At 41.5% G+C, this 144,179-nt stretch overlaps 2 protein-coding genes across 2 annotated transcripts in view; both read right to left on the bottom strand.

Moving 5' to 3' along the window:
* Positions 1–59,151: 59,151 nt before the first annotated feature.
* LOC135542583 (inactive dipeptidyl peptidase 10-like) lies at positions 59,152–98,880 on the bottom strand. Its single transcript, XM_064969673.1, has 26 exons — positions 98,609–98,880; positions 89,657–89,771; positions 89,271–89,366; positions 81,539–81,633; positions 77,540–77,614; positions 75,429–75,481; positions 75,167–75,248; positions 74,240–74,360; positions 73,364–73,518; positions 70,821–70,918; positions 70,148–70,271; positions 69,992–70,030; positions 69,686–69,793; positions 69,436–69,527; positions 69,210–69,257; positions 68,849–68,970; positions 68,477–68,524; positions 67,861–67,959; positions 67,024–67,093; positions 66,581–66,775; positions 66,063–66,117; positions 65,879–65,975; positions 65,535–65,593; positions 62,345–62,441; positions 62,146–62,219; positions 59,152–61,748 (listed from the first exon to the last, which is right to left on the bottom strand). Exons 1-26 carry the CDS (start codon positions 98,633–98,635, stop codon positions 61,608–61,610), a joined length of 2,385 nt encoding a protein of 794 aa, XP_064825745.1. The 5' UTR covers positions 98,636–98,880; the 3' UTR covers positions 59,152–61,607.
* A 43,007-nt stretch (positions 98,881–141,887) lies between these two features.
* LOC135542581 (actin-related protein 3) overlaps positions 141,888–144,179 on the bottom strand; it is a 10,049-nt gene continuing 7,757 nt past the window's right edge. Inside the window, exons 9-12 of the mRNA XM_064969672.1 lie at positions 143,121–143,213; positions 142,778–142,903; positions 142,517–142,600; positions 141,888–142,323 (exon numbers count right to left, since the gene is read on the bottom strand). Coding sequence (XP_064825744.1) covers positions 142,228–142,323; positions 142,517–142,600; positions 142,778–142,903; positions 143,121–143,213 — 399 coding nt within the window. The 3' untranslated portion in view covers positions 141,888–142,227. The remainder of the gene's footprint in view (positions 142,324–142,516; positions 142,601–142,777; positions 142,904–143,120; positions 143,214–144,179) is intronic.

Here is a 144,179-nt window from a genome sequence, read left to right as displayed (position 1 = left end):
TCCTCTCTGTTTACAGAGCTCGGTGTTATGGGAATCCAGCAGTAAGGCTTTAGTCCTGCTGGGGATATCGAGGTATAGGGTCCAGTGCTGGCCGGATGGACCCAGTCTATGAATGTTTATACCATACCAGCTCCGGCGCTAGAACCTCGGGAGTACCGTCTGTGTTGGTTTTATATTGCTTTCACAGTTATAAATTGCATTCTTTCTGCCTCTTTTACAAATTAGAAGCAGAGCCTTGGGCCAGGCCCTGCTCTCGAGGAGAGGGAGATGAGAGAGGGAGGACTGTGTGGATAATCTGTTGAAGAGCACGTTCTAGTGGTTTGAGAGAGCACAGCAGCGCTCAGTGTGGGACCTGCGGTAGAGGAGCAGACTGCCACCCTGTCTCTGTCTGTCTGACACTGCAGCGCCATAGCACTCACACCAGCAAGGCTGTTCACTTTTCACAGCAACAACTAATCGGGATGGCAAAGGGTTGATGGAGAGCCCTAGGGAAAGAATATAATTAAAGACCACAATTAGCTCCTAACTAAAAACACACATTTTTAATGTAAAGGCTGTCCTAATATGGACACCGTAATGGTGAAAATTGTACCAAAAATATTTTGGGGATCATCATAACCAATTTTGCAACACTATGAAACAAAATATGTTTTGTATTTAAATGGAGAAGATTGTGCGGACTGGAAAACATTATTTCATGCAGGAGAAACAAGTCATCCTCGCAGTGCCAAGCGAGTCGTAGGTTAAATCTGGACTGAGGAAATACTAGTGGCTTTCTGTCCTGCTGTGTTCTAAGGGCCACTTGATTATTTTCTGAAGCTGCTTCTAGTCTGTTCACCCGACAGTTAAATACAGCCAAGGCAGGAAAGCATGATGCTGATGAAAATATTTAAACAGTGTAGTTCTGGTTTAATAAGCTAGATATTAAATCTAATACATTTTTCATTCATATATAATTAGTGCCATTTGCACTAGTTTTCTACTGAAATATTACCTGTTCATGGAGACGCCCTACTATAATAATACCTGTTCATGGAGACGCTCTACTATAATAATACCTGTTCATGGAGACGCTCTACTATAATAATACCTGTTCATGGAGACGCTCTACTATAATAATACCTGTTCATGGAGACGCCCTACTGTAATAACACCTGTTCATGGAGACGCCTACTATAATACCTGTTCATGGAGACGCTCTACTATAATAATACCTGTTCATGGAGACGCCCTACTATAATAATACCTGTTCATGGAGACGCCCTACTATAATAATACCTGTTCATGGAGACGCTCTACTATAATAATACCTGTTCATGGAGACGCCCTACTATAATAATACCTGTTCATGGAGACGCCCTACTATAATAATACCAGTTCATGGAGACGCCCTACTATAATAATACCTGTTCATGGAGACGCCCTACTATAATAATACCTGTTCATGGAGACACCCTACTATAATAATACCTGTTCATGGAGATGCCCTACTATAATAACACATGTTCATGGAGACACCCTACTATAATAATACCTGTTCATGGAGACGACCTACTATAATAATACCTGTTCATGGAGACGCCCTACTATAATAATACCTGTTCATGGAGACGCTCTACTATAATAATACCTGTTCATGGAGACGCTCTACTATAATAATACCTGTTCATGGAGACGCCCTACTATAATAATACCTGTTCATGGAGACGCTCTACTATAATAATACCTGTTCGTGGAGACGCTCTACTATAATAATACCTGTTCGTGGAGACGCCCTACTATAATAATACCTGTTCATGGAGACGCCCTACTATAATAATACCTGTTCATGGAGACGCTCTACTATAATAATACCTGTTCATGGAGACGCCCTACTATAATAATACCTGTTCATGGAGACGCCCTACTATAATAATACCTGTTCATGGAGACGCCCTCTATAATAACACCTGTTCATGGAGACGCCCTTCTATAATAATACCTGTTCACGGAGACGCCCTACTATAATAATACCTGTTCATGGAGACGCCCTACTATAATAATACCTGTTCATGGAGACGCCCTCTATAATAACACCTGTTCATGGAGACGCCCTTCTATAATAATACCTGTTCACGGAGACGCCCTACTATAATAATACCTGTTCATGGAGACGCCCTACTATAATAATACCTGTTCGTGGAGACGCCCTACTATAATAACACCTGTTCATGGAGACGCTCTACTATAATAATACCTGTTCGTGGAGACGCCCTTCTATAATAATACCAGTTCATGGAGACGCCCTACTATAATAATACCTGTTCATGGAGACGCTCTACTATAATAATATCTGTTCATGGAGACGCCCTACTATAATAATATCTGTTCATGGAGACGCCCTACTATAATAATACCTGTTCATGGAGACGCCCTACTATAATAATACCTGTTCATGGAGACGCCCTACTATAATAATACCTGTTCATGGAGACGCCCTCTATAATAACACCTGTTCATGGAGACGCCCTTCTATAATAATACCTGTTCACGGAGACGCCCTACTATAATAATACCTGTTCATGGAGACGCCCTACTATAATAATACCTGTTCACGGAGACGCCCTACTATAATAATACCTGTTCATGGAGACGCCCTACTATAATAATACTTGTTCATGGAGACACCCTACTATAATAATACCTGTTCATGGAGACGCCCTACTATAATAATACCTGTTCATGGAGACGCCCTACTATAATAATACCTGTTCATGGAGACGCCCTACTATAATAATACCTGTTCATGGAGACGCCCTACTATAATAATACCTGTTCATGGAGACGCCCTACTATAATAATACCTGTTCATGGAGACGCTCTACTATAATAACACCTGTTAAAGGAGACGCCCTACTATAATAATACCTGTTCATGGAGACGCCCTACTATAATAATACCTGTTCATGGAGACGCTCTACTATAATAACACCTGTTCATGGAGACGCCCTACTATAATAATACCTGTTCATGGAGACGCCCTACTATAATAATACCTGTTCATGGAGACGCTCTACTATAATAACACCTGTTCATGGAGACGCCCTACTATAATAATACCTTTTCATGGAGACGCCCTACTATAATAATACCTGTTCATGGAGACGCCCTACTATAATAATACCTGTTCATGGAGACGCCCTACTATAATAATACCTGTTCATGGAGAAGCCCTACTATAATAATACCTGTTCGTGGAGACGCCCTACTATAATAATACCTGTTCGTGGAGACGCCCTACTATAATAATACCTGTTCATGGAGACGCCCTACTATAATAATACCTGTTCGTGGAGACGCCCTACTATAATAATACCTGTTCATGGAGAAGCCCTACTATAATAATACCTGTTCGTGGAGACGCCCTACTATAATAATACCTGTTCGTGGAGACGCCCTACTATAATAATACATGTTCATGGAGACGCCCTACCATAATAATACCTGTTCTTGGAGACGCCCTACTATAATAATACCTGTTCATGGAGACGCCCTACTATAATAACACCTGTTCATGGAGACACCCTTCTATAATAATACCTGTTCACGGAGACGCCCTACTATAATAACACCTGTTCATGGAGACACCCTACTATAATAATACCTGTTCATGGCGACGCCCTACTATAATAATACCTGTTCACGGAGACGCCCTACTATAATAATACCTGTTCATGGAGACGCCCTACTATAATAATACCTGTTCGTGGAGACGCCCTACTATAATAATACCTGTTCATGGAGACGCCCTACTATAATAATACCTGTTCGTGGAGACGCCCTACTATAATAATACCTGTTTATGGAGACGCCCTACTATAATAATACCTGTTCTTGGAGACGCCCTACTATAATAATACCTGTTCATGGAGACGCCCTACTATAATAACAACTGTTCACGGAGACACCCTTCTATAATAATACCTGTTCACGGAGACGCCCTACTATAATAACACCTGTTCATGGAGACGCCCTTCTATAATAATACCTGTTCACGGAGACGCCCTACTATAATAATACCTGTTCATGGCGACACCCTTCTATAGTAATACCTGTTCACGGAGACTCCCTACTATAATAATACCTGTTCATGGCGACGCCCTACTATAATAATACCTGTTCACGGAGACGCCCTACTATAATAATACCTGTTCATGGAGACGCCCTACTATAATAATACCTGTTCATGGAGACGCCCTACTATAATAATACCTGTTCATGGAGACGCCCTACTATAATAATACCTGTTCATGGAGACGCCCTACTATAATAATACCTGTTCATGGAGACGCCCTACTATAATAATACCTGTTCATGGAGACGCCCTACTATAATAATACCTGTTCATGGAGACGCCCTACTATAATAACACCTGTTCATGGAGACACCCTTCTATAATAATACCTGTTCACGGAGACGCCCTACTATAATAATACCTGTTCATGGCGACACCCTTCTATAATAATACCTGTTCACGGAGACTCCCTACTATAATAATACCTGTTCATGGCGACGCCCTACTATAATAATACCTGTTCACGGAGACGCCCTACTATAATAATACCTGTTCATGGAGACGCCCTACTATAATAATACCTGTTCATGGAGACGCCCTACTATAATAATACCTGTTCATGGAGACGCCCTACTATAATAATACCTGTTCATGGAGACGCCCTACTATAATAATACCTGTTCATGGAGACGCCCTACTATAATAATACCTGTTCATGGAGACGCCCTACTATAATAATAACTGTTCATGGAGACGCCCTACTATAATAATACCTGTTCATGGAGACGCCCTACTATAATAATACCTGTTCATGGAGACGCCCTACTATAATAATACCTGTTCATGGAGACGCCCTACTATAATAATACCTGTTCATGGAGACGCCCTACTATAATAATACCTGTTCGTGGAGACGCCCTACTATAATAATACCTGTTTATGGAGACGCCCTACTATAATAATACCTGTTCTTGGAGACGCCCTACTATAATAATACCTGTTCGTGGAGACGCCCTTCTATAATAATACCTGTTCATGGAGACGCCCTACTATAATAATACCTGTTCATGGAGACGCCCTCTATAATAACACCTGTTCATGGAGACGCCCTTCTATAATAATACCTGTTCACGGAGACGCCCTACTATAATAATACCTGTTCATGGAGACGCCCTACTATAATAATACCTGTTCACGGAGACGCCATACTATAATAATACCTGTTCATGGAGACGCCCTACTATAATAATACCTGTTCATGGAGACGCCCTACTATAATAATACCTGTTCATCGAGACGCCCTACTATAATAATACCTGTTCATGGAGACACCCTACTATAATAATACCTGTTCATGGAGACGCCCTACTATAATAATACCTGTTCATGGAGACGCCCTACTATAATAATACCTGTTCATGGAGACGCCCTACTATAATAATACCTGTTCATGGAGACGCTCTACTATAATAACACCTGTTAAAGGAGACGCCCTACTATAATAAAGCTGTTCATGGAGACGCCCTACTATAATAATACCTGTTCACGGAGACGCTCTACTATAATAACACCTGTTCATGGAGACGCCCTACTATAATAATACCTGTTCATGGAGACGCCCTACTATAATAATACCTGTTCATGGAGACGCTCTACTATAATAACACCTGTTCATGGAGACGCCCTACTATAATAATACCTGTTCATGGAGACGCGCTACTATAATAATACCTGTTCATGTTCTATAATAATACCTGTTCATGGAGACGCCCTACTATAATAATACCTGTTCATGGAGACGCCCTACTATAATAATACCTGTTCATGGAGACGCCCTACTATAATAATACCTGTTCATGGAGACGCCCTACTATAATAATACCTGTTATGGAATACTATAATAATACCTGTTCGTGGAGACGCCCTACTATAATAATACCTGTTTATGGAGACGCCCTACTATAATAATACCTGTTCTTGGAGACGCCCTACTATAATAATACCTGTTCATGGATACGCCCTACTATAATAACACCTGTTCATGGAGACACCCTTCTATAATAATACCTGTTCATGGAGACGCCCTACTATAATAATACCTGTTCATGGCGACACCCTTCTATTATAATACCTGTTCACGGAGACTCCCTACTATAATAATACCTGTTCATGGCGACGCCCTACTATAATAATACCTGTTCACGGAGACGCCCTACTATAATAATACCTGTTCATGGAGACGCCCTCTATAATAACACCTGTTCATGGAGACGCCCTTCTATAATAATACCTGTTCACGGAGACGCCCTACTATAATAATACCTGTTCATGGAGACGCCCCTACTATAATAATACCTGTTCACGGAGACGCCATACTATAATAATACCTGTTCATGGAGACGCCCTACTATAATAATACCTGTTCATGGAGACGCCCTACTATAATAATACCTGTTCATCGAGACGCCCTACTATAATAATACCTGTTCATGGAGACGCCCTACTATAATAATACCTGTTCATGGAGACGCCCTACTATAATAATACCTGTTCATGGAGACGCCCTACTATAATAATACCTGTTCATGGAGACGCCCTACTATAATAATACCTGTTCACAGAGACGCTCTACTATAATAACACCTGTTCATGGAGACGCCCTACTATAATAATACCTGTTCATGGAGACGCCCTACTATAATAATACCTGTTCATGGAGACGCTCTACTATAATAACACCTGTTCATGGAGACGCCCTACTATAATAATACCTGTTCATGGAGACGCCCTACTATAATAATACCTGTTCATGGAGACGCCCTACTATAATAATACCTGTTCATGGAGACGCCCTACTATAATAATACCTGTTCATGGAGACGCCCTACTATAATAATACCTGTTCATGGAGACGCCCTACTATAATAATACCTGTTCATGGAGACGCCCTACTATAATAATACCTGTTCATGGAGACGCCCTACTATAATAATACCTGTTCTATAATAATACCTGTTCATGGAGACACCCTTCTATAATAATACCTGTTCACGGAGACTCCCTACTATAATAATACCTGTTCATGGCGACGCCCTACTATAATAATACCTGTTCACGGAGACGCCCTACTATAATAATACCTGTTCATGGAGACGCCCTACTATAATAATACCTGTTCGTGGAGACGCCCTACTATAATAATACCTGTTCATGGAGACGCCCTACTATAATAATACCTGTTCGTGGAGACGCCCTACTATAATAATACCTGTTTATGGAGACGCCCTACTATAATAATACCTGTTCTTGGAGACGCCCTACTATAATAATACCTGTTCATGGAGACGCCCTACTATAATAACACCTGTTCATGGAGACACCCTTCTATAATAATACCTGTTCATGGAGACGCCCTACTATAATAATACCTGTTCATGGCGACACCCTTCTATAATAATACCTGTTCACGGAGACTCCCTACTATAATAATACCTGTTCATGGCGACGCCCTACTATAATAATACCTGTTCACGGAGACGCCCTACTATAATAATACCTGTTCACGGAGACGCCCTACTATAATAATACCTGTTCACGGAGACGCCCTACTATAATAATACCTGTTCATGGAGACGCCCTACTATAATAATACCTGTTCATGGAGACGCTCTACTATAATAACACCTGTTCATGGAGACGCCCTACTATAATAATACCTGTTCATGGAGACGCGCTACTATAATAATACCTGTTCATGGAGACGCCCTACTATAATAATACCTGTTCATACTATAATAATACCTGTTCATGGAGACGCCCTACTATAATAATACCTGTTCATGGAGACGCCCTACTATAATAATACCTGTTCGTGGAGACGCCCTACTATAATAATACCTGTTCATGGAGACGCCCTACTATAATAATACCTGTTCGTGGAGACGCCCTACTATAATAATACCTGTTTATGGAGACGCCCTACTATAATAATACCTGTTCTTGGAGACGCCCTACTATAATAATACCTGTTCATGGATACGCCCTACTATAATAACACCTGTTCATGGAGACACCCTTCTATAATAATACCTGTTCATGGAGACGCCCTACTATAATAATACCTGTTCATGGCGACACCCTTCTATTATAATACCTGTTCACGGAGACTCCCTACTATAATAATACCTGTTCATGGCGACGCCCTACTATAATAATACCTGTTCACGGAGACGCCCTACTATAATAATACCTGTTCATGGAGACGCCCTCTATAATAACACCTGTTCATGGAGACGCCCTTCTATAATAATACCTGTTCACGGAGACGCCCTACTATAATAATACCTGTTCATGGAGACGCCCTACTATAATAATACCTGTTCACGGAGACGCCATACTATAATAATACCTGTTCATGGAGACGCCCTACTATAATAATACCTGTTCATGGAGACGCCCTACTATAATAATACCTGTTCATGGAGACGCCCTACTATAATAATACCTGTTCATGGAGACGCCCTACTATAATAATACCTGTTCATGGAGACGCCCTACTATAATAATACCTGTTCATGGAGACGCCCTACTATAATAATACCTGTTCATGGAGACGCCCTACTATAATAATACCTGTTCACAGAGACGCTCTACTATAATAACACCTGTTCATGGAGACGCCCTACTATAATAATACCTGTTCATGGAGACGCCCTACTATAATAATACCTGTTCATGGAGACGCTCTACTATAATAACACCTGTTCATGGAGACGCCCTACTATAATAATACCTGTTCATGGAGACGCCCTACTATAATAATACCTGTTCATGGAGACGCCCTACTATAATAATACCTGTTCATGGAGACGCCCTACTATAATAATACCTGTTCGTGGAGACGCCCTACTATAATAATACCTGTTCATGGAGACGCCCTACTATAATAATACCTGTTCATGGAGACGCCCCCTACTATAATAATACCTGTTCATGGAGACGCCCTACTATAATAATACCTGTTCATGGAGACGCCCTACTATAATAATACCTGTTCATGGAGACGCCCTACTATAATAATACCTGTTCATGGAGACGCCCTACTATAATAATACCCCTACTATAATAATACCTGTTCATGGAGACGCCCTACTATAATAATACCTGTTCATGGAGACGCCCTACTATAATAATATACCTGTTCATGGAGACGCCCTACTATAATAATACCTGTTCATGGAGACGCCCTACTATAATAATACCTGTTCATGGAGACGCCCTACTATAATAATACCTGTTCATGGAGACGCCCTACTATAATAATACCTGTTCATGGAGACGCCCTACTATAATAATACCTGTTCATGGAGACGCCCTACTATAATAACACCTGTTCATGGAGACACCCTACTATAATAATACCTGTTCATGGAGACGCCCTACTATAATAATACCTGTTCATGACACCCTTCTATAATAATACCTGTTGGAGACTCCCTACTATAATAATACCTGTTCATGGCGACGCCCTACTATAATAATACCTGTTCACGGAGACGCCCTACTATAATAATACCTGTTCACGGAGACGCCCTACTATAATAATACCTGTTCACGGAGACGCCCTACTATAATAATACCTGTTCATGGAGACGCCCTACTATAATAATACCTGTTCATGGAGACGCCCTACTATAATAATACCTGTTCGTGGAGACGCCCTACTATAATAATACCTGTTCATGGAGACGCCCTACTATAATAATACCTGTTCATGGAGACGCCCTACTATAATAATACCTGTTCATGGAGACGCCCTACTATAATAATACCTGTTCGTGGAGACGCCCTACTATAATAATACCTGTTCGTGGAGATGCCCTACTATAATAATACCTGTTCATGGAGATGCCCTACTATAATAATACCTGTTCGTGGAGACGCCCTACTATAATCATACCTGTTCATAGAGACGCCCTACTATAATAATACCTGTTCATGGAGATGCCCTACTATAATAATACCTGTTCATGGAGACGCTCTACTATAATAATACCTGTTCATGGAGACGCCCTACTATTATAATACCTGTTCATGGAGACGCTCTACTATAATAATACCTGTTCGTGGAGACGCCCTACTATAATAATACCTGTTCATAGAGACGCCCTACTATAATAACACCTGTTCATCAAGACGCCCTACTATAATAATACCTGTTCATGGAGACGCCCTACTATAATAATACCTGTTCATGGATACTAATAATACCTGTTCGTGGAGACGCCCTACTATAATAATACCTGTTCATAGAGACGCCCTACTATAATAATACCTGTTCATGGAGACGCCCTACTATAATAATACCTGTTCATGGAGACGCCCTACTATAATAATACCTGTTTGTGGAGACGCCCTACTATAATTACACCTGTTCATGGAGACGCCCTACTATAATAATACCTGTTTGTGGAGACGCCCTACTATAATAACACCTGTTCATGGAGACGCCCTACTATAATAATACCTGTTCATGGAGACGCCCTACTATAATAATACCTGTTCGTGGAGACGCCCTACTATAATAATACCTGTTCATGGAGACGCTCTACTATAATAATACCTGTTCATGGAGACGCCCTACTATAATAATACCTGTTCATGGAGACGCCCTACTATAATAATACCTGTTCATGGAGACGCTCTACTATAATAATAATACCTGTTCATGGAGACGCCCTACTATAATAATACCTGTTCATGGAGACGCCCTACTATAATAATACCTGTTCATGGAGACGCTCTACTATAATAATACCTGTTCATGGAGACGCTCTACTATAATAATACCTGTTCATGGAGACGCCCTACTATAATAATACCTGTTCATGGAGACGCCCTACTATAATAATACCTGTTCATGGAGACGCTCTACTATAATAATACCTGTTCATGGAGACGCCCTACTATAATAATACCTGTTCATGGAGACGCCCTACTATAATAATACCTGTTCATGGAGACGCTCTACTATAATAATACCTGTTCATGGAGACGCCCTACTATAATAATACCTGTTCATGGAGACGCCCTACTATAATAATACCTGTTCATGGAGACGCTCTACTATAATTATACCTGTTCATGGAGACGCCCTACTATAATAATACCTGTTCATGGAGACGCCCTACTATAATAATATCTGTTCATGGAGACGCTCTACTATAATAATACCTGTTCATGGAGACGCCCTACTATAATAATCACGGAAATAAAAATAAGTCACAGCTGTTCAGATGTGTGATGTATTTATTAATATAAACTTCAATGACTGGTTGTGTTTCTCCCTATACGGCACCATCAGCTGTCACCATTTAACCCCACACGTCATCAGGTCTGCCCCACAATACCACCCCCAACAATGGGAACAAATCGCCTGAGTGTCTGTGTCCGCACCAGGCCACAAGCGTCCCCCATCTATCATGGCCCTGGATAGGGCCACGTCCTGCCTTCGCTCCCCACACAACAGCACCCCAAACCGAAGCCTTTCGACATGCCGACTCCTGGGACCGACCACCAGCCAACCGGCCCTCTGGTTCATCGACCGGTTCAAAGGCACAATTAGAGAGGTTTTGTTTTACCCAGAGTGCCTTTTGTGGGGTCTCTTGTGCTCTGTTGTCGGCTGCCACAGGAGGGGGACGTCATCAGTCACAGGGCTGAATGGCCAGGGGGGTAATAGAGGAACGAGGATTCGAGAGACCACCCTCCCCCCTCTGAGCTGACATGGAGGTTCCTCATTTAATGACAGAGCTCTCTGACCGTTACCCTGCTGAGCAACTGTGGTGCATCAACGGTCAGTCTCGACGGTCAGCTCTCCTGAGTGCTTCACATAAGCAGTGCTGTAGCCTAATGATATTAAGGTCCTCAACAAGTGATGGAGGGTGGCCTTTAAGGGGATATACAGCCTGGACTTACAGAAGAGAGAGCCTCTTGACACGGTTTAGATATTTGAAGGATCTATTTATCTGAGACCTGAACGCAGTCTTCCTCAAAACCTTCCTCTTCATTTCAGATAATTAAATAAGGATTCATATTAGCCCCGAAAAGCCAGACACGTGCTTCAAGACGTACGTCAAAAAAGTCAACAACTCCGTTTTAGCTGCATGCAATCTTCATTTCAAGGCGAGCTACTGGACTCAGGATCCAGGGAGATGGCCCAGAGGATCCCTGCATGAAATAGACACAAGGCGCTTTTAATGTTGAGCTTCACAATCATTTCATTGGGCTGCTAAAATGACATGACCACACCAGACTTTTTCTCTGCTTTTCAGTCTTTCCAAAATGTATTTCCTTACTCTGAGGACTTCTGATACCCTCAGATAACTTCAACATTGTTTTCCCTCCAAAATAAGAAGACAAGTGATTTCTGGCTGTAAAACCAGGAGCAGGATTATGACATGGTTGACATCATTTGATATTCTTCCCAGGAGTTCTGAAAGTGGTCCATTAGTTGTATTATTCCTGTAAGAGTGGGTGCCAACCCTGCAGTCTGTTCATGTTACCCACTGTTACTGTGCTGCGGAGAGCGTGTGTGTTTGTGTGTGTGTGTGTGTGTGTGTGTGTGTGTGTGTGTGTGTGTGTGTGTGTGTGTGCGGTGTTCGAATGCAGTGAATGGTAAATGTCGCATTTGATTTGAATATTTTCTCAAACACTGCATAGAGTGCCAATGATGCAACATTACTACATAAGTCGACATTCCACTGAGGATATGACATGAGAACCTCCTTAGGCTAAATCCAAATATAAATTGATGTCGAGAACAGACAGATTTGAAGTAAAAGTAGGGTAAAGACTACTCATCATATGTCCTTGATTTTTATACATGAAAAATGTATCTTCATAAAATCCAGAACGCTTACATTCCTGGAGACGTTTGAAACAGCTAAAATTAGAACTATGCAATACATCAGGAAAATCATCTGTGATTTCAGATTTCAGCACCGATCAAAGTACAAAGCTGTTTCCATCAGATGGGAGTCTTAGATTGCGGGTGGACAGGGTGAGAGGTGCCGGAAGGACAGTGACATTCACGGGATTCGACATGGCGACATTGACACGGGTGGAGAGATATCCACCCCGCCGCGGCCTACCGCCGCTCCGCCAAGCTGTTATCACAGTCGTCCCCGTTTCCAGGTCGCAACCCTCAGCGGCGCCGGCATTATTGCGGCGCGGCTTGGGGCCACGGCGTGGCCCCAGCTCTGCCATTGTCCGCGGGCGAAGCGTGGCCGCGAGGCACTGAGCCTCCCTGGCAACCATCTGCCCTGTTCTGCCACCACGGCCACGGCTTAGGATGGACATGCCTCGACACATTAGAAGACTAACTGAAGACTCACTGGGACAAAAACAGGGCCAATAGAGGACTACAACACACACAAAAGAAGAAGGAATGAGGCCCCTGAAGAAAATGTTAAACAGACAGAGAGAGAAAGAGAGAGCGAGAGAGAGAGCGAGAGAGAGAGAGAGAGAGAGAGAGAGAGGAAAGGGGATGTGAAACCATACTTAGAGAGTGCATTTAGGTTTAAGTTGTAGAGAAGATTTAGAGGATTTAATTTTCTCTCACACGATCTCATCTAGTCTGTGATGCTCAGAGCTAATATGGATAACATGTTTCTGAGGAAAAGTGAGGCTCGAATGACAATTGGAAACACATACGGCTTGCTTTCTTCCTGAGAAGCAGTGATTCAGTCGAATATCATAATAATATGTTGGCTTCTCCTCCAACACATGAAACCACAGCTTTGGGTAATGAGGGAAAGTCAAAATTCACTTTTATTAGACAACTACGTAACATTAGCATTTTTCGTGCAAAGACATTTAGAAGTTGTAACATGCCAATCAAACTATATTATCTTTTTTCTCTGATATCGCTATTCATTTTTTTATTGAATATGTGCTGTCATATATTTTAATGAGATAATTGTAAAAACCCTATGTTCTACTCACTTTCGCTTTAGGCCAAACATTATGTTTCAGAAGGTTAATTACTGCAGTGGTCTAAAGCAGGGTCACGCAGAGTGATTCTCGGTCGTCTTAAACGGATCTACTGTGAAACAGAAGTTTCATGCCTCACACAGGTGGTTATGGGCTTAATAAAAGATGACACCTGTACCATGTCACATATAGAGTTGAAATGTATAACATTTTGAGTTTGCATCCCAATATTACACTTTAAATACACATCACAGAAAACTGAAATATATAAATATAATATGAAAAATATGAATAACATTGAATAACATTCCAACCATGAATCCAGTAGGTCATTTGACAACAGGAAATGGCTACAATTATATTGGTATGTTGTGCATCCGATGACAATGGATGTCTAATTGTTTTGCCTATTTATATTCTAGTCCATGACCAGGTCTTAAAATTGTGATAGTAAGCCTTCACAATAAACCATGATGCCAGCATTTCACAACAGCTATTAGAACTAGAGACACTGACCCTGGTGTCAAGAAAGTCACACTATTTTGTGTATCCAATGTCTTGTCTTTATTGCTCTTTGACCTTTCCCACCTTGTTTTGCCTATTTCTAGTCTACCACATAGACGTGTCTTCGAACCACGGTATTATACACTTTGACAATGTAACTCCTGCGTTGCATTGTCATATCATACCCGCAGACATTGACCCCGGAGTCAACAAAGTCCCTCTAACCAACAGCACAAAAGGAAAGCAGAATACTGTGTGTACGATGTGACTGTTGACGTCTTTGTGGCCGAGTTGCGTGGACATGTTGTCTTTGGGACTCTGAAACGTCGGTGACAGTTTGGACCAGCGGTGTGGCTCAGGGGGGTGACAGTTGAAAGGTAAAGGGTTAGCGACTTTCCTAAACAGTGACTGGGGAGACTGGCAGGCTGCTTCCCTACGCCATAGACCCAAGGTGTTGTTGGGCGGGGCTGGGCGGGGCACAATGCCGAATTAATCCCAGATACATCTTCCACTGTCGGACGCCTTGGCTTGTGTTCGCCTTATCGCCCCCTAACCAGGGTGCCGGCAGAGATATCGACCCGCTCCTTTAGGCGAGATGCCTTCATCCCCTCTAACGTCTCCTTTAACATGCAAACACCCTGCCTTTGTCTTCTCTGGCTCCTGGTGCCCTTTTAGGAGGCCCTGTCCCCAGCACCAGCCTGGAAACAGAGCGGGGCCGCGACAGGGAGATGATGGAGCCCTGTTTGATTTAGAAACCAACCGACGATTCCTCTTCACCCAGAATTCTTAGCAAAACCACTTATAACAGTGGGTTGAATCAACATAAGGATATATGATAAATCTGGTCCAATGTGCTTTAATTGATACCTTCATTCAAAACTCTTGGTTGGTTTCCCGAAATGTTCTTGAAATACTTTGTAAGATCATTCATCGTTCATACATAAATATTCTACCTTTAATGTTTATTTATTTTGAATTGTATATGTGTTAATATAGACAACAACAACAGTGCTGGAAAGCCATTAGCTGGCCATAATAACCATTCTCTTTTGGCATGAAGTTGTCTTCAAGTTAATCTGCTTTGCTCCCTGCTTTAGCTCCCTCAGTTCCTGAGAGCATTCAAAGACAACCGTTCACACACACTGTTAGAGCATGTGCAAGAGAAGATCATATCGGGGGGAGGGTCATGGGATCTAAGAGTTTAGACCTTCAAGAGGTTGGAAACAGAGGTTAAACAGGGGGGGGGGGGTCTTCCTCTCCTGTCTGGACCACACAGAGGTACAGACTCTCCCTGCCACCAGGGCAGATGGGAAAGATGTGATGTCAACCAACCAATAGAGAGTGAGCGCCATCCCATGGGGTTGTTTAGACCCTGGGATCAAACACCCTTTATCCAGTGTGGTCCGGCTGATTCCCTTTTATTTACTTCCTGAGTCGAGGCAGACCCCTTTGAGACCCCGGGGTTGGCAACAAGGGAAGAGAAAAAGGGGAGAGAGAGGGATGACACAAAGATATGATGAATGTAGCAGATGAAAATGAGACGGGGGAATGGTGGCGCGTTGCCAAGTCTCTTTCACCCCGGTGCGTTCTCAAAGAGCAGGGGGGCCTGAGGAAGGCTAGAATTCACCATGACCACCAGCAGATGCTCTCCCTCTCTTTATAGTCTTCTCCTCGAGTCGTCTCGTCTTCTTTCCCTTAACACTACACGCCTCAGCTCTCACATACAGCGTCTTGAACCAGAGGGACGTATAGCCCAGCCTCTATATCGGCAAAGATCATTCAAACGCCTATTCCATATTTGATCTTGTAAGGTTTATGATTGTGATTGAACTTAGCTCAAGACAAGGTTGTGAGGTGTCATCTATCTGATCAACAACATAAAGTAGCCGTATCTCTATTTGAAAAGGGATCTCTATTTGAGTGGACTCCATTTGTGTTTACATATTTGACCCAATGCCATTTATATCCTGCTTCTTTCCTGGTTTTGCCTCATTTTAGCGTCATGACCGCAGATTGAAAAGTTGACTTGCGTTTACACCTGTGCATTAACACACTAATGCATTTGCACAGAAAGTTACTAAATGTCTAAGTACCAGCATACAAATGCAATGTTGTTACTAGAGTAAATACACAGATATAGTATTATTACATAGGTTACTACATATTACATGGCAATTGGACAAATAAAGGTTTAATGAATATGGTAAAATAAAGATTTACTATGTTTCAAATAGAGGGTTGAATGATTCAAAGGATGAATACTTTATGAGTAAATCCAGTCAGAGAAATGGAGATGAGAATAGCAACACACCAGTAATTTACCTGGATTACAGCGTTCCGGACTCCTGAAGTGGGGTTGAAAGAGAGAGGATTTGCCATTTGACCTTTGGTATCTTTTGATCAACGTGAGTGGTCTCAGTGTCTGCCGACAGCCCTCGCTGACATGAGTGATTTACAGGGCCTAGCTCAGGAGTTTATACACTTCAGTATTTAGTATCACTGTCATAAGACACTCGGACTCCGATTCTGCTCTACAGCTGTTTTAGGTCCAGCGCTCGTCTTTTGTTCAGTGGTAACACCTGCACGTACATGTGTATACCAATGGCAAGTACCATTTTCAGCTAAATTAGTTTCTGAAATCACACAAAACAACACATATAAGATGGAGACGTAATTGTTTTGTGTTGTTTGTGATTTTTTGTTGTTGCTGTTGACTGTGAGTAGTTGTATGGTTTGTCAGCCATTTTCTTATAGAAAGAGACGTTTCATTTGGAGAATGTTGTTTAGTGGCATTTATCAGGCCACAAGACCGAGTGATTATATATTCTGGCACATCTTTGGGAATATGTCTTCATTTATCTGTAACATTAGGAAATGGTGCAAATCTCTTGCCAAGAATGTTCATATTGGGAATTACGTCTATAGCCTATTTCACACTTGCATAATTGAAGCTATATGCCGCCACAGTATACTGCTTTTACCATCAATACCCTCAGAATGTATTTATTTGACACAATGTCGAATACTTATGGATATAACAAACTTTACATACCTGTAGATTACACAAACCTCAATAAAGCCTCTCATCTTCTTGTGCTGTGACCACAACTAATTGTCACAGAGGCAGCGTGGCAGGCTATCCATCCAAAACATTGTCGACGACTCACCTTCCAAAACACTGCCTCTTACGTTTACATCTAGCATGAACGACATAAATAGTTTTTTTTTTTTTCAAAATAGAGTCCGTGTATTGTCGATTGACGATGAAGCTCTTCACAATTTTCCTCTAAGAGGCGCCGCGTGGCTGCCGGGCGTAAAGCAGAACGTTCCCCCGTGGTGAGAGGCTGTGTCTGGGTCTTTTGGCCAGTGACCCAGCAGCCAGAGTCAGGGGCCCACAACGACTCTCACCCTGCTCTCTGACCTAATGTGATAGATAGATAGAGAGCCCAGAGAGGCATAACTTCCCACGCGCTAAAACAAGCACCAGACTCAGGTCAGAAATGTATTTCAATTATTTACAATTATTTAAATGAGTTTGCCTGAAACAGTGGACAGAAAGTATGTATAAAGATATGTTGCTTTTTTTCTTTGAAAAATACTCAGCGATTTCAATTTCATTGATTGACAACATTGGACAGTGAGTTTTAAAGTGAGAAATCAGTCAAAATGTAAGCGTTAACACTCATTCCATTACTTTTAGTGTTGCTGTGACAGATATACTGTAGCTGTATAGCTGTGGAACAAAAGCCCAAAGAGAATGAGCCATGAATTAATGAATTCAAAACTTCAATAATTATGAAGCATGACAAAATTAATCTCTGCTGCCTTGGGTTTTTTTTCTCTTCAAAAAACAAAAGTACATGACATTTTTTTTTTCATTTCCTTCATTGAATAATGGACAATGGTCTAAGATATTATAAACTGTAAGGGTTGCCGAACTGGTGGCAGCAAAGTCAGACGCAGGAGAGCAGAGATAGGTAATAGCCTGAGCAGTTTAATTACAAAACCCATGGCAATACAAACATAACCTACACGGGTACAAAACCCGACGCGCACCAGTAACATAGCGTACAAGCACTTACAAACAAACAATTCCACACAAGGACATGGGGGGAACAGAGGGTTAAATACACAACAATTAATGATGAAAATGGAAACCAGATGTGTAAAGAAAACAAGACAAAACAAATGGAAAATGAAAACTGGATCGACGATGGCTGGAAGACCGGTGACGCCGACCGCCGAACATCGCCCGAACAAGGAGAGGAAACGACTTCGGTGGAAGTTGTGACATAAACAGATCGAACCAACAGAAGTGTTTGATCTTTCATTTTTCTGTTATAAAACATGATATGGCTGTGAGGCCATTTCAATGATACACATGTGTTTGTGCTCAAGAAACATTTGTAGGCTATAGTAGGTAATCATCGTAAAGGTGTATATCTCTGATGTCAAAGACTGGGGCTAGTTACCAGGGAAATGCTTTCTTTGGCCGTACAGTTACTGTGTAATATCTTGTTGTTACATGCAAATGCTGAAGTTGATTTAAGAGTATGTGTTGTCTACAATAAATATGGAACCTGTTAAAACTACCACCACACACACACACACACACACACACACACACACACACACACACACACACACACACACACACACACACACACACACACACACACACACACACACACACACACACACACACACACACACAGGTAGACTGTGCTCAAAAACTAGAGGAATTCTTCCTGTAACACTCCAACACATAATTCTGTCAATTGAAACTAGCGCATTGCACCGCAGGGCTGTCTTTATGTTGAAGGCATGTTATTGTTCGGGACAACTACTCTGAATCAAGGAGAGAGAGAGAGAAAAATAGTCCTCTCTGTAAGGGACATCCAGATAAAACTGGGAAGTAGAAATGTGTTAGGGAAGGTGAGGAGCCATCGCCGTACAGAAAATTCATTTCCTGTGTTATATGGAGCAAATAATATCAGCAAGAAAAACCTGGGACCCTATAGATAGGAGATTTCCCTCGTTACATTGATAACCATTTGTTCATTTCCTGACAACAACCCAAAAAAATGTATGAGTCCCCTCCAAGATGAAATAGGTTGGGATTTTCTTTCTCTTATTTGTCTCCTTCTCGTTGTGTTCTCGAGCTATTTCATCAGCAATGTGCCGGCGGAATGATAATCAGTGCATCAGTTATTATAGGAGTATTTGCAGCGAGCGCGCCGGGGCTAGCCTGACGCGGCAAGGCTCTATGGCCGAATTCTCCCACTTTTGTGTCACTTGGCTTTTCTCCTTCCCGTTGGATTTGCATTTTGATGGAAGCAGTTTATAGACTTCTCGGCGGCATTTGGGGCACCACAAGTGGCATCATTAAGTGAACTAAGCCGGATTAGTGGCGATGGTGAGGTCAGATAACCCCCGTAACAGAAACAGGACTGAAACAGCCTTTCCAGCTGGCTTAGAGAAAGAGAAAGAAAGAGAGAGCGAGAGCAGGAGATAGAAAGAGAGAGAGCGAGAAAGAGAGAAAGAGGTTTGAGGAAGAGAGAGATGGTGAAAAAGAGAGAGAAGTGAGAGAGAGCGAGAGAGAGAGATAGATAGAGAGAAAGAAAGGGAGAGGGGGAGAGAGACTGTCTGCGGCATCAGGGTGATGATTTGTAAGCTAAATTCTCTCCTGCTTGCAATAGAGGGCTTCTCAGCTGTTTTCTGTCTCTTTCCCTTTATCCCTCCTTTCTTCCCTTAAGTGAGTCCAGTAGCGTTTTCAGGTGGGGGCCCTTTCTGTTTTAAGCGATTTGAAGTAGAACTCACTCTCACTGCTTTTGAAAGGGCAAACTTGCCTTACTGGATGCTCTAGTGAACATAACACGCCCGACCCAAGTTAGAGAGAAACGCAAAAAAAAAAAAAAAAAACACAAACTTGTTTGTTTTGCTATCCAAAATCAAAGAACTCTTGATGTGTTTGGGTCTCTTTCCAACTCCTTACAAATCATCCCCCTCTCACAGGAACAATAATTCAAAAGTAAATCATCAAAGCCGACGACACACTCGATGCACCTCCACCGAAAGATGTGGGTGTTTTGCCTTTATTTCTCTTTCACCCCTACAGAAAACCACACAAGACAACCCCTGTTTGAGATGTATTTTTGTGATGCGGGCTTGCAATTGGGGGGTGTCAAAGCGCAAGCATTACACCGGAGATGTGTGTGCGTGTGTGTGTGTGTGTGGCGTGTTCATGAATTTAACACAGCATGGCAAGGCGGAGATGAGCGCGCTGTCATTCGGTGAGCGCTGGCCTGTGGAGGTCACGCGCTGACGAGCGCAGGAATATGAAGAGCTTATGCATTGTGAGATCAAGCCTGGGGAACGAAGTAGATCTGTCTGTATACAGGGCCCAAAGATTCATCGTTACGGCGGCATTAGGCATTAGGAATTAGTAGGGGCTGATTCAACACTTTTGGAGTGTTAGGATATGGGGCTATAGAGGGTGGGAGAAGCTTTCTTGTAATTATAAGATGTTTAATATGTTTAACAATGGGATTTGGTTTTCCATATTTGACCTCTTTCTCTATGAAATTATGGGATTTTGAATGGGTTTTTGAGAGAGAGAGAGAGAGAGAGAGAGACAGAGAGAGAGAGAGAGAGAGAGAGAGAGAGAGAGCAAGAGGGCGAGAGCCTACTGTACTGTAAATTAATGCTTCCTCTAGTCTATTTTTGTGTCTACTAGGTGAAAAGATTGAGACCGTATTTAAAACGCATCAGCACTATTTTTTTAACGTGAAACACTCATAAATTTAAATTCAAATCAAATGTGTGACGAAGTATCCCCTAATGGCATAACATATCCCACATTAGTGGTTAACCTGGTCATTATTGACTCTAATGCTTTCTACAATAGGAGAACTAAGAGAAAAAATACAGTAGTTTGAGGGAAATGAAGCAAAGGCTTAAACAACAGATTAAAATCAATACAAACATGTTCACTTCAACTTTTTTGATGAATGGTCTATCCTAATATAATAAATTAAAGTCGAAAAACTTTCCATTCATATTTACTACTTCCTTCTCTAACTCATTTCAAATCCTTGGGCTATTTCCCATTATGTTGATATGGCTATGATTCCCCAACTATTTTGCTAATTGTATGTGGTATCAAAGCCATTTTCTGTTAGAGTGCACAAATCCATTATATTCTCTTATAATGTGATTGGATTAATGCACAAGCTAAAACAGGTGACCAGAGACTCCAACATTGATTGATCATCTTATTTCTGGTAGCTCAACCAGTTTGGCCGTTCTTATCGATACAATTACTGGTTCGGTATTAAATATTGTTCCTCTGATGAACCGATTATCTTTTGTCCCTCTTTGATGATGTCACCAGGGGCAGTAAGGGCAAGGGGGGCCATTGTGAGGCAGGTGATGGCCTTCCATGGGAGCAGTCAGGGGCCGTCTGATGGCCTTTCTAAGGGGTGATATAGATAATCAGTGACACCTCACAGTGTGTGGATGTTGTACCCAGATGGAAATAAAGGAGTCTCTACCAGCGGGAGGGAAGAGAGATCAGATTGGTGGCCCTGCCCTCCTCCAGAGTGTCATCTCATGCTAATAACCCTTTGGGCTGTCTGCCTCCCTCCCTCCCTCCATCCCATCCCATCCTCCCTCCCTCTTTTCCTCTCTTTCTCACTCTCTTTCTTTCTCTCTCTCTCTCTCTATCTCTCTTTCTTTCTCTTTCTCTTTCTCACAGTCTCCCTCCCTCCCTCCCTCCCTCCCTCCCTCCCTCCCTCCCTCCCTCCCTCCCTCCCTCCCTCCCTCCCTCCCTCCCTCCCTCCCTCCCTCCCTCCCTCCCTCCCTCCCTCCCTCCCTCCCTCCCTGTCTATCCCTTTCTTTCTCACCCACTCTCCCTCCTTCCCTCCCCCTCTCTCTATCCTGCCTCCTCCATCTCCTTCTCATTAGCGCTTATCTCAGGATCCCCGCGTTCATCGGGTTTATCTTTCTAATTATATTGCTACTCACCTTTAAGGAAGCCGGGGCTGAGCCATCGTTTGTAAGGGGGAGGGTTCGTATCCCCAGTTCCCCTGTGAGTACGGGCATCCGGCCCCTCCATTCAGCCTCGCTCATCCCCCCTTCTCTTCTGCACCCCCCCTTCCACCCGCCTTTTCAATGCTAAAATGTCACCTTTGTATCTACTGGGTCTCTTTGAATGCAGAGCGGCACACCTGGCATCTCCAGCACAGCGCCAGGGGTTGGAAGATAAAACTCCCCAGGCTCCCTCTTCATTTCTGGGCATTGAGAGAGGAAGAGGCCCCCCAGGACCTCCCAGGACCTGCTCTACCTCCCCAAACATGCACAGAGTCACCACCCCACACCCCCAGCCACTCTGTCTTATCATATCGGCTCCATACCCAATGTTGCCATACCCAGTTTTTCTTTCAGATCCACGTGGGACCTAGATGTATTCATACATTCACACAATGAGGGGCCGTGATGAACACATTTTATTTGCTGGGCCGCGTATGTGGGAAAGCATGACGTGGCTTGACCTCTGAGAGATTGCCTATCTATTTTGTTTTGCAAATTGGACCGTCGTCCCTAGACTATAGATCATGGAAAGACACAGCACTCACCAGAAAGACTGAGGTGTGATGTACAGTGCATTCAGAAAGTATTCAGACCTCTTGACTTTTTCCACATTTTGTTATGTTACAGCCTTATTCTAAAATGGATTAAATAAAACAATTAGTCATCTACACACAATACCCCATAATGACAAAGTGAAAATCAGAAATACCTTATTTACATAAGCATTCAGACCCTTTGCTATGAAACTCGAAATTGAGCTAAGATGCATCCCGTTTCCATTGATCATCCTTGAAATGTTACATCTTGATTGGAGTCCACCTGCGGTAAATTCATTTGATTGGATGTGATTTGATTTGAAAGGCACACATCTGTCTATATATGGCCCCACAGTTGACAGTGCATGTCAGAGCAAAAACCAAGCTATGAGGTCAAAGGAATTGTCCACAGAGCTCCAAGACTAAGGCTGTAACAGGCTTCTACATCTGCATTGCTTGCTGTTTGAGGTTTTAGGCTGGGTTTCTGTATAGCACTTTGTGACATCGGCTGATGTAAAAAGGGCTTCAAAAATACATTTGATTGATTGATTGATTGATTGATTGATTGATTGAAGACAGGATTGGGTTGAGGCACAGATCTGGGGAAGGGTACCAAAACCGTTCTGCAGTATTGAAGGTCCCCAAGAACACAGTGGCCTCCATTGTTTGTAAATGGAAGAAGTTTGGAACCACCAAGACTCTTCCTAGAGCTGGCCTCCTGGCCAAACTGATAATTCGGGGCAGAAAGGCCTTGGTCAGGGAGGTGACCAAGAACCCTATGGTCACTCTGAGAGAACTCCAGAGTTCATCTGTGGAGATGGGAGAACCTTCCAGAAGGACAACCATCACTGAGGCACTCCACCAATCAGGCCTTTATGTTAAAGTGGCCAGACGGAAGCCACTCCTCAGTAAAAGGCACATGACAGCTCACTTGGAGTTTGCCAAAAGGCACCCAAAGCACTCTCAGACCATGAGAAACAAGATTCTCTGGTCTGATAAAACTAACATTGAACTATTTCATCTGAATGCCAAGCGTCACGTCTGGAGGAAACCTGGCACCATCCCTACTGTGAAGCATGGTGTTGGCAGCATCATGCTGTGGGGATGTCTTTCAGTGGCAGGGACTGGGAGACTAGTCAGGATGAGGGAAAAATTGAGCAAAGTACAGAGAGATTCTTGATGAAAACTTGCTCCAGAGCGCTCAGGACCTCAGATTGGGGCAAAGGTTCACCTTCCAACAGGACAATGACCCTAAGCACACAGCCAAGAAAATGCAGGAGTGGCTTCGGGACAAGTTTCTGAGTGGCCTAGCCAGAGCCCGAACTTGATCCCGATGGAACATCTCTGGAGAGACCTGAAAACAGATGTCAAACCTAACAGAGCTTGAGAAGATCTGCAAAGAAGAATGAGAGAAACTCCCCAAATACAGGTGTGTCAAGCTTGTAGCGTCATAGCCAAGAAGACTCTAGGCTGTAATTGCTGCCGAAGGTTCTTCAACAAAGTACTGAGTAAAGTACTCAGAGGAAGGCCATAAAAATTGTCAAATTGTCAAATTGTCCAGCCACCCTAGTCATAGACTGTTCTCTCTACTACCACACGGCAAGCGGTACCGGACCGCCAAGTCTAGGTCCAAGAGGCTTCTAAGCAGCTTCTACCCCCAAGCCATATCCAAGAGGCTTCTAAGCAGCTTCTACCCCCAAGCCATATCCAAGAGGCTTCTAAACAGCTTCTACCCCCAAGCCATAAGACTCCTGAACACCTAATCAAATGGTCACCCAGACTATTTGCACTGCCCCACATCCCATTCTACGCTGCGGCTACTCTCTGTTATTATTTATGCATAGTCACTTTAATAATTCTACCTACATGTACATACTACCTCGACACCGGTGCCCACTTTGACTCTGTACTGGTACCCCCTGTATTTAGCCCCGCTATTGTTATTTACTGCCACACTTTAATTATTTGTAATTCTTATCTCTTACTTTTCTTAAAACTGCATTGTTGGTTAAGGGCTTGAAAGTAAGCATTTCACTGTAAGGTGACATGTTGTGTTCGGCGAATGTGACAAATAAAATTGGATTTGATTTTGATTTGAATACTTATGTAAATGTTATATTTCCGTTGTTTTCTTTTGCGTTGTCATTGTGGGGTATTGTGTGTAGATTGGTGAGGAAAAATAACAATTTAATGAATTTCAAAATAAGGCTGCAACGTAAAACAAAATGTTGAAAAAGGCAAGGGGTCTGAATACTTTTCCGAAAACACTGTAAGGGTGATTGAAGGGTCATATTTAAGGACTTAATGGGTCTCGTAGCCTAACCCCTCTGGCCCCACATAGGGACTACAAGGTCAGTTTAGGTACTGTATTCAGATCTGCTAGTGCTACTGGATATTAAAACATCTTAGATATAAAGTCCCCTGTTTAGGGGAGCTGCGTGGTTCTGGTACCAGTTCCGACCAATTTTTCACTTATAAATTGCTCTGTGGACACCATAGATCAAAATGTATCGCATTGAGCGATAGCCCTGGTTCCCACGGAGACAGTATATTTTCTGAGCCTGTCTGATGTAGGATGTGAAATCTGAAACCACTTGAAGCTGGGATGTCCCTCCTACCATTTAATTTGCTCTTCAGACTGTCCATCAACTCCTGGCTGAACCATACAGAAGGTCACAGCCTCGGATAAAGCACATGCCTGCAATTCTTACATCATAGCACATCACGGTACTACATTCAGAGGTATATTTTTTGTAGATTAATCTAAAATAATTAATAGATTTTAAATAAAAAAACACTTTCTGTTTGTCATGGACAAGATTAATATGCGATAAAAGGTGAATTCCTAATGAGTTCAGGAAGCCAATGGGGGCAGACATTTTGATCAAGAGAGACCTTTGAAATATAGGCACAAATAAACATACAAATATGTATTTGACAGTTATAAGGAAGGTGAAATGTTATAGTCAGTAATTTGATTATAATATATTTAGAAGGAAATATAAGTTATTTCAAGCCATATTCACACTGTTTTGTTGAATAGGAAACACATTTCATAGTTTTTTACATATTTGTACTGTGCACTTGAGCTTGTGTCCTCAAAAGTGCCTACACCTCAGAAATGTATTTTAAAAAATTACTAGAAAGGTGAGATTATGGCCTTTCTTGGAGTACGCAGCATTACTAGTTATTGTTTATGGCCCTCTCATGATAAATAATTACTTTTGGGGATTACGTAAATTACATTTAAGAATTACACTTAGTTACATTTAACTGGTTAAAGGGGGTGACTCACTGTCTGAGTTTGTAGAGCCTCCCACACATAAACACACACAATGTGTTATTGGGATCATCAGGAGCTATTTAAACATGATGGTAGAACGAGCCATAGTTTCTAATATAGGAAAGAAAAACCTAACCCTTCGGTGTGAGGACCAACTAGAGGTTTCACTAGATCCCCTAGTCGGCCTCTAACGTGTTAGCTATACATCAGTCCTATGTGACTGTGTGAGTACTGGAAAGTCATGAATACTATCTTTAAGCCTGAACAGTCAATAGCCACATAATCACGCTCCCAGTTGCTATCATTGCTACCACATGACGCCTACTCCCAAGATGGGGTGTGTAGATTGTACAGTATCTCTTCTATTACTTATGTTATTAGTTGGTCCTTTGTAGCTCAGTTGGTAGAGGATGGTGTTTGTAATGCCAGGGTAGTGGCTTTGATTCCAGGGACCATCCATATGTTAAACGTATGACTGGAAGTTGCTTTGGATAAAAGAGTCTGCTAAATAGCATCTACTATTAATGAACATAATTTATTTTGTTTTGAAATGGGTTTGTTCCTGTGGGTGTTTGACAGGAATATTATGAGTATTAGGACATACATTTGTTTGAATTACATTTCCAGTCGTGCTAATATGAAGTTGATACACTTAATCCTAAAATTACAGTTGAATTCTATTCTGAATCCTAAGTATACTAAGAATTCACATAGATCTCATTGTGGGTTGTTGCCCTTGGTCCTGACCTTTAAAACCCAACACAATATATTGTAGAGTAGAACACACACAAACACACACACACACACACGCACGCACACACACACACACACACACACACACACACACACACACACACACACACACACACACACACACACACACACACACACACACACACACACACACACACACACACACACACACACACACACACACACACTGTAAGACAATCTTTCTCTCTCCTGTCAGAGAACAAGCTACCACCTGCTGGGTGGAAAAAGGACATGGTGAGAAATGCGCTCGATCACCTTCAATTAAAATCTTCTCTGGGAACCTTTTAAAGGACATTTCTTCCATGAGAGGACCCTGGTGGAAAGCCCAAGCTGTCTGCTCGGTGGGATGGTTTCTCAGCTATTGATTTATTATTCAGTCCGAAAATATCTATGGGAGCCAGACCTCACGCGCATCATACCCACTAACATCAGGAAATGATTAAGCCTAGCATCAGTAAGATAGGGAGCCTCATTGTAGCTGAAACCGATTGACAACAGAGCTGCCTTTCAACTCTCAGGGATGAGATTTCCAATCCAGCCCGGGGACGCGACATTGGTGATCAAAAACAATCCCTATTCATTCATGCATACATTTCCAGCCTGTTGTGTCTCCGGGGTCTTATGTCATGTAAATGTCCCCTGTGATAATGAGAGAGAAAGGCTCTTGTATGATGACCAGTGGCTTGTAACATGGTGAGCTCCTGGTTAGAAACGATTAGAAGGTAAGTCATTATGAGTGGCTCATGTCTTCCTTTTGTATCATGTGTAAATGAATATTTGGTGTGTTTGGAGCACTTTACGGATTTAAACAGGGAGTTTAATCCCGTAATCTTTTAGAAAAAGCAATTTTGCTCCGAATGAAAGAGGGTCATTAAACTCATACATTTCCGGCCTTGGTCTTGGAGATGCGGTGATTGTGGAGATTAGGTTAATTAAAGCTCCATATTGTGTTGGGGATGGCTGAGGTGCGAGCTGTGTCACGGATATCCAATCATGACATCGTCGCAGGGCGGCAGTGTTGGCGGCCCCTACCGCTGTTCGGGTTAGAACCTGGGGTCATCTCTTTAACCCTGCCCCCTGTGGGGGTAGTCAATGCCGTTTCGACGCCACTTACAGCCGGTTGACCCTTCACAGCAGCACTGTCGCGGGCACATCTGCGACAAAGTGCAGCACAAGCCGCACACCTAAAGCTATAGGATGATATTTGAGATGACTGGTCTCTTGCTCTTCTCTCTGCTACGTTTGGCTTTCTGTTCTGGTGAGAGCATTTGTCTGGGGGTTTTCAAACAGAATGGAAATGATACAATGGCGGTATTTCTAAACAGTGCAAACAAAATGTATCACATGACAAAATAATACTTCCTTTTGGACCTATAAATGTTGATCCAATCAAGGGAAACGCTTAGTACTGTACACGCCATTGACTAGACATACAAATATTATCCTCTTTCCCTTACTGATCTGCACATATAAAAAAGAGGGCCATTACTGAAGAAAGGTATTATGTTCCTACTATCCGATCTTAAAGCCACTGCTGGGATATCCATTCAGACAGGGACATTATACTATGTGACTAAAACCCATTCATAACTATTCATTATTCACAAGTCACAGGAAACAGTTGTGGACCATCATCTTTCTCTCCTGTAAGAAAAACCAGAGGTCATGTGATCCCACCCTCCTCTGAAGATGTTGTTTTAATGACCATAGACATTCATTCTCTCTCTTTCTCTCTCTCTCTCTCTCTCTCTCCCTCTCTCCTCTCTCCCTCTCTCCCTCTCTCTCTCCGTCTCTCTCTCTCTTTCTCTCTCTCTCTTTCCACTAACCAAGGCTTAATTAATTCAATAATGAGCTCACATTAGCAGACCTTCCAGATCAATGGCATGTCCATTCAATAGTAGCTCCTGTTAACCAGGACCTAGACTTCAATGATTAGGGGTCTATGGTGCTCGGTCTAGTCACCGATGATACCAATCAGTCAATCCACTCAGTCCTCTTATTGAATTCCTCCTCAGTGAATGGACTGTACACTCAGGTGGACAGACGTCTCCAGTGATTTCTGTCTGTCTTCCAAAGGAACTATTTATTCAGGGAGGAGTGACAACGAGCTAGTTGTGAGGGAATGGCGTTATTTGTTTTCCACAGTGGATTTCGGTAATTAAAGCATTGACATGGTTTATTTAGTGTCAGTGGTTATCAAATGAAGAACCGGTGGAGCCAAAATCTTCAAGCTACGGCACACAACCACCCTACCCAGAATTCAATGGTTTGAAATGGTGGATTCAATTCAAATTAAAATAGCAGGGGCATTGTTAGGTACTGTACCCGTGACAGACAGTGACACATGGACAGACAGTGACACATTCAACACCACCTTGCACACTCTTACCTGCATCTACAGTAGGGTGTAATCATTAGTTCAGCAGTTGCAAACGAGTGTTTCTATTGGACAAATTCAGGTATGTTTATCCCCGTTTCGTTCCGTTTGCTTCCTTTCAAGAAAAGTTGTAACAGAATCGGCGGAATGAATACACCCCTGATCACATTTCACATTCATAGCCAGATATAAACAGCTTGTTGTAATCCTTTTCGCATCTACGCGCTCTCCTCCTTTCACCTTTTCCCTTCGCTTGTGGACTTCAATGCACAACACATCAGCTGTCTGTGACCATGCAAAAAAACTTTTCCTAGTCAAACCTTCGTATCATAACTGCTACACACAGCCTACATCCTTGTCACCATATTAGCCAAAGTAACGGCATAGTCAGCATAGCTAATAGAACTAACGTATTAGTAAACCCGCTACAATCATGCCGTACAGTGTAAGCCAGTTAGCCAGTAAGCAGTAAGCAGCCAGTAAGCAGTTTAGCAGTTACACTGGCGGGCCCCTGTGGCATTACATTTGTAAAACCAAAGGCTTACCTTGACTTGGAAGAGTTCCGGTGTTGGATAGTCATAGCCAGCTAGCTAACATATCATCCCTCTTTTTGAGCCAGGTGTTTGAGTAGGCTAAACTAGCTAGGCCCATTTGCTAGATAAGTGAAAGTGAAAAGAAATCATGAAATATAACTCTCGATCTCTCTCTCTCTCTCTCTCTCATGCTTCTCCTTTTTTTGGAAGAAATTAATTTGTTCAAAACTGTTGTCTTTCTCACTCTGAGTCAACTCGTCACCCCATGTTATGCACTCCAGTACAGGCTAGCTGTAGCTTATGCTTTCAGTACTAGATTCATTCTCTGATTCTTTGATTGGGTGCACAACATGTCAGTTCATGCTGCAAGAGCTCTGATAGGTTGGAGGATGTCCTCCGGATGTTGTCATAATTACTGTGTAAGTCTATGGAAGGGGGTGAGAACCATGAACCTCCTAGGTTTGTATTGCAGTCAATGTACCCAGAGGAGCACGGAAGCTAGCTCTCCTCCGGCTACACCATGGTGCTACCCTACAGAGTGCTGTTGAGGCTACTTTAGACCTTCATTGCAAAACAGAGTTTTTTCATAATTATTTGGTGACATGAATATATTTGGTATAGTATTTTATTAAATGTTTCACTATTCAATTATTATGAGATTCACTGAGGAGGATGGCCCTCCCCTTCCTCCTCTGAGGAGCCTCCACTGGACCAAACAATATGCTGACAAGGCTAACAATAATCAATAATGCATTGACATTAATCTATATACATGGGGTTTACTTCCAGAAAGGTTTAAAATAAGAGATTTTCAGTGATGGTGTGGAGTGTACTCTCTCGCTCTTTTAGGACGTACTACTGACGTGGAGAGCAAAAGGAGAAAGATGTTGAATGGTGTGGAGCTAAGCTCGCTTGCTCCGTATCTCTCTTGTTATCTCCCTCTCTCTTGCTCTCTCTCTCTCTCTAAATTTATCCCTCTCTTGCTCTCTCTCTCTCTCTCGCTCTTGTTATCTCCCTCCCTCTTGCTCTCTCTCTCTCTCACTTTATTCCTCTCTCTTGCTCTCTCTCTCTCGCTCTTGTTATCTCCCTCTCTCTTGCCCTCTCTCTCTCTCTCTCTCTCTCTCTCTCTCTCTCTCACTTTATCCCTCTCTCTTGCTCTCTCTCTCTCTCGCTCTTGTTATCTCCCTCTCTCTTGCTCTCTCTCTCTCGCGCTCTTGTTATCTTCCTCTCTCTTGCTCACTCTCTCTCACTTTCTCCCTCTCTCTTGCTCTCTCTCGCTCTTGTTTTCTCCCTCTCTCTTGCTCTCTCTCTCTCTCTCTCTCTCTCTCTCTCTCTCTCTCTATATATATATATATATATATATATATATATATATATATATATATATACATACATATATATACACACACATATATATATGTACATACATACATACATACATACATACATACATACATACATACATACATACATACATACATACATACATACATACATACATACATACATACATACATACATACATACATACATACATACATACATACATACATACATACATACATACATACATACATACAGTGGGGAGAACAAGTATTTGATACACTGCCGATTTTGCATTTTTTCCTACTTACTAAGCATGTAGAGGTCTGTAATTTTTTTAATCATAGGTACACTTCAACTGTGAGAGACGGAATCTAAAACAAAAATCCAGAAAATCACATTGTATGATTTTTAAGTAATTAATTTGCATTTTATTGCTTGACATATTTGATCACCTACCAACCAGTAAGATTTCTGGCTCTCACAGACCTGTTAGTTATCCCTCCTGTTCTCCACTCATTACCTGTATTAACTGTACCTGTTTGAACTCATTACCTGTATAAAAGACACCTGTCCACACACTCAATCAAACAGACTCCAACCTCTCCACAATGGCCAAGACCAGAGAGATGTGTAAGGACATCAGGGTAAAATTGTACCCCCTTACAAGGCTGGGATGGGCTACAGGACAATAGGCAAGCTGCTTGGTGAGAAGGCAACAACTGTTGGCACAATTATTAGAAAATGGAAGAAGTTCAAGATGACGGTCAATCACCCTCGGTCTGGGGCTCCATGCAAGATCTCACCTTGTGGGGCATCAATGATCGTGAGGGATCAGCCCAGAACTACATGGCAGGACCTGGTCAATGACCTGAAGAGAGCTGGGACCACAGTCTCAAAGAAAACCATTAGTAACACACAACGCCGTCATAGATTAAAATCCTGCAGCGCACACAAGATCCCCCTGCTCAAGCCAGCGCATGTCCAGGCCTGTCTGAAGTTTGCCAATGACCATCTGGATGATCCAGAGGAGGAATGGGAGAAGATATTGTGGTCTGATGAGACAAAAATAGAGCTTTTTGGTCTAAACTCCACTCGTTGTGTTTGGAGGAAAAAGAGGAAGGATGAGTACAACCCCAAGAACACCATCCCAACCGTGGAGCATGGAGGTGGAAACATAATTCTTTGGGGATGCTTTTCTGCAAAGGGGACAGGACGACTGCACCGTATTGAGGGGAGGATGGATGGGGCCATGTATCGCGAGATCTTTTCCTCAGTAAGAGCATTGAAGATGAGTCGTGGCTGGGTCGTCCAGCATGACAACGACCTGAAACACACAGCCAGGGCAACTAAGGAGTGGCTCCGTAAGAAGCATCTCAAGGTCCTGGAGTGGCCTAGCCAGTCTCCAGACCTGAACCCAATAGAAAATCTTTGCAGGGAGCTGAAAGTCCGTATTGCCCAGCGACAGCCCCGAAACCTGAAGGATCTGGAGAAGGTCTGTATTGAGGAGTGGGCCAAAATCCCTGCTGCAGTGTGTGCAAACCTGGTCAAGAACGACAGGAAACGTATGATCTCTGTAGTTGTATGAAGGTTTCTGAACCAAAGTTCTGCTTTTCTGATGTATCAAATACTTATGTCAAGCAATAAAATGCAAATGAATTACTTAAAAATCATACAATCTGATTTTCTGGATTTTTGTTTTAGATTCCGTCTCTCACAGTTGAAGTGTACCTATGATAAGAAATGACAGACCTCTACATGCTTTGTAAGTAGGAAAACCTGCAAAATCATTAGTGTATCAAATACTTGTTCTCCCCATTGTATATTTCCCTCTATGGTTCACATTATCCTTCAAGGTCTTGGTTGGGGTTTTGATGTGTCTCTGAGAGGGTTGGTCCTAGACCTCAATGCCTGGAGAATCATAGAGGTTATGAGAATGTCAACACTGCAAATCACTTAGTAATGACATTCCCATATGCCCCCAAAAATATATTTCTCCGTCACAAGCAGAATACATTGATGTCCTCAGTCAGTTCGATTTCATTGCTCATCCATGAATTTGAATTGTGGATATCTTCGGTCATGGGATATCTCCTGTATGCGTTTAAGAGCAATGCTGCAACTGTGCGTGTCCATGTCACCTAGTGAGTAGTATACATTCACACGGTTAAATTGCGTTGCAGGAAATGCAATTTAATCAACAGTTTTAATATGCAAGATTTGCAACAAATCCAAGTGAAACAGGATTCTTTATTTGCGGGCGATAATGATGATCTCCTCTTCCGTGTATCTTCCTCCTCAATCTTCTTTGTCTTTGTTCCGTTACACGCCACCTAGCTGGGATTCAGCACAGTCTGAATAATACTGTTCTCTCTTCGAGAGCTGTAGCATCTGCTGGTTTAATAACCCAGTGATTTCGCTGTCTGCGGGGATTCAGGGGAGCAAACATGCAACAACACTCAGACCCCTCGTGTGTGACCACAACCATTGTTCCTCCCAAACCAAGTCTTCACTTTGACGTGTCTGTGCTCGGCTAACTGGAGGAACTTTTTTTTTTTTTTCAATCTGTGCTATCCGTTCTCTGTTTTCCTCTTTTCAGTCCCCGGTCTGTTTGAGGAGCTAACACAGCCCTAAAATACCACGAACGTTATCCACCCTCCATGTGGCACAATCAATAACGCCTAAAGAGAGTGTGTTCAGTCAGACTGCTTATTAGAATGAAAGACTGACTGATGAAAACACAGAAATAGGCATGTCTTTACTGGTCAAAGTCTACAAAATGTGTGTTAATCTCCTCAAATGAGCAAAACCTCTGCCTTGTAAGTTTAGGGAATGTTCATAAGGTCCTAAACACTGCACCCACTCAGAAGATGACATGTATATTTTAAACTGGAAATGAGATCTGACGGAGACAACATCCACATCCAGGATATTGTTCCTGCCTTCTCATCTTTGCACCAGTCTCTGAGCAGTTTTGTAGCACATTGTATGTTGCATGGTGAATTTACCGGGAACAATCGCAGGGTTTCTGTTGCACTAATATGTCCCAGACGCCCTTAAAGGGTTAAGCCCTGGGTAATACTTTGTTATTGTCCTGTTGCTGGGACAACATGGTGTTTTGACCCCTGTTCAAAGTCTTGATTGACAGGTTCAGCCCGCCAATGCTCTGAGCACAAAAGGTGACAAAACCATAGAGGAATTAAGCCTTTATCCAGGCCTCTGAGCTACTTAACCTGCACACTGATTCTTATTCACAGGCTAAATTGTTTACTACACAAACAGGAGCACATGCAAGAAAACACAAACGTACATGTTAGTTTGCACGCAATCACACACGCAAGCAAGCAGGTATACACGCACACACACACACACACACACACACACACACACACACACACACACACACACACACACACACACACACACACACACACACACACACACACACACACACACACGTATATAAGCCATACGCAAACACATGCACGCATGCACGCACACACACAGAGAGAGAGATACATGTACATGTTTGATATAAAATGCTATTTTCCATTAAAAAACTTTTTTTTTTAATAAAGCATCTTCTTATGGCAGTTTTATCAAAGCAAAATAGTTTATTCTACAAATCCAAGAGTAAGATATTTTACACATTACATTATCCATGATTACAAGATAGTACTATCCATGATTACAAGATATTACTATCCATGATTACAAGATATTACTATCCATGATTACAAGATATTACTATCCATGATTACAAGATATTACTATCCATGATTACAAGATAGTACTATCCATGATTACAAGATATTACTATCCATGATTACAAGATATTACTATCCATGATTACAAAATACTACTATCCATGATTACAAGATATTACTATCCATGATTACAAGACAGTACTATCCATGATTGCAACACAGTACTATCCATGATTACAAGATATTACTATCCATGATTACAAGATATTACTATCCATGAATACAAGATAGTACTATCCATGATTGCAACACAGTACTATCCATGATTACAAGATATTACTATCCATGATTACAAGATATTACTATCCATGAATACAAGATAGTACTATCCATGATTGCAACACAGTACTATCCATGATTACAAGATATTACTATCCATGATTACAAGATATTACTATCCATGAATACAAGATAGTACTATCCATGATTGCAACACAGTACTATCCATGATTACAAGATATTACTATCCATGAATACAAGATAGTACTATCCATGATTGCAACACAGTACTATCCATGATTACAAAATATTACTATCCATGATTACAAGATATTACTATCCATGAATACAAGATAGTACTATCCATGATTGCAACACAGTACTATCCATGATTACAAGATATTACTATCCATGATTACAAGACAGTACTATCCATGATTGCAACACAGTACTATCCATGATTACAAGATATTACTATCCATGATTACAAGATATTACTATCCATGAATACAAGATAGTACTATCCATGATTGCAACACAGTACTATCCATGATTACAAGATATTACTATCCATGAATACAAGATAGTACTATCCATGATTGCAACACAGTACTATCCATGATTACAAGATATTACTATCCATGATTACAAGACAGTACTATCCATGATTGCAACACAGTACTATCCATGATTACAAGATATTACTATCCATGATTACAAGATATTACTATCCATGATTACAAGACATTACTATCCATGATTACAAGATATTACTATCCATGATTACAAGATATTACTATCCATGATTACAAGACATTACTATCCATGATTACAAGATATTACTATCCATGATTACAAGATATTACTATCCATGATTACAAGATATTACTATCCATGATTACAAGACATTACTATCCATGATTACAAGATATTACTATCCATGATTACAAGATATTACTATCCATGATTACAAGATATTACTATCCATGATTACAAGATATTACTATCCATGATTACAAGACATTACTATCCATGATTACAAGATATTACTATCCATGAATACAAGATATTACTATCCATGATTACAACACAGTACTATCCATGATTACAAGATATTACTATCCATGAATACAAGATAGTACTATCCATGATTGCAACACAGTACTATCCATGATTACAAGATATTACTATCCATGATTACAAGATATTACTATCCATGATTACAAGATATTACTATCCATGATTACAAGACATTACTATCCATGATTACAAGACATTACTATCCATGATTACAAGATATTACTATCCATGATTACAAGATAGTACTATCCATGATTACAAGACATTACTATCCATGATTACAAGATATTACTATCCATGATTACAAGATATTACTATCCATGATTACAAGATATTACTATCCATGATTACAAGACATTACTATCCATGATTACAAGACATTACTATCCATGATTACAAGATATTACTATCCATGATTACAAGATATTACTATCCATGATTACAAGACATTACTATCCATGATTACAAGACATTACTATCCATGATTACAAGATATTACTATCCATGATTACAACACAGTACTATCCATGATTGGAGTCATTTTTTTTCACAACCAATATAGGAAATGCAATTCAATTGACTTAGACAGTAAGTCTATCATTGTCTGGTATTTTTATACACAGTATCTAGGTTTCAATTCGTATAGTTAAGAGGGTCTCAATTAAAGTACCAACCAATACATAAAAATAACATAACTTATTCTGAAATACTAGTCCCTAAAAAGGAAATGCATAAAATTATATTTTCCTTATCCTGAAATACAATTTAATGCAACATACATTATTTATAATGTTGATAGTACACTGGGAAATAGCAATAATATAGAATGTATGGCATTACACTTTTGACATGTATCTAAACACTTACATATACATATTTCAAGCATACAACATTCTCAACCTATTTTTAACACTTTTAGTGTTTTTTTTTCTCCCCCTTTCAAGGTTTGAAATTCATCTTAAACGGTGATAATTGGTCATAAAAATTGGAGTAGTTTCCCTGTAGTCTACCGAGGAAGCCAGCAGTCCTCTGACAGTGGGAGTTGATTACTGTTCAACATGGGCCTCGGGGGTACCATTATATATATTGGGTACAGGGATTTTGTGCCCCCTTCTGGCTGTTCAGAATACACATTTTAACAACAATACGAGAGATAGAAGGCTATAGAGACAAAAGTACATAAATATGATCAACATTATGCTGAATATAGATTTGGATGTCACCGCATACACAAATGATTGTGTATCACAGTAGGTATATACAGACTTTACTGGGACCTTACATTGTCTTAAGTGGTAGTAAGTATTATCCTTCTACCCATCCTATGGGTTTTAGTCTACGAGTTTGAAAATTCTAAAGGCAATCGCACATCTGAGCTATTTTTGTTGCAGGTGCAAGGTAACAGTTGAATATAAGAAACCTGCACACTGCTCTTTAATAAGCGTTAGGTGTCACACCAAGCTAATTAAAGAACAGTGGTACTATCAAGAGCAGTGTGCAGTCTTCTCGTTGTGCAGCCTTCTAGTTTTGAATTGAACTCGAATGTGTTTGTTTACACACTGCAAAGTATACACTGCAAAGGTCAATGAGGCGGATTCTGTCCAAAGCCTATTTTAATGTGGCACTTTAATTAAGGCACTGTAAAGCCAGCCACTATGAATTTATCTATCAATCCCTCTCTCTCTCTCTCACGCACGCACGCACACACACACACACACACACACACACACACACACACACACACACACACACACACACACACACACACACACACACACACACACACACACACACACACACACACACACACACACACACACACACACACACACACACACACACACACACACACACACACAACACACCACACCAAGGCCATTTAACTGTGAGCGCTGAAGAGGTTGTTGTGCATTGGGCCCTCCCTCCCTCAGATAACGATTCCAGCCTCCTTGACACCCTAATAGAATGCCTCTCCCCCTACGAGTGCAATTGAGCTGGGCGCTGGAGCAAAAATCATTAGGTAAGCAAGATAATCAAAACCAAATCAGCCATTATCCCCAGTGCATCTGTGTATCCTGTGCTCTGACAAGCTACCGGTCTCTCAAGTCTCCCACTCAACCTTTTTCTCTCGGCTCCTTCACACCTCGACCCACCATCCACCTCTCATCCTCCCCTCGTCTTCTCAGCCTACTTGTCACATTCCCCCATATTCGTTTCCGAACGTGCAAAAGAGATGCTGACTTTGCAGCCTGCGCAATCTGGGAATGACTATGACCCTCAGAGTGGCGAGCGCTATCGGAGCCATAGAACTATGTTATCACCGCTATTAGGGAGCTTTAAACAGTAGCTGGGAGTGGGGAGACACAGGCGAAATTGGAAGCTTATTGTGATTGATGGGTTCCTATTAGAGGCTGTGTGTTATCACTATGAGGGTGGGGCGAGATGGGGGAAGAACGGGCACTGAGTTGTAACACAACAGATTACCTGAACCTCCAGTCGACTCCCGTCTCTCCCTCAAGGATGTTTAAATAAAACAGAGCGCCCTTCTTTCTTCTTTTTTTTTTTTACCGAGACGCTCATTTTCACTCTCTCAGGCACTCAAACTTACTTCACGTCAGGTGCGATTTGCCGTCGCCACTCAATAAACTGACACGGGATTCATACTTTCCATTCATTTCCTTCAGGTAACGGAGAGCCTATTTCTTCAGTGGTTTCTGTAAAACAGGCACAGCCAACAGGAATTGTGTTCGGGTCCAAGGTGCTTCACTCAGATTTTTCCTTCCCTTTTGTCCTCATGTTTTTCAATTTTTCGGGGCACAGTTGCCAAAATGATTGATTGTGACTAGCAAACTGGGTGTCCGGCATCATCCAACAAATGACTTTGGCCCGTACCGGCAGACCTTGGCTGGACAGAAATCAATAATTCACCATTAAAATCTATCAAAGAAGAGTTAAGGCTCCAGCTGTCTTGGCCAGCCTTTTTGCGGCCCTCCGACATGAAACCCGACACTTGTAGTACATGAGTAATCAATATATAGTGGTCCACAGATCATCTGTGGTCACCTCGTAGCCAGTGATGGATGCCTTGAGTAGTAGTGATTCATTTTGTCACCCCCATTAAACTGGATTCTGTCGAGTTCTTCCCCTGATTTCACTTTAGAAGAGAGGCAGAAGGGAAAGGAGGGAATAGAGAGCAAGGCTTTCAGTTGTTTCAATTTCCCTATTCCAATATGTCAGGTTATAGAGATTTTGTAGCTCACAGAGTGTGAAAATCCCATGGAGGGTCGAACAAACATGCTTTCGGAGCCACTCACTGCATGACTTATGCTGAGTGTGAAGTTACTTATGTGAACACATTTACCTATGTACTTGCTGCGTGCCTAACCCATTCACTCTGCTCAGAAGATATACTTTCACACAGAGTAAAAGTAGAAGGGGGTAAATGGGTTCTAAGAGCGATACGATTGTATATTTAAAGGTTGCTGAGTACAATTTTCACAGCGAGAAGTATGCTACACTACTGCAAACTCCATCCTTCTTTTAAAACAAACATGCTCAATATAAGACCCCATAGCCTCATTTGCATAGAGCGCCATCTGGTAAATAAAAAAGTACCGCCTATTAACAACGAATGAGAAACGACAGAAAAACAAGTTTCGGTGATGCAGAGGAGGACATTGGTTTCTCTCTTATTTCTCTCTTTCCCTGAGTGAGAGAGAGTGAGTTCCTTTTCACCGCTCATTTGCTTCAAGGACAGATCACGCGCGTGTGTGTGTGTGTGTGTGTGTGTGTCCTTCCCTGTCTGCCTCCCTGTGTTGGACCGCAGCCCAAAAACACACTGAGATTGCTCCATAGCTCACTGACTCAGTTACAACAAACAGCTGCTGGAGTAGTTGTCCTCCTTCAGCTCACCCCATATGTTGGTCCTCACCTGCTGCCGGTGCTGAGAGGATTATTAGGTACGACCCTTATTAAAAATGGATTTGTTTCACCCTAACTGGGGGGGCCCGTGTGTGTGTATACGTGTGCGTGTATGTGTGTATACGTGTGCGTGCGCGTGTGTGTGTGTGTACACGCTTTAACCCACATGTCTCTTTCTAGGCCCACGCCCTTTACGAAATCACCTACCCCATTCTGAACACATGTACACTAAGCCTTGTGCATGTTGCCGTACTCACACGTAGACACAATAGCACACATACACACTGTACAATATGCCTCAATTTAAAACCTCTTTGAGTAACTGTAATTCCCCTTTGTCAGCTGAATGTCAAGAGAATGATGCCTGAACATGATGCCTGAGTCTGCCTATCATCGTTGGCAGCTAAATAGCTACTTAACAAAGATTGCTTTCAATTGAATTGTTTCTTATTAACGTTTCTTATTAAACACAAACGCATTCATTTGTATTTCCAAAACATTTCGCAAATGTATTGTGAAAGAGATGATACCAGACAGAGTGCCAGTTTAATTCTCTAAGTAGATGCAAATGTAAACCGACCCCATTCACAACCAGCAGGAGGGCTAATGGCTTTTCTGATTTGGTCTAAATGGCAGAGACTCTGATTCAAACGAGACAAAAATATATCATGTTTGCAGTCAAATCTGTAGCGTGCAATAAAGCTGCATCACCAGGGTTGAAATGACACACAAAATGTTTTTAATGAAAAAGAAAACAAGGGAAAGATGCTCATCTTTCAAGTGCACCAAAGGTCTTGGTGCAAGCACTTTCTCCTTGGTGTTGACCCTCATCTACTGAACACGATTTTGCAGAACGTCAAGAGTGAAACATGATTCATATTAAAGTAATAACCTGTAATAATAAACAGTGAGCAGCAGTGTCATACTACTTACTCTATTTCACACTCCTGATGAAAATGACTCCACAAAACAACAACCCTTGAAACTCTACCCATGATCTGCTTTTCAAAAGGGGAGAGGAGATAGGGGAAATTGAGGATTATGCCACACACAGAACAACCCTAAATGGAGAATATTCATCTTAATTGCTTGTGGTGGGTGATGGCAGCCAAAAGGAGGCAGGTAGCATTTATTTGCATTAGGACAGGCAGACAGAGGACAGGACACTTAGGCTAAGTCCCAAATAACACCCTATTCCCTATGTAGTGCATTGCTTTTCACCAAGGGCCCATAGAGCTCTGGTCAGAAGTAGTGCACTGCATATGGAATAGGGCACCATTTGGGACATAGCCTCAGTGCTGATTCATGGTCATTTAGGCTGCATGTTACTAAAGTGATGATACCGGACCTTGAATAAAAGATCAGGGGATTTATTAATCCACCTTCCAGTTAGGGGAGTAATATTATTCTCATTTTCAATATACACTAGTGTTAGAAACTGTGAATGAGTGTTTTTCATAAGCATTGTAGAGGTGATGTCACTCTATTGCAGTTTGGTGCGATTTTTTTATGTTTTAATTTTGCTGTGTTTGAACATGGAGGACCGAGTGTGTGTGTCACAAAGGCCAATCAGTGTGCTGTGTGTGTGTGTTTGTGTGTGCCTGCATATGCGTGAATGTGTCTGTTCTCACTCGCATGAGCGTGCATGCATACGTGTGTGTGTGTGTGTGTGTGTGTGTGTGTGTGTGTGTGTGTGTGTGTGTGTGTGTGTGTGTGTGTGTGTGTGTGTGTGTGTGTGTGTGTGTGTGTGTGTGCACCGGTATCATCCAAGGTGGTATCTCTGGGTGAACTGGAGCCTGTCTGCCACACACGATGAAGGATGGGCCAATAACGTCACACAGAAACACAATATTAATGTAATTAAAGGTAATCCACTTAGCTCAGGTTTTATCTGCTTGCAGGCTCTCGCTCAATCTAGGATTTACATAATTTACTGAGCCCCAATGTCAAAGAGCAAACTCTAGCACTATGCTGAAATTTGGCCCGGATCAACAAAAGGGATTGGGGGGGAAAGGGACAATGTCACAGTCAGAGAGAAGGAGAGAGGGAGAAGAAAAGGAGAGGGAGAAGGGGGGTTGAATGAAGTAGGGGCCAATTATTGTCATAATGTCCATATTTTGTATTATTCTATTGCTAATCAACCTTTGAACTTATGGATAATTGACATCATACAGGAAAATATGAACTACTTAATAACAGTTTAAATGTACTAAGTACGACATAATTACGGGGACAAAAATGCAGTACTGTCCGTACTGTTGTTTTCTATTGGAAATGTTCAGCGTTTTCATCACTCAAGGTTACCCTACATGGCTCCTAAGGGCCACTGCATTAACTTCTAGGAGAGGGTCAGACTGGAGGTGAGGTGAAGTGACAGCACGGCTCTGGAAGGAGCGTCAGACAGTTCGAGTCGAGCAACATGGAGGACGTTAGTCGTGGGAGGTCTGTCTGCAGCACTGCTCTACTGGCGTTCCACAGACAAGTGTTTGGCACCTGCTGAGGCTTGCCCACAGACTGGGCTGTGGATCATGGAGGAGGGTCTCAACATCTTGTGTGACGTTGTTGATTAAAAATATTCAGGGTTGTCCTCACAATATTCTGCTGTCATTTCATTTGTTAGGATAATTCTATTTACTTTTGTGTCACATTTCTTAATTTCGTACAAGAAACGAACGTCATTATGCTAAAATATGATATCTTTATTATAGTGGGATTCTTTTCACTGTAAGCGTTTTCTTGCAGGTTACGTTTCCAATAAATGATATGACTTGATTCATTGTAGCAAGAAATCGAGGCGCCAAGCGGTCAGTCTGACCACAATCCCAGCCAAATTGATTACAGGGTAGGAGAAAAAAAACATGCAGGCGAGCACTGGTTCACACCAAACAATACACAGAAGCATCAAATGTGTGTGTGTTAGCGTGTGTGTTAGCCTTCCAGTGTGAGAGCGTATGAATGTGAGTGCCCAACTAAACATCATCTGTAACAACATCTTAACAAGCTGCCAAGGGGCAGTCTATGGAGAATGAGTCAAATACACAGAGTCAGATCACAGTTGTGCTTTTGGATGCTACAGATGTAGAATCTTAATTTGAGCCAGTTTGCTAAAGCTGGAAAATAATCCTGCAGAAACAGGAAATGGGAGTTATTACATGGATTGTAATGAACGGACATTTTTGTTGGAGTTGACACCTTTTTTGTTAGGGCAAATCAAGTATGCATTTCAAAGTGGGAATGACAAGCTTCAGAATACATTTGAAACCTCAAATACACTACAAGTTTGACATTTCCTACAAATAGGTTGATCAAATTAAGATCCTACACCTGTACACTGGCGGTATGATAAGTAGATGGGGCTCCAGCAGTCAATGTCTGACAGACAGGTGCACATTTTCTAGGCCTGTTCACAGTGGATCAAGGCGCTTGGTCCTGCTCCGCACCACTCCACACCAGCCAGGGGCTCTCCAGGGGCTCCCTAAAACACCCCATGGCCAACACACTGCTGCTATTGTTGCCCCCCGTCAGATGAACTGCAAACAGCTCATGATTTACCAAAAGCTGTCTGGCGTTGTCGAACTGCATGACTCTGGCTCTAATGGAGTTTTCAGCTTTTGGATTTTCACATCTTGAGCGGAGCCAAATACTCAAGAGGATGAAAACAAGTTGGTCTCGCAAGAGTTCCGCCATATGATATTGGCACTGCAGTCCCTGTAATGAGAGAACACAGGGGTTACAAAAAGACACGTACTGGGCAAAACAAGCCGTACCATTTCAGATAGATGGGATGGCACCTTGTCCAAGGTGAGTTCTGAATACTCTAACCAGCTGTTAGACCGACATCACATGGAACTGAGTTTATTTTAGTCACTGTGTAGTGCTACTTTGCACGAGTCCATGTAATGTACTGGCCTGCTCAATGGGGCAATCAAGAAAAGCATCAGTAGTCGCTACATGTCTACCAGGCCCTATGGTGTCTGGGTAAATTATGACACGATGCCTCTGTGTCGACCAGTTGAACTTCCATCGCCCCCGTGCGACTCTCACTCGCTGCAGCTGCCCGCCAAATGCCGCCTTTGAGAAATTGATCATTTCACACCTCGTAAAGCATTTTTCCTCCAAAAATGTGGATCAAGTCTGCACTCCCCCAGTCCCCCTTAGTCCCAGTCCCTTCAAAATGCATAATCCCACCCGACAGCGCAGCAAATCCAAACTCATATGAGCCTCAGGCTCCAAGGAAAGTTTCGAATTGAGGTTGCCTACACAAAAGTGGCCATTCCTTTGGCGGCATCATTTCATGCATTTGGCAAATGGATACCCCTACGCTTGGTAATGAAATGTTTTACAGTGTACTTTATGCCTGACCCATGAAGTCATAGGATGAAATAGTAGGAGTGTACAACTCAAAATGTGTCACGTGACATGGAAATTGGATTAGAGCAAAATAGTCTGCTATGAGCAACTCCAAATCCGCTGATCCCCATACAAGCCTCGTACCTTGTATGAGTTTCTATAAAGATTCTAAACCTTTAACCATACACAATACACACTGTGTAATACCCTCTAAAGTATAAATGGCAAACTCTTGGAGTGACTAATTAATGCAGGAATAAACTGCAGAGATTTCCTTAATCCACCTAGATTTTTTTTTTTTTTTTACTTTGCAGCTTAGCTTTACATCTATTAGACCTCATGCTTTAGTAAATCATATGTGTTAAGTGAGTAGTTATGAGAGACAAGAGGGGAACAACAATTATCACACACACACGCTTTTCAGGGGTTCCGTGTGCTCTGCTGTAAACAAGTTAGGGACATTCAGATTAAGTGGAGCCAGGCCGACATTCAATAAAACTGTCCGTATGCCTCCCGTTTTGGTCAATCCAAATACTGAAAATGTTCCCACTCACTGTCCTGTAAGTTGCTTCGAGTCAGATAAGAGCGCCTGCTAAGTGGCATATAATTCCTATTTCCTGGAACCCTAGGAAGAAGACAGCAAGACACAGTATTTCCGTCGAGGCTGAAAAATAGTCACGGTTGTATTGTAATGGAGGATCCATGCTCAAAGCTTTCTCATCCTCTCAACAGCACACATCATGACCTAGCTTGAGAGGCAAGTGCAATCAAATGATAATGCAGCATTTGCAATAAAGAAAGCAGAGCCCCGGGTCCTTCTCCCATATAATTACAGTGATACCGCGGCTCCTGCTCTTCAGCGGGAGGCTCAGAGGTGTTGTTCCTGTCCATATATATGAAGGGGTTATCGCTGCTTAATGGCATCATTGCTTGTAAATTAATTCAGGGCTGTCAGCAGCTCACCGCGCTTATCAGTTAATGTGAACAGATAGGCTGGGGGGGCTGGGGTTCTATATCTAGAGGATAGAGGGGGGAAAAGGGGGGATAAGGGAAGGATGAGATGGTAGAAAGAAGGAGAGAGAAAGGGAGAGAAAGGGAGTAGGAATACAAAGTGAAGAGAGAGAGAGAGAGAGAGAGAGAGAGAGAGAGAGAGAGAGAGAGAGAGAGAGAGAGAGAGAGAGAGAGGGAGAGAAGATGGGTGGAGGGATCCCTATTAGGGTGTCAGAGGGGTTGATAGTAGTGGTAGCCTCCTCCGGATGATAAGTGAATACGACCTGGCACCCGATTCATCATCCCGGCATGCCCAATATTGAGGGTCCTTCAGTTATCAGCACTATTTGTCCCAGTGTCACAACCCTGGTATAAATCTTCTACCGGGGGCCCCTCTTGTTAAACTGATCCCCCCATTATGAGTGTAGTTGCCCCACATGATCAGCCCCCACCAGCCCCCCCCCCCGACCCCTCAGTTGTTTCTTATTAACCCTGCAACCTCTGCATGTAGGTTCAATTCCCTGACGAGGATTTAAAAAAAACTTAGCCCAGATCCCATTGACGCCGAAGCTCCGGTGACAAATTGGGGCAGACAGTGACAAATTGTTGGGAAAACACTCACTGCAGGGATTACGTTTAGCACGGTGGAGGAGCCATTGGGAATTGGATTATATGGGATAATGTTTACATAGAATAGTGCAGAAAATTCAGAGATGTAAATGTGAGTTAATTAGCATTAGCTGGTATGCTTTTCTTCTTTCACAAATCAATTTACAATAAGAAAATAATAAGAGAATAGATAAAGCATTACGAAGTCTTTATTCAAAATGAATTTAAAGAAAACAATGTCAGAACTACTTGAAATGACTGTCCACACACACATCTGCTTCGGTTTGGAAGCCAGGCACAAGGCACGAGTATCATATGGCCAATTGTTCTGGTTGCCTCACATCCTCAAGTATTTTGCTGTTCAATAACATTTTCCACCCTTTTTTATGCAATGGAAAGTGGGAGATATATGCGTGTGCCCCCAATCTCCCACAGAGTAAGGACAGACGAAGAAATCGTTCTAACTACTTGTGACAAGTTGCGGAGACCAGCTAAACATCTGCTGGGCAGCGTCTGAGCCAGGGAAGAAGCAGTGGAGGAGAAACGACAGGTCCAAATGAATAGAGAAATATGACTAATAGGACAGTATCTTCCCAGGAGTCTCCAGGGGAAGATACATGTATACATAGACCTAATCTGATCTAGCGTCTCCTTACCCATATCTATCCTGTTGACATCGTGAAGGCACATAGAGAATGGTATTCCCTCTCTAGTCAAGGAGTTGGGTTCAGAAACCACAGACGAGGCCGTCTTTAGTCGAAGCGTTTACTTGACAAAATAATTGTCCTCTCATTGTACTTCCGTAAATGGCTGCCTTTCTGTATTTAGATAATCAATGTATTCACTGCTGTGCGGGGCATTGTCAATACCAAAATGTCCACCCAAAATACATTCCAACATACCAACCTATAGGACGGTATGAATGGCTGAAATATATTCACAGCAAAACGTCAAAGACTACACAATGCCAGCTTTTTAAGCACTGTAAAGACAACAATAAGGTACTATGCATCATCCTTTGAGATGCATTCTGTGGGACCATTATAGGCTATGGTTTCTGAGACAGCAACCCACAAAGAATTAGAGAGAGATAATAATGGTAGTGATTTCTGCACATTCTGCTTGACTCCAAAGCAGCATTTCAGGCGTGAGCAAATGAAGCCAAATGAATAAAGCAGTCAAGCCATAAATGTATAAAAACCATGCTGTTTGTTTAACATATTCAAACCTCTGTGGATCATCACGATTGGAGCTCTGGCCTCCTTGTGTCCCCTAGTGCCAGTGTTTGAGCACACACACGTGCACACACCTCGATTGAGAGGCAGAAACACAACACAAACCAGCTCAAATAATACAAGTCCCAGGAACAATAGCAGAAGGCCGCCACTGCAGTGGTTGCAGCTGTGATTCCCCTTCTGTGTGCAGCAGGTTTTCAGAGGCCTCATCTCAGGGTTTGCCTCGACTGTTTGCTGCCCTGCCAGCTTCAAACGCCTTGCCTTTTAAAGGCATTATCTGTTATATAGTAGCATTGACTACTCGCTGAAATACGGTTATATAGGCTGAGGAGAGGAAATACTTTTGTTGTTCTGTCTACTGGCTGGCACATTTAGGTACTACAGTCCACGCAAGTACGACCACTATTCAGTATGTTCCCCAACCTCAGTTTTCTAATTAGCCCAGACCCATCCATTAAGTATACTGGGCAGCAGGCCGGCATACATACGCGTATTACCAACCATACTAACTGTGCTACTTAGAGCCCATGAAGGCAATACATTCTCGTCTTAAAGCTGCGTTCTGCCCGCCTGCACCTATAATGCTCGCTAATTGAATGAAGAAAGAGGAAGTCTGCGCTCATGAGAATGGTGGATTCTGATTGGCTGGCGGCGCACGAGCCTTTCGGTTTCTCCAAACTGTCATTGTTAATCAAGTCTCATCTCTTAACACCGGGCTGGTAGTTATCAATGAGGTTTAGATTAATATTCGGGGCGAAACAGATGATAAATCAGTTGTGCGTAATTAGTGCACACGGCAAGGTTACAGCTGACATGAATTTTTATCTTAATTACGTGGGAAATTTGTTCCATTAATTTAATTTGGCTTGCTCGAATGAGTCCGACACCTAACAAAGTTAATCTTACACCTGTCATTGGCAGCAGGAGAGGAAGTGCTATGTGGGTTTGGGAGGAAGAAGGAAATAGGTTCTTCATGTCGCTGGCTCTTTTAAGTGGTGTGTGTGTGTGTGTGTGTCTGTCTGTTTGTGTGTGTGTGTGTGTGTGTGTGTCTGTCTGTTTGTGTGTGTGTGTGTCTGTCTGTTTGTGTGTGTGTGTGTGTGTGTCTGTCTGTTTGTGTGTGTGTGTGTGTGTGTGTGTGTCTGTCTGTTTGTGTGTGTGTGTGTCTGTCTGTTTGTGTGTGTGTGTGTGTGTGTGTGTCTGTCTGTTTGTGTGTGTGTGTGTGTGTGTGTGTGTCTGTCTGTGTGTGTGTGTGTGTGTGTGTCTGTCTGTCTGTTTGTGTGTGTGTGTGTGGCCATAAAAAGCCAAACAGGAGCACCTCTGCCCATCTGTTACAGTATTTCCCCCAATTCACAGACTCTTTTAGTTTACAACTAGGGCATCATTGGCGGCAGGGTAGCCTAGTGTTTAGAGCGTTGGACTAGTTACTGGAAGGTTGCAGGTTCAAATCCCTGAGCTGACAAGGTACAAACCTGTTGTTCTGCCCCTGAACAGGCAGTTAACCCACTGTTCCGAGGCCGTCAACAAAATTAAGAATTTGTTCTTAACTGACTTGCGTAGTAAAATAAATAAAAACCATGTTGTTGTTAAATTGTAACCTTGATTTGTAGAACTGATGTATCGAATCAGACATTTTGCAGTGGAGGGTTAAATGAGCTCCGTTTTATGGAAGTCACAGAGTGTGACAGCACATTGAGTGTATTATTATTTCTGGCGTCACCAGACAGTGTCAAGGCTGTTCATTGGCTCTCATCAGGGAGAGGAGGCCTCCACAAGGCCACTGTCATGGATAGCTGCTTCATATAATTAGCATACTTGATTCAAAAGTAGGAATAGGACAATAAACCTGGAATTATTCAATCAGATGCCTCATTTTTTCTCGGTAGAATAAGATAATGTAGTAGCAATATTGCAACAGTTTTCATGAACGTACAGTAGTATCGAAATGGGCAAACACAGAAAACAAGACAAAAGAATATGACTTCAAATCAAATCATAGTTTTAAAGTGATTGTCCTTTGGTCAGAATGTATTTATTTTTTTAAGTAGTACTAGTAGTCTATTAGTGCCCTAATAGCAAGCACAATAGTACTACAGGAATTAACTTAATTTAATAAACTCCAAACCATCTACCGATTAGAAGAGAAGGGGGACCCTGAAGGGAGCATCAGACATCCCCCTCTCTGAGGGTGTCTCAGGAGTTGAGATATGCAAAATACACATATTTCTAATTCACACATGCTATACTACGCACGGGTGTGAAATAGGACAAATATAACACCCACAAAATTATGAATATTATTCTCAGGTTCGATATCACCCCGTGATAATTACACAACCAATCCCGTGACACCGAAGGTTAACCGAACAGGAAAGCCCTGAAAATGACGGATTTAAAACAAGAAACAAAGGGGCCTTATATCGAATTCACCTGCTCCTCAGTCATTCAAACTGGCAACTCTATTACCTGGCCGTGATTCACAGTCCATGATGGCCTCCGCCATTCTAATAGAACGTCTCTCCTGCTGTAATACAGACACCTCAGGCTTCAAGCCATTTGTCAAGCCTGTGATTTCACCTGGAAACTAGGTTTAACCCCACGGAGCAGCTCTCAGATCCTCAAACACTTATTTTGGCACGGAGCAGCTCTCAGCTCCTCACACGTCACTTACCCTGGCACGGAGGAGGGCGAGCTAATGATCGACTGATTCAGAAAGAGACACTCAAGAAAATGAAGGGGGAGGAGGGATTGGTAGGTTCAAGTTTACATGACTGTCTTGGTATTATATCATATATTGATGCCTAAAGATGCTGCTGCTGGTGGTGATGATGATGAGGGGTATGAAGAGGATGCTGAGTATCACCAGTAATAGTATTGATTTGAAGTTTTTCACACATTTTACCTCAGACTGCAGCTTCAAGACAACGTGTCAGCATATGATGCCATGGGGAGTTCCTGAGCTGCTCTTTAGACCAGGTGAAGTCTGGTTGAAAACAGGTGAAGGATGTTCCCTGATTAGAAACAGACTCCTAGAGAACATCTCCTCTCTCTTGTTCTACTTCATTGGCCAGGTGATGACCTCTAAGAGCTGGAGAGAACCATTCATCTCTCTAGTTCTGCGTCATTGGCCATGTGATGACCTCTAAGAGCTGGAGAGAACATCTCCTCTCTCTTGTTCTGCTTCATTGAGAGCATCCTGGCGGGCTGTATCACCGCTTGGTACGGCAACTGCTCCGCCCACAACCGTAAGGCTCTCCAGAGGGTAGTGAGGTCTGCACAACACATCACCGGGGGCAAACTACCTGCCCTCCAGGACACCTACACCACCTGATATAACAGGAAGGCCATAAAGATCATCAAGGACAACAACCACCCGAGCCACTGCCTGTTCACCCCGCTATCATCCAGAAGGCGAGGTCAGTACAGGTGCATCAAAGCTGGGACCGAGAGACTGAAAAACAGCTTCTATCTCAAGGCCATCAGACTGTAAACAGCCACCACTAACATCGAGTGGCTGCTGCCAACACACAGACTCGTATATACTGTACTCTATATCATCTACTGCATCTTTATGTAATACATATATCACTAGCCACTTTAACTATGCCACTTTGTTTACATACTCATCTCATATGTATATACTGTACTCAATACCATCTACTGTATCTTGCCTATGCCGCTCTATACCATCACTCATTCATATATCTTTATGTACATATTCTTTATCCCCTTACACTTGTGTCTATAAGGTAGTAGTTTTGGAATTGTTAGCTAGATTACTTGTTGGTTATTACTGCATTGTCAGAACTAGAAGCACAAGCATTTCGCTACACTTGCATTAACATCTGCTAACCTTGTGTATGTGACAAATAAAATATGATTTGATTTGATTTGTTTTGATTTGGCCAGGTGATGACCTCTAAGAGCTGGAGAGAACATCTCCTCTCTCTAGTTCTGTTTCATTGGCCAGGTGATGACCTCTAAGAGCTGGAGAGAACATCTCCTCTCTGTAGTTCTGCTTCATTGGCCAGGTGATGGCCTCTAAGAGCTGGAGAGAACATCTCCTCTCTCTTGTTCTGCTTCATTGGCCAGGTGATGACCTCTAAGAGCTGGAGAGAACATCTCCTCTCTCTAGTTCTGCTTCATTGGCCAGGTGATGACTTCTAAGAGCTGGAGAGAACATCTCCTCTCTCTAGTTCTGCTTCAATGGCCAGGTGATGACCTCTAAAAGCTGGAGAGAACATCTCCTCTCTCTAGTTCTGCTTCATTGGCCAGGTGATGACCTCTAAGAGCTGGAGAAAACATCTCCTCCTCTAGTTTTGCGTCGTTGGCCAGGTGATGACCTCTAAGAGCTGGAGAGAACATCTCCTCACTCTAGTTCTGCTTCACTGGACAGGTGATGACCTCTAAGAGCTGGAGAGAACATATCCTCTCTCTAGTTCTGCTTCATTGGCCAGGTGATGACCTCTAAAATCTGGAGAGAACATCTCCTCTCTCTAGTTCTGCTTCATTGGCCAGGTGATGACCTCTAAGAGCTGGAGAGAACATCTCCTCTCTCTAGTTCTGCTTCATTGGCCAGGTGATGACCTCTAAGAGCTGGAGAAAACATCTCCTCCTCTAGTTTTGCGTCGTTGGCCAGGTGATGACCTCTAAGAGCTGGAGAGAACATCTCCTCACTCTAGTTCTGCTTCACTGGACAGGTGATGACCTCTAAGAGCTGGAGATAACATATCCTCTCTCTAGTTCTGCTTCATTGGCCAGGTGATGACCTCTAAAATCTGGAGAGAACATCTCCTCTCTCTAGTTCTGCTTCATTGGCCAGGTGATGACCTCTAAGAGCTGGAGAGAACATCTCCTCTCTCTAGTTCTGCTTCATTGGCCAGGTGATGACCTCTAAGAGCTGTAGAGAACATCTCCTCTCTCTAGTTTTGCGTCGTTGGCCAGGTGATGACCTCTAAGAGCTGGAGAGAACATCATTATGGAGCTGCCTCAGTAATAAGAAGGCAGACGGGAAAGAGAACAGAGGATCATTGTCTTTGTCAAGTATCCAAGGATTTCAGGCTCTGTAGGATAGTATTTAAAAAAAAAAATTGTAACCATTATTTAACTAGGCAGGAACACCAAACTCTGGATCAACAATACAGCGTCTTAGAATCCAATGTGGGCACCTGAATAATTAAATAATTTAAAAAAAATCCCTATAATCCAGTGTTTTTTTGAGGGCAATACAAAAGTAAATGTAGTCCTACATCTATTAAATGAACTGCTTCACAGTGAATGTGCTGCTATTGTTTTCACAGCGGTGCTGTATTGTGATTATATATTATTTATAATTCATTAATGACTGCATACGAACACGTGCATGTTGTTCCCTTCTGGTGAATGTGTAAGGATTACATTACAAATACAACTTGATTTGATAGATTAGGCTGTACAGCATTTAGCTGAGGCTTGGACAACAGCGCTCTCTTGTGGTGAGAAAAAATATATACTCAAACGCGCCTGTCCAAAACTAAAATGTTAAATTAGAGCACCACCTGCAGGTGAAAAGGCATGGTGTCCCTACAATATGTTCAGTGATATAATTTCACCCTTACCTACAGTATTTATCTCTGCTCTATTCAGTGTCATGCAAGACAACATGCATGTATTGTAACACTGCACTCATATCGCTATTTCATTCATAGATTGTTGCATATTTCTAAATGTCAAGTACTTAGTTCAGTTGTTTGCAAATAACAGCAATGGTTGATGAATTCTGACTACTGAGATGTCTATCTAAGCATCAATCCCCATCACTGTGCCCAGTTTCCACCCTGGCATTGTTCACACCATAGCTGAGGTGGCACTGGCAGATGTATCTACCATTACAGCTCTGGGCTCTATAAATCCCTGGTGCCTCCATTGCTCATTAATCTAGCGGTGTGTTTAGGGTGACTGGGACACAGATGGCATTGAACTAGAACCACTGGAGCCCTGCTAGCTCTTCAGTAGGCCTGGCTAGTTGTCACCAATGGGGTGTGAAGGTGTTTAGAGCTGAGCAGACCTCCAGACCTGCATGCCCTGCAGAGTACCAGATAAGCAGCCTCTTTCTATCTCGCATTGGGGGGAACCTGGAGGGGCTGTCTAGGCTAATTGGAGAGCCAGGAATCAGTGGTTACATTCCACTCACTGTACTAACATCATATGCACAAGCTGTAATCTATCAAGTGGAATGAAAAGAAGGCTACACCTGTATGGCAGGAACGGGCTGATAATGTTGTCTGTCCCTCGTTGTAAGAATGTAGATGGAATTCATTTGTATTGAATCAACAGACAATCTATTTCATGTTCAGTGGTTATTGTACACATGTTCATATGCAAGCCTGATGACTGCGTAGGTCTAAATCACTCATTAGTCACACAGTTCGTGCCAGGTGGTTTGTGCTTTCAGCAGCTGAAACACTGTCCAAGTGGACTGTCTGGTTCTCTGTTTCTGGAATGACAAACTGTAGCAAGAGACCTGATTGGTTGACCAGAACGAGATGGCTTGATGCAACCTGGGCATAACAGGTGCCCCACTAAAAGCTGCAGCTATTCAGGACTCATGGAGGTCCCTCCCTGGTTCCTCCCTCCCCTTCCTTCCCACCCACCCTCGGTAGCTGAGAGCAGCTGCTCCAGCATACAGTAGAGCTGATCTGCAGTAGCCACGGCTCCAGATGTCTCTGCTGGGAGGTATTAGTGGAGGGTCATGCTCTGGAATTTACTGCAAATCTTCCCCATCCTTCACTGCTACCAGAATGTGCAGACCCCCCTGGAGTTTGGCCCTGAGACGAGTTAGCGGGAAGCATTTCAGTGCGATACCTACTGCATTTTTGTAGACCCTAGCATTAGGCCTAGGCTATATCTGTATGAGCTATGCTGAGTTAAGGGAAAGCACTGGTTAATAATGGTTTACTGACTGTAGTGGCTCCCACATGTGTGACAGGTGAGGAGACAAAGTTGAGATCCGTTTTCCCCATCCAGTGAAATAAAAACCTTGTTAAAGCTCAGCTCTGTTTGCTTTTTAAAGCCAGGTGGTTATGGCGATGGCCACTTAAAGGTCAGAGGTCAGAGGGAGTGGGGCATCTATTACTCGACACCGACATGCACTATTTCCACCACCAGGTGCGGAGAGCGCTGTGACAGCCATTGTTAATGGATGGTATGCCACTAATGTGGCGCAGATGTCTTCGCATGTGGTTCCCCCACCGCCACACCGTTTCATTGGAGTGAACAAATTAGGCAGGTGGCCGCGGAACGGAAACTCAGACACAACTGGAGCGTATTCATTAGGGCACATCGTTGCAAAACGTTTAGCAAGGACAATTATAAATGTCTTATTGGAGGTGTTCAAATTGCCCCTCCTTGTCTAAGTCCGTTTTCTACCGTTTCGTGCCTAATGAATACAAACCGGATAATCAAAAGTGATAGGCTTCCTCTCTCAGAACTGTCTGTATGGATATTCCGTGAGAGGACCTATACCAACATGCTGTTTAGAGGCGGGTCTCCATTATGGAATGTATGACACTGTATGCCACATGTTTACTGAAGAAAATAGGCAGGTTGGTTGAACAGCTGAAAAATGTAGGCCTACATCAGGAACATGATTGTGTCCAAAATGGCACCCTATTCCCTATATAGGGGAGAATTAGCTAATGACAAGAGCTGAGCCTTGGTCATGGTGAAAGGAAGCAAATTGTTAAGTCATAAATCCTCATCTTGTCATCCTCTCGATTTGTCTTCTCTGAGATAAGAGGGTTTGCAGAGAAACACGCCATCAACCCCAGAGGGCTTTCACTCTCTCCCCTGTCTGGTCTTGTCTGGAGTGCCACAGCAATAGGACAAATTGTTATTCTGTAGGGAAGACTGATGGTGCAGGAAGTTGAGCAGTGCTATTACAATATCAGAAAGGAAGATAGATATATTGAGCAATGCATACACTTATATGACTTGGCTTTATGTCTGTACTGCTTACGTTTTGCTTTCGTCTTTGCTGCCCCCATCTTTCCCTGAGGGTGGGATTGGAAGCCTCTTCCTTATAGGAAACGTATTTCTGGTTCACTGGTATTATCACAAAAGTAACTTCATGTTTAAAAGTATTAGAAACCTCTACCACAATAATGCATCTGTTAGCCGTCTGCTGTGAAGCGTTATTTGCGAGGGTTAACGTTGGGAGGACTATTTTGGTACTTGAGATGAGGGTACTTCAACACTAGATGGTGCTCTGGTTTTACTCTGAAGTCAAAACAAATCAACAAAGTTGACATTACTCACAAGTCTGTAATGCTGAACCAAAATTTTGGCACATGCCTGCGTTTACACAGGCAGCAAATTTCTGATATTTTTTTCCCTCATTTGTCTTTTGACCAATCAGATCAGCTCTTTTGCCAATAATTGGAGAAAATATCTGAATTGGGTTGCCTGTCTAATTGCAGCTATAGTGACTCAGGGCTATGACTTAGTTGAAACAGGTTATTTGTATGCAGTGTAACCAATGACCATAGTGAGAGGTAACACAATCTTAGTGGTGTACTCAGTGGTTTTTAAACAATTCATATCTGGCTTCCATTTGATAATATCTAAAAGCATTTAATGAAATACCATTTTCTGAGTGTTTATTGAGTGTGGTTTGTCTGAGGCTGAGGGAGGAATCAACATGCAGCCAACTGAGCCACATTCCCTCTCCCACTCCCCACCACAGAGTGAGACATCCAACCAGGCAGGAGTATAGCCTGACAGATAGAAGCATTAGGGAAGATCGGGACCCCGTACACTGACATGGAATCTGAATCTTGGAAGGACATTGGGGAACTACTTGCAAGCCCATTGATCCCATTTATTTAGATGGCAGGCTTATGAACTCAATTTCAGCCATTTCTTCAACATAGAAACATAGCATAGGTCTATGTCAAATCCTCTTCAGTATAATGTGTGTCTTCCATAGTGTTCATCAGTATTCAAGTTAAAACTCTGCAGGGAAAGGCCTTCAATACACTCTTAGACAAAAGGGTTCCAAAAGGGGTTCTGTGGCTGTCCCCATCGGATAAACTTTTTTGGTTTGAGGTAGAACTATTTTGGCTTCCATATGGAACGTTCTGTGAAAAGGGTTCTACATGGAACCCAAAAGGGTTCTACCTTGAACCCTTTCACCTGTGGCGACAGCCAAAGAACCCTTTTTGGTTCTAGATAGAACCTTTTTTTCCCTAAAAGTGTAGTGTTTAACATCCTTCTTTGAGCCACGAAACCAAAACATTAGCTTACTTAGAAAAATGAAGAAATAGTCAATGGAATGTACAGTACATAACGTTAAGTACATGTAAACAACAATACCGTGTGTCTACTCAGATTTAGATAGTACAAAGGGCTTGGAGATATTTTCAACTCAAGATAATCGAGCCAATATAGACTGAATGTGCCTTCTGTATGCATGCATGTACACACTGCCAGTATAGGTTGTGCATCGTTGTATTAATTCAATTACATATCAAGATGATAGAAACGGGAGGAGGTGTTATGTGACATCAAATATACATACAGGTAATAATTTAGGGTTGAGACAACCTCTATTCCTAACGAGAGCTTACACAGCATGGAGATGTGTGATGTTTAGTTCTAGACTTCACATTGCATACACGGTGCAAGTGACAAGTGAGTAGGACGCAGAGCATGGAAACAGACCCTCAGGGCCTGCAGAGGCTAACATGGCCCACAACAACCCATTATTATTTACAGCATTGATACAGGTGTCGGATCGTAATTTGATCACTTGCTTCAAGAGAACTTTCCTGCATGCAGGACATTTTCAACGTGCGGTGTATTTGAGGTTTAAAAGGTTTTCCACTTAGAAATGTCAGACTTGATTTTCCCTTACGAAATGTTTTATCAACCCCTACAAAAATAGCCATTAATTATAATCCACATAATAATTCACATTTCCTGTTGTTGCGGGATTCATTTCCTGTTGTAGGAAACGGGTTCAAAGTAAGCTTTCTGCTCGAAATTTCTCACACAGACCTTCGCCAGAACTGACAGTGGACATAAGAATATTCTCAAGGCATGGGAAGGATAGCCTCAGGACCAGGTCATTTGCCCTATCGTACCAACTCCTCGTCACTCATTGTCAAGAAAAACAATATTTGGCTTGACAATGAAAGTAAGGGAGTTGACAAGAGCACCTTCAGATCTTGGACCAGACTATGAGAAGGAGGCTTCAGGTGTAAGAATGAAAAAAGGGCACATTGATGTTAGCAAGAACTTACAAATGCTCCATATACTGTATGATAAGATGTATTCTGGAGATAAGCAGCTATTTTTTGTGTTGAACAATACAATAAACCAATTCAGCTAGCACAGTTTCGGCTCTTCAGTGATCCATGTGTAAAAGCGTCCTCTGGCTAAGTAGCGAGGATTGCTTACTGTATAATAGGCTAACAAACCATGCAGTGCTACAGTCAATGTCCATTTGACATAGTATCATCCAGGTCAGAATTGTATTCCTTTCTACCACCACCAACACCACCATAGACTTTAAAAAGACAGCAGCAACAGACAGAATTCCTAAGTGCATGAATAATAACAAGGTGCAATGCCCACCACAAGTGAATCTGTCTTGCAACAATGGGATCTCCTCATAAAGAGATGGGAGAAGTGTGCTGTTGTCATTTGGCTCTGTATCCCTCCACATCGCTCAAGCGCAAGGCCTATTTTGTAGCCTGGTTAAACCAGACTGAATGCTGCGCTCACCATTGTCTCACACAATGGGGAAGCATAGAAAACTCAATGTATCAGATACATGGCTCTGAGGCTACCTATTTTGTACTTTCCTTCTCTCAAATAGGTTCATTTGGTCCGAGGAGACTCAGTATGAAGCTGACTCACAGGACAGTGTTTAATTTGTTCCTGTAAAGTAATTAAATCTCTCTCAGTTTATGCATCCCAAATGCCACCCTATTCCCTATATAGTGCACTACTTTTAACCAGAGCCCTATGGTTCTGCAGGTAGTGCACTAAAAAGGGTGCCATTCAGGACGCAAAAAGTCTGTCTGTAAAATAATCACACAAGTCACTGGCTAGATCCATGGGACTACAGTAGAAAATTAGCCGGCTGGCTAATGTGGCACAGATATTTTCACACATGTTGATTAATGTGCATTGCCCCTGTCTAACACACCTAATAAAATCAAGTAAAGATGAATGGCAAACAACCACTATAACAGGGATATCATACCCAATGTGTGCATGGATTTGTATCATATACAATAAATGAATGAACAGCAATAACCTCCAACCTGTTTAACTTACCATCTGAACCACTGGGACACTGAGTAGCCAATGGAAACTTAAGCAGGATTATAGACTTCAGACTTCAGGTTCCAGACATCTGAATGCTGTGCAGAATATATTATTTTGATGCCTATATTTACTTGGCTCTCAGATGGAAAAGTCGACAGAAAGCCTCTCAGTATGAGACCCAAAGAGACCCGTCACAGACAATTCATTGGCAGAACACAGTTGTTTTCTAAACTTCTTTATTGTTCAATCAATCCAAAGACAATGGCTATTCATCTGAAGTGTAACAAACCCCAGTAAAAACAAAGACCGTAAACTCGTACAATATTCTTGTAGGTCAACCCCTGCGACACATATCTCAAAAATATACACACTGTATACTGTAAATGTACAGCTGAAAACAAAATATCATAAGACATGAAAAATAGCACTTTATCAAATAATCCATGGTGTTATGTCCTATGTAACATCACCTAATATGTGTATATATATATATGTGCATGTCAGTAACTGAAAGTAAAATGTACACATTATTAGAGCACATATAGGAATGGGATAAGACAGACGGAAAGCGGTAGAGTTGTGTTCATGCTTATTACAATTGGAATAATGTGGATAAACGTGGGCTTCAACAAAAGTATGCTTTTCACAGTATGACGATACAGCTGATGGTAAAAGCTGTGAAGGGATAAACCAGTGTATCACTGAGTGGAATTTAAAAAAATGTAAAACAAAAATGACATTTAACCCTCAGATTTTGTCCAGCCACTGCATTATTCTACAAATAGAAAGCCTCCATGATCTGTAGTCCTGTATTTTGCAAGCACGCACGCACGCACACACAAACCAAACACACACACACATCACATTACCCCACATCAGCTACAATTAAAGTCAAAAGTTTACATGCACCTCAGCCAAATACATTTAAACTCAGTTTTTCACAATTCCTGACATTTAATCCTAGTAAAAAATCCCTGTTTTCGGTCAGTTAGGATCATCACTTCACTTTAAAAATGTGAAATGTCAGAATAATAGTAGAGAGAATGATTTATTTCAGTTTTTATTTCTTTCATCACATTCCCAGTGGGTCAGAAGTTTACATACACTCAATTAGTATTTGGTAGCATTGCCTTTAAATTGTTTAAATTGGGTTAAACATTTCGGTAGCCTTCCACAAGCTTCCCACAATAAGTTGGGTGAATTTTGTCCCATTCCTCCTGATAGAGCTGCTGTAACTGAGTCAGGTTTGTAGGCCTCCTTACTCGCACACACTTTTTCAATTCTGCCCATACATTTTCTATAGGATTGAGGTCAGGGCTTTGTGATGGCCATACCTTGACTTTGTTGTCCTTAAGCCATTTTGCCACACATTTGGAAGTATGCTTGGGGTCATTGTCCATTGAAGACCCGTTTACGACCAAGCATTAACTTCTTGACTGATGTCTTGAGATGTTGCGTCAATATATCTACATAATTTTCTTGCCTCATGATGCCATCTATTTTGTGAAGTGCACCAGTCCCTCCTGCAGCAAAGCACCCCCACAACATGATGATGTTACCCCCGTGCTTCACGGTTGGGATGGTGTTCTTCGGCTTGCAAGCATCCCCCTTTTTCCTCAAACATAACGATGTTCATTATGGCCAAACAGTTATATTTTTGTTTCATCAGACCAGAGGACATTTCTTCAAAAAGTACGATCTTTGTCCCCATGTGCAGTTGCAAACCATAGTCTGGCTAATTTATGGTGGTTTTGGATCAGTGGTTTCTTCCTTGCTGAGCGTCCTTTCAGGTTATGTCGATATATGACTCATTTTACTGTGGATAGAGATACTTTTGTACCTGTTACCTCCAGCATCTTCACAAGGTCCTTTGCTGTTGTTCTGGGATTGATTTGCACTTTTCACACCAATGTACATTCATCTCTAGGAGACAGAACGTGTCTCCTTCCTGAGTGGTATGACGGCTGCGTGGTCCCATGGTGTATATACTTGCCTACTATTGTTTGTACAGATAAACGTGGTACCTTCAGGCGTTTGGAAATTGCTCCCAAGGATGAACTAGACTTGTGGAGGTCTACAATTTTTCTTCTGCGGTTTCTTTAGATTTTCCTATGATGTCAAGCAAAGAGGCACTGAGTTTGAAGGTAGGCCTTGAAATACATTCACAGGTACACCTCCAACTGACTCATATGATGTCAATTAGCCTATCAGAAGCTTCCAAAGCATGACATCATTTTCTGGAATTTTACAAGCTGTTTATTAAAGGCACAGACAACTTTTTTAGTGTATGTAAACTTCTGACCCACTATATTTGTGATACAGTGAATTATAAGTGAAATAATCTGTCTGTAAACAATTGTTGGAAAAATTACTTGTGTCATACACAAAGTAGATGTCTTAACCGACTTGCCAAAACTTTAGTTTGTTAATTAACAAGAAATGTGTGTAGTGGTTGAAAAACGAGTTTTAATGACTCCAACATAAGTGTATGTCAACTTCCAACTTCAACTATATGTCTTGCCTACATTGGACACCTAATCAACAGCAAACATCACTCGCGAGGGCAGAGCAGTCATTGTACTGCTTCAACATAGCGATCCCAGATCCACACACGGCCCGCCTGCACGTCCTCCTGTCAGTCATCGTCTAACCCCAACCCTGTCAGTCATCATCCTCTTTGCCGATCTCCTCAGGTAGCGGTGTGCTGAAGTCCTGAAAACATGTTCTGAAGTAGCCAACCAGGGACTTAGACAGGTGCTTCTGGCTCTGCAGGGACAGGAAGTGGCCCTCGTCTGGGTAGAGCTGTCTCAAACAAAGGTCAAACACAAGGTCAGTCAGGACAGTACTGTCCAGGATTGGGACTGTCATTTCTGTAGTGAATTGTGGTTACTCTTCTATCAGTTAGAAGGAATAAGAAAGTAACTCAATGTTTTTCCTGAGAGGTGTGTGTGTGTGTGTGTGTGTGTGTGTGTGTGTGTGTGTGTGTGTGTGTGTGTGTGTGTGTGTGTGTGTGTGTGTGTGTGTGTGTGTGTGTGTGTGTGTGTGTGTGTGTGTGTGTGTGTGTGTGTGTGTGTGTGTACGTGCGAGGGTGGTGGGTGAGTGAAAATATATCGGCTAGCAATCAAAACCACTTCAATAATCACATTATATAATCACTCATTCAACATTTTCATTCAAATTTGTTTATCACGGCTCGTACCTGCATTGTGTAGTTCGCTCCAATTTTGATCAAGTGCTTAATCAACTCCGCTGAATGTTGGAAATGAACATTTGCTGAGAAAAGAACAAAAAAGCACCAATTGGATTTGCAAATTGACTTTGAATACAACACCAATCACTGATTTTGACAGATTTAGGATCGTCTATTTTCCATTTCTGTTGGACAACAGGGTATTTACCATCAGCGGTTCCATGAATCAACAGAAAATCCGGTCCTTGCGGTCCTTTCATCATGTTTCCTTGCAACCCTTTCATATTTGGAAGTACTCTAGAAACCTGAAAGAATAGATATGAGAGACAGCGTAACCTTTGACAGGGAGTCATGCTGAGACCAAGGTCTTTCTCACAGATGAGCCCTGTATACACATCAATATAAACATCAATATACACATAAATATTCACATCATTATACACTATACACATCAATATGCACTACCGGTCAAACATTTGAGAACACATACTCATTAACAGGTTTTTCTTTAGTTTGACTATTTTCTACATTGTAGAATAATAGTGAAGACATCAAAACTATGAAATAACACATATAGAATCATGGAGTAACCAAAAAAGTGTTAAACAAATCTAAATATATGTTATATTTGACATTCTTCAAATAGCCACCCTTTGCATCGATGACAGCTTTGCACACTCTTGGCATTCTCTCAACCAGCTTCATGAGGTAGTCACCTGGAGTGTTGTGTTGAGACAAGGTAGGGTTGGTATACAGAAGATGGCCATATTTGGTAAAAGACCAAGTCCATATTAAGGGCAAATAAAGCTCAAATAAGCAAAGAGAAATGACAGTCCATCATTAAGACATGAAGGTCAGTCAATATGAAACTTTGAAAGTGTATTCAAGTGCAGTCACAAAAACCATCAAGCTGGATGAAACTGCATCTCATGAGGACCGCCACAGGAATGGAAGACCCAGAGTTATCTCTGCTGCAGGGGATGGGTTCATTAGAGTTACCAGCCTCAGAAATTGCAACCCAAATAAATGCTTCACAGAGTTCAAGTAACAGACACATCTCAACATCAACTGTTCAGGGGAGACTGTGTGAATCAGGCCTTCATGGTTGAATTGCTGCAAAGAAACCACTACTAAAGGACACCAATAATAAGAAGAGACTTGCTTTGACCAAGAAACACAAACAATGGACATTAGACCTTTGGTCTGGAGTCCAAATAGAAGATTCTTGGTTCCAACCGCTGTGTCTATGTGAGATGCGGTGTGGGTTAACGGATGATCTCCACATTTGTATTTCCCACCGTAAAGCATGGAGGAGGAGGCGTTATGGTGTGGGGGTGCTTTGCTGGTGACACTTAACCAGCATGGATACCACAGCATTCTGCAGTGATATGCCATCCCATCTGGTTTGTGCTTAGTGGGACTATCATTTGTTTTTGAACAGGACAATGACCCAACACACTTCCAAGCTGTGTAAGGGCTATTTGACCAAGAAGGAGAGTGATGGAGTCCTGCATCAGATGATCTGTCCTCCACAATCCCCCAACCTCAACCAAATTGAAATGGTTTGGGATGAGTTGGACCGCAGAGTTAAGGAAAAGCAGCCAACAAGTGCTCAGCATATGTGGGAACTCCTTCAAGACTGTTGGAAAAGCATTCCAGGTGAAGCTGGTTGAGAGAATGCCAAGAGTGTGTAAAGCTGTCATCAAGGCAAAGAGTGGCTATTTGAAGAATCTCAAATATAAAATATATTTTGATTTGTTTAACACTTTTTTGGTTACTACATGATTCCTTATGTGTTATTTCATAGTTTTGATGTCTTCACTATTATTCTACAATGTATAAAATAGTAAAAATAAAGAAAACCCATGAATGAGTATGTGCTCTAAAACATTTGACCTGTGGTGTACACCATACTTATCAATATTCACATCAATATGCACTATGTACATCAATATTCACTATAAACTATACACATCAATATACGTCAATTTTCACATGAATATTCACATCAATACACGAAAAGCTAAACAAAACCTCAGGTTTGAACAGAAAGCAAAATCTGAGGGAAAAACAACCACAGCACTGAATAAATAGATTGCGTTAAACAATTAGCCTTGTTAAATCAGACTGCTCACTTATTCCTTCACTTCACAAACAATGCCGAGCACAGTGTTCAGTCTGGTTGAGCCAGGCTACAATACAGGACTGGATCAAACCTGTCTAACACCCCAGGGGATCCAGTGTGTTGCTTCATTATAAATCTTCTTTGGGATCTGTGTCACTTCCACGGGACGGTTAAGCTAACGTAGGCTGATGCGATTAGCATGAGGTTGTAAATAACAAGACAATTTCCCAGGACATAGACATATCTGATATTGGCAGAAAGCTTAAATTCTTGTTAATCTAACTACACTGTCCAATTTACAGTAGCTATTACAGTGAAAGAACACCATGCTATTGTTTAAGGAGAGTGCACAGTTTTGAACATGAAAGTTATTAACAAATTAGGCACATTGAAACAAATTTTTTAACAGACATGTAATGGTTCATTGGATCAGTCTTAAACGTTGCACATACACTGATGCCACGTAGTGTCCAAAATCTAAATTGCACCTGGGCTGGAATAATACATTATGGCCTTTCTCTTGCATTTCAAATATGATGGTACAAAAAAAATACAAAAGAACGGTTGGTTTTGTCTTTGTATTATCTTTTACCAGATCTATTGTGTTATATTCTACTACATTCCTTTCTCATTTCCATAAATGTCTAAGTGTTTCCTTTCAAATGGTACCAAGAATATGCATATCCTTGCTTCAGGGCCTGAGCTACAGGCAGTTCGATTTGGGTTTGTCATTTTAGGCGAAAATTGAAAAAAGGGGCTAATCCTTAACAGAACGTGCCTTTTTCCATCTACCTCTAAGGACTGTATGAGTGATGCCCCGCTGTTCGTTTATGATCAATTTGACCTACTTCTCTGGACCAGCATCATTTACATGTTAAATGGCTGGAACTGTGTGGCCCACATATCAACAACCCACTTTCAGGGGAACACTTTCACTGATAACACAGTAATCTCACACAGGAAGTTGTACAGCTTCACTAGTTATTATTCTGACTGATGAACAATACCTGGCCCATGAACATACGCACACACAACAATTTGCGCACGTACATACACATAAATACGAACACCCAACACACACATACACACACACACACATGCACACACACACGCACACACACACGCACACACGCACACACACGCACACACACATGCACACGCACGCTTCAGTGTGACAGTTCCCGCTGTTCTCCAATCTGCTGTGATATACTATAGAACAACAAATAGAAAAGCATCAATAACAACAACAGATGGACTGTGATAAACAACTTACTTGATATCTGTTGTCGTTCTTTGACGTCAGGCCAAAGTATCGCTCTGAAAATGCTGAAGCTTCATGTGGAGAAAGTACGCAACATTTCAAAAAAGTATTCAGTTCTTTCATATCCAATTTCATTGATAATCACATTTGTACAATATTTAATGTAATTTCTTGTGGAAAATGTACTCACACAAAACACACAGCACCGGTTACCCAATCCTAGATTGAGCCTAAACCTAGACTCAAAAACCTATTTCAATGGAGATTGTCCATTCAGCTTGCTTTTCAATTCAGGACTAGGTTTAATCTGTCAAGGAAACTGACCTAAAGGGTACAATCATGGAGACATTACTTACCGTAAAGTTTCCAGTCAACCACTGGGGAATTAGCAGCTGCACACTTAATCAGGGCAGTGGACCTCAGAAGCATCAAGGTGAGGTAAGCACCGTATCCCTGGAAAGAAAAGAACACCTTCACTTGTTGAACACGCCCGTGAGTGTGAAGCATGGTGATCAACTGAAAGACAGCAGTTAAACTTGCCTTTCCGTAGATTCCGATCCGCGCGCGGTCAATGTATGGGAGTGTCATCAAGTATCTGTAATGAGTAAAAAATAAATGCAACCCAAAACAGAATGACAAATTATTTTTACAGACATTTCATGAGGGCTTTAACACAGATGACTGGGGCACGACCATGACATTCATTTTCAATGGATTTCAATGGAAAGGGGACAATGTTGTGTCGCACCATATTACATCCTGTCTTATGGTATTGTCTTATATCATATTGTATGGCATCGCACCGCACTGTATATAGCATTACATCTTATATATTGCATATCATATCATATCATATAACAGTGTATATCGCATCGTATTGTATTCTATGTTCTATATATATATACATATTCTATCATATACTGTCCATAATGTCTATACATCTCATCATATGTAAATAAATACATATATATATATATATATATATAGATATGATATAATATATATATATATAAATACATATATATATATATATATCACGCTGGTCGGAGGTTACATACTCCAGTGCAGCTATCTGGTCCTGAACATCCACGGTACCCAGGCGCTGGTGGACCTGCTGCAGGACTCTCAGGCCCCGGAAGCCTGTCCCCCTGCCGTCCAGCCTGGCCACGATCACCTCATCACAACTTACCAGCACCGAGTCCCAACCCAGCTCATACTCATCACTCACCGACTGACTGCCAGGCCAACCATCACTAAGACAGGGGCGGTAGGGGAGGGTGGTTAATTAAGCTTCTCAAACAAGATGACAAATTTAAAGTTCCATATTATGTGAAAACATATTCCCGTAATTAAAGAAAGCATAATCTCACATCATGGACTTAGAAAATCATTGTGTTTGTTCTCAAGGTAACATACTCAGTTCTAAACGTATTGCTGAATGAAAATGTACTGAAGACTATGTAACTATGTTAGAACGCTAGGAAAGAGGAGCGATGCTTACACAATCAAAAGAAGGCCATAGAGAAGAGATTCAGAAAAGTCAAGTGGATAGGTGAGTTTCAAAGGCAGCTCTGTGAGGAAGAAAATACTGAATTACATTAGTTATTAAAATAAACAATATAGTGTAGAGAGAGAGAGAAAAATGTGACCGACTGACTACAGAGCAGAGAGAGAGAGACAGAAACAGAGACGACACAGTGGCAGAATACCCAAACTTAAGGAAAGCTTTGACTGTGTACAGACTCAGTGAGCATAGCCTTGCTATTGAGAAAGGTCGCCGTAGGCAGACATGGCTCTCAAGAGAAGACAGGCTATGTGTACAATGCCCACAAATACCACAGTGTTCCATCACAGCAGCAAGATTTGTGACCTGTTGCCACAAGAAAAGGGCAGCCAGTGAAGAACAAACACCATTGTAAATACATCCCATATTTATGTTTATTTATTTTCCATTTTGTACTTTAACCATTTGTACATTGTTACAACACTGTATATAAATATAATATGACATTTGTAATGTCTTTATTGTTTTGAAAATTCTGTATGTGTAATGTTTACTGTTAATATTTATTGTTTATTTCACTTTTGTATATTATCTACCTCACCTGCTTTGGCAATGTTAACACATGTTTCCCATGCCAATAAAGCCCATTGAATTGAATTGAGAGAGAGAGAGAGAGAGACAGAGAGAGAGACAGAGAGAGAGACAGAGAGAGAGACAGAGAGAGAGAGACAGAGAGAGAGAGACAGAGAGAGAGAGAGAGAGAGAGAGAGAGAGAGAGAGAGAGAGAGAGAGAGACAGAGACGGAGATATACACAGAGAGAAATGGTTAGTTACCAAAGTCTTCACTTGGAATAACCCTGACATCTGACTTCGAGATCTTTTTGATTTCCAAGGCAGCTCTCAGAGGCATGTTGTTGTCCAATATAAAGTAAGCTGTGAGGATAAAGTGTGAAAGTAACCATTGACACGCTGTGTGTAAAGAGACAAGGATAGCGATTATATGGGGTATTAAACTGTGATGGAAAAATCAATCAACATATTGTTTCACGAAGCACATTCATTTGAGTTGAACATTTTTCTAATACAGTTGGCTGACTTCACATAGGCCACTGCATCTAAACCACATGTCCTGTGATCCTTTGTTATAGACTGTCACCAATCACATCATTTCAGTACAATTATGCCTCATATTCAGTATCACTGAAAAGCATCCAGGCATATAAAAGACAAATCAATACAATTTGCATTAAAAAAACACTTCCCAGATGCTCATTTAAACCTTGGCAGAACATTTCATTTGAACAGCTGTTGAAAATGTATTTCACACGATTGTGAAACACAGCCAACAATCTCGTGGCCAAATATGAAATAGGAACCATTAAAACAGACTGGAAATAGTACGGTACAGTACAGGACACGAGAATTCATATCAATACTTAGTATTACTCACCGGTTACATCATTAAAACTCTGCAGCATCACAGATGGAGCACCTGGACCTATGGAACAGAAGATACTCGAGCAATACTGCATGGCATTGTTTTGAGACTGAAGAAATGTTCAGTAGGATTTCCTAACATGGTTTTATAGTAGTATCGTAGCTACCCTAGGCTATGTGAGCCCAACAACGTCACCCGTGGGATATACTGATTCAAGCAGTGGTTCGGAGACCCAGGCGCCATCTGCTAATGTATCATAAAATACATCATGGCATAATTACTCCCTAACCATGTCTCATACATTACCCAGAACAGGTTGGGTTTTACTACATACAGCTGTATTTGGCGGAATTGATATCCAGAAGGAAAAAGCACAGACCTTACCTTTACACTGTAGAATAACATGCTGTTTGTTCGGGCTGATGTCTGCATCAAAGAACGCGCATGCTTCCTGGTTCACCTCACAGGTCAAACATCGTTGAGAGAACAGACCAATAGTAGATGCACTGAAAGAGGGATTTTTGTGTTGGTTTGTTGAAGCACTTCTTCGCATTCTTGAGATAATTGCATTTCAACAATGTATTATGTCTATGCAATACTACGGATGGGGTTAGATACACTGTAGCTGAATAGGGCTAACAGCTCCTAGAATGCAGCTGAAATGTCTGGTGTTATTGAGAAGAATGTTTTTGACATACAGCATGCGCATTTCTTGATGGGAAAACGTTTTGGAATCATTTCTCACCTGTACACGTGTCTCTTTTGTGGAGAGTCTTGAGTACTGATAAAATATCTATATAGGTGAAAGCAGAATGACTTTAACCAGGGCAAGTACAATCATCTACAGTTACAAATAGAATAGTTTCAACAGAAGAGATGTTTGAAAAGAGAAAAAAGGTCAACGCTTGTTGAAGCTCAGATCTGTAACACAAAATATGACATTCAATTCCTCTCCTATTCTCCAGACTTACATGGTTTGCTCCCCCTCATCATAAGCTAATATCTTGGTGACCTCCCAGTTGCCTGACGTCAAGTGACGGACATCATTTTGATCACTTCTGAACTGAGAAAAGACAAATTGTGATTTTTTTTTTCTTCCTCTCGATAAAAACATGTAAAAATGTTTTTGTTTTTTTAAAGACACAAAGTGAGCCCTGAAAAAGCCGGAGAACAACAAGATGACCAAGGTGTATTTCAGAATTGGAGTATGACAGCACCCACCGATTTGGTGAACATGGCAATATGATGGAAGTCTCCTTGTCCCCCCTGCTTCACCGGTATGGTCAGGAAAAACCTGCTCCTGTCCTTTGAAAACACTGGCTTCTGGTTCTGAGGACATTGGATTTTAAGGGACAGTCAAAGTGCATCAATTTCCTCTTTACTGTTAGCATATAGAAACAATACTCACTGTTTTAAAATTCCAGCACAATGCGGACCACATCAAGCCCACAGTAGCATTCAAATAATATGTTACTAGATAGAAATATGAATTTGCTAATATTATAGAACATTAACATTTCGACTTACCTGTCTGGTGAGCCAGAGATCTGAAGCTTCCTCATGTTTCTGAAATTCAAGTGAAGGAACACGTCTTAGATCCAATATGGAGTACGACACAGACGACGCCAATAAAACCCTTTTCTAAGGGGGACCACCTGAGCATAGATGAAGGAAAAAACCCACCTGTACACAGGATCCGACGGTGGCGTCGCACACAGTGAGGAAGGACACATTCTGGGGCCGGTTGAGCCATCGAACCGCTGCATGGGTGTTGCTGATCCACTTCACCATACTCACATAGTGTTCTCTGGGTCAACGTCAGACACATATTCAGATGTATAGCAACTACTTCTCCGGGCCATTTGAATCATATTTCTGAATGATGGTTGTGTACTTGTGAATGGAACTTGATCAAACATGCACTGTAACAATCAGGGGCGGACTGGCTTTCTGGCATTTTGGGCAAATGCCAGATGGGCTGGTTCATTTTTAGTCTATGGGCCTCTTTAACCTGGATTTTTCATGCAAAATGAAACCATACAGCCTAATAATTGGAGCCTTGATGGGAAAAATGGGCCAATGTGGGGGCCTTGAGGAATATAATGGACCGGTGTGGGGATTTCAAGGAAAAAATGAGCCGGTGTGTTAGAAATGACAATTCCGATTTCTGGTCCCAGTCTGCCCCTGGAAACAATTAAACATGCAGCCATACAGATTCAATTGTCATATACTGGTTATAATGGTTAGTAAAGAAATAACATGCAAAGAATAACCTGACAAGCCTGGTGGCACCACAACAATTACAAAAGCACACTAAAAGAACTAAGGGGCTGCCAGAATGATGTGTCTTCCTCACCTTCCTCTCAGGCCATCAGGTGGTACCAGCTCCTGAGTGTGTGTGGGACCGTACAGGTTCACCACCAACAGCCTGACTGTAGGGTTGGGCTGGCCAGCCTGTCAGCAAACAGATCCTCATAAGGTCAATTATTAAGTATTTCCGAGAAAAACAAATACTGCTGCTACACCGCTTTCAAACCAAGGTGCATGAACAGTGGATATTCAGTAACTCATTATAAACTAGGCTAACAATCAATGTTTCAAATGACCTCGCAGGTTATTATCTTCTTAACATCTTTGTTTTGCCTGGACCATTTGGACGTCTGTCCTAGCATTTTTGTTTTGCCTGGACCATTTGGATGTCTGTCCTAGCTTAACATCTCTGGACCATTTGGATGTCTGTCCTAGCTTAACATCTCTGGACCATTTGGATGTCTGCCCTAGCTTAACATCTCTGGACCATTTGGATGTCTGCCCTAGCTTAACATCTCTGGACCATTTGGATGTCTGTCCTAGCTTAACATCTCTGTACCATTTGGATGTCTGTCCTAGCTTAACATCTCTGGACCATTTGGATGTCTGTCTTAGCTTAACATCTCTGTACCATTTGGATGTCTGTCCTAGCTTAACATCTCTGGACCATTTGGATATCTGCCCTAGCTTAACATCTTTGTTTTGTCTAGACCATTTGGATGTCTGCCCTATCTTAACATCTCTGGACCATTTGGATGTCTGCTCTAGCTTAACATCTTTGTTTTGTCTGGACCATTTGGACGTCTGTCCTAGCTTAACATTTCTGGACCATTTGGATGTCTGCTCTAGCTTAACATTTCTGGACTATTTGGATGTCTGTCCTAGCTTAACATCTTTGTTATGTCTGGACCATTTCGATGTCTGCCCTAGCTTAACATCTTTGTTTTGTCTGGACCATTTGGATGTCTGTCCTAGCTTAACATCTTTGTTTTGTCTAGACCATTTGGATGTCTGCCCTAGCTTAACATCTCTGGACCATTTGGATATCTGTCCTAGCTTAACATCTCTGGACCATTTTGATGTCTGCTCGAGCTTAACATTTCTGGACCATTTGGATGTCTGCCCTAGCTTAACATCTTTGTTTTGTCTAGACCATTTGGATGTCTGCCCTAGCTTAACATCTTTGTTTTGTCTAGACCATTTGGATGTCTGCCCTAGCTTAACATCTTTGTTTTGTCTGGACCATTTGGATGTCTGTCCTAGCTTAACATCTTTGTTTTGCCTGGACCATTTGGATGTCTGTCCTTGCTTAACATCTTTATTTTGCCTGGACCATTTGGATGTATGCCCTAGCTTAACATCTTTGTTTTGCCTGGACCATTTGGATGTCTGCCCTAGCTTAACATCTCTGGACCATTTGGATGTCTGTCCTAGCTAAACACTTTTGTTTTGTCTAGACCATTTAGATGTCTGTCCGAGCTAAACACTTTTGTTTTGTCTAGACCATTTAGATGTCTGTCCGAGCTAAACACTTTTGTTTTGTCTAGACCATATAGATGTCTGCCCTAGCTTAACATCTTTGTTTTGTCTGGGCCATTTGGATGTCTGTCCTAGCTTAACATCCAACGAGAGATTATCTCAGAGATGACTGAGCAAATCATCTATTTATTTTAAATCCTGAGAGGGAATGACTGAACTGGCAGAACATCATTGTGAATACCTCATACAAGCAGGCTTCTTTGTTCTGGCAGATGTAGATGTGTTAGAAGTAGGGCTGGCACGGTAATTCTATCACCGTGTAAACAGAGATTATGGATGAAGAACGTAATTTTTAAGTCGACAAAGTTGACCTAAAAGCAACAAGTAAGAGTAAGCCTGATTCACAAACAACCAATGTAAGGAGAGATGAGAGAAGATAAAAGCTGACTGTTGACTGTAGACAGCTGACTGTAGTCTGTAGACAGCTGACTGTAGACTGTAGACAGCTAACTGTAGACAACCGGGCATTCAAAAAGACCAGACGTGCAGTCAGGAGAGAGAGGAGAAGATGCGCTTCTTTTTCTTTGCTATTCAAACGGTTATACTTGTAACTATAAACGTGACCATTTGGCTGACAAATAACCGTAATTCAAAATTCCATAACCATCACAGCCTTAGTTAGAAGCTCCATTACCACCTATAAAATCTGAGCAGTGTTCTGATCATTTTGTCTAATCATTTATTCAGTTTCCAATTTCCCTTTTGTTGAGACTCTATAAATACTTGATCTACCAGAATATAAGACCTTGATGTGAGCAGTATTTCTAACCAACTCTATGCACAGGATAATCTTGATAACTCGATAGCCATAGTTGTTGTATCGACGTGCAGCACATATAACACAACGCATCAGTCGATAGCACAGAGACGTGATTTCCAAAGCTCAAATCGAGTATACTGTGTGAATCAACAAAGACACACAATAGTTACAGTGTTGTTTTTCAAACAAACAAGCACAATTTCACCAATGGAGGCAAAATAATGACACAGATGGATAGATGCACTTTCTTCAGCAGCATGCTGTCCCATTATATCGCGTCTTTCCATTACCTTGGGGTATGGGTACTCCTGTGACCTGGGGTAGGGGCTGCCTGTGAACCGGGGCAGGAACATGGTAGGTACCAGGGTATCGTTGATCATGAGGAAGGCCAGTCTCTCTCCGTCAGGTGACCACCAGTGTGCTATGTGTGACTGCAGAATCTCCTCTGAAAACACAAGGACCAAACTGCCATCAATTCAACTCTGAACTATACTATTGTTTTCTTCTTCTTCGGATCGAGTCCTATCCACATGAATATAGGCTTTTTCTGTACACCAGTACTTGAAGTTGCTATATACTGTATAAGAGCAATATGTTACTGTAAGTGAAGTTAAGAGAAAGTTAGAATTTGTATCTGCATCAATTGGAAATCTGTGTTTTACACAACCTTGTTGAATATATGTCAAGAGGATGACAAATGAAGAATTCTTATAGTTTTTTGACGGACATTGTTTTGGGCTGATGTAGATAAAGCACAAAATTTGTCTTAATTAAGTCAGAGCTACAATTCATCATTAAGCTGTAAATAATAAGTGCAAATTGTGAATGAAATTGTCCCTGCTATCCCTGGGCATGGAACAATGTGTGGATTATGGCCCATTCATGAGGAGACAACACTGCTGTAGTGAAATAATGACTTTCCTTCATCTATATTTAATTAACTTTGATAAAAATTCTGAGTTAGTTCTCATTTATCCTTCAGAAACGGGACTAATATCGTTAGTAGAGTTCATTTTGAATTCTTATTCCATCCGACCCTGAATGTGACTGAGAGCCGTTCAACTGTGAAAGTGATGAATTCCTTTGTGGCTGAACATGATTTATTTCCAATGTCTGGAATACCTTTCCTGACATTGTGCTCTTGGGTACAAGGCATTCAGACAAACCTTCATACAGCCAGTCAGCGATTCCATTAAATATGACTCCTTCCTCTCCCGACGAAGTAATCCTCAGAGAATTGCTCTGCACATCTGATTGGTAATAGATGTTGTTTTCAAAGATGTAGATCTGAAATGAGAGTAAAGATAATTATAGTTGTGCTTTGCATGGTGGCTATAAAACTATAGCACAGCAAAAGCCAGACTCTGATTCCGATCAGTATCTACAATACAGCACTAGTTCACTGCCAGAGAAATATGGTAGTGATTTTATGACCTATTTCCATTTATGATCCATATCAGGAATTAAAGTGCACCATAATGGGCAGCATTGACTAATGACTATATATTGCTAAACTTCAGTATTGTCTTATTCAATCAGTTCCTTTCACATGTTCACTTTTGTACCCTTTTAACAATCAAGTGTGCTTTGTTAGGCCGCCAGATGTTCGGCAAGACAAATAATCACATGCTGGGTTTTATTTGTGTCCAAACAAACTCTGAACAGAGTAACAGATGCTCAAGTGTCTGGTCTGAGAAAAGTTTAGTCTGCATCCCCATCTGTAACAGGACCACCTGCTGTCACAATGGCCGCCTGATATACAGCAAATAGGGTTTTCTACTCCTTCACATGAGAAACTGTACCACAACTGGTCATCATTAGCAATAGAAATACGGCAAATTTTATACCAACCCCTAGTGTGACGGCTGGGTTTGAAACCGGGTCTCCCGCATGCCAGAAAAGCACATTCAACACATCTTGATGGAACACTGTACAAAATCCATCAATAATGCTCACACCTATCAATTTCTTTCATATGTGTGATGAGGCATCTGTGACAGTCTAGGAGCTGTGCCCATAGGTTGATTTCCGATTGGGTGAGAGAGAGAGGGACACGAGGAAGTGTATGGCATCATAGAAGAGGAGAGACTCACCAGCTGCTGTCCCTTCACACCCCACGCTGCATGCTGGAGCACTGCATTCTGGACCTCCGGAGGATTCAACTCCCACACCTCCCTGAAACACAAGCACACACACAAAAGTACACAAAGACAGGCAGACGGGCATGAACAAACCCCATCTGTTGTTGAACTAGAGATGTCAAATATGGGGTGTATCATACATAATGCGGTATGTTCTTCAGCATGCATGTCAATACAAGACACGAAGCATCAACCAGTCCATTCAGTCTCTTACCTTGTGTGGATGTTGTAAACAATGTACGCTGCAGTATAGGAATGTCTATACACCTGAAATTAAAAGTATTGACAATTAATGTTACAATAAATAATAGACAACAATAAAGCATATAGGATGCAAATGAATCATGTTAGAAACCACGTGTCGGGATTCCACAATGTAACTGTGGATGTAACTAATTCAAGACTTTGTTAGCCCGCATAGCTCAGGGAGCCAACGCAACTCTTCAGTTGTCAGGTAAGGTTAATCATCATGCAAACTTGGCTGCACACCACCGATACTGCATAATAATAATGCATAACACAACTAAACAACATTTGCATCAATCCATTCTCTAGGGAATCCCATTCTGGTGCAATGTTCCCAAACCTTGGTTGCCAGCGATCCAGCATTTAAACAAAGAGGAAATCAATGACAGATCCCTGGTTTGGGCCTAAATATTAATACGTAAAAACACATAAAAGGTGAATAAAGAAAGAAAAATAAGATAAAACCTCAATGAGGTCAGTACACCCGCCATGAACCCAGCTGGTGCAATCTGATTTCTGATCAGAGCCTATTTGCAGTTTGGTCTCCTTCCCGGTCCGACTATGGGCGAATCTCAATTGCAATTTCCTTGAATCCTCGCGTCCCCTCTCCTCGCGTCCTTCTCAAAACGCATTAAAACAGAAGATCTGAGATTTCCTTCGGACCTTCTCCTCCTATGCATTCTGAGAATGAGGCGAGGAAAGAGGCTAGGAATCAGGGAATAACAATTAAGACTCAACCTATGCTTAGGGTGATGGGAAACACTGATATATTCTGTAGTTCCATTTTTCTTTTGGTTAGCTGAAACATTTGCACTGGGTTCGTGTTTGGTTATTTATTTATTTGGCTGAAAGGTGATTCATATCTCATATACTGCTCTGGTGGAAGAAAATTGTATTCAGTTGACTGTTTGTATACTAATAATGCCCTGTGACGTTGTACTGTATGTGTTGACATGTTTATCTCTCGTAACTGTTATTTAAAAGTGTATTGGTAAATAACAAACAACAGTCATTTAACCCTCCTGTTGTGTTCCGGTCAATTTGGACCGATTTACAAGTTTTCTCTCTGAAAAATGTAGTTAATTTAATCTGATTGTCATAAGGTTCCATGACTTTGTTCACACAGGGCATCTTAACACAGAAAATACATGTAGATTATTTTCATTACATCTTGGGTGTTTTATTTAACTTTTGTACACCTGTGGTGTTCCCAGTCAAAAAATACTGGTCATTACAAATTAATGGGTGAGGCTACAATTAGTGTATAAAATTGAGTTTCGGCACATGCCCATTCATCAGATGGACACACTTCCTCTCCCAGATCCCCACATGCGTGTGTGTTTGATCACACACACACACACACACACACACACACACACACACACACACACACACACACACACACACACACACACACACACACACACACACACACACACACACACACACACACACACACACACACACACACACACACACACCTCACTCCCATTCTTGGCTTCCATGGCAATCCCCCACAGGAACAACACCTGTTGGCATTCTCACAAACAATCGCAACATTGGTTCAATAATATATAGAACTTTTCTCGCAGCTCTGGTATATAAAGCTTATTTGAGGCCTTGCTCACAATTCATTCTGTGGCGGCACAATGACCAGATGATATACTGTATGTGAGGTTCTTGATCATATCTTTGATCATGACACTGGTGAGGAGGAGAGAGGCCAGGAAACTGACAGTGAAGTAGTTGTGATAAATAGCACAATGTGTTTCATCTGAGTATTTTTTATAGTCAAAATAATCAGTACATGATGCTTTTTTTAAACTCAAAAACAAGTTGTATGAGCTCAGGTCAATGAGGCCTACAGGCCATAAATAGCAAATAGAAGTTCAAAACTTGTAATGTTCACAATAACTTAAGTTGATCAAAAAGATCTAGCACAACATTAGAAGATAATATACATATATTATTATGGATTGCTAATCAGCTATAATGGGGTGGTCATTTTGGACCGGGAACACAGAATGAATTAACATGAAACGAACACAACAGGAAGGTTAACGACTATTCATATCCTACCTGTTTCACTTCGTAAGCAAAAAGCACATATTTCATGTCTGGAGAGAGAGAATATTTGGCAACTTTGAAAGACACCTAGGACAAGAGAAAGACAGAAGTCACAAATAAAACATCTACAGTTTAACACATATTGTACATAGATCTAGGAAGTATCTTGTACATAGATCTAGGAAGTATCTTGTACATAGATCTAGGAAGTATATTGTACATAGATCTAGGATGTATCTTGTACTTAGATATAGGAATTATCTTGTACATAGAACTAGGAGGTATCTTGTACATAGATCTAGGATGTATCTTGTACATAGATCTAGGAAGTATCTTGTACATAGATCTAGGAAGTATATTGTACATAGATCTAGGAAGTATCTTGTACATAGATCTAGGAGGTATCTTGTACATAGATCTAGGAAGTATCTTGTACATAGATCTAGGAAGTATCTTGTACATAGATCTAGGAAGTATATTGTACATAGATCTAGGAAGTATCTTGTACATAGATCTAGGAAGTATATTGTACATAGATCTAGGATGTATCTTGTACTTAGATATAGGAATTATCTTGTACATAGAACTAGGAGGTATCTTGTACATAGATCTAGGATGTATCTTGTACTTAGATATAGGAATTATCTTGTACATAGAACTAGGAGGTATCTTGTACATAGATCTAGGACATATCTTGTACATAGATCTAGGATGTATCTTGTACATAGATCTAGGAAGTATCTTGTACATAGATCTAGGACGTATCTTTGTACATGGATCTAGGACGTATCTTGTACATAGATCTAGGATGTATCTTGTACATAGATCTAGGAAGTATCTTGTACATAGATCTAGGAAGTATCTTGTACATAGATCTAGGACGTATCTTGTACATAGATCTAGGACGTATCTTGTACACAGATCTAGGAAGTATCTTGTACACAGATCTAGGAAGTATATTGTACATAGATCTAGGAAGTATATTGTACATAGTTCTAGGAAGTATCTTGTGCACACAGTACATTTGGAAAGTATTCAGACCCCTTGACTTTTTCCACATTTTGTTACATTACAGCCTTATTCTAAAATGTATTTCAAAAATGTTTTTCCCTCATTAATCTACAGACAATACCCCATAAGCAAAAACATTTTTTTTGTAAAAAGACAACAACAATTTATCACAGTTACATAAGTATTCAGACCCTTTACTGAGTACTTTGCTGAAGCACCTTTGGCAGTGATTACAGCCTTCTTGGGCATAACGCTACAAGCTTGACACACCTGTATTTGGGGAGTATATTCCATTTTTCTCTACAGATCCTCTCAAGCTCTGTATGGTTGGATATGGAGAGTTGCTTCACAGCTATTGTCACGTCTCTCCAGACATGATTGATCGGGTTCAAGTCCGGGCTCTGGCTGGGCCACTCAAAGACATTTAGAGACTTGTCCCGAAGCCACTCCTGCATTGTCTTGGCTGTGTGCTTAAAATTGTTGTCCTGTTGGAAAGGGAACCTTCACTCCAGTCTGAGGTCCTGAGCACTATGGAGCAGGTTTTCATCAAGGATCTCTATGTACTTTGCTTCGTTCATCTTTCCATTGATCCTGACTAGTCTTGATGCTGCCACCCCCATGATTCAATGTAGGGATGGTGCCAGTTTTCCTCCAGGCGTGATGCTTGGCATTCAAGCCAAAGAGTTCAGTCTTGGTTTCATCAGACCAGAGAATCTTGTTTCTCATGGTCTGAGAGTCATTTAGGTGCCTTTTGGCAAATTCCAAGCTGGCTGTCATGTTCCTTATACTGAGGAGTTTCTTCCGTCTGGCCACCCTACCATAAAGGCCTGATTGGTGGAGTGCAGAAGAAATGGTTGTCCTTCTGGAAGGTTCTCCCATCTCCTCAGAGGAACTCTGGATATCTGTCAGAGTGACCATCGGGTTCTTGGTCACCTCTCTGACCAAGGCCCACCCCCCCCCCACTCTAGGAAGAGTCTTGGTGGTTCCAAACTTCTTCCATTTAAGAATGATGAAGCCCACTGTGTTCTTGGGGACCTTCGACGCTGCAGACATTTTTTGGTACTCTTCCTCAACTCTGTGCCTCGACACAGTCCTGTCTCAAAGCTCTATGGACAATTCCTTCGACCTCATGGCTTGGTTTTTGCTCTGACATGCACGGTCAACTGTGAGTGCTTATATAGATAGATGTGTGCCTTTCCAAATTATGTCCAATCAACTAAATGTACCACAGGTGGACTCCAATCAAGTTGTAGAAACATGGAAACAGGATGCACCTGAGCTCAATTTCAAGTCTCAAAGCAAAGGGTCTGTAAATAAGTTATTTCTGTTTTTAATTTTTAATACACCCCCCCCCAAAAAAAAAAAAATCTGTTCTTGCTTTGTCAATATGAGGTATTGTGTGTAGATCTATTGAGAAAAAAAGTATTTAATCAATTTAAGAATAAGGCTATAACTTAACATAATGTGGAAAAATGGAAGGGATCTGAATAATTACCGAATGCACTCTAGATCTCAGAAATAATTCAGATGATGGTAAACCAATACACAGCCTGTATACTGTACCATGCTATTACAATCACAGGCATATAACCTTTCCACCCAAAAGTGTAGCTAGCATGTCTAAACATTAATCAGGGATTAATGGTGCCCTGCTTTCCGCCCAGTTAGATTATTAAATGGCAAAAAGCAAGCCTGCCAATGACAGTCAAAAGCCGCTTAGCCTTATGCAACACATAAAACATGAGCTGTCAGATCAGTCTTTTTTTTAAACTATTATATCATTATTTCTCAAACAATAACAACCATACATAAACAAAAGACAATAAACAGACAGATACATTTCATCAAACATCAATGACATCACACCTGCTCAGACCTACGTTCCCACTGCAATGTCTCACAACCACACGTCCCCTCCTCCTTTATCCCCTGGAACTTTCCTGTGCTTGTAGCAGTCTTTGCCATATTTTTCTCCGTAGCCCACACCTTTTCAATATTTAAATTGATTTATCACAATGCTACAGGAGGCAAATAATGACAATGTGCTCAGCTTTGATATTTCTATGCAATATGGTACTGTGTTATGAATGCTGATGGGTCAATATAGTACTTTGTTATGAATGCTGATGGGTCAATATGGTACTGTGTTATGAATGCTGATAGATCAATATGGTACTGTGTTATGAATGTTGATGGGTCAATATGGTACTGTGTTATGAATGCTGATGGGTCAATATAGTACTGTGTTATGAATGCTGATGGGTCAATATGATATTGTGTTATGAATGTTGATGGGTCAATATGGTACTGTGGTATGAATGCTGATAGATCAATATAGTACTGTGTTTTGAATGCTTATGGATCAATATGGTACTGTGTTATGAATGCTGATAGATCAATATGGTACTGTGTTATGAATGTTGATGGGTCAATATGGTACTGTGTTATGAATGTTGATGGGTCAATATGTACTGTGTTATGAATGCTGATAGATCAATATGGTACTGTGTTATGAATGTTGATGGGTCAATATGGTACTATGTTATGAATGTTGATGGGTCAATATGGTACTGTGTTATGAATGCTGATCAATCAATATGGTACTGTGTTATGAATGCTGATGGGTCAATATGGTACTGTGTTATGAATTCTGATGGGTCAATATGGTACTGTGTTATGAATGCTGATGGTCAATATTGTACTGTGTTATGAATGCTGATCAATCAATATGGTACTGTGTTATGAATTCTGATGGGTCAATATGGTACTGTGTTGTGAATGTTGATGGGTCAATATGGTACTGTGTTATGAATGCTGATGGTCAATATTGTACTGTGTTATGAATGTTGATGGGTCAATATGGTACTGTGTTATGAATGCTGATGGGTCAATATTGTACTGCGTCATGAAAAGTTGATGGGTCAATATGGTACTGTGTTGTGAATGCTGATCGGTCAATTGAGGTTAGAGAGGTGGACCCATTGGTGGCAAGCTACTTACAAACGTGCTATTTCTCAGGATCATTTCTGTTTCGTTTAAAGCAAAGTTGAACTTGATGACGTGGCCGTCTCGGTTCCTGTACAAAACCTCTGAATCTGTAAAAGGATACAATACATTTTTTGTCAAATGTTCCTTGATAACCACATTTTAGATAAGATGAAAAAAATAGGCCTACACCTTCTGACATTGTATAACCACTTATCAATATCCATTTCAGACCCCAAAGAGAGAGGGAGAAGGCATTTAATTTTCCAGCAGTTCATTTTAAGAGTACCTCTCATCTCTCATCATTTCTACTGAGCAAAACCTTTTTGACCTGCAACCAGCCAGTCAGCCAGCCAGTCAGCCAGTCAGCCAGCCAGTCAGCCAGTCAGCCAGTCAGCCAGCCAGTCAGCCAGTCAGCCAGCCACATTATTGCAATGGCTTCATTTTGTTCTGCATTACAAATCTCACTATCTATCTTTAGGAAGATGGCTCCCAATTCACAGTTGTTGGCCTCGGGCAGTTGCTCTGAGTAAAAATGTGATCTTAAATGCAGCTACGTAACTGGTATGCTAAATAATGCAGAACGAGCGTAAAACGGTTGGGCAGCATTATAGTATGTTATATATTATAGAACTGAATTTCTCAAATAATACATTTTTTAATTCAAATCTACAAAGCCACCTAGCCATGCCCAAATGTGCGAAATGACTAGGAACGTTACAATTCTTTTGGATGGGCAGTTCCTCAGATTGTTCCTAAAACCTGGAGGATGTACATGTCTAAGTGATCCGTTGTGAGGTTGATGGAGAGGAGTAGGAAGTTACATGCTTCACTGGTCCAACATAATTGGAATATTTGTATGACACCTCAACTCTGACTTTTGACATGATAATGAAGGGAAACTATGATGATCTTCAACCAACTATGGTGGATGTGTAACCAGGCGGTGCAGTACAGCTTGACTGGCTCAGTAGGGTGAAAAGGGGAGCCTAAATGGTCTTTAGTTGGCCAGGGCTTCCCAAAGTCGGTCCTGGGGCCCTCCATGGGGTGCACGTTTTGGTTCTTGCCCTAGCACTACACAGCTGATTCAAATAATCAAAGCTTCATGATGAGTTGGCTATTTGAATCAGCTGTGTAGTGCTAGGGCAATGACCTAAATGTGAACCCAGGGAGGGCCCCAGGACCGAGTTTGAGAAACCCTGGCCAACTATAGACCATTTAGCAATACTTTGATTTCAGGAGAACCTGGAATAAGACAACCAACAAGCCCAGTTTGAAGCCTGTAGCCTATGTGGTGAGTCACATTATCTCGCTGGAGCTCATGTGACACTATAACCTTTAAATGGCCCATTTCGCTTAGCCACTGCAGTCTCTGCCTCGGTGGCGTCATTCGAAATATATTTTTATTCAGTTCATGAAAATCCCTCCTATGTCTACAAGGCGAGACAATAATAATATTTAAATAGCCTTCCTCACATGACATTCAACCACTATCTATGTAGACCATAATCATGTCAAATTAGTGTTGTGGTCCTGTGTGGCTCAGTTGAAAAGAGTATGGCACTAGCAACATCATAATTATGGGTTACATTCCTGCTGGGGACGACCATGAGAAAATGTAGGCACTTTGGATAAAAGAGTCTGTTAAAAACATGTCTTCCAATTTGAGATACTACTACGGTATTTATGATTAATAGAAATACTGTATCAGTCACCAAAACATGGACATGAAAATATATATGAATACAGAGGTGATCATGAATAATGAATTATTACAGAGACATGTCAGAGGTTATGGAATCACATGTGTTGGTAGTCATGATCATGCTGGACATGTGTATGGAGCTAATAGGGTATGACTGTGGTGATGAAGTTGATACTATGTTGAATCACTCATGACATCCCCCAGGGTGTACCTATAATACACACTTCATATTCTATATGTATAGACAACAACTTCATATTCTATATGTAGAGACAACAACTTCATATTCTATATGTATAGACAACCACTTCATATTCTATATGTATAGACAACCACTTCATATTCTATATGTATAGACAACCACTTCATATTCTATATGTATAGACAACCACTTCATATTCTATATGTATAGACAACCACTTCATATTCTATATGTATAGACAACCACTTCATATTCTATATGTATGAAGAACCACTTAATCTTTTATATGTATAGACAACAACTTCATATTCTATATGTATAGACAACAACTTCATATTCTGGAGAACCACTTCATATTCTATATGTATAGAACAATCATATTCTATATATATAGACAACCACTTCATTCTATATATAGACAACCAACTTCATATTATATAGACAACCACTTCATATTCTATATGTATGGAGAACCACTTCATATATATATGGGACAAACTTCATATTCTATATATATGGACAACCACTTCATATTCTATATGTATAGACAACCACTTCATATTCTATATGTATGGAGAACCACTTCATCTTCTATATATATAGACAACCACTTCATATTCTATATGTATGGAGAACCACTTCATCTTCTATATGTATAGACAACCACTTCATATTCTATATGTATGGAGAACCACTTCATATTCTAAATGTATAGACAACCACTTCATATTCTATATACATAGACAACCACTTCATATTCTATATGTATAGACAACCACTTCATATTCTATATGTATGGAGAACCACTTCATATTCTAAATGTATAGACAACCACTTCATATTCTATATGTATGGAGAACCACTTCATATTCTAAATGTATAGACAACCACTTCATATTCTATATACATAGACAACAACTTCATATTCTATATGTATAGACAACCACTTCATCTTCTATATGTATAGACAACAACTTCATATTCTATATGTATAGACAACCACTTCATATTCTATATGTATAGACAACCACTTCATATTCTATATGTATAGACAACCACTTCATATTCAACCACTTCATATTCTATATGTATATTCTATATGTATAGACAACCACTTCATATTCTATATGTATAGACAACCACTTCATATTCTATATGTATATATATTCTATATGTATAGACAACCACTTCATATTCTATATACTATAGACAACAACTTCATATTCTATATGTATAGACAACCACTTCATATTCTATATATATAGACAACAACTTCATATTCTATATGTATGGACAACCACTTCATATTCTATATGTATAGACAACCACTTCATATTCTATATGTATGGAGAACCACTTCATATTCTATATATATAGACAACCACTTCATATTCTATATGTATGGAGAACCACTTCATCTTCTATATGTATAGACAACCACTTCTATATTCATATTCTATATATGTATAGAGAACCACTTCATATTCTATATGTATAGACAACCACTTCATATTCTATATATGTATAGACAACCACTTCATATTCTATATGTATATTCATATGTATAGACAACCACTTCATATTCTATATGTATAGACAACCACTTCATATTCTATATGTATAGACAACCACTTCATATTCTATATGTATAGACAACCACTTCATATTCTATATGTATAGACAACCACTTCATATTCTATATGTATAGACAACCACTTCATATTCTATATGTATAGACAACCACTTCATATTCTATATGTATAGACAACCACTTCATATTCTATATGTATGGAGAACCACTTCATATTCTTCATATTCTATATGTATAGACAACCACTTCATATTCTATATGTATAGACAACCACTTCATATTCTATATGTATAGACAACACTTCATATTCTATATGTATGGAGGACCAATTCATATTCTATATGTATAGACAACCACTTCATATTCTATATGTATGGACAACCACTTCATATTCTATATGTATAGACAACCACTCCATATTCTATATGTATGGAGGACCAATTCATCTTCTATATGTATGGACAACCACTTCATATTCTACATGAATAGACAACCACTTCATAATATGTATAGACAACCACTTCATATTCTATATGTATGGACAACCAATTCATATTCTATATGTATAGACAACTTCATATTCACTTCATATTCTATATGTATAGACAACCACTTCATATTCTATATGTATGGACAACCACTTCATATTCTATATGTATAGACAACCACTTCATATTCTATATGTACAACCACTTCATATTCTATATGTATACTTCATATTCTATATGTATGACCAATTCATATTCTACATGAATAGACAACCACTCCATATTCTATATGTATGGAGGACCAATTCATCTTCTATATGTATAGACAACCACTTCATATTCTATACGTATAGACAACCACTTCATATTCTATATGTATAGACAACCACTTCATATTCTATATGTATAGACAACCACTTCATATTCTATATGTATGGAGGACCAATTCATCTTCTATATGTATGGACAACCACTTCATATTCTATATGTATAGACAACCACTTCATATTCTATATGTATGGAGGACCAATTCATCTTCTATATGTATAGACAACCACTTCATATTCTATATGTATAGACAACCACTTCATATTATATATGTATGGACAACCACTTCATATTCTATATGTATAGACAACCACTTCATATTCTATATGTATGGAGAACCACTTCATATTCTATATGTATAGAAACCACTTCATATTCTATATGTATAGACAACCACTTCATATTCTATATGTATAGACAACCACTTCATATTCTATATGTATGGAGAACCACTTCATATTCTATATGTATAGAAACCACTTCATATTCTATATGTATAGACAACCACTTCATATTCTATATGTATAGACAACCACTTCATATTCTATATGTATGGAGAACCACTTCATATTCTATATGTATAGAAACCACTTCATATTCTATATGTATAGAAACCACTTCATATTCTATATGTATAGACAACTACTTCATATTCTATATGTATGTTTGGTCTAATAGGTTGCACCTGTCTCTTATTTTGTTTCTTGATTCATGTCTAAATAAGCCTGTTGGTCCCGCCTATGTTTGTGCGGATTGTGTTCTGTTAGTCAAGGTGTGCGTGGTTTGTGTTCCTGTCCGTTTGGGCCCTGTGTTGGGTCGGACAATTTTTCTGTCGATTTTGCGCCTGTTGTTTTGGGCGTTCGTTTGGGAATCCAAATAAAGTCGGTTTCCCCAGTATCCTCTGCTCTCTGCATTTGACTCTGCACCCACCACTCCAGGCGATTGTGACAAACGGGGTAAACAGAGTGTGTATGGTGTTCACATTTCAGAGGCTATATTTAGTATGAACATCGTGTCGTCTTCCCTGATTAAAACACGTGTTGTGTGAAAATGTAGGGTTAGTTCTCATCTACGTAAGTCAAATATACAGTACATCCCACTGGCCAGAACAAACAGTTGTTTATCCTTCCGCAGTCTGTCGAGAATGATATACCACGTACAATATATTCAGGAAATCGATAAATAAGGTATATAGTTTCCGTGGTTAGACAAATTAATTGTACGATAGTTAAATGAATTGTTGGGATGCAGGCTCTTTGGATGTTCATGTAGTGTATGCACTAGAAAATAACAAGGGCCATACTACATATCATGATCAGCAAGAGTACGTTTACTATTACAACATTATTTACGATTATTTATTTATGTGAAATTAACACTAATTGATACTTTTTGGTACTTATGTTAAAGAAAATGATGAACTGGAACCGACAATGTGATACACAGTTTGTGCTGATCATTTCAAACAAGGTATTTAAAAAAGACAATTCCGTTAACATGTATGCGATTGTGAACACTAGTTTTCTAATGACAATAGTCTAAATCTTAGCAGCTTTTCTAAGGGGCTGTGTCTACTTAGGAACAGTCTGATAGTGTTGTAGCAGAGCACGCTAGCAGCAGGCAGACAGGGAGCACTCACCAAGATAATCCCCCCAAATGTAATGAGGTCCTAGCAGGAACTGTCTCTGCAGCTGTGCCATGGCAGACCACTGCCTTTCACCATTACATGACTGTCTGTCTGTCTGTCTGTCTGTCTGTCTGTCTGTCTGTCTGTCTGTCTGTCTGTCTGTCTGTCTGTCTGTCTGTCTGTCTGTCTGTCTGTCTTTATGTCTGTCTTCATACCACCTGTTAGCTTGGCTCTCACCTCACCAATATTTACCACTATAATGTAATGTCAGCTAACATGAGAGGTGGTGATGAAATCACTGGTCATTATATTTCTCACAGCGTTTCATGGGGAGGGGGATAGCGAAGTTTTATTGCTGTGTCCTACAGAAGGAGAAACGTCAGCGTGAGCGGACGAGGGGGCGGACGATATGGCTTGATCCATCATGGAAGGGGTTGTGAAAAACGACGGGAGGCCCATAAGAGTTAATGCAGTCCATCAGGTCAACACAGTGTGCGAGAAGGCATCACACTCCAATCCCCATAATGAGAATCAACAGGCGACTGAAAAAGTCATTTGTATTTGCTACCCTTGGATGGAAAAGCTCTCCGCAGGCTTCCAGGCCTCAATTTCATACGCAGGCTGGAAGAGATTCCACTCGCTGTGGCCAAGAGGAGCGAAGAAGAACCACACCAGCTCAGACAACAGAACAGACACCAGCGCTGCCACCCCAAATGATTCTCTCACACTATTATGAAACCTGCTAGGTTTTGGAGAAAGGGGTGTTGTTCTGGATACGGGGTGGGAGATTTGACCTGAGAGTATATCCCAGAGGGGCTCCCAGTGATGGCTTGAGATAGAGTCAACCCTGTTTTGGCAAACCGGACAGAATAGGGGCATGACTGGGAGGCCATCTGTTTTACTGAGACTGGTCAGGAGGTGTTGCTCCCATGCCATGCTAAACTCTCAGCTGTCATTATAGCTCAAGATGAGATGCAGGAATACTCGCATGCTTGAGCTGAGAGGTTCAGAATGCTCTGCTTGTGAGTGAAACAAAGTTTAAAATGTATAACAACAAACACACAAAAATCTATGACTTCATCGTTTATTATAAGTACTTTACACCCTTTCTCTTATAATAGTAGCCTCCTGGCCACACCCTTTCTCTTATAATACTAGCCTTCTGGCCACACCCTTTCTCTTATAATAGTAGCCTCCTGGGCAGACCCTTTCTCTTATAATAGTAGCCTCCTGGGCAGACCCTTTCTCTTATAATAGTAGCCTCCTGGGCAGACCCTTTCTCTTATAATAGTAGCCTCCTGGGCAGACCCTTTCTCTTATAATAGTAGCCTCCTGGGCAGACCCTTTCTCTTATAATAGTAGCCTCCTGGGCAGACCCTTTCTCTTATAATAGTAGCCTCCTGGGCAGACCCTTTCTCTTATAATAGTAGCCTCCTGGGCAGACCCTTTCTCTTATAATAGTAGCCTCCTGGGCAGACCCTTTCTCTTATAATAGTAGCCTCCTGGGCAGACCCTTTCTCTTTTAATAGTAGCCTCCTGGGCAGACCCTTTCTCTCATAATAGTAGCCTCCTGGGCAGACCCTTTCTCTTATAATAGTAGCCTCCTGGGCAGACCCTTTCTCTTATAATAGTAGCCTCCATACCCTTTGTGGCACTGCTGAGGGCTTATACATTTTTGCTTTTAAATGATGCTTTTAAATTAAATCCAACCTTTTCATGTGAGACTCAATCAGATTGAGAGTATAAGGATCAGTCTGAAGACTTGGTTAGAACAGGAATGTTGGACGGTTATCTTGAAAATACTTACCACTTATCCACCTGGCCTCAGGATCGTGCACCGAGAACTCTGGCTTGAACAGGTCCAGCACAGTAAGTCTGGAGTTAGCCGCACCAGGAAGTTCCACTGCAAATAGGATATCAGTGTCAGGCCAGTTATCAAAATACGGATACTACAGCCTGATAAGGATGAAATCACACAGGAAAATAATTGATATTCATACACACATAACAACAGTCAATATTACACTGATCATAAAACTGTTTTGAAAAATTCAGGGCTGCCTATATGACTATATGTCTTGACCAGTTAAAATTCTGGTTCTTATATTTTGTTAGTTAGAATACAGGCCTACAGTAACTATGACCCTGCAAATAAACTCCATGAGGTCTCTTGGTCCCTGTTGGGTACAGTACCTGGTGTGAGAACAAAGACAGACATTGTGATGAGGGAGCAAACCGCCACTATGACCAGCAGGGAGATGGCTATTCCTTTGTAGTTCCTTGATTCAGGGCTTAATTGCACAAAGTCCTGGAAAAAAAACACACACAAAGCAAACTGAGAACACTCTTCAAGTAAATATTGTAATGTAATGATTACTACCAGACATAAACATGTTCGGTAGTAGAGGCCCCTATGAAACATAGGGTCTCATCTGGAATGAGGAAATATGGTGTTCATATGCACTTGTGGATTGTCAATTAAACAAGATTCTAATTCTAAATGGTAATTAAGTGGAGTCGATGTTTGGTGTCAGCAATGGGAACCAACCCCACCACTTCCTACAACATAATCCCTAATATAATGACAGTGCCAGTCGGTTACTGCAAACGTATGGTTTAATTAAATGGGCTCACACACTGCTGTCTATGGACATGTCTTTGCCTCAAAGCAGTAGGTGTCCACCCTTTCATAATGATCATTCTGAATATGTCAAAGTGAATAGGTGTATGTCTAGCCATTTTTTGGACTGAGCAGAGCTGACATGATTAGAGCTGAGAGGTGTACAGACGGGTGTTACAGTACACCACCTAGCCTTCCTTTCTCAGTCGAAAAGGGACGTAGGGAGGGCAGAGAGTGGTGGAAACACAAACTATTGATTGCTCTCAAGAAGCTATCTCCAGAGAGAATACTCCCTGAGACCTTCAAATGTCCCTTTCATTTTTCCTCTGAAAACACTGAGTCATAGCCACTGAGTCATAGAGTTGTATCATGGCTTGTTACATCTATTTTTGGTATGTCTATAGTCTATGCATAAATAAATGATGTCAATTTCATCTAATGTTGGTAAGAATGTAGAATTACAACTGGACACGGTTGGTTGCATTGATTTGGGAAAGAATGCAGAATTACAATTATAAAAGCACACCGGATTTACATGGTTGGCTTACAGCCTGTAACCTATACCCAGTTAATGTAATATGTATAACTATAAAACCAAACAGATTTATGGTAAATGCGCACATACTGTAGGTGTTTTTTAATCATTTGCTAGTTTGTCATGAGTAGGTTATAACAATTCAATAAGGAAAATATTTTGGACGGCAACATCCGGCCAATCATGTTTCCAACCTGTTACATTTTGGAAACAAGACCATTCATCAGAACAATGCAAATAGACAACAAAGGATGCAAAACAGACAGGCAGTCCAGCGCAAGGTAATCAACACCGTAAGTAACACCTGTCATGTGAGACACTGCTGGGCAGACAAACAAACTAACGAGGTCATGTTCCTGCCAACTGTGGCGTTACATTAATCTTTTGATTAGCACTTAGAAACATGAGTCATGGCTCTGCGAGTCTGAACTTGTTCGTCTAGCCTACTGTGGAGAGCCTACTGTGATCTCCCAATGAACCAGTTAAAGAGAACATTGTTTTCACCAGGAGCAGAAACTTACTAGCCTGGATTTAATGTGAATTGTTCTGCTTCACTTCACAAAATGTAAATAGATAAATTCAGTTTGGATGCAGGCTAGAAAGTATAACTGTAGATACAGTTAAAGTCGGAAGTTTACATACACCTTCGCCAAATACATTTCAACTCAGTTTTTCACGATTCTTGACATTTAATCCTAGTAAAAAGTCACTGTTTTAGGTCAGTTAGGATCGCCATTTTATTTAAAGAATGTGAAATGTCAGAATAATATTAGAGAGAATGATTTACTTCAGCTTTTATTTATTTCATCACATTCCCAGTGTGTCAGTTTACATACACTCAATTAGTATTTGGTAGCATTGCCTTTAAATTGTTTAACTTCGGTCAAACGTTTCAGGCATCCTTCCACAAGCTTCCCACAATAAGTTGGGTGAATTTTGGCCCATTCCTCCTGACAGAGCAGGTGTAACTGAATCAGGTTTGTAGGCCTCCTTGCTCGCACACGCTTTTTCAGTTCTGCCCACACATTTTTTATAGGATTGAGGTCAGGGCTTTGTGATGGCCACTCCAATACCTTGATTTTGTTTTCCTTAAGCCATTTTGCCACAACTTTGGAAGTATACTTGGGTTCATTGTCCATTTGGAAGAGCCATTTGCGACCAAGCATTAACTTCTTGACTGATGATTGTGGACTTCAGGAAACAGCAGAGGGAACACCCCCCTATCCACATCGATGGAACAGTAGTGGAGAGGGTAGTAAGTTTTAAGTTCCTCGGCATACACATCACAGACAAACTGAATTGGTCCACTCACACAGACAGCATCGTGAAGAAGGCGCAGCAGCGCCTCTTCAACCTCAGGAGGCTGAAAAAATTTGGCTTGTCACCAAAAGCACTCACAAACTTCTACAGATGCACAATCGAGAGCATCCTGGCGGGCTGTATCACCGCCTGGTACGGCAACTGCTCCGCCCACAACCGTAAGGCTCTCCAGAGGGTAGTGGGGTCTGCACAACGTATCACCGGGGGCAAACTACCTGCCCTCCAGGACACCTACACCACCCGATGTTACAGGAAGGCCACAAAGATCATCAAGGACAACACCCACCCGAGCCACTGCCTGTTCACCCCGCTATCATCCAGAAGGCGAGGTCAGTACAGGTGCATCAAAGCTGGGACCGAGAGACTGAAAAACAGCATCTATCTCAAGGCCATCAGAGTGTTAAACAGCAACCACTAACATTGAGTGGCTGCTGCCAACACACTGACTCAACTCCAGCCACTTCAATAATGGGAATTGATGGGAAAGGATGTAAAATATATCACTAGCGACTTTAAACAATGCTATCTAATATAATGTTTACATACCCTACATTATTCATCTCATATGTATACGTATATACTGTACTCTATCATCTACTGCATCCTTATGTAATACATGTATCATTAGCCACTTTAACTATGCCACTTTGTTTACATACTCATCTCATATGCATATACTGTACTTGATACCATCTACTGTATCTTGCCTATGCTGCTCTGCACCATCACTCATTCATATCTTTATGTACATATTCTTTATCCCCTTACACTGTGTATAAGAAATTAGTTCTGGAATTGTTAGTTAGATTACTTGTTGGTTATTACTGCATTGTCGGAACTGGAAGCACAAGCATTTCGCTACACTCGCATTAACATCTGCTAACCATGTGTATGTGACAAATAAAATTTGATTTGATTTGATGTCTTGAGATGTTGCGTCAATATATCCACATAATTATCCTTGTTCATGATGCCATCTACTTTGTGAAATGCACCAGTCCCTCTTGCAGCAAAGCACCCCCACAACATGATGCTGCCACCCTTGTGCTTCACGTTTGGGATGGTGTTCTTTGTCTTGTAAGCCTTCCCCTTTTTCCTCCAAACATAACGATGGTCATTATGGCCAAACAGTTCTATATTTGTTTCATCAGACCAGAGGACATTTCTCCAAAAAGTACAATCTTTGACCCAATGTGCAGTTGCAAACCATAGTCTGGCTTTTTTTATGGTGGTTTTGGAGCAGTGGCTTCTTCCTTGCTGAGCGGCCATTCAGGTTATGTCGATATAGGACTCATTTTACTGAGGATATAGATACTTTTGTAACTGTTTCCTCCAGCATCTTCACAAGGCCCTTTGCTGTTGTTCTGGGATTGATTTGCACTTTTCGTGGTCCCATGGTGTTTACACTTGCAAACTATTGTTTGTACAGATGAACGCGGTACCTTCAGGCATTTGGAAATTGCTCTCAAGGATGAACCAGACTTGTGGAGGTCTACAATTTCCTTCCTGAGGTCTTGGCTGATTTATTTAGATTTTCCCACAATGTCAAGATAAGAGGCTCTGAATTTGAATGTAGTCCTTGAATACATCCACAGGTACACCTCCAATTGACTCAAATGATGCCAATTAGCCTATCAGAAGCTTCCAAAGCCATGACATCATTTTCTGGAATTTTCCAAGCTGTTTAAAGGCACAGTCAACTTAGTGTATGTAAACTTCTGACCCACTGCAATTGTGATACAGTGAATTATAAGTGAAATAATCTGTCTGTAAACAATTGTTGGAAAAAATGACTTGTGTCCTAACCGACTTGCCAAAACTATAGTTTGTTAACAAGAATTTTGTGGAGTGGTTGAAAAACGAGATTTAATGACTCCAACATAGGTGTATGTAAACATCTGACTTCAACTGTATACAGGCTACAGTCCTATATAATTCTGTGCTTGACGTGAGAAATCTACTGTATACAAAACCATGTTTGCACACATCATGCACTAGAATAGTGATTTTTGACAGAGCATCTTCTCAGGGCACTGGGATTTAGGAGAGCAGTGAGTTTTCTCCCTGCAGTCACTGAGTCTCATTAACTTCCTGACTATGTGCCAGCCACTACAAACAAGTGCAATTAGTGAGAGTGAGGCCTTGCCAAGTCCTTACAGAACACATCTCCCTAGCCCTCCACTCTGCTGTCAGACTCTTCTTGTTTGTGACCACAGGGCCACCTGTCACTGTCTGGCCCCTAATGATCCCTTTTATGAGTCCCAATTCCTAACAGATATTCATGTAAAACTCTGGTCCATGATGTTAGTGGGGCTTGCTAATGCTGAGCCTGTGAAGGAAAACACACTCACACCCAGGACCAGAGCTAATATGAATATAATATTTATAGATACGTGCCAGGAAAATAGATGGGTTTGATCTCCCAAGGCCCCCTACTCAGCCTTAACTCAGTCTAACCTGTCATGAAAGTATTGAATCGAACAGGCATGTGGAGTTACCCCTGGGCCGTATACAGTACATACCCATAACTCCCTACTGGGGCAGCTTTCAGTGAATTTTGAATTATTTAGAGGTGAGCTGTTGTAGTGGTTTCATTATGAGATGTGTTGGCAGTACATTCAGCTAGCCAGCCTCGCCATACATCAGAGCGGAGCTGAAGACAGGTATAGACTAGTAATGTCTCACTCTCTCCCTCTAGTTCATTGTATTCAGCCCATTGAAAAGAGGACCATGATGTGAGTGCAAAATAAGCAGCCTATAGGGAAGTCAAAGTCCTGGCAGTGTGGTGCAAGACAACAACCTCTCTCTCAATGTCAGCAAGACAAAGGAGCTGATCGTGAACTACAGGAAAACGGAGGGGCGAGCACGCCCCTATTTACATCGACAGGGCTGTAATGGAGTGGGTCGACAGCTCCAAGTTCCTCAGTGTCCACATCACTAAGGAATTAACATGGTCCACACTCACCAACACAGTTGGGAAGAGGTCACGGCAGCTTTTTCCCCTCGGGAGGCTGAAAAGATTTGCCATCGCCCCTCAGATCTTTAAAAGTTTTTCAGCTTCACCATTGAGAGCATCTTGACTGGCTTGCATTACAGCTTGGTACATAAATAAAAAAATAAAATATATCCCATTTAGCAGACGCTTTTGTCCAAAGCGACTTACAAGTCGGCTGGGGCCACTACTTTTACACATGGGTGGCCCTAGCGGGAATCGAACCCACGATGCTTGGCGTTGCAAGCGCCATGCTCTACCGACTGAGCCACACAGGACCCATATCTGGTACAGCAAATGCAAGGCACAAGACCGCAAGGCGCTACAGAGGGTAGTGACTACAGCCCAGTACATCACTGGGGCTAAGCTCCCTGTCATCCAGGACCCCTTTCAAAAGACTCCAGCCACTCAAGCAGTAGACTGTTCTCTCTGCTACAGCGTAGCAAGCAGTACCAGTGAAGCAAGTCTTTAACCAACAGGACCCTGAACAGCTTCTACTACCTAAGCCATAAGACTGATAAAACAAATGGCTACCCAGACTACCTGCATTGACCCTTTTTGACTCTATGCACACACACTGGACACACTCACACACACTCACACTGACATCCCAACACACACATACACACACATAGCACACGCACGCATGCATGCATACTGGCACCACACACCCACGATCACACACACGTTCACACTCACCATATGCTGCTGCTACTGTCTGTTATCTGGATTATCTTGTTGCCTAGTCACTTTACTCCTGCCTAACTGAACATAGATATGAGTGTTGGGGGGAAAAATATACAGTTACATATCAGGATACATCTTTTTTAACATATCGTGTCTTTTGAACAAATCTGAGTATGATTTTTGCTGTACCAGCAACAAAACTCCAGTATTTTTCCTTCATAGCTGATTCTCCATCTTCTTTTTAAATTGGGAGCCAATTAGTTTTCAGCACTTTCATTTCCATGACTGATCAACGCTTGTTTTCTCGTGGCTGTCTTGTCTCTCCGCGGCAGACATATGGTGAGCAATACGTTTGGAACATCAAATGGCAATAAAATCTAAATATTGATTTGCAATACATAGAATCGCAATACATATCATATCGGCACCTAAGTATCGCGATCACATTGTACCGCGGATTTATTCCTCGTGTCACTATATACATTTTTCATCACATTTTGTATCATTATCTTAACTCTACATTGTTTGACAAAGGACAGGTAGTCAAGCATTTCACTGTTAGTTGCCTGTTGTTTATGAAGCATGTGACAAATAAAAGATGTGTTTGATTTGAAAATAGGCTACCACACTTGCCTTTTTGGATGACCTCCAGCCAATGGGGGGCATTCTCATGTGCATCAGTTAAAATGTGCATCTAGGCCACACACTTACGAGGACGGTTCTGTCACTGTCAAGAGTGTTCACACAAACAAGGTTGGTGTAGAGTGAGGGAAAGGGTGAGCATGTCACACACACACACACACACACACACACACACACACACACACACACACAGAGGTCACACACACACAGAGGGCCAGATTTGTATTCTGCTCCTAATCCAGAGAAGATTTAGAATAAATCATGTTCCTTCCTACTGAGACTACATGTCCGTCAATAGGATTTCCGCTCTACTCACCAGCTGCCTGAGCAGTCACTGCACAGCACTGGGCTTTAAAAGTCCCAGAGTATTTGTTAAACACGTATCGGAGCTATCCTTCTACTTATCAAAGACAGATAAAGCCCAAGCAGGGTGCTGGCCAGACTCTCCTGAAACCGCCTAAAACTATGTTTGCAAACTGGAATCATTCATGAAAACCAGAGAATAAGGCCTGTAAGAACTGCAGTCCAGTGGTTTTACATAACATAATTTTTTTTTAGATTAAACAGCAAGGGCTGGCTGAGGAACTGTACTCATCGCAATGTGTTCGGCTAATGAAAGGATTTGTACAACAAACATACCTTGATTGTCAGATATGTAAGAGATTCACTGACACCGAATGACCATTTGGGGGGTCTTTGGTATCTCTTATGTTATCATAAGGAAAGCGTTTGTCAGTTTGCTGCTAAACATTTTAAACAGCATGCCTACATTTGTATACAAAACTGACTCTAGTCATTTCCAAAATGTGCAATGAGCTAAATCATTTCCTTTGTCCCTGCAGTTGAAGTCTATCATCTTCATGGATCCCAGAGAGCTGGAGATACCACATGGCGGGGTTGGTCGGACACATACACACACAGCAGTTAGCCTAGCGGTTAGAGCGTTGGGCCTAGTGCTGGGCAATATGGACAAAATCCATATTGCAATAAATAATTATAGCTAATTTGTGTGGTAATGATAAATAGGTTACATTTATGACATCATTATGCAGCATCCTTTAAAGTATTACTACTGGTTTGATGGTTGTAGCTGTTCTTTTTCCCATTGGCAATCACCCATATTAGCTAACGCATTTAATTTCAAACGTCATATTTCTCTAGTATTGGCTACTTATCATAATGAATGATATTAGTATGGTCCGTGTCGATCATTTCCGGTTTATCATCCCAGCTCTAGTTCGGCCAGTAACCAAAAGGTTGCGAGTTCAAATCCCAAAGCAGACAAGGCGAAAGATCTGCCGATGTGCCCTTGAACAAGGCACTTAACCCTAATTGCTCCAGGGTTGCCGTTGATAATGGCAGACCCTGGCCATGACCCCACTCCCCAAGGGTGTCTCAGAGGGAGTTAGGCAGGGAGGATATGCAAAAAAAACGCATGTTCTATTCACACATGTGTATAATGCACACTTGTACACTTGTACATCTGTGAAATGGGACAAATATAAGCACCCACCAAATTATTATTATTATTACTGTTATTAATAGGAATCACTTTCAAGTAATAAGATCTCACCTTGAAATAAGTGAATTGCCTCAGATAATGATCAGTGTGTCTTGGCTTGAATCCATGAGATGTACATATTTGTACATAATGTGAATATCAACTAAACTTGTGTTCGATTGACGCTACACATAACTGAATATGGGGTTTATTAACTGAGCTTGACACATTTGTAATGAGACTAAGTATATGAGGCTCCTATGCATGCATGCTATACTTCTCTGAGAGTTGTCTTAACAGCGTTCATATTGGTTTGAGCATGTGCTGAACTCGATTTTTTTTCACCTTTATTTAACCAGGTAGGTTAGTTGAGAACAAGGTCTCATTTACAACTGCGACCTGGCCAAGATAAAGCGTAGCAATTCGACACATACAACAACACAGAGTTACACATGTTCGGGACATTGGTATTGCTGTGATAAGATGAGGCAACTTCAAAAACCTATGAAACAGTTCATCTTAGCATTCATGGTGTAGTAGCCAGGGTCATGATGGAAGGATGTCAATACAAGATGCATCATTGGGAGTCAATTAATAAAAGCACCATGAATGGTTGGCTAAATCTTAATAAAAAAATTCTTCAAAGTGTGCCTATCTGAAGAGATCAATACATCTCACGTCTTTTCAAACCAAACGAATCCCTTGCATTATGGCATCAGTTCTGTTTTGCATGATGACGGATCTGTTGCATCCATCACGCAGTTGAAACAGACTCAACTGGAAAATAAGCACTCCATCTCTACACAAATGCAATGCATCAAAATCAGTATTAGCGTATACCATCCTACCTCCTCTCCTTCCTTTGAAGCTGTCATTGTGGAATCTTGATTTTCGGACCTCCTCGGTCAGATGGACTCGATAATGTGTGCAATGTATGCACAGCCCTTTCGGGGTAGCTACGTATCAACCCAGAGAATGGCGAGGGGCTTGACACACAACACAATCGAGAAATGTTAACCCAAGTCAAGTAGGGGCATCACGATTTCAAGAAATCTACTGGCGCTCGCATTTCAAAGAAGCATATATGAAGAAAAGGTACCCCCCCCCCTCCCCAGTCTATCAAATATCCCCTATCTCTTTCAAGCAGGGGAAAGCACGCAATATCCTGAGAAAGAAAGTATGTGGGGTGTTTGTTGCTAACGCTGTAAACATCCACGACCACGAGTAGAAATATCCCCCGCTCACATGACAATAAAAGAGACAAACACTCGGCAAAGGGGGCGGGAAAATAATACACTTCGTGTTCATGACAAGAGTTTTCAGAGTACTGGATACAATTAGACTGGCAAGAGGTTCTGTCATTGGTGTGATGTGTCTATTCTTTGTATCATAATCCAGTTTAGTGTAAGTGTGAGTTTGAATAAATTCGTCTCGCACTTTGAAGGATACAGCGCTCAATGTGAGCTGTCCATGGTGCTGAAGTTCCAAACTACACTACGGCATTGTGCTTTGAGAGAATGGAGAGTTAGTCGTTCACTGAAGCAAACAAATCTAACAAACCAGAAATATTACAAGGAAAATTAGATATCCCCTACATGGACTTTGAGCAAATAATCTTGCCAGTCTTAAACCAGCGGCCTACAGTGCCTTTCATATGGCCTCCTGCCCATATTGGGCCCCTCAGATTATTTCTGTAAAAAAAAAAAAATATTATAGAAAAATATTTGATATTTTATTTAAAATACATTGTTGTTGTTTCTCTGTAGTAATATTAGCTTCTACCAATTTTATGAAGTTGGCTTTACAGTGGCTTGCGAAAGTATTCACCCCCCTTGGCATTTTTCCTATTTTGATGCCTTACAACCTGGAATTAATATGGATTTTGGGGGGGTTAGTATCATTTGATTTACACAACATGCCTACCACTTTGAAGATGCTAAATAATTTTTAATGTGAAACAAACAAGTAATAAGACAAAAATAACAGACAACTTGTGCATAACTGCCCCCCCCCCCACCCCTCCACCCAAAAGTCAATACTTTGTAGAGCCATATTTTGCAGCAATTACAGCTGCAAGTTTCTTGGTGTATGTCTCTATAAGCTTGGCACATCTAGCCACTGGGATTTTTTTCCCCATTCTTCAAGGCAAAACTGCTCCACCTCCTTCAAGTTGGATGGGTTCCGCTGATGTACAGCTATCTTTAAGTCATACCACAGATTCTCAATTGAATTGAGGTCTGGGCTTTGACTCAGCCATTCCAATAAATTTAAATGTTTCCCATTAAACCACTCAAGTGTTGCTTTAGCAGTATTCTTAGGGTCACTGTCCTGCTGGACGGTGAACCTCCATCCCAGTCTCAAATCTCTGGAAGACTGAAACAGGTTTCCCTCAAGAATTTACTTCTATTTAGCGCCATCCATCATTCCTTCAATTCTGACCAGTTTCCCAGTCCCTGCCGATGAAAAACATTCCCACAGCATAATGTTAATGTTAATGTTGGGAATGGTGTTTTTGAGGTGATGAGAGGTGTTGGGTTTGTGCCAGATATAGCATTTTCCTTGATGGCCAAAAAGCTAAATTTTAATCTCATTTGACCAGATTACCTTCTTCCATATGTTTGACATTTTGGCGAACACTAAGCGTGTCTGACTTTTTTCTGGTCACTCTTCCGTAAAGCCCAGCTTTGTGGAGTGTCCAGCATAAAGTCATCCTATGGACAGATAGATACTTCAATCTCCGCTGTGGAGCTTTGCAGCTCCTTCAGGGTTATCTTTGGTCACTTTGTTGCCTCTCTGATTAATGCCCTCCTTGCCTGGTCTGTGAGTTTTGGTAGGTTTATTGTGGTGCCATCTTCTTTCCATTTTTGAATAATGGATTTAATGGTGCTCTGTGGGATATTCAAAGTTTCAGATATTATTTTATAACCCAACCCTGATCTGTACTTCTTCACAACTTTGTCCCTGACCTGTTTGGAGAGCTATTTGGTCTTCATGGTGCCTCTTGCTTGGTGCTGCCCCTTGCTTAGTTGTGTTGCAGACTCTGGGGCCTTTCAGAACAGGTGTATATATACAGAGACCATGTGGCAGATCATGTGACACTTAGATTGCACACAGGTGGACTTTAATTAAGTATGTGATTTCTGAAGGTAATTGGTGTCACGCCCTAGCCTTAGTTATCTTTGTTTTCTTTATTATTTTGGTTAGGCCAGGGTGTGACATGGGTGATGTATGGTTTTTGTCTCATCTAGGGTGTTTGTACTGTCTAGGGTTTTTTGTAGATTTATGGGGTTGTGTTCATGCTAGGTGTTTATGTAAGTCTATGGTTGCCTAGATTGGTTCTCAATCAGAGGCAGGTGTTTATCGTTGTCTCTGAATGGGAACCATATTTAGGCAGCCATGTTCTTTGGGTATTTTGTGGGTGATTGTTTCCTGTGTCAGTGCCACACGGGACTGTTTCGTTGCCAGTTCACTTTATTATTTTGTATTTGCGTTCATGTTTAGTTTTTCTTATTAAAAACCATGGACACCTACCACGCTGCATATTGGTCCGATCCTTGTTTCACCTCTTCAGAGGAAGAGGAGGAAATCTGCCGTGACAATTGTTTGCACCAGATCTTATGTAGGGACTTCATGGGAAAGGGGGTGAATACCTATGCACGCACAACTTTACTGTCTTTTATTTTTTTTTATTTTATGATTTTAATTTTAATTTCCCTTCACCAATTTGGACTATTTTGTGTATGTCCATTACATGAAATTCAAAGAAAATCTATTTAAATTACAGGTTGTAATGCAACAAAATTGTAAAAATGCCAAGGGGGATGAAAACTTTGCAAGGCACTGTAGCTAGCCCAGATAGGCTCCAAATCTCCCAACCTCATAACTAGGTAACAATAAGCCATTTCAGGCTATCAATCAAGCTAGAGTGGCTAGCTTGTCTAACTATCCTGCAGGCAAGGTCGGTAGACTTTAGAAAAGCAAGCAAATTACTAAATGCACTAAATAGGACTCACATTCCTGTTAATCCTTTGCCCAGATATTATATTTTTGACATAGAATTAAGCATGATGAGTATGGCTCTAGATTACAGGAAGATGCTGTTTCAGGTGTTTGAAAAATCTCCAGCCTGAGTTAATGATGCAGATTGCAGCGTTCCTTTATCTGCTGCACTGCCAAGCAATCATGGTCCACATAGCGGTTCTCAGAATAGCCATCCATCCCCGGTCCTGTTGAATGACTCTGAGTCATACGCGGGCCTGCATATTCTTCACAACATCATTACTCTTCCAAATGAGTGCCATGTCCTGCAAGATTATAATTGTGATTTACAAATTGGTACAAATTCCCTGCTGCTCACAAACACAGGGCTGAGTTGTCATTGAGTTAGTGTTGAAGGTGTGTGTTTTTGGCATGGTGTGGGTGTGTACCAGAGAGAGAGAGAGAGAGAGAGAGAGAGACCCCTTAAGTTTTTCCACATTTTGTTACATTACAGCCTTATTCTAAAATGGATTAAATAAAAGAAATGCCCCCAGCAATCTACACACAATACCACATAATGACATCGCGCAACCTGTTTTGAAAGGCACACAACTGTCTACATAAGGTCCTACAGTTGACAATGCATGTCAGAGCAAAAACCAAGCCATGAGGTTGAAGAAATTGTCTGTAGAGCTCCGAGACAGGATTGTGGCGAGGCACAGATCTGGGGAGAAGGGCCTTGGTCAGGGAGGTGTTCAAGAACCCGATGGTCACTCTGACAGAGCTCTATAGTTCTGCTGTGGAGATGGGAGAACCTTCAAGAACAACCATCTATGTAGCACTCCACCAATCAGGCCTTTATGGTAGAGTGGACAGATGGAAGTCACTCCTCAGTAAAAGGCACATGACAGCCCACTTGGCGTTAGCCAAAAGGTGCATAAAGACTCTCAGACCATAAGAAACAAGATTCTTTAGTCTGATGAGACCAATAAATAACTTTTTGTCCTGAATGCCAAGCATCGTGTCTGGAGGAAACCTGGCACCATCCCTACAGTGAAGCATGGTGGTGGCAGCATCATGCTGTGAGGATGTTTTTCAGCGGAAAGGACTGGGAGACTAGTCAGGATCGAGGCAAAGATGAAGGGAGCAAAGTACAGAGAGATCCTTGATGAAAACCTGCTCCAGAGCGCTCATGACCTCAGACTGGGGCGAAGGATTACCTTCCAACAGGACAACGACCCTAAACACACAGTCAAGACAGCACAGGAGTGGCTTCGGGACAAGTCTCTGCATATCCTTGACTGGCCCAGCCAGAGCCTGGACTTGAACCCGATCGAACATCTCTGGAGAGACCTGAAAATAGCCAAACAGCAACGCTCCCCATCCAACCCATTCATTTATGAAAATGTGATATTTAGCAAATCATTCTAAAAACCTGTTTTTGCTTTGTCATTGTGGGGTATTGTGTGTAGATTGATGAGGGGGGAAACAACTTTTTAATCAATTTTAGAATAAGGCTGTAGCGTAACATAATGTGGAAAAAGTCAAGGGGTCTGAATACTAATCGAAGGCACTGTAGAAGAGATTGAGAGAGAGAGAAATCAAAAATATTGAGAGAGAGAGAGAGAAAATATTGAGAGAGAGAGAGAGAGAGAAAATATTGAGAGAGAAAATATTGAGAGAGAGAGAGAGAAATAGAAAATATTGAGAGAGAGAGAAATAGAAAATATTGAGAGAGAGAGAGAAATAAAAAATATTGAGAGACAGACAGACAGACAGACAGACAGACAGACAGACAGACAGACAGACAGACAGACAGACAGACAGACAGACAGACAGACAGACAGACAGACAGACAGACAGACAGACAGACAGGCAGACAGGAGAGAGAGACAATACTACTATGAGAAGACATCTCAAGAATAAGGAAAGTGATCCAACCCGCCAAATCCGTGTTAAAGTCCTCTAACTTACAAATACGACCAAAATATAATAATAACAGCCATGTTACATCAGTGATAGAACAGCAGCCAATGGGTGTGACTGAGATCGACCTTTAGATTTTATTCAAGCGCCCCTCTAAAAAATAAAAGGAGGAAGGAAAGGTAATCAACAGCCTGGGGATATTTTTCTTTAATTGGCTTTTTTGGAGTTGGGAGATACTGTATAAGTGACATTTTTGTTTACTTATTAAACTTGTATTTATTTCCAAATCAACATGATAATTCAATAACAGCAAAAAAAGAAACTACAACGTACAGCAGTTACAGATACACTGCAACAACACTACATTATTACAATCAACCAAAACACCCGAAGACCTCAGTGAATCCGTTCCTCTTCAGCGTTCTAAACTGCCCTGTTGGCACCGGGGATTCAAGATGTAACGGAGGTTTGTCAATTCTTCCAAAAAAGGGGATGCATTAAAGCTAAAGGCTGATGTTCCTAGGTTGGTAGAGACACCAGGGACCTCAAGAGTTAACCAACCCTTTGAGTGGATTTGGTGCCTTCTATTTGTATACTTTAACAGAGCAGTGAGATACGTCGGACGCTTGTGCAGCAGAGCTTTGTAAACAAAAAGGGAGAAATAGATTGATCTACGGGAATTCATAGAGGTCCAGCCGACTTTCTGATAAAGGATGCAGTGATGAGTATTATACCTGGCGCCTGTGATAAAGCAAAGCACGCTATTGTGCACCGTATCCAGCGGTTTTACAGTAGTGGCTGCTGCGTTCTGATAAATGGTGTCACCATAATCAAGAGCTGGCAGGAAGGTTTCCTGTACAATCTGCTTCCTGCTGTTAAGGGAGAGGCATGATCTATTTCTATAAAATAAGCCTACTTTAACTTCAGCTTCTTAATTAGTTCATCTGTGTGTTTTTTTTTATTGCAGCTCTAACACAGCCTTGTCAGCAGTAGGGGCAATAGTGTACATAACAGTTTCGTGTGCATACAGATGAATGTTACCAATTTTTGCAGATAGACCAATATTATTTAAATAAATAGTAAAGACGACATGTCCCAAAATTACCTTTAGTAATATTGAGGTAACTTGACTTATGGTGCTGGTCGAGGCCCATTTCAGACAGCCTCCGAATGAGTAGGGGATGGTTGACAGTATCAAAGGCCTTGGATAGGTCTATGAATATGGCAATTTAACACATAATTTAAGACAAGCGTAGCTTGTCTATAACCAGTCTATAACCAGACTGGTGCACATTAAGCACATCATTTGGAATGAGCAGGGGAAGAGAGAGAGAAATCAAAACCACTCTCCCATTAAATATTTAAACAGAGAAATCAGAGACTGTGTGTGTGTGCGTGTGTGTGTGAGTGTGTGTGTGTGTGTGTGTGTATGTGTGCATTCGTGTGTGCATGCGTGCGTGTTTAAATGGTCTTCGCTCTGACTCAAGGAGAGGTGTTACCTCCCCTAGAGTGCTGAAGTTCAGTCATATCCTCTAGACTGGACAGAGTCCACGTTGCGTCGTTCTATTCTAAATGAACATGTATAGGGAGCCTTCCTCCCTTCTCTTCTTACTCATGCCCTGACTAATTGAGGCAATTTACATGGCGAACATCCAAAGAATACAATGCAAAACAATCACGTATGAATATCTTGCTGTGGCAATTTGAAACACCGTAATCATGATAGCTCAATTTGAATTGAGCTTGATGTGTAGGCTACACCATTTCTAGATAGTTGATGAGTAGGGTTCGTCTATAGCTCCAGGTGGTTTTCTAAGTGTGATATCCTGGTATTTTTAGCCTGGTGTGCTCTCCCAGTGGGGAAGAGGCTGGGGTAGGGCAGGAGTCTCGTCTGTCTATTAGGATTGTAGGTCATAGGAAGCGACTCAAACGAGAGCTTGCAAGATCCAACTCTGTGTCCTAAGGGGTGTCGCCACTTAGTCTCTACTTATTTTTTTTGTTGCCAAGAATTTTCACACTGATCTTTGGTTGGGCAATTTCAAAAGGCATATTATCATTGTGGAGAGACAAATGCCCTATAATCTTCATTTTCATTCCTCTCTTGTAGAAGGAGAAGACACAATCTCAATGTGGTACTCACGGCCCAGAGCTCCGCTGATGTCAGTAATCAAATATTCTCATCTGAAATACTCTCAAATGGCCGACCTCCAGGGACGTATTCCAAATAACACCCTATTCCCTATTTAGTGTGCTACTTTTGACTCGGGCTGCATAGGGTTCTGGTCAAAAGTAGTGCACTATATAAGGAATGCCATCCAGAAGTTCCTAACCACTAGGTCCCAAATGAGAGCCTGTAAGACTGTGTTCCGGAAGACAATGCACAGACAATATTATCTCGCCGGAGGCTGTCGATCTCTCAATCTCAATTACGGCTGCAGATTATCGTCTCATAACTCAATCCTGCATTAACCAGACTAGGCCCCACACACGGGCCTACTTCTCCACTCTGAGGCACGGTGTCAGAGTGCATCAACCACATTCACTTATTAAACAGAAGCCTACAGTAGGGATGAAAACAGCAAAGCACTCAGACACCTGGTCTGAGGACTGCATGAACTCTGAAACAGGTTACGTTGCCTTCTATCCAGAGGTAGACACTAGAGAGGAGGAACAAGACAAGAGTCCTCGTCAAGTCGTCTGTTATTATAGCAATAGACTGACCTAGCCAACAAGCCTTTCCTCTGAATACTTAAACAGGCAGTGGACATGTACTGGAAGACAATGAGCATGGTTGAGTCGGGATGTGCTGCCCACAGGCTAGCCTCGGCCTTTGAAAACCAAGCCCAAATACACCAGTGTAGAGAGTCGGCGCTAGACCACAAACTGAACACACAGTGCTACAGTTACAATGGGTGTGTCCCAATAATTCTCCTTTCTCCTGAAGTGTGCACTCGTTCACTACTTTCCAAAAATCAAAAACCCTTGTATGGGGTGGAGGCACAGGCTAGTGGGAGCTTACACCATATTTCTTGTATCGGCCATTTCCCTTTCAAATCAGTGAAGGGAAGTGAAGTGCACACTTCGGGAGGGAGGAGAGATAATTGGGACATAGCCCCATTTCCTCACATAAGCACTATAGTCAGTGAACCAACTCAGAAGGAGATTGTCGGAGCGCCAGCTACACCGACTATAACCCTGACTTTATCTACTGCGTGCGGTTAATGATAAGGTGTAGTGGTATACAGAGAATTACACTCAAAATCATAGATAGACGGATAGAAATATGAGGAAGTTTCAACTATTCTCTACCCACTCCTGCTGGCACTAATAAATGCACAGGTCAATTGTTTTTTTGACCCAGGTTGCCCCGACCATTTGAACAAATAGCCCAGCTCCACCAAACACGGTTAAGCACAGCTAACATTTACATCAGTATACAGACCATTTAAAAGGTTAACTATTATGTGGTGATGATCTGCGGTGATTAAAGAAATCTAATGAAGCAAATGAGAAAAATAGAAGAAGATAAACATGCCACTATGATTAATCTTCGCCCAGAGCCAGTTGACATAATGATGCATTATAACAGGGAACTGAATTAAGGCTAACGAACATGAAACGTAATAGCCAAAGTAGCTGAAGTACACAACTGGCAAAGGTACGTCAACAGCATAGTGATAATCGCTTCAAACATTACATTTACATTGCAGTCATTTAGCAGATGCTCTTCTCCAGTGTGACTTACAGTAGTGAGTGCATGCATTTTCATTTTCTTTTTTCTCCATACATATTGGACATTGACATCTACTTAGAATATTAAAGGCATATTGGTGTTCAACAGCTATCTATGTATGTCAGTGCAGGGACACAATTATCTCTGGGATAGAACAAGTAAAGCACTGACACACTTCAGATCCCTCAGGGTCTGTGTCTATATTTCATATGGCCTGTCTCTCCTAGGGATACATAACAGCCATAGGGTCTGTGTCTATATTTCTCATGGCCCTCTCTCTCACAGGGATCCATGCCAGCCACCGGGTCTGTGTCTATATTTCTCATGGCCCTCTCACTCACAGGGATCCATGCCAGCCACAGGGCCTGTGTCTATATTTCTCATGGCCCGCTCTCTCCCAGGGATCCATCCTAGCCACAGGGTCTGTCTATATTTCTTATGGCTCTCTCTCTCACAGGGACTCATACCAGCCACAGGGCCTGTGTCTATGTTCCTCATGGCCCTCTCTCTTCCAGGGATCCATATCAGCCAAGCACTGGAGTCTTACCCTTCACATCCCCTCCCCCTGTCCTCCTCCTCTGTCCTGCTCTTAATCCAGCATCCCTCCAGGGACTTCAGCCTGTATGGTAGAAAGACTGGACGCTTATGAGAAAACAGTCTCTAAACCCCTTCCGACATACTGGGGAAAGGGGATGGGAGAGGGAGTAAGTGGGGTGTTGAGATCCGTCATACACACTTCACCTCTTTAAAGTCGTCCTCAGTCATCTTTGGACGCGTTGTCGAAATATTTCCACCATTCAAATCATCCCATCAGGGCGTTTTTTTCTTAGATGCCGTGACTCAGGACAGGACAGGATATATGCTGATTTCCTCTCCCCTGTCCGGTGTAGATTTACTTCTAGCACTGAGCAGTTTCGCCTTCACGGTTGAGTAATTTGTCCAGAGGATAACACAGCCAGTAATGCAGTGCAATTTGTTTCAGTGCGATTCCAAACATTGCATCAGCGCCACTAATCTAGCCTGCACGTGTCACAGGGAGGAGCCCTGGCCTGGCCTCTTGATTTTATTTACATACACAGAAAGAATCCAGTAACTCAATATACATTACAACAAGACAACCAACCATCAAATCTCCCTTCTGTTCTGTTTACAAACATGCAGTGCAAGTAAGATTGATTATAATTCCATTGTGTTCTTCCACATCAAATTATTGAAAATTGTCCATATCACAATGTCCTGGTCTGGACGCTGATCCTCCTCTCCACCCCTAACTTCCCTTTCACAGTAAAACGAACAGGAACGAGAATGGCTAATAGCAGCATCTCAAAAGATGAGGCTGATGGGGAAGGTCTTTGCCCCCACTGACCCCTCCCTTGTTCAAGCTCCAGAACCCCCCCCCCCTCCCCTCCCCCCATTCTCTGTCTGCTCCTGGAGTGACATCACGGATCATGGAAGGCTCTACTTGTTTGGGCAAAGCTTTACTAATGAGGAATACACAGCGAAGGCTGCCAGGCAACATTGTATTTCCTATAGTGATGCTCTGGGGCTGGTTGCACCAGTTGGGCTTACACCTATCCCTGTTTATATTGACCTGACAGAATGGGGGAACAGAGTGGGGAAGCTATGGGCAACTACTAAACATATAATGTCCCCAATATTCACATAACACTTATTCCTATAATGTAAACTACAATGTTATGGATGGAACAAAATAAGGATTATTGATTAATTGACATAACACCAACAAACACCAACAAATCGATTTCAAGATTTACTCAGTTTACAATTCAAGGAGTCAACTTCTGTTTGCCCACAGTTTCTCAACTCCCTTGAATTTCTCTCTTGGAACAGAGACATCCTGAACACCCAAAACCTTGGTGAAACTTACAGCCTTGTACATGAATTAAATCCAGTTGGATTTTAATAGATGTTATGAGGCACATTCTGAGTCAGCCCAAATCTACGGACAATGACAATAACACAAACAAACAGGAAGTATAGGTCAATCTAAGGTGAAGATTTACATATTCCCACATATAGTCTATTACAGCCTATGTTTACACAGAGTTCTAGGTGTATTGAAGCCAGAAAACTGGTACTGTATATGAAGTTTAAGGTTGATATAACAGTCTGGTACTCCAGTCTATCAGCACACTATCCACAGAGCATTCCTTCCTGTTCCAGAACCTCTTGTAGAACTGATGAATACAGCCTCCTGTCATAACTCTGTGGAACAACTGTATAACAACTCCCAAAGATGTCCATTTATTCAACAAGAGCACCTAGCTGAGGGCTTTACATTTCCTCACAGATTGCTGCGAAATTGTCCATGTCTTGTTGGATTGTCTAGAAAGAGAATGTGGGTTACTTCAGCCTTTGATGTTCTCCACAATGATTTCATGAGCAGGGATGTTGGGTGACCACAGGACGTTTCATATTTTTGTTTACCCTAAAGGGTAACCTTGTATCCCATCAGTCCCCTGTCCCTGGCCTGTACACTGTGAAATTACATAATTATCTTCCTCAATGTTGGTTGAGTTTACTTCAGCCATAAAGATGTAGTTCACTTTGATGGCAGTATAAATAAGATAGCGTTACCCTCTAGTGGTCAAGCATGAGATGTGCATGTATGACACTCATACAGCAAGGATGATTTCAATATAATGCATTACCACGAGGCGACAGTATTATCAGTATTATCTGCCTGAGTTCTCTTTCTCTACGTTTTCACTCTATCTGATCGAAGTGACATGGTCTGTGGATCTGTACAGTGTGTCAACTGTTGACTATGATACACAGCTTTTTAATGCGCTCCTGAGTGGCGCAGGGGTTTAAGGCACTGCATCTCAGTGCAAAAGGTGTCACTACAGTCCCTGGTTCAATTACAGGCAGTATCACATCTGGCTGTGCTTGGGAGTCCCATAGGGCGGTGTGTAATTGGTCCAGTGTCACTGGGGTAGGCTGTCATTGTAAATAAGGACTTGATCTTAACTAACCTGCCTAGTTAAAAAATATATATCTTGATATCACCTGTTAATCAAATCAAAGTTTATTTGTCACGTGTGCCGAATACAACAGATGTAGACCTTACAGTGAAATGCTTACTTACAGGCTCTAACCAATAGTGTGGGGAAAAAAAGGTGTGTGCGTGCGTGCAAAGAAATAAAACAACAGTAAAAATACATTTGAAAATAAGAGTAGCAAGGCTATATACAGACACCGGTTAGTCAGGCTTATTGAGGTAGTATGTACATGTAGGTATAGTTAAAGTGACTATCCATAAATGATGAACAGAGAGTAGCAGTAGCGTAAAAGGAGGGGTTGGCGGGAGGTGGGAGGTGGGACACAATGCAGATAGCCCAGTTAGCCAATGTACGGGAGCACTGGTTGGTCGGGCCAATTGAGGTAGTATGTACATGGATGTATGGTTAAAGTGATTATGCATATAAGATAAACAGAGAGTAGCAGCAACGTAAAATAGGAGTTGGGGGGCACACAATGCAAATAGTCCACACAGTAAATATACAATAAATAAAAAAAACTCTGTACCAAACATGATCGTGAATTCAGTAGTCATCATAGTAAGTATTTAACACCTAGTTTACAGTTTAGCTTTAAGTTAAAAAATATTGCAAAGTAGACAAAATGCATCGCATTTCTAAGTAGTTTGTAGTGAAACAATAAATAAATAAAAACTTTGAGAGAACAAAAGGATCAACTATGTCCAGTCCATATTAAAAATGTCAGAATATGATGAGAGAACAACATTAGGACAGCCAAATATCAGCAATTGGTTACCATTGGTTACCTGTTCAGAAGTCTTATGGCTTGGGGGTAAAAACTGTTGAGAAGCCTTTTTGTCTTTTTGCCATGCGGTAGTAGAGAGAACAGTCTATTACTGGGGTGGCTGGGGTCTTTGACAATTTTTAGGGACTTCCTCTGACTCCGCCTGGTGTAGAGGTCCTGGATGGCAGGCAGCTTTGCCCCAGTGATGTATTGGGCCGTAAGCACTACACTCTGAAGTGCCTTGCGGTCGGAGGCCGAGCAATTGCCGTACCAGGCAGTGATGCAACCGATCAGGATGCTCTCGATGTTGCAGCTGTAGAACCTTTTGAGGATCTCAGGACGCATGCCAAATCTTTTTAGTTTCCTGAGGGGGAAAGGCTTTGTCCTGCCCTCTTCACGACTGTCTTGGTGTGTTTGGACCATTCTAGTTTGTTGTTGATGTGGACACCAAGGAATTTGAAGCTCTCAACCTGCTCCACTACAGCCCCGTTGATGCGAATGGGGACGTGCTCGGTGTTCCTTTTCCTGTAATACATAATCATCACCTTACCTTAGTCTTGGTTACTTTGAGGGACAGGTTGTTATTCTGGCTCCACCCGGCCAGGTATCTGACCTCCTCCCTATAGGCTGTCTCGTCGTTGTTGGTGATCAGGCCTATCACTGTTGTGTTGTCTGCAAACTTTATGATGATGTTGGACTCGTGCCTGGCCATGCAGTCATGGGTGAACAGGGAGTACAGGGGGGGACTGAGCACGCACCCCTGGGGAGTTCCAGTGTTGAGGATCAGTGTGGCAGATGTGTTCCTACCTACAAACACCACCTGGGGGCGACCCGTCAGGAAGTCCAAGATCCAGTTGCAGAGGGAGGTGTTTATTCCCAGATTATTTGCTTAGTGATGAGCTTTGAGGGTACGATGGTGTTGAACTCTGAGCTGTAGTCAATGAATAGCATTCTCACATAGGTGGTCCTTTTAACCAGGTGGGAAAGGGCAGTGTGGAGTGCAATAGAGATAGCATCATCTGTGGATCTGTTTGGGCGGTATGCAAATTGGAGTGATTCTAGGGTTTCTGGGATAATGGTGTTGATGTGAGCCATTACCAGCCTTTCAAAGCACTTCATGGCTACAGACGTGAGTGCTATGGGTCTGTAATCATTTAGGTAGGTTCCCTTTGTGTTCTTGGACACAGGGACTATGGTGGTCTGCTTGAAGCATGTTGGTATTACAGATTCAATCAGGGACATGTTGAAAATGTCAGTGAAGACACCTGCCAGTTGGTTAGCACATGTCCTGGTAATCCGTCTGGCCCCGCAGCCTTGTGTATGTTGACTTGTTTAAAGGTATTACTCACGTCGGCTATGGAGAGAGTAATCACACAGTTATCCGAAACAGCTGATGCTCTCATGCATGCCTCAGTGTTGCTTGCCTCGAAGCGAGCATAGAAGTGATTTAGCTCGTCTGGTAGGCTTGTGTCACTGGGCAGCTCGCGGCTGTGCTTCCCTTTGTAGTCTGGAATAGTTTGCAAGCCCTGCCACATCTGATGAGCTTCGGAGCCGGTATAGTATGATTCAATCTTAGCCCTGTATTGATGCTTTGCCTGTTTGATGGTTCGTCGCAGGTCATAGCGGGATTTTTTGTAAGCTTCCGGGTTAGAGTCCCGCAACCTGAAAGGAGCAGCTCTACCCTTTAGCTCAGTGCGAATATTGCCTGTAATCCATGGCTTCTGGTTGGGGTATGTATGTACAGTCACTGTGGGGATGACGTCCTCAATGCACTTATTGATAAAGCCAGTGACTGATGTGGTGTACTCCTCAATGTCATCGGAAGAATCCCGGAACATGTTCCAGTCTGTGATAGCAAAACAGTCCTGTAGTTTAGCATCTGCTTCATCTGACCATTTTTTTATAGACCGAGTCACTGGTGCTTCCTGCTTTAATTTTTGCTTGTAAGCAGGAATCAGGAGGACAGAGTTGTGGTCGGATTTAACAAATGGAGGGCGAGGGAGAGCTTTGTATGCATCTCTGTGTGTGGAGTACAGGTGATCTTGAATTGTTTTCCCCCTGGTTGCACATTTAACATGTTGATAGAGATTTGGAAGAACTGATTTAAGTTACCCTGCAGTAAAGTTGCTGGCCACTAGGAGCAACACCTCTGGGTGAGTGGTTTCCTGTTTGCTTATTTCCTTATACAGGTGACCGAGTGCGGTCTTAGTGCCCGTATCTGTTTGTGATGGTGGTAAATAAACAGCCATGAAAAGTATAGCTGAGAACTCTCTCGGCAAGTAGTGTGGCCTGCAATTTATCACAATATATTCTACTTCAGGCGATCAAAATCCAAAGACTTCCTTAGATTTCGTGCACCAGCTGTTGTTTACAAATATGCACAGACCACCCCCCCCCCCCTCGTCTCACCAGATTGTGCTGTTCTATCTTGCCGGTGCAGCGTAAATCCCGCTAGCTGAATATCCATGTCGTCATTCAGCCACAATTCCGTGAAACATAGGATATTACAGTTTTTGATGTCCCGTTGGCAGGATATTCGTAATCGTACCTCGTCTAGTCTATTGTCCAATGATTGCACATTGGCGAGTAATATTGACGGTAATGGCAGCTTTCCTTCTCGCCCTCTTCTGGTCCGGACGAGGCATCCGGCTCCACCTCCTCTGCGTCACTTCCTTATACGAATAATGGGGATGTCTGCCCTGCGGGTTGTTTGGAGAATATTGAGTCCTGCTTGTTGTTGTTGTTGTTGAAAACAGCTTTGTCTAATCCAAGGTGAGTGATCGCTGTCCTGATATCCAGAAGCTCTTTTCTGCCATAAGATATGGTTGCAGAAACATTATGTACAAAATCACTTACAAATATCGCAAAAAAACCCACATAATAGCACAATTGGTTAGGAGACCGTAAAACGGCGGCCATCTCCTCCGGCGCCATCAGTGTAGCGAAGGGGAGGAGACAGGTTAAAGAATGGTTTTTAAACCTTGAAAATAATTAATTGAGACATGGATTGTGTATGTGTGCCATTCAGAGGGTGACTGGGCAAGACAAAAGACTTAAGTGCCTTGGAACAGGGTATTGTAGTAGCTGTCAGGTGCACACACTGGTTTGAGTGTGTCAAGAACTGCAACGCTGCTGTGTTTTTTCACTCTCAACAGTTTCCTTTGTGTATCATAAGCGGTCCACCACCCAAAGGACATCCAGCCAACTTGACACAACTGTAAGAAGTATTGGAGTCAACACGGGCAAGCATCCCTGTGGAACACCTTCGACACCATGTAGAGTCCATGCCCCAATGAATTTAGGGTGTTCTGAGGGCTAAAGGGGGTGCAACTCAATGCCCCTGATGTTTTGTACACTCAGTGTACATATTGAGTAGATGAAACAAACTTGTGAGCAGGGTGTTAATATGTGAACTTGAAATTTCGTTACATCATCCGAATTACATCCTTTCTCATTTTGAGAAATGTCTTTGTTACCAAAGTGTCAACACTCAAACAAACACAAATTAGTTGCTGCCAATCTTGCAGTAAATCAAGCCCAAATAATACCATTATTTGGTCACATCTACCCTCCAAAACCTACTGTAGTCCACATTAGCATTTCTAGAGCAGAATTCTTGACAAGAATTCACACCATAAATCATGCATTTAAATGAGGGGATTAAAACTTGCATGTCACCCTCAGAGACAGCTTGTCTGCATAGAGTTAAACACTTCCTTGGGCAAATCCTAATAACACAGCTCTTTTGAGGATCATAGTTTTCCTTCTAGTTTTATTTGTCACATGCACAAGCACAGTGAAATGCTTAACTTGTAAGCTCTACCACACAGTACAGTATTCATTATAACAAATATATATATATATATATATATATATATATATATATATATATACATATATACATACACACACACTACCATTCAAAAGTTTGTGGTCACTTAGAAATGTATTATTTTTTGGTCCATTGAAATAACATCAAGTTGATCAGAAATACAGTGTAGACATTGTTAATGTTGTAAATGAATTTTGTAGCTGGAAACGGCTGATTTTTAATGGGATATCTACAGAGGCGTACAGAGGCCCATTATCAGCATCCATCACACCTGTGTTCCAATGGCACGTTGTGTTAGCTAATCCAAGTTTATCATTTTAAAAGGCTAATTTATCATTAGAAAACCCTTTTGCAGTTATGTTAGCACAGTTGAAAACTGTTGTCCTGATTAAAGAAGCAATAAAACTGGCCTTCTTTAGACTATTTGAGTATCTGGAGCATCAGTATTTGAGGGTTCGATTACAGGCTCAAAATGGCCAGAAACAAAGAACTTTCTTCTGAAATGCATCAGTCTATTCTTGTTCTGACAAATTAAGGCTATTCCATGCGAGAAATTGCCATGAAATGGAAGATCTTGCTGTGCACTACTCACTTCAAAGAACAGCGCAAACTGTCTCTAACCAGAATAGAAAGGGGAGTGGGAGGCCCCGGTGCACAAGTGAGCAAGAGGACAAGTACATTAGAGTGTCTAGTTTGAGAAACAAATGCCTCACAAGTCCTCAAATGGCAGCTTCATTTAATAGTACCCACAAAACACCAGTCTCAACGTCAACAGTGAAGAGGCGACTCCGGGATGCTAGACGAAAAAATAGCTTTTAAAAAAAAAACAAGGACGTTAGGGAGGGCTTGGCCGGTAGGGATATCCTTGTCTCATCGCGCACCAGCGACTCCTGTGGTGGGCTGGGCGCAGTGCGCGCAAACCAAGGTTGCCAGGTGCACGGTGTTTCCTCCGACACATTGGTACGGCTGGCTTCCAGGTTGGATGCACGCTGTGTTAAGAAGCAGTGCGGCATGGTTGGGTTGTGTATCGGAGGACGCATGACTTTCAACCTTCGTCTCTCCCGAGCCTGTATGGGAGGTGTAGCGATGAGACAAGATAGTAGCTAATAAACAATTGGATACCACAAAATTGGGGAGAAAACGGGGTAAAATTTAAATATATATATAAAAAAATATAAAAAAACAATGACATTTCTAAGTGACCCCAAACTTCCGAATGGTAGTGTATACAGTGGGGAGAACAAGTATTTGATACACGGCAGATTTTGTAGGTTTTCCCACTTACAAAGCATGTAGAGGTCTGTAATTTTCATCATATGTACACTTCAACTGTGAGAGACGAGAAATAAGAAATAAGAGCGGAAGCTATATGTGGGGTCAGTGCCAGTACCAAATTTACAATGTGCAGAGATACTTGAGTATTGAGGTAAATATGTACTATTTGTGGAACAATCTTCAAAATGTTCTTAAAATTTGTTGTTTGAAGGGTACTATGGTGTAGTCAATGAACAGAATTATCACATAGGTATCCCTCTTTTCCGGGTGGGAGAGGGCAGAGTGGAGTGCAAATTCTGGCGGTATGCAAATTGGAGTGGGTCCAGGATGTCTGGGATGATAGACTTGATGTGTAATGATCAGCCTTTCAAAGCACTTACAGATGTGAGTGCTACAGGGTCATTGTGGCAGGATGCCTTAAAGTTTTTGGGAACAGGAATGATGGTAGTCAGCTTGAAACGTGGGGATTACAGACTTGGAAAAGGAGAGTTTGGATTTGTCCGTGAAGACTCTGCCAGCTGGTCTGCACATGTCCTGAGGACATGCCCTGAGGACATGCCCTGGAATGTTGTCTGGCCCTGGCCCTGCGAGTATTGACCTGTTTAAAAACCTGACAAATGTGAGAAAGCTCTTATGTCCCTATACCCCTTCCAATATCACAGATGTGAATGTACAGTATATCTGTGGCAAATATGTTCTATATAATTCAGAGGTGAAGATAAACCAAAGAAAAAAAAATATATCTATATATACATACAGTTGAAGTCGGAAGGTTACATACACTTCAACCAAATACATTTAAACTCAGTTTTTCACAATTCCTGACATTTAATCTTCGTAAAAATTCCCTGTCTTAGGTCAGTGAGGATCACCACTTTATTTTAAGAATGTGAAATGTCAGAATAATTGTAGAGAATGATTTATTTCAGCTTTTCTTTCTTTCATCACATTCCCAGTGGGTCAGAAGTTTACATACACTCAATTAGTATTTGGTAGCATTGCCTTTAAATTGTTTAACTTGGGTTAAACGTTTGGGGTAGCCTTCCACAAGCTTCCTACAATAAGGTGCGTGAATTTTACCTGATTCCTCCTGACAGAGCTGGTGCAACTGAGTCAGGTTTGTAGGCCTCCTTGCTCGCACACGCTTTTTCAGTTCTGCCTAGAAATATTTTATAGGATTGAGGTCAGGGCTTTGTGATGGCCACTCCAATACCTTGACTTTGTTGTCTTTAAGCCATTTTGCCTCAACTTTGGAAGTATGCTTGGGGTCATTGTACATTTGGAAGACCCATTTGCGACCAAGCTTTCTTGTCTTGATATGTTGCTTCAATATACACACATCATTTTCCTGCCTCATGATGTCATTAATTTTATGAAGTGCACCAGTCCCTCCTGCAGCAAAGCACCCCCACAACAAGATGCTGCCACCCCCGTGCTTTACGGTTCGGATGGTGTTCTTTGGCTTGCAAGCCTCCCCCTTTTTCCTCTAAACATGACGATGGTCATTATGGCCAAACATTTCTATTTTTGTTTCATCAGACCAGAGGACATTTTTCCAAAAAGTACAATCTTTGTCCCCATGTGCAGTTGCAAACCGTAGTCTGACTTTTTTTATGGCGGTTTTGGAGCAGTGGTTTCATCCTTGCTGAGCGGCCTTTCAGGTTATTTATTTACATTTTTATTTTTTTATTTTACAAAGCAAGTCAGTTAAGAACAAATTCTTATTTTCAATGACGGCCAAGGAACAGTGGGTTAACTGCCTTGTTCAGGGGCAGAATAACAGATTTTTACCTTTCGGTTACAAGTCCAATGCTCTAACCACTAGGCTACCTTGCGCCATGTCAATATAAGACTTGTTTTACTGTGAATAGAGATACTTTTTTTACCTGTTTCCTCCATCATCAAGGTTCTTTGCTGTTGTTCTGGGATTGATTTGCACTTTTCACACCAAAGTACATTCATCTCTAGGAGACAGAACGCGTCTCCTTCCTGAGCGGTATGATGGCTGCGTGGTTCCATGGTGATTATAGTTGCGTAATATTGTTTGTACAGATGAATGTGGTACCTTCCGGCATTTGGAAATTGCTCCCAAGGATGAACCAGACTTGTGGACGTCTAAAATTATTTTCTGAGGTCTTGGCTGTTTTCTTTTGATTTCCCCATGATGTCAATCAAAGAGGCACTGAGTTTGAAGGTAGGCCTTGAAATACATCCACAGGTACATCTCCAATTGACTCAAATTATGTAAATTAGCCTATCAGAAGCTTCCAAAGCCATGACATTATTTTCTGGAATTTTCCAAGCTGTTTAAAGGCACAGTCAACTTAGTGTATGTAAACTTCTGACCCACTGGAATTGTGAAACAGTGAATTATAAGTGAAATAATCTGTCGGTAAACAATTGTTGGAAAAATTACTTGTGTCATGTACAAAGCAGATGTCCTAACCAACTTGCCAAAACTATAGTTTGTTAACCAGACATTTGTGGAGTGATTGAAAAACGAGTTTTAATAACTACAACCTAATTGTATGTAAACCTCCGACTTCAACTGTATATATTACCTTTGGTTAAGCCAATGAATTGTGTGCATTTCATTTTCATGGTAAGAAATTGTATTACGTGCCAAAACCTAACACTTGCCTTGAACACATGATGCAGCCTTCTATGTCTCTAGCAGTGGAGGCTCCTCAGAGGAGGTAAGGGGAGGAGGATCCTCCTCAGTGAATTTCATAAAAATATAAATAGTGAAACATTAAAAAAGTTATCCCTTTTAGATAAAACTATACTAAACATTTTCACGTCACCAAATAATTGACGAAAACACACTGTTTTGCAATGGAAGTCTGCATTAGCCTCAACAGCACTGTAAGGATGGCACCATGGTATAGCTGGAGGACAGCTAGTTTCCGTCCTCCTCTGAGTACATTGACTTCAATACAAAATCTAGGAGGCTCGTGATTCTCACCCCCTTCCATAAACTTACACAGTAATTATGACAACTTCCACAGGATGTCCTCCTACCTATCAGAGCTCTTGCAGCATGAACTGACATATTGTCCACCCAATCAAAGGATCAGATAATTATTCTAGTACTGAAAGCATAAGCTGCAGCTAGTTAGCACTGCAGTGCATACAATGTGGTGAGTAGTTTATTCAAAAAGAGAGAAAGACAACAGTTGAACAGTTTTGAACAGAGTAATTTCTTCAAAAATGAAGGATAAGCAAGAGAGAGAGAGAAAGATAGAGAGAGGGCTATATTTAGTTTTTTTTTTCACTTTCACTTAGCTAGTGAATACAGATAGCTAGTTTAGCTTACTCAAACACCCGGCTCAAACAGAGAGTTACCTAGCTGTCTATGGCTATCCAACACTGGAACTCTTCCAAGTCAAGGTAAGCTGTTGGTTTTATAAATGTATTGCCACCGGGGCCCGTCGGTGTAACTGCTAAACTGCTAGCTAACTGTACACTGTACTGCATGATTGTAGTGGGTTTACTAACGCATTAGTTCAAGTATCTATGTTGACTTGACGTTAGCTGATATGGTGACAACCATGTTGGCTTTGTGTAGCCGTTAATGGTTATGATATGAAGGTTTGACTTGGAAAGTTTTTTTTGCATGGTCACAGACAGCTGATGTGTTGTGCACTGAAGTCCACAAGTGAAGGGAAAAGGTGAGTGGAGGACGGCGCGTAGATGCGAGAAGGAATTTTGCAACCATTAAAGGTATCATGCTGTTCGTATGTTGCTGCTATGAAAGTGAACTGTGTTTGCGTGTGATCAGGAGTGTATTCATTCCGCCGATTATTTCTTAAATGGAAGCAAACATAATGAAACTGGGATAAACATACCTGTAGTTGTCTAATAGAAATTCTTGTTTGCAACTGTTGGATTAATAGGTGACTTTTATCAATATATTCACCTCTATTTAATCTCAGATTCAAACATGTTAATTAGCATCAGTAGACATCATGCAAGACTATAAATCGCTGCAAGCTCCTGCACGTTATCTCTAGCTGACACCATTACCAAGAGCTATTGTGTCAATTTTAAACGTGCACAAGACAGTTCATAAAATTGTCTATTGAAAGTAATTTTGCCAATTTATTCATTACGAACATTTAGCTAAAATTTGATAGTTAATTCTAACCTTTGCCTCGATTCGTCATTCTTGTCTAGATCATGATATGTAGTTCTTTATAATAGCCACATTTGCAGCTAATTAGTATTTCATTTTTTGGGGGTAAATACAGGCAAATATATTGATAAAAGTCAGCTTGTCCTAGAGAGATTTACACAGTTATCAAAACATCATGCCAAGGTGAGCCTACACGAAACACAGCCCTTATTTTAAGTGTTTCTAAAATCTCCTATGGGAAAAATGAATGGTGGAAAAATGATTGGAACCATTTCCCTGTTTAACCACTAGGTTTTATGGGTATTATGACTGTGGTACTCTATGCTTACAACCTAGATCAGCTAGATGCAGGCAAGATGCAGGCAATATATTGAATGTGTCAATTTCTGTCATCTCAATTACTCAAATTTCTCTCGACCTGTGCACCTACATTGTAAACTTTCCTTCAAGGGATAGTTTGTAGCAACCTCATGATGGCTATAGGGAAAATTGGATTATTACGTATGTTACATTGAGCTGTGTGAATGGAATATGAATGACAGTCGTCAAATATGCTGTAATAGAAAAAAGGACATGCTCATAAAAAATCATTGTCCTCCCTGATCTTAAACAGCACCGACTGCCACTGAATCCATTGGACTGAATGTCTATGTTTTCAGACCATGCAATCACCGTTGTTGCTAAGAGACCAGTTGTGGTCCCTTTATTTTTGGTATTCCGGATGTTGATAAAGATAATATCCCTTTAATATGCAGCCACTATAATAATTTCATATGACAGGGTTTAATTGTTTGTCTGGTGTCTCGTGACAGATTTATAAATTACACACTTGGGTTCTGGGTTCTGGGTGCTTAGATTGTTTGAATAACTAGTTTCTATAAAGGCAGAAGCTGATACTCATTCATCTTTCAAGTCCAGAAGAGAAAACTTTTAGCCTGAGCAACCCACCATTGTGATTGACAGTGATGGGGGAAAAAAATGGAGCTTTGAATACGATTGTTTGCACACACCTGTTCAAATCATTGATCACAATCCCATTGTCATTACAGGCAACATTGTAAGCTACAGGTGGTGATTAGGCTACTGTAGACTTTAGACATAGGAAGAAATATGACATATATCTGAAGTTATAAGTAGGTTGTGGACCTCATGCTTTATAAAATAAACACACTTACCATATCTTTAGATGATTGGCATGGTATTTGATGAGAGACGCAGGCTGTTTGATTCATCTTGGACACAGTTTCCTTTGACGGAGATGAAGATAAATTGATAAAGACAAATTAAATGTGGTCTAGAGTTTTCCAAGCTCAGAGTGCATGTTGCTATCAAATGTGTTCGGTGTCTAGAACACTTTGCAGTTACTGCATTCGATCTTTGTTGCCTCCTGGTGATGAGTTTTTCAGTCGCTGCTCCTCTCTCTCCCTCTGTGAAAAAGATATCTGACACACCTCCTCCAAAGCAGACTCTGAATATGTTAGTGGTTTTACTGGGTTTGCTTCATGTAGAGAAGGGATAGTAAAAAAAACTAAGAGCTACAGCTGATTTTTCAAAGAAAATATTAAGGTTATTCAGTCGTCAAGTGTTTTGTCGTTTTTGGTTCCTCTGAATTTCACAAGTAAGACTTGAAATGAAAGGTTTTGGTATGAAGTATTTCATGGTTGAGACTAAAATACTGTTCTGCACCTCTGAAATATTGTTCTGTTGCCTTCACTGATCTGTTTCGAGGACCACAATCTGAACATTGCAGTAGCCTCGTACCTGTCTCACAACATTTCACTCACATTCCTTGAAGAGCTACCCTTAGATTAAGTCCCATTGCGGAAAATAAGACCTTGATTGTAAAACATGTAGACTGAAGGATTTCTGGCATGCCTACACATTGCTTGAATATGTACACGGGGAGCTATCTTTAAGATGCTCAGGCAGTTCCTAAAGGCATGTTGAGCCCCAGTCCCTTGTAATGCCCTCTCTTTCCAAATACATGTTGCATTTACTGAATGGTTGTCATCTACAAGTGGAAATGATGTTACTGTAAAATAAATCAACTGAATATGTTTGGTTATCACATTCATGGGATGTGAATTGCACTTGCTGAGATGATCCCTGACTGCTGTACATTAAGTATACACTGATTGTACAGAACATTAAGAACACCTTCCTAATATTTGAGTTGCAGCCCCCTTTTGTCCCTCAGAACAGTCTCAATTCGTCGGGGCATGGACTCTAACAAAGTGTCGAAAGCGTTCCACACGGATGCTGGCTCATGTTGTCTCCAACGCCTCCCACAGTTCTGTCAAGTTGGCTGGATGTCCTTTGGGTGGTGGACCATTCTTGATACACACGGGAAACTGTTGAGTGTGAAGAATCCAGCAGCATTACCGTTCTTGACACACACTGATTGAAGTGGTTTTAACAGGTGACATAAATAAGGGCTTTCACCTGGATTAACCTGGTATGTCTATGTCATAGAAAGATCAGGTGTTCCTAATGTTTTGTACACTTAGTGTACATATTTAAGGACAACCCAATGGGCATCAGTTAAATGTCTAGTTTTGATTTACATTTGGCTGAGTTGTCAACTAATATGAAGTCAACGTGAATTCAACATTTCGTTAGAGTTCGCTTTAAAGTTGGGTACAAAATTCCCTGATGTTGGTGGCTTTTTGCAAATCCAATCTGTTTTCCACATTGATTCAACGTCATCGCAATTTTGTTTATTGTTGAAGTGACGTGGAAACAACGTTGATTCAACCCGTTTTTGCAGAGTGGGAAATGAATCATTGCCAGCCTCTTCACATTCTTATGTAACTAACAATACCGCTGCTGTATCAATGAGCTATTATGCATATCATCATGATGAAAAATAACCAATACCTCAAAGTCATGAAGCTGGGGGAGGTAATATTAATGCACGTAAATACTTTTCACATGACTATTATTCACAGTTCAGACAGCACAATTATGTAAAAAATATATATAAGTATACCAGTAGGTTTTCACGTTGTAGCACTTCATTAACATTTCATTCATCGGCAACATTAATAATTGTCACATTGATCCTAATATTTCCCTTTTTTTTCACACAGAGGTGAATTTTTATTATGAAGAGACACACATGGAGAGGAGGCAGTGTGTCAACAGAGTGGGCTGAAGCTGAGAGAGGACTCAGAGGATGAATACTGGCATAATTATAGAGAATACATGTTGATCTCCAAATAGCAGCAGTGCAAAAACCACTCTCCTCAAACCAACACTGACACTTACATTACAGGACCAAATGTATGTGGACACCTGCTTGTCGATTTCAAAACCATGGGCATTAATATGGAGTTGGTCCCCATTTGCTTTAATAGCAGCCTCAACTCCTATGGGAAGGCTTTCCACTAGATGTTAGAACATTGCTGCAGGCACATGCTCCCATTCAGCCACAAGAGTATTAGTGAGGCCGGGCACTGATGTTTGGCAATTAGGCCTGGCTCGCAGTCGGCATTCCAATTCATCCCAAAGGGGTTCAATGGGGTTGAGGTCAGGGCTCTGTGCAGGCCAGTCAAGTTCTTCCACACATGTCTCGACAAACCATTTCTGTACGGACCTCGCTTTGTGCAGGGGGCATTGTCATGCTGAAACAGGAAAGGGCCTTTCCCAAACTGTTGGCACAAAGTTGAAAGCACAGAATCGTCTCGAATGTCATTGTATGCTGTAGCGTTATGATTTCGCTTCACTGAACTAGCCCTAACCATAAAAAACAGCCCCAGACCATTATTCCTCCTCCACCAAACTTTCCAGTTGACACTGTGCATTCGGGCAGGTAGCATTCTCCTGGCATCCGCCAAACCCAGATACGTCCATTAGACTGCCAGATGGTGAAGCGTGATTCATCACTCCAGAGAACGCTTGGCATTACGCATGGTGATCTTAGGCTTGCTCGACCATGGAAACCCAGTTCACGAAGCTACCGCCAAACAGTTCTTGTGCTGAAGTTGCTTCCAGAGGCAGTTTGGAACTCGGTAGTGAGTGTTGCAACCAAGGACAGATGATTTTTAAGTGAGCGGTCCTGTTCTGTGAGCTTGTGTGGCTTACCACTTCGCGGCTGAGCCGTTGTTGCTCTTAGATGTTTCCACTTCTCAATAACAACACTTACAGTTGACCGCCACAGCTCTAGCAGGGCAGAAATTTGACGAACTGACTCATTGGAAAGGTGGCATCCTATGACGATGCCACATTTAAAGTCACTGTGCTCTTCAGTACGGCTATTCTACTGCCAATCTTTAGCTATGGAGATTGCATCCTCGATTTTATACACCTGTCAGCAACAAGTGTAGCTGAAATAGCCAAATCCACTAATTTGAAGGGGTGTCCACATACTTTTGTATATATAATGTAGCAAAACGCATGCAAGATTGTAACATTAAATAAACCTTAACGCTATGCCTCCGAATGATGGAGATACAGATATTCCCCCCAAAATGTAAATGTCTATAATGTATACAAACTGACTAGCAAAAATCCTTGCTAGCAAATATTAGCTAGCTCGTTAGCTAGCAAGCTGAGTAGCTAGCTAGCATTCGTGGGCTTCATCTGCTAACCCCAAACAGCACACCTGTCACTGTTTTCATACACGTTTATTATGTGTAGGGAAAAAATGAATTATAAATCGAGCTATAACTCATGTCAAACTACTGCAAACATCATCCAAGATACAAGGAGACCATTATGACTGATCCTTGCTGACACTTTCACTCTAATACCTCACAGGAAGCAGTACTACTCTTACCAAGCATACGATAGGACCGAGTAGGTGCACAGCTGACCTCAGCTAAACAGACATCTAAATGCCACTAAAGTGGTCAGTGGGCTAAATCAGGGTCATACAGTAATTCTTGGTAGTCTTGAACAAATCTGATTTGAAACAAAAGTATACACCTCACACAGATGGTTATGGGCTTAAAAAAAGACAACTATACAATATCAGTTATAAAGTTGAAATGTATTCAATTTTCAGTTTGCATCCAAATATTACCACAGCCACGGGAAGTAGGGGTGCTGAACATGCAACAATTTCAGCGATTTTACTGAGTTACAGTTTATGTGAGGAAATCAGTCAATTGAAATGAATTCATTATGCCCTAATCTATGGATATCACATGATTGGGAATATAGATATGCATACGATGATCACAGATATCGTAAAAAAAATGGACCTCACAATAGGTCTAGGATCTCCTCATGCTATTTTTTGTGCATTCAAATTGCCATCTCTAAAATGCAATTGTGTTCATTATCCGTAGCTTCTGCCTGCCCATACCATAACCCCACCACCACCATAGGGCACTCTGTTCCCAACGTTGGCATCAGCAAACCGCTCGCCCACACGACGCCACCGGTTGGACATACTGCCAACTTTTCTACAACGTTGGAGACGGCTTATGGTAGAGATATTAACATTCTCTGGCAACTTCTCTGGTGGACATTCCTGCAGTCTGCATGCCAATTGCACGCTCCCTCAAAAGACATCACATCTGTGACATTCTGTTGTGTGGCAAAACTGCACATTTTAGAGTGGCCTTTTATTGTCCCCAGCACAAGGTGCACCTGTGCAATGATCATGCTGCTTAAACAGCTTCTTATTATGCCACACCAGTCAGGTGGATGGATTATCTTGACAAAGGAGAAATGCTCACTAACAGGGATGTAAACAAATTTGTGCACAAAATTTGAGCAAAATAATCTGGGTCCTTGTAGTATGACTCATGAAGCATGGGACCAAAACTTTACATGTTGCGTATATATTTTTGTTCAGTATATATTTAGGAACAAAAATAAAAATCACAAAAGCAGTGCACTGAGCCTTTACTAGTCCTGTAGCTTTGAATAGTACACTTTATATACATCACAGAAGATTGAAATATAACAAAACTTTTTGACCCAGAAATACTGGATTATTCATAGTTTTATTTGATTTATAATCCTTGTTAATTATGAAATGTATCAATAACATTCCACCCATGAGGCCAAAGCGGACACTTTAGGTCATTTAATTCAGGAAAGGGGTACTCATTGCAGTCTAACATTCTAAATCCCAGCACCTAAATCTTCATGGTCTTTGATGATATGGTATGGTTATGATAATATTTGAGTAGGCAGAGTTTTTGACAAATGCACTATGGGAGTTTACATTCCATTCCATTCCATTTTTGCATGCATCTATCACAGAGAAAATACGCTTATTCAATGTATAGAGGCATACACACTACACCCTTTTTGCTTTTTAGGAGGCTGCTCAAGAAGATGTGGGTGTCTGTGTGGGTGGGCGGTAAATCACAAGTCCATCCAATTGGAAAGGAATGGTAACTAAGACAAATTACTGGCATACATTCTTCACAGGTTTTGTGATTTGAATGATACATTTCAGTTGAAATTACACAGTACACAGAATGTCAGTAGGTATTTGAAAAATATATTTTAGTCTGCATTCAAATGAATATAGGATAATTTACCTTCTATTTGGTTTAATCAGTTGCATGAAGCCTATTTATGCAGCAATTCAGCTTTTAGCTCCAAATGTGTACTATTCAAATAAAACCTGTATATATAATTCACTCAAGACAGTCATGTTAAGTACTTTGATTGACTTTATCACAGATCATGATACATTAGTGAAGCACAGACCAATGAACCCTTCAGTATTGTTCAAAAGAAAATACATCTCCAAACATTTAGGGTGAACACCCACTAACAATACCATGCCAAACTGAAAAGCATTTAAAAAAAAGAATACGATTAAAAACCTGCCAAAGCTGTATCCTGATTCTATTGAATGTGTGCACCCATTTATTTAAATTCAAGATGACAGGCAGTGAAGGGTAGCCAAATACAATTTTGACAAGGATCAGGGATCAATTCCACCAAGTAAAACAGAAAAGAATCATCAACCAACAGGTCAAGTTACGATTCTCACCTGATGACTTCAGGACAGGCCGAACAGTCTGATGGTGGACTGACCTTTCAGCGAGTTGCTCCAATGACCTTGCTTCAGGAATTATATCAGACGTCTGGTCTTGGTCATGGGCCGTTGAAGGGGAAAATTTTCAATACACATCCAATTCAGCTTTGTGGAACCTTTAATGACAGCACAGCATTCAAATAGTTTTTTTTAAATAGTTAAAAATGCACTTACCACTTACTTAAAGTCTTCAGTTGGCGACAGCAAGGAGCAAAAGTTCACGATGCCACTTCGGAACAATCGAAACGCAAAGCAATTAATGTTATGAAGAAGTGTTAAATGAGCCATGTGCCGCCTACCATCTTCACCCAACGTCTAACAAGCTCAAAACCTCTTCAGTCCAGCATAAATAAATATAACGCAGGCCAGACACGGCCAGACACGGCGTCCTACTCAGTTCACCATTACTTGAAGACCATAACATTGCCAATATTAGTACAATCTATTCTACCAAATGGGAATAAGACACTTTTTGATAAATCACATTAATACCAAAATGATAACTTTACCCGTGCATGCTAACAAAGTAAAGAAACTTTGACGAACTTATAAAGGTATGTCACATCATGTTAGTCAGATGTGTCAGTCATGCTTAGGGAGTGTCATCATCCCTGCTGGTGTCCTCAGATAAACCCAGGACCAGTAATAAAACACAAGCATAAGTTACAATTAGTTCATGTGGCCAATGTCCATGACGTAATTTGGATACACTGACATAACATGTACTCATTGTGTCATATTTAAGCCAGAAGGCAGGAGAACTCAGGGATTATCGTGTGAATAACTCCCGACTAAGATCTATTCTTTAAACCAGACGCGAAGCGAAGGGCCGGGGAAACAGCCCTTATGAGGACGTTATCCACGATAATTACCGGGTTCGAGGGTCTTTATTGCTTTTTTATGAAACAGGTTGTTTGGATCCTGATTGGTTGATAGCAGGGAGTTATTCACCATAATTACATTATTTAGCAGATGCTCTTATCCAAAGCAATTTGCAGGAGAAATTAGGATTAAGTGCGTTTGCTCACAGGCACATCGACAGATGTTTTTACCTAGTCCGCTCAGGGATTCAAACCAGCGACATTTTGGTTACTGGCCCAATGCTCTTAACTTCTAGGATACCTGCCACCCTATCTCCGGGTAATGCCTGTTAACAATCCCGGGGTAATGTCTGTTACCAGTTCCATTTGAATTATCATTGTGCATCTACTGTCCATCAGCCCAGCCAGACAATTCATAAACTTAGTCTCCCCTGGAAAAAATTTTAAAAGTCACACAGAAGAATTCTAAGGATAATTTAGTTGCTAATGGCAGCCTGCAGTACCCTGGTAGGCCTTCAACTTGAGTTAATCAATGAGAGGTGGCAGCACTGAACTAGCCTGCAGTGTCACTTCCTTGAGTAGCTCAAAAAGATTGGGCATGTGTCAACAACGCTTGGACAGAGGAACACGCCTGGAGTCTCCATGAGACGCCATCTTAACCGACTTCATTAGGCTTCAGTGTGCTATTGAATCTTGTTCACATAGGAATAAATGGTGTCACGTGATTGATGGCTTTGTTCATTCATATATAATCATTGGGGGAATGATAATAGCAAGTAGAAGTAATCAACATTTAAAAATTAATATATTTGGTAGACAGTTTCATTATTTGACCTCCCCACAGTTCTTTGAAAGAGGAAGTGTAAAACTCTAACATAGTCTTTTAGAAAAGTATCTTGGCAGCATAGAGAAAATATTGCTGTTGTAATGCACATTTTCTGCAATTCTAGAAAATGTTTCATTGATCTGAGAGAAGATTTGGCCGTTCAATATATATATTTTATGTGTGCTTTCTATCTGGTTTTGGTCATTTAAGTTGACACTGAAAATGTTTTTCTATCCTGAAAATTACCACTTAGACGGCCCGCCCCCTAAAACAAATATACTGTAATGAGCTCCAATGACTGTAATTTTCTCCATATTAAAGGGATAGTTCGAGATTTTGGCAATGAAGCCATTTACAGTATCTATTTCCCTGTTCCCGTAGACTACAGTCATTGCTCTAATGCTAGTTAGCATTGGCTCGTGAAACTACCTGTAACTTCCTTCAGACTGGACGCAAAGACGTACACATTTGATCCACAATAGTATTCTGTTGCAGCTAGCGATATTCATAAAATACAACTGAAAGAAATATTTTTCAACCCAAAACAATTTGCAGACCACCCACAGTACCAACCCGGACCCCGGTTTGAAAACCCCTGACATAGAAAATGAACGTGATGAGACTGATAGCTTCTCTGAGCCAGGTGAATTCATTCATCAGAATCATTATAATGAATGTGGCAATACAAGCAAAGGTCAAACAAACAAAAATACACATAGTTTTCTGTCATTTCAGCTGCTTGATGTGATTGTGTGCCAGTCTTAGTTGTCTAGCTAGCAAAGGAAAAGTAGCTAGCCTGCATAAAATATTTTTTTTTGTCTTCTTACAACTCCTTATGTCCTTATGGATAGCAACCATGCCAGTAGAATTCACAACCAGCCATTTGGCTACCAACTTCAGAATCTCAGAACTAATTATTTGCTTTTGCCCGGACTATATCATATGGTGGAAGGATGAAATCAAACGGAATATGCTCATGTAAATAACGTTTTTAATGAAAACATGTCGTTAATCTCCTCTCACGTGATGGCGGCTAAACACGTCGTCAGCTTGGAGAGAGAGAAGCTCTCAGGATTGCCACGTTACAATTATAAATGTTAGTCATTTAGCAGACGCTCTTATCCAGAGCGACTTACACTAGTAAATGCATATATTTTTGTACTGGTCCCCTGTTGGAGACAAACTAACAACCCTGGAGTTGCAAGCACCATGCTCTACCAAGCACCATGCTCTACCAAGCACCATGTTCTACCAAGTGAGCCACACAACATTACTGGCTTCAGCCACAGCTTTGGCGTTGAGGACGACAGTCTTCTTGACCAGCTGGGCTGTGACTGTCCTTCTGAGACGGTAGCAAGGCCTTCTTGTTAAACCCGGGAGCAAATCAAATGGTATGTGTCACATGCTTCGTAAAACAACAGGTGTAGACTAACAGTGAAATGCTTACTTATCGGCCCCTCCCAACAATGCAGAGAGAAAAATATAAAAAAATAATAGAATGTTAAAAACAAAAGGAATAAATACACCATTAGTCATGATAAATGACCTATACACAGTACCAGTACCGGGTCTTTGTGCAGCGGTACGAGGTAATTGAGTTCGATATATACATACAGTGCTTTTGGAAAGTATTCAGACCTCTTGACTTTTACCAGCAGAGAGAATCTATGACTTGGGTTGCTGGAATCTTTGACAATTTCTAGGACCTTCCTCTGACACCGCCTGGTTTAGAGGTCCGGGAAGGCAGGGAGCTCAGCCTCAGTGATGTACTGGGCCGTACGCACTACCCTCTGTGGCGGCTTGCGGTCAAAAGCCAAGTAGCTGCCATTCCAAGCGGTGATGCAGCCAGTCAAGATGCTCTCAATGGTGCAGCTGTATACATTTTTGAGGATCTGAGGACCCATGACATATCTTTTCAGTCTCCTGAGGGGGGAAAAGCGTCATCCTGCCTTCCTCACGACTGTGTTGGTGTGTGTTTGGACCATGTTAATTCCTTAGTGATGTGGACACAGAGGAACTTGAAGTTCTTGACAAGCTCTGCTACAGCCCAGTCGATGTAGATGGTGGTGTGCTCGGTCCTCCGTTTTCTGTAGTCCACGATCAGCTATCATTTATCTTGTCGACGTTGAGGAAAAGGTTGTTTTCCTCGCAGCACACTACCAGGTCACAGCGGCGTTGGTGATTGGGCCTAACACCATCGTGTCATCAGCAAACTTAATGATGGTGTTGGGGTCGTGCGCGGCCAAGCAGTCATGGGTGAACAGGGAGTTTGGGAAAAGATTAAGCACGCACCCCTGAGGGGCCTCCGTGTTGAGGGTCAGTGTGGCGGATGTGTTGTGTTGCCTACGCTCACCACTTGGTGTGACCGTCAGGAAGTCCAGGATACAGTTGCAGAGGGATGTGTTCAGTCCCAGGGTCCTGAGCTTAGTGATGAGCTTGGAGGACAGTAGTTTCATGTTTTCATGTCACATGCACAAGTACAGTGAAATGCCTTTCTTGCAAACTCAAAACCCAACAATGCAATGATCAATAACAATATAATACTACAAAAAAATACTGCCTAAATATGAAAAACACAATAAGTAAGTAAGCATACTATATACAGGGTCATTTCCAATACCATATTCACAATGTGTAAGGATTCTTAAAAAAAAAAATATTTCACCTTTATTTAACCAGGTAGGCTAGCTGAGGACAAGTTCTCATTTGCAACTGCGACCTGGCAAGATAAAGCAAAGCAGTTCGACACATACAACAACACAGAGTTACACATGGAATAAACAAACATACAATCAATAATACAGTAGAAAAATCTATATACAGCATGTGCAAATGTGGTAGGATGAGAGACGTAAGGCAATAAATAGGCTGTGGTGGCGAAGTAATTACAATTTAGCAATTAAACACTGGAATGGTAGAATGTGCAGAAGATGAGTGTGCAAGTAGAGATACATGTGGTGCAAAGGAGCAAAATAAATACATAATTACAGTATGGGGATGAGGTAGATTGGATGGGCTATTTACAGATGAGCTATGTACAGGTGCAGTGATCTGTGAGCTGCTCTGATAGCTGGTGCTTAAAGCTAGTGAGCGAGGTAAGAGTCTCCAGCTTTAGTGATTTTTGCAGTTAATTCCAGTCACTGGCAGCAGAGAACTGGAAGGAGAGGTGGCCGAAGGAAGAATTGGCTTTGGGGGTGACCAGTGAGATATACCTGCTGGAGCGCGTGCTACGGGTGGGTGCTGCTATGGTGACCAGTGAGCTGAGATAAGGTGGGGCTTTACCTAGCAGAGACTTGCAGATGACCTGGAGCCAGTGGGTTTGGCGTTGAGTATGAAGCAAGGGCCAGCCACCAAGAGTGTACAGGTCGCAGTGGTGGGTAATATATGGGGCATTGGTGACAAAACAGATGGCACTGTGATAGACTGCATCCAATTTGTTGAGTAGAGTGTTAGAGGCTATTTTGTAAATGACATCGCCGAAGTCGAGGATCGGTAGTATAGTCAGTTTTACAGGGGTATGTTTGGCAGCACGAGTGAAGGATGCTTTGTTGCAGAATAAGAAGCTGATTCTAGATTTAATTTTGGATTGGAGATGTTTAATGTAAGTCTGGAAGGAGAGTTTACAGTCCAACCAGACACCTAGGTATTTGTAGTTGTCCACATAATCTAAGTCAAAACGGTGGGCAGGTGCGGGCAGTAATCGGTTGAAGAACATGCATTTAGTTTTACTTGCATTTAAGAGCAGTTGGAGGCCACGGAAGGAGAGTTGTATGGCATTGAAGCTCATCTGGAGGACAGAGTCGAAAGCCTTGGCCAGGTCGATGAATACGGCTGCACAGTAATGTCTCTTATCGATGGCGGTTATGATATCGTTTAAGACCTTGAGCGTGGCTGAGGTGCACCCATGACCAGCTCGGAAACCAGATTGCATAGCGGAGAAGGTACGGTGGGATTCTAAATGGTCGGTAATCTGTTTGTTAACTTGTCTTTCGAAGACCTTAGAAAGGCAGGGTAGAAGAGATATAGGTCTGTAGCAGTTTGGGTTTAGAGTGTCTCCCCCTTTGAAGAGGGGGATGACCGCGGCAACTTTCCAATCTATGGGAATCTCAGACGATATGAAAGAGAGGTTGAACAGGTTGATACTGGAGTGATGGAGGTAGACATGTATTGGGGTAAGGTGACTAGGCAACAGGATATAAGATTAACAGAGTAGCAGCAGCAGCAGCAGCTTGTATGTGAGTGGGTGTGCGTGATTGTTGAGTCAGGATAAATGTATGTGCTTATTATGTGTGAGTGAGCAGATGATGGAGTGAGTGTGTGAGTGTGCATAGAGTCAGTGCAAAACTAAAACTAAAAGGTCAGTAAGGTCAACTCAGATAGTGTGTGTAGCGATTCTGTTAGCAATTTATCAGTCTTATTGCTTGGGGATAGAAGCTGTTCAAGAGCCAGTGGGTGACAGACTTTGATGCACCGATACCACTTGCTGTGCGGAAGCAGAGAGAATAGTCTATGGCTTGGGTGGCTGGAGTCTTTAGCGATTTTCCGGGCATTCCTACCACAGCACAGTGATTGCAGCCAGTCAAAATTCTCTCAATGGTGTAGAGCGCCTTGAGAATTGTCAAGGTCCATGCCAAACCTTTTCAACATTCTGAAGGGAAGAGATGTTGTGCCTTCTTCGTGACTGTGTGCGTGTGTTTGGACCATTTTAAGTCTTTAGTGACTTGGACACCGAGGAACTTGAAGCTCTTGACCTGCTCCACTGTAGCCGATGTGGATAGAGGCGTGCCCGTCCACCCCGTTCCCTGTCGTCCACAGGCAAAGTGAAAATCGTTTTTTAGACATTTTTGGAAATGTAAAAAATGTGAAAGAGAAATACCATATTTACATACAGTACCAGTCAATAGTTTGGACACACCTACTCAGTCAAGTGGATGTATTTATTTTACTATTTTCTACATTGTAGAATAATAGTGAATACATAAAAACTATGAAATAACTCATATGGAATCATGTAGTAAACAAAAAGTGTTAAACAAATCAAAATATATTTTATATTTGAGATCCTTCCAAGAGGCCACCTTTTACCTTGATGACAGCTTTGCACACTCTTGGCATTCTCTCAACCAGCTTCACCTAGAATGATTTTCCAACAGTGTTGAAGGAGTTCCCACATACAGTGCCTTGCGAAAGTATTCGGCCCCCTTTAACTTTGCGACCTTTTGCATCATTTCAGGCTTCAAACATAAAGATAAAATAATGTATTTTTTTGTGAAGAATCAACAACAAGTGGGACACAATCATGAAGTGGAACGACATTTATTGAATATTTCAAACTTTTTTAACAATTCAAAAACTGAAAAAATGGGCGTGCAAAATTATTCAGCCCCCTTAAGTTAATACTTTGTAGCGCCACCTTTTGCTGCGATTACAACTGTCAGTCGCTTGGGGTATGTCTCTATCAGTTTTGCACATCGAGAGACTGAATTTTTTTCCCATTCCTCCTTGCAAAACAGCTCGAGCTCAGTGAGGTTGGATGGAGAGCATTTGTGAACAGCAGTTTTCAGTTCTTTCCACAAATTCTCGATTGGATTCAGGTCTGGACTTTGACTTGGCCATTCTAACACCTGGATATGTTTATTTTTTAACCATTCCATTGTAGATTTTGCTTTATGTTTTGGCTCATTGTCTTGTTGGAAGACAAATCTCCGTCCCAGTCTCAGGTCTTTTGCAGACTCCATCAGGTTTTCTTCCAGAATGGTCCTGTATTTGGCTCCATCCATCTTCCCAACAATTTTAACCATCTTCCCTGTCCCTGCTGAAGAAAAGCAGGCCCAAACCATGATGCTGCCACCACCATGTTTGACAGTGGAGATGGTGTGTTGTGGTTGATGAGCTGTGTTGCTAAAACGCCAAACATAACGTTTTGCATTGTTGCCAAAAAGTTCAATTTTGGATTCATCTGACCAGAGCACCTTATTCCACATGTTTGGTGTGTCTCCCAGGTGGCTTGTGGCAAACTTTAAACGACACTTTTGATGGATATCTTTAAGAAATGGCTTTCTTCTTGCCACTTTACCATAAAGGCCAGATTTGTGCAATATACGATTGATTGTTGTCCTATGGACAGAGACTCCCACCTCAGCTGTAGATCTCTGCAGTTCATCCAGAGTGATCATGGGCCTCTTGGCTGCATCTCTGATCAGTCTTCTCCTTGTATGAGCTGAAAGTTTAGAGGGACGGCCAGGTCTTAGTAGATTTGCAGTGGTCTGATACTCCTTCCATTTCAATATTATCGCTTGCACAGTGCCCCTTGGGATGTTTAAAGCTTGGGAGATCTTTTTGTATCCAAATCCGGCTTGAAACGTCTTCACAACAGTATCTCGGACCTGCCTGGTGTGTTCCTTGTTCTTCATGATGCTCTCTGCGCTTTTAACGGACCTCTGAGACTATCACAGTGCAGGTGCATTTATACGGAGAATTGATTACACACAGGTGGATTGTATTTATCATCATTAGTCATTTAGGTCAACATTGGATCATTCAGAGATCCTCACTGAACTTCTGGAGAGAGTTTGCTGCACTGAAAGTAAAGGGGCTGAATAATTTTGCACGCCCAATTTTTCAGTTTTTGATTTGTTAACAAGGTTTGAAATATCCAATAAAAGTCGTTCCACTTCATGATTGTGTCCCACTTGTTGTTGATTCTTCACAAAAAATACAGTTTTATATCTTTATGTTTGAAGCCTGAAATGTGGCAAAAGGTCGCAAAGTTCAAGGGGGCCGAATACTTTCGCAAGGCACTGTATGCTGAGCACTTGTTGGTTGCTTTTCCTTCACTCTGCCATCCAACTCATCCCAAACCATCTAAATTGGATTGAAACTGGGTGATTGTGGAGGCAAGGTCATCTGAATCAGCACTCCATCAATCTCTTTCTTCGCCAAATAGCCTTTGCACAGCCTGGAGGTGTGTTGGGTCATTGTCCTGTTGAAAAAAAATGATAGTCATACTAAGCGTTAACCAGATAGGATGGCGAATTGCTGCAGAATGCTGTGGTAGACATGCTGGTTAAGTTTGCCGTGAATTCTAAATAAATCACTGACAGTGTCACCAGCAAAGCACCCCCAAACTATCACACCTCCTCCTCCATGCTTCACAGTGGGAACCACACATGCAGAGATCATCCATTCACCTACTTTGCATCTCACACAGCTGTTGGAACCAAAAATCTCACATTTGGACTCATCAGACCAAAGGACAGACTTCCACCGGTCTAATGTCCATTGCCCGTGTCTCTTGGTCCAAGGAAGTCTCTTCTTATTATTGGCGTCCTTAAAAGTGTTTTATTTGCAGCAATTCAACTATGAAGGCCTGATTCACACTGTTTCCTCTGAACAGTTGATGTTGAGATGTGTCTGTTTCTTGAACTCTGTGAAGCATTTATTTGGGTTGCATTTTCTTAGGCTGGTTCTCTAATGAACTCATCCTCTGCAGCAGAGGTAACTCTGGGTCTTCCTTTCCTGTGGTGGTCCTCATGAGAGCCAGTTTCATTATAGCACTTGATGGTTTCTGCGACTGCACTTGAAGAAACTTTCAAAGTTATTGAAATGTTGCGCATTGACTGACCTTTATGTCTTAAAGTTATGATGAACTGTCGTTTCTCTTTGCTTGTTTGAGTTGTTCTTGCCATAATATGGACTTGGTCTTTTAACAACTAGGACTATCTTCTGTATACCACCCCTACCTTGTCACAACACAACTTATTGGCTCAAATGCATTAATGAAAGAAGTTCCACAAATGAACTATTAACAAGGCACAACTTGTTAATCAAAATGCATTCCAGGAGACTACCTCGAGAAAGCTGGTTGAGAGAATGACAAGAGTGTTTAAAGCGTTCATCAAGGCAAAGGGTGGTTTCTTTGAAGAATCTCAAATATAAAATATATTTAGATTGTTTTAAAACTTTTTTGGTTACTACGTGATTCCAAATGTGTTATTTCATAGTTTTGATGTCTTCACTATTATTCTACAATGTAGAAAATAGTAAAGATAAAGAAAAATCCTTGAATGAGTAGGTGTGTCCAAACTTTTGACTGCTACTGTAAGTATTCATACCCTTTACTATGAGACTCGAAATTGAGCTAAAGTGCATCCTGTTTCCATTGATCATCCTTGAGATGTTTCTAAAACTTGATTGGAATCCACCTTTGGTAAATTCAATTAATTGGCACACACGTCTCCATATAAAGTCCCACAGTTGACAGTGCATGTCAGTGCAAAAACCAAGCCATAAGGTCAAAAGGAATTGTCCGTTGAGCTCCGAGACAGGATTGTGTGGAGAAGGGTACCAAAACATTTCTGCAGCATTGAAGGTCCCCAAGGACACAGGAACCTCCATCATTCTTTAAAGGAATTAGTTTGAAACCATCAATACTTCCTAGAGCTGGCCACCCGGTCAAACTGAGGCCTTGGTCAGGGAGGTGACAAAGGACCCGATGGTCACTCCGACAGAGCTCCAGAGTTCTTCTGGGGAGATGGGAGAACCTTCCAGAAGGACAACCATCTCTGCAGTATTCCAGCAATCAGGCCATTATGGCAGAGTGGCCAGACGGAAGCCACTCCTCAGTAAAAGGTAAAAAGCCTGCATGGAGTTTGCCAAAAGGCACCTAAAGACTCCCAGACCATGAGAAACAAGATTTGATTTTCTGGTCTGATGAAAGCAACATTGAACTCTTTGGCCTGAATGCAAGGTGTCACGTCTGGAGGAAACCTTGCACCATCCCTACAGTGAAGCATGGTGGTGGCAGAATTATGCTGTGGGGATGTTTTTCAGCGGCAGGGACTGGGAACTAGTCAGGATCAAGGGAAAGATGAAGGGAGCTAAGTACATAGAGATCATTGATGAAAACCTGCTTCAGAGGTCTCTGGACCTTAGACTCGGGCAAAGGTTCACCTTCCAACAGGACAACAACCCTAAGCACACACCCAAGACAATGCAGAAGTGGCTTCGGGACAAGTCTCTGAATGTCCTTGAGTGGCCCAGCCAGAGCACGGACTTGAACCTGATCGAACATCTCTGGAGAGACCTGAAAATAGCTGTGTAGCAATGCCCCCCATCCAACCTTACAGAGCTTGAGAGGATCTGTACAGAATAATAGGGGACACATACCAGATACAGGTTTGCCAATGTTGTAGCTTCATACCCAAGAAGACAGTTTTTGCTCTGTCATTATGTGGTATTGTGTGTTATTTGATGATAAAAAATAAACAATTTAATCAATTTTAGAATACGTCTTAGGTAACAAAATATTGAAAAAGTCAAGGGGTTTGAATACTTTCTGAATGCAACGTAGGTATTCCTCTTATCTAGGTGGGTGAAGGCAGTATGGAGTGCAATTGAGATTGTGTCATTTATGGATCTGTTGGGGGCGGTATGCAAATTGGAGTGGGTCTAGGGTGTCTGGGATGGTGGAGTTAATCTGTCCAATAACCAGCCTCTCAAAGCACTTCATGATTACAGAAGTGAGTGCTACAGGGCGATAGTTCTTGTGGCATGAAGCCTTAGAGTTCTTATGGGCAGGAATAATGGTGGCCATCTTATAACATGTGGGGATTACAGTCTGGGACAGGGAGAGGTTGAAAATGATGCCTGCCAGCTGTTCTGCGCATGCTCCGAGAATGCACCCCGGAATACCGTCGGGTCCCTTGGCCTTGCGGATGTTGACCTAATTAAAGACCTTTCTCACGTCGGCCTCGGAGAGCGAGATCACCCAATCCACACGGTCGGTGAGGGCCCTCACAACTGCCACGATCTTGTTGTTGACAAAGCATGCATAAAATGCATGGAGTTCGTCTGGTAGAGAGGCATTGTTGGGCAGATCACGGTTGGGTCTTCATTTGCCATCCGTAAAGGACTGTAGTCCCTGCCACGTGTGGCGGGCGTCGGAGCCTGTGTAGTTTGATTCCACCTTATTCCTATATTGTCCTTTTGCACATTTGATGACTCTGCGGGGGTCATAGCGGGACTTCTTGTACTTATTCCTGTCCTCTGCCATAGCCTCAGGGTTGCCTACGATAGTTCTGTGTGCGGTAGCACTGTCCTTTAGTTTAGCGCCAACCTCTGTGTTAATCAAGGGCATTTGATTGGGGAAGCAGCAAACCCTCACTGTGGGGACAACATCGCCGATACATTTTCTAATGAAGCCAGTGACGGAGTTGGTTAGTGGAGTCTCAAAACATATTCAAATCAGCGCTAGCAAAGCTGTAGCATAATCTCTGATTCTGGTGACCATTTTCAACAGAGCCAGTCACGGGTAACTTCCTGTTTGAGTTTCTGCTTGTAAACAGAAAGCAGGAGTACGGAGTCATGATCTGATTTGCCGAATGGCGGACATGGGAAGAAAAGAAGCAGCCCCTGGATGTGGAATTTCTTGTTTGTTTATAGCCTTGTACAGTTCGTTAAGTGGCAGCTTGTTATTTTTCTTGTACTGAGGTGGAATGTATAGAACAGTCACGATAACAGCTGAAATCGGGAGGTAAAAGTGTCGGCATTTGACCATCAGGTATTCCAAGACAGGGGAACAGTGGGTCGGCACTTCCACCGCACTGGAGGTAGCACACCAGTTGGTGATGATGTAGAGGAAAACCCCTCCCCTCTAGATGTCCCCGACTCCACTGTCTTGTCCGCCTGGTGAATGGAGAATCCATCGAGTTGGATAGCCATGGGGGGTATCCGAGAGCCATGTTTCAGAAAAGCAGAGAATATTGCAGTTTTTAGAGTCCCGTCCGTCCATTTATATTGACATATTCATGTTCCGGGAGCCATGTTTAATTGCAGTTGCCCATGACTCCCACCTAGGCTAATCAACCATCTTTATTAGATAAGTTTAAAATTGACTCTATTGGTCAAGTTTTTTTTAACTTATGCTGCGGTCTCAACTAACTGGGAAGGTGGTATTACCACATACGACTGGGAAAAATCCACTTGAACGCCCTTCCAATTCGTAATTACAAGTGGGAAACACGTCTATAATGCCGTGTTCAAAACAACTGGCTACTTGGATCTTGGAACTCGGAAATCTTTGACTTCCTACTTCAGTGCATTCAAGACAACTGGGAACTAGGGAAAAAACTAGCTCTGACTGGGGTTGTCATCAACAGAATTCGAGCTAATTCATATTGAGCGGTCAACTTGGAGTTCCAAGTTGGAAACTTGGCATCTTGCTAGAGCTCCAACTTTACAACCAGAAGATCACTGATGTCATGATTGTACCTTATATATAGTTCCCAGTTGTCTTGAAACCACCATCATTCCTGAGCACAGAGTTCTCCCACATGCTGACCTCTGACATCATCTACTAAGAAAATGACCTCAATAAAAACATTTTAGGCAGTTAAATGTACCAACAAAACATTATTTATTTAAAGAAAATCTATTAATATGGTTTTTGAACACTATAATTTCTTTACAAGCATGATACTGTATTGCCATTAGCCAATCAATGTTTCTCAACTAGTTCAAGCACGTGAATACAGCCAACTGGTATTTACAAATAATTACCATCTCCTGTTGGTTATGAATGCAACATCATTGGTGCTTTTTTGCTCTGGCAATTCTGACATTTTGCAGTGATTTCTGTCCAATGTGTCACAAAAATGCATTGGTGAGGGAAAATGATGGCTTGATTGAACCATTTTTGGATGCAAATGTGTGGCGATTGGATAAAATCACGAGCCCTCTTTTTGAAATTCGGTGATCAGACAGTAATATTGAAGTGATTTGACTGTTATTGGGCCGTTTTCCATTGAAAAAATTCCTGCCTGTGTAAGTGGGCGTTCCCTCTTTTATATGAGCTTGCCAGAGATTGGGCGTTCCCATGTCCAGGCGTTGCTGCCGCATACCAGATCTTAAAACACCTGGATCGTTAATTATCAACTAAGAGCACACAACCATTGGTTGATGCATGCAACGTCTGAGCAGGGGGAACATGACCAAAATGGAGGAACCCTGAGCTCATGCGGGAAAGCATGCTCACGCGAGAGGGAACACCCACTTACAGACAGGAACCTTGATTTTAAATGGTAAACAGCCATATTAAGCACATTTCTTTATCCACCATCTTTGGTATATACACAACTCATGTCTATTGTATGTTAATTCCTGATGTCATCACTTCCTGAAATGTCTTGGGGGGGGGGGGAATTCCATTGCTGAATATCATTTCATCTTCAGTTTACTGCTTTGTTCATTCACCTTGTTTTGAAAGTTGCGTATCGAAGTATCGAAAGCACTTTCTAGACTATAGACCCTTACTGTAACATTAAATAATCCTTTCAGGCCAAAACCATTGAGACACATTTATAGAAATATGTCTGCCTTTATTGGAATGTGGGTAGGCATTGAAATACACGAGATCCTCGACAGCAATGATGGTCTAACAGTCATTTCAATTTAACGGATAATACATTTTACTTTTTTTGGTGAAGATACTGTATGATTCAGGGACTCATGGATTATTCCAAACCAAGCCACGAAGCGACCACACAACAAAACAAAAAAACTGGGGATGGTAAGACTACGTTATAGCTTGAGAGAATATAACCACCATCATTATTACATGCGTTATGGGTTCTTGTCCACCCAAAAATATATATTTTATATATATAAACTCAATAATATGAAATATAAACAAGCTATACCCTTGAACACACAGAGAAGTGCACCTGAAAAAAAAGAGCTATTGAGTAAATAGAATCCAACTGTACTTAATTGCTGTATGTGTGGATTAAATAGAAATAACGGGCACATACTTAATCATACAGGAGTTCACTTTATTATCCTGTTCTTGCACATTACTTTGTGTCCACACAATTGCTCTGAAAATGCTTTTGGCTTTAAGACACCATATCCTTCTCTTTTACATAGATATTCACCCCCGTTTGTCAGCCTGATAGTTTGGTCTGCAGTTGATAAATGAGTCATTCTCCATAGGAATAGAATCTAGTCATTCTATTTCTATGTCATTCTCTTCCTGTATTTTGTCTGTAACCGCAGCCCTGGAAATAGGCTAGATTAAGCATCGACAATAGTGCAGTAATGCAACTCTGCCTCTGTCCTGTAAGCTCCAGTGATAACCGAGGGAAGTCCTTTTTAAGACATGACCCCGAAGACAGGGTTATGGCGGCAGATGCTCGGTCCGATCTCCTCATAGTCTTTTTTGGTGTGGCACACTTGGTAAAATTCCGGCTGAGGAAAGAGTAGATATGACCGTTATTATTTGTTGGTGTACACTTTTCCTTTCAAGTTTCCAATTTTATATTCTAACCAAGACTAACAAAGCCTCCAAGTGTCTGTCTTGAGCTTTTACATCAGTAGAATATATATTTCTGATAGTAACATGAGTTAACAGACGAAGACCCCTCTAAGTTTTAGAACTCACAGTTGATGCCAACATGGACCCGCCAAACCAAACAGCGTATCTCTGCATGTGGTGAGTGATGACTTGCACGTCGATGGGTTTGGGCTGGCAAAAGAACCATGAAACATAGGTCATTATTGAGGAAGTAACACCGATGATTATGCTGGAAATGCAAAATATGACATCATTTTGAACATTTTAGGAGCCACAACACCCATAAAGATGTAGCATCCCTATAAGAGTGCTTCAGCTGACTAGGTCAAATGTCAAATGGGTTCTCACCTTCAGCTTGGCACCGCTCAGTTCCTCACTGAGTTTCAGTCTGCCGTCCACTGTCCTTTTCAGGTCCCTCTGCAGACGACGGCCAAAGTCTCTGAACATAGTGGAGCCTCCAGAGAGCACGATGTTCTGCATAGCAACAGACAAGGAACCTTGAAATACTACTGAATAGATCATTTAGAACCCATTTCATCCTCATAATTTCTGGATGGAGACGAGTCTCAGTATGTGGCAGAAGTTTATCGTTTTAATAAATCATGAGGGCTGCTTTTATATTGTCAAACACAACGTTCTTGTCGCCTGTCATGTGAATGAAATAAAACGAACTTGAACTCCACAGGCGTACCTTATAGAGGGGACGTCTGACGTCAATAGGGCAGTTCTGAATGACCTCATCAACAACCTCTGAGATGGGCTGGGTGAAGTCAGGGTTGGCAAACTGGGGGAGGAGAAAAGTATAATACAGTACAACCAATGTTATTAACAGAAATGTCAGTTATTTTTCATTTTTTTTAAACAACTAATTGACCAATGTCAGTTCAGTTTTCTCCTGGGAGCTCAATGCTGCACATTGCACACTTTCTCTAGAAATAAATCAGATCTAGCCTGAACTGTGCAATGTCGTAGGGAGTTGTGGAATATTGGCCTGTTGGAAACTACATATGTTAGCACATAAAAACATGGTAATTAACTACAATGACCATAATCCATTGTGCATATACTTGTCCAATCAGTTTACTTTATGCTTGCTACTGAACAGAGAAGAATGCGTGGTTGTGAGGTGATATAGAGAGCAGCTGTTACTTGGCGAGTTACACTATATGACACCTGCTCGTCGAACATCTCATTCCAAGATCATAGGCATTAATATGGGGTTGGTCCACCCTTTGAGGCTATAACAACCTCCACTCTTCTGGGAAGGCTTTCCACTAGATGTTGGAACATTGCTGCATGGTCTTGCTTCCATTTAGCCACAAGATCGTTAGTGAGGCCGGGCACTGATGTTGGGCGATTAGGCCTGGCATGCAGTCGGCGTTCCAATTCATCCCAATAGTGTTCGATAGGGTTGACGTCAGGGCTCTGTGCAGGCCAGTCAAGTTCTTCCACACCGATCTCAAAAAAACATTTCTGTATGCACCTTGCTTTGTGCACGGGGCTATTGTCATGCTGAAAACAGGAACGGGCCTTCCCCAAACTGTTGCCACGTTCTCCTGGCATCCGCCAAACCCAGATTTGTTTGTCGGACTGCCAGATGGTGAAGTGTAATTCACTCCAGAGAACTAATTTTCCCTGCTCCAGAGTCCAACTACTCCAGCAGACGCTTGGCATTGCGCATGGCGATCTTAGGCTTGTGTGCGGCTGCTCGGCCATCAAAACCCATTCCATGAAGCTCCCGACAAACAGT

The sequence above is a fragment of the Oncorhynchus masou genome, chromosome 6 (genome assembly GCF_036934945.1).
Source record: "Oncorhynchus masou masou isolate Uvic2021 chromosome 6, UVic_Omas_1.1, whole genome shotgun sequence".
NCBI classification, from domain to species: Eukaryota; Metazoa; Chordata; class Actinopteri; order Salmoniformes; family Salmonidae; genus Oncorhynchus; species Oncorhynchus masou.
This window is presented reverse-complemented; position numbering and strand designations above follow the sequence as displayed.

Excerpts from the sequence above, each read along its gene's own strand:
- LOC135542583 (XM_064969673.1), bottom strand. The coding sequence starts at position 98,635 with ATGACAGCTTCAAAGGAAGGAGAGGAG. Across the intron at positions 67,960-68,476 it reads GAGTTTTAATGATGTAACCG|CTTACTTTATATTGGACAAC; the intron begins GTGAGTAATACT and ends TTATCCTCACAG. Across the intron at positions 61,749-62,145 it reads GAGCGAACTACACAATGCAG|CTCTACCCAGACGAGGGCCA; the intron begins GTACGAGCCGTG and ends TGTTTGAGACAG.